Source organism: Sus scrofa, chromosome 1 (genome assembly GCF_054392235.1).
Source record: "Sus scrofa isolate SSC_HxYL_T2T_F1_AM1 chromosome 1, Sscrofa_HxYL_maternal_Yorkshire_Landrace_v2.0, whole genome shotgun sequence".
Lineage (NCBI taxonomy): Eukaryota > Metazoa > Chordata > Mammalia > Artiodactyla > Suidae > Sus > Sus scrofa.
Window position 1 is genome coordinate 112,788,659 of NC_139383.1, and position 144,179 is coordinate 112,932,837.

At 40.0% G+C, this 144,179-nt stretch overlaps 3 long non-coding RNA genes across 3 annotated transcripts; 1 reads left to right on the top strand and 2 right to left on the bottom strand.

The window, feature by feature from the left end:
- Positions 1-15,788: 15,788 nt before the first annotated feature.
- Positions 15,789-113,979, bottom strand: LOC106508959 (uncharacterized). Its single transcript, XR_014809002.1, has 5 exons — positions 113,811-113,979; positions 110,579-110,765; positions 30,600-30,838; positions 28,740-28,840; positions 15,789-17,036 (listed from the first exon to the last, which is right to left on the bottom strand). It is a non-coding gene; the product is annotated as an uncharacterized LOC106508959 (long non-coding RNA).
- Positions 23,996-49,701, top strand: LOC146406296 (uncharacterized). Its single transcript, XR_014809011.1, has 3 exons — positions 23,996-24,154; positions 26,386-26,559; positions 48,033-49,701. It is a non-coding gene; the product is annotated as an uncharacterized LOC146406296 (long non-coding RNA).
- On the bottom strand, positions 38,357-41,218 carry LOC146406297 (uncharacterized). The gene is made up of 2 exons (XR_014809010.1): positions 40,380-41,218; positions 38,357-40,185 (listed from the first exon to the last, which is right to left on the bottom strand). It is a non-coding gene; the product is annotated as an uncharacterized LOC146406297 (long non-coding RNA).
- Positions 113,980-144,179: the final 30,200 nt, after the last annotated feature.

Below are 144,179 nucleotides of genomic sequence, written 5' to 3' on the forward strand. Positions count from 1 at the left end.
TGAGCTGTGTCTGTGACCTATACACCACAGCTCATGGCAACACTAGATCTTTAACCCACTGAACAAGGGCAGGGATCAAACTTGCATCCTCGTGGATGCTAGTCAGGTTCGTTACCACTGACCCACAATGGGAATTCCCCAACTGTTAGCTTTCTAAACTATCTTGAGTGTGGATTTTCATATAGCAACCTGTTTTTCTGGTCTTTAAAATGAAAGAAGAATGGGAGTTGTCTTGTGGTGCAGCAGGTTAAGGATCAGGTGTTGTCACTATAGCAGCTTGGGTTTGATCCCTGGCCTGAGAACTTTCACATGCTGAGGGCTCAGGCAAAAGCGAAAAAACAAAACAAAAAAACAAAAGAAGAATGTACCAACTGAGTGGTTTGGGGAATGCTGAAAGATGCACAGAATTGGTTATCAATGCTGTGTTTATATTCTTGCAAAATTTCCTCTGAAATTATTATTGTTTTGGAGTTCCAGTTGTGGCTCAGCGGGTTAAGAACCCAGCTGGTATCCATGAGGATGTAGGTTCGATCCCTGGCCTCACTCAGTGGGTTAAAGTATCTGGTGTTGCCTCAAGTTGCGGTTTAGGTTGTAATTGAGGCTAGAATCCTGCTTTGCTGTGGCTGTCGCGTAGACTGACAGCTCCTGCTCTGATTGAACCTCTAGCCTGAGAACCTCCATATGCCTAGGGTGCAGCCCTAAAAATACACACAGACAGACAGACACACACATACAAATTATTGTTTTGCCTTACCCTAAGGAAGTTACAAATTCAAAATGTTAATATTAAGCAAACATGCATTTCTCTCCTTGTTCTTCTCTCAGCCTTCTGCTCCCAGTATTTTACTCACTGGTTTTCACTTAGAGAACGTGCATAAGTCAAACCAGACTTTTCAGTGCCACCCTGCCCCATTCAAAGTCAAACCACCTCAGAGTCTTCTTCCACGTATTAGGTCTTTACTTATCCTACCTCCACCTGAGCAACTTCTGTACTCCACATTCTTTTAGCAATTACAATTACATACAGATCTTTGACCTATTTATACTCTAGTGTTGATGCATTATTTGTCACCTTGTTCATTCATTTATTTGTTTATTCAACAGATACTTGTTAGTCTGTAGCAGGCACTAGTCAGTGCATTGGCACATGGTGAAAAAGCCAATCTTTCACAGCGTCCCATTAATTATCACAAAAGTCAATATCCCTTGAGTCCAACTACACTCATCTCCTTAGGCATCACCCTTGTCCAGTTTTTGTTCTTACTAGATTACTGCCCTGATGCTAAATCTGATCTTTCAGCATCTGTTATGGTCCTCTGCCCATCTATTTGCCATACTGCAGGCAAGACGAACCTATCAGATTCAAATCTGATTACCTATATCCTGGCTTAAAACTGCCCCATGACTTCTTATTGCTCCAAAATTTTAAAAAAAATCTTAAAGCATAACTGTTAAGGTCTGCATAACTTATCCTTGTTCTCCCTTCAGCCTACCTGTGCCTCTGCCTGTCTTTCTCTCTGTACATGGCCACTCTTTTTCTTTTTTTTTAATTAGAGAATAGTCAATTTACAGTATTGTCAGTTTCTGCTGTACAGTATAGTGACCCATTCGTATTCTTTTTCTCATATTACCTTCTGTGATGGTCTATCCCAAGAGACTAGATAAGTTCCCTGTGCTGTACAGTAGGACCTCACTGTTTACCCATTCTTTTTTTTTTTTTTTTTTGGTCTTTTTGCCATTTCTTGGGCCGCTCCCGCGGCATATGGAGGTTCCCAGGCCAGGGGTCCAATCGGAGCTGCAGCCACCAGCCTGCACCAGAGCCACAGCAACGCGGGATCCGAGCCGCGTCTGCAACCTACACCACAGCTCACGGCAACGCCGGATAGTTAACCCACTGAGCAAGGCCAGGGACCGAACCCGCAACCTCATGGTTCCTAATCGGATTCGTTAACCACTGCGCCACGACGGGAACTCCACTGCTTACCCATTCTAAATGGAATAGTTTGCATCTACTAACCCCAAACTCCCCATCTATCCCACTTCCTCCCCCCTGCCCTTTGGCAACCACAAGTCTGTTCTCTGTCTGTGAGTCTGTTTCTGTTTTGTAGATGTTTTGTTTCATTCATGCCATGTTTTAGATTCCACATGAGTGATATCATATGGTACTTGTCTTCCTCTTTCTGACTTACTTCACTTAGTATGAGAATCTCTAGTTGCGTCCATGTTGTTTCAAATGGCATTATTTTGTTCTGTTTATTCCACTTTACCATTCCACTTTACCATTGGCAGGAATGTAAATTGGTACAACCACTATAGAAAACAGTATGGAGGTTCCTCAGAAAGCTAAATACAGAACTACCATATGATCCAGCAATCCCATTTCTGGATATATATCTGGACAAAACTTTCATTCAAAAATTTACGTGTGCCCCTATGTTAATTGCAGCATAATTCACAGCAGCCAAGACATGGAAACAACCTAAATGTCCATGGACAGATGAATGGATTAAGAAGATGTGGTATATATACTACTATTTCTTATAAACCAGGTTCCCTCTAATTACAAGGCCTCTGCTATTCCTACTCTTTTGAAACCCTCTGCTTGTTAACTCAGATCTCAGTTCTACTTCCACAATCTTAGGAAAATCCTCTAAGATCTTCCCAATCAGGCCACATCCTCATTCTTGGCTCTCAGAGTGCTCAGCCTTTCTCCTCTTTGTACCTCTTTGTACTTCACAGCATCCCTCCTCTGCATTACTGGCAGGGTCATTTAGTTACTATCTGCTTCCTCTATGAGATTGTGAGTCTCATGAGGCTGGGTCCAGGTCTGACTGTTCTCTGATGTGCTTCAAGTGCTGCCCACCGTGTTGGGCATCCAGTCAGTACTCCACACATGCTTACAGGTTGATGAATATTTTAATCTAACAAGGGTTAGAATCTGAACATTATGGTGGTTCTTAAGGTTGAACGTGTGGGTTCAAGGAGGGCAGAGGGGTGTGGCCACCAGAAGCTAAGAAGCCTTCTGAATTTGTATGCAGACTTGTTTGTGATTTTTGGAGATTTTTTTGTGATGATGCGAAACAGTGCCCAGCTTTCATCCAATTCTAAAGGAGAAAATGACTTAACAAGTTGAATCAGCATTTGAGGGAGACTTTGAGATTTTATTTTTGTTCATTTTATCACTCTTGAAGATTGAGCTAATGACACAACCTTTATTTCATCAGTACCTGGCTCAATATTTATGAAGGCCCAGAAGGACCTGTGCTCAGTGATAATGTTAAGCAAATGCAGAAACAGTGGGAGTTGCTATGAATTTGAATGAGAATTCAACTGAATTGGTTGTCCTGAGATTTTTTTTTTTCTTTAAAGAGCAGAGATCTGGCCACAAGCAGATGAGGATTAAATTGCAGAGGGAGGATGATAGGTACAGACTTAGTGCTAAGATTCGGTAGTCCAGTGGGACTCCATGACTGTTAGAAGTTAATGCAGAATGACAGATTGATGCTTTGAGTGGATTTTTTCCTCTCACACAAACAAGTCTCTAATTAAGGCATTTTATGTTTATATAGTTGTCACATCCAATAATTTAAAATTATCCTAATTTAAAACAGCATTTACAAAACTCTAATTAGACTGCTAATATTATGAATTTTCAAGGACTCATGTTCTCTTTCCCTGATGAAAATAAAGAGAAGAAAATCCCCCCACATCAGCCAGCCAGCACCTGATTCTAAAGGTGATAGTTTACTTACGGTGAGCATAGGTTATAGCTCTGGAAATGGAGGGGGGAGCTACATTCCTTACTCAAGGTCTCATTCAAGTCAGGGAGCAGATTATTAATTTTCTGAAGTGGTTTTGCTCATATCATAAAATATGAAGCGAGTTTAGCTTTAAGGAATTTGCAAACGTCAGTGACTCCCTAAGAGCCACTGATTTAAAAATCTTGTCCATCACAAAAAAAAAAAAAAAAAAAAAAAAAAAAAGGCACGGGGAACAGTAAACACAACATAAAAAAAGATCAAGATGAATTTGTTTCAATATTCTGTTTTAAAATGAAAGTTGGAATAGATTTGATGTATGTGTGTATGGAGAAAAAGGTCATACTTTTTCTCTTGATTACAGCCCTTAAAAGAAATGGAGATAGCTAGCAGTCAAATCTCCATCACTTTCACTGCAGAAATTGTGCCAATTAAAGATGCCTGGGGCTCTCCAAGCTCAGAATGTTTATGCCAGTATTTTTTCTTCAATTATTCTGAAACACCAAATGTGAAAACAAATAGCTTAGATTAGTACAGGGTTGGAAAACCAAGAGCTGAAGGAAAGAGCTAGTGATAAACCACAGCAGAGCATAGTAGGGTGACCTTCCTTTATACAAGCCTGGGTATAGGTTTTCGCAGAAAGATTTTTCAGGTGGAAAGTAAGGGGAAGCATTTCCTTTCCTTGTCACCCAACCGTTTCATTTTTCATAATATACTCAGGAGAAACTCTCAAGCTTGTATGGAGATATGGACAAGATGGGTCATAACATCTTTGATTGAAGTAGAAGTCCAGAGACAATCCAAATCAATCCAATCAATCCAATCAATCAGAAACTGGGGAATAAGTGGAGAGTATTCATACAATGACATTTTACATGATAGATTAAACACACTACAAGATGGCCCCCAAATATGGATGAATCTGGGTGATGGTGAAAAAATATGTTCCAACATATTATGGCAGGATATCTTTTTATTAAGCTGAAAATCCCTAAAATGGAGGCAAGTGAACTGAATAAAAAGAAAAGCAAGGGGATTATGGGTATAGAATTTACTATGATGTGGAAAGTTTGGCCAGGTGTAGGGGGGGCAGGAGTTTGAGATAAGGAGACTTGACCTGTGGTGAACTATATTCAAGGTTCTGGCTTTTGTTTTAGGTGATGGGTTTGCAGGTACTTATTATATTATTAAAAATAACTAAAGAAAGTGGGCCATGCGTGAACTAATGATGAACGTGCATTTTGAGCTAAAATAACCAGTTCAATGAGAAAATAAAAACAAAGCGTACCTTATGGATTTCCTCAAGCTGAGGCTGTGAATGGGGTGGGAAAAGATCCGGGATGTTGCTGTTGGTTTTCTTTCATGAAAAAACAAATGCATTCACTGAAATAAAGTGAAATGCCATATAATTCAGAGGCTTGGGATAAAGACAGAGACAAGTTAAAAATATGACTGGTTTTTTCCAGAATAATTATAGGGAATGAAAACTGGGGACTTGTGCATCCTATTCTTTAGGGCCAATTCAAACTCTCACTTCTTTTACGCAGACTTAACGTTTTCTAACTCTTATTATAAAGAACAAAGAATTTTAAAGATACACAAAACTAGAACAGTGTAGTAAACCCTCATATGTACACATCTCCCAGATTCAACAGTTGTTTTATGAGCACACAATAAGTTTGCCCACTATTCCAAATCAGTTTCCAGGTGTTTTTGAAGAAAATCCTAGATATTTTTACCTATAAAGATTATAGGATGCAGCCCTAGACACTAGTTTGTGTGGCTATAAATAAATGCCCACTGAAATAGTTCATAAATTTTATAATCTATTCCAAGATCATATTATAATCACATATTAAAGTTTTAGATATTTAATCATGTAGAATTTATTTTTGTTAGGCATGAGAAAGGGGCCGAATATAGATTTTCTAAGTAGAAAATTATGTTATCTGCAAATGAAGTTTTATCTTTCTTTTAAATATTCACATCTCATTTCTTTTCCATGTCTTAGAGCATCGGCTGAGTCTTTCAGATTAATGCTGAATAAGTCTGGTGATACTAATCATCATTGTTTTATTCTGTCTTTAATGGAAAGGCTTAGAAAATTTCTGTATATGAAATTTACTGTAGGTTGATACTGTTTATCGAGGGGTTTCCTTTTTACCTCATTAAACGTTTTATAAATGTTGAATTTTATCACATGCTTTTCTATTATCCATTGAGAGGATAATACAGGTTTTTTTCTTTATTCTCTGTTAGAAATAACGTTAATGAATTCTCTACTGTTGAACTGTTCTTGTACTCCTGTAATAAAATCTACTTGCTTGGGCTCTATTACTAATACATTACTATTTAGGATGGGTCATCCATATTATTATATAAGATGGCTTTGTGTTATTCTTCAGTTTTGTTTCTAGGAAAATGTTAGCCTTGAAAATTCTTTGGAAAGGTTTCTATTTTCTCATGGTCGAGAAAAATTAAGTAGCAGATAAGTCATTTTTAAAATCCTCTAGGATTGGAGTTCCCGTTGTGGCTCAGCAGTTAATGAAACTGACTAGCATCCATGAGGATGTGGGTTTGATCCCTGGCCTTGCTGAGTGGGTTAAGGATCTGGCGTTGTTGTGAGCTGCAGTGTAGGTCGCAGATGCAGCTCAGATCGTGCATTTCTGTGGCTCTGGTGTAGGCCAGTGACTACAGTTCCGATTGGAACTCTAGCCTGGGAAACTCCATATGCCGTGTGGGCGCGGCCTTAAAGAGACCAAAAAAATAAATAAATAAAAATAAAATCATCTAGGCTTGATATCATTTTAGAGTTCAAGCTATGTGCCAGATATGTGAATGAACTTATTGTTCAAATATGCTGCTCTTTTTCCACTTGCAATTGCCCACCCAATATTTAATATTTCTCCCAGTTTTTCCAAAGATTTTTTTCAGTTTTGTCTTTTTAGGACTGCACCTGTGACATATGGAAGTTCCCAGGCTAGGGGTTGAATCAGTGTTGTAGCTGCCAGCTTACGCAACAGCAACTTGGGATCCAAGCCACATTTACGACCTACACCACAGCTCATGGCAACAGCAGATCTTTTACCCACTGAGGGCCAGGGATTGAACATGCATCATCATGGATACTAGTCAGGTTTGTTACTGCTGAGCCACAGTGGGAACTCCTCCAAATATAATTGCACTGAGAACGAGGTTTGCATTTAGCAAATCCTCCAGGTATCAGGACCCACCTGCTTTAGAGGGTAGTGGGAAGTTATAAGTAACCAAAAAAAAAGGATAGTTTTTTTTTCCTACTGCATGTTGACCTTTACACCAAGGCATTTATTTATGTATGGAACAAGAGTGAGCATGTGTTTTAACACAGTTTCCCTTTACTGTATACAGAATTACATCTGGATCTTGACGTTGAACAGCAACCTGATTCCAGCCCACTGTAGGGAGGTGTGAGCCTCCTCATATACATGAATGCTCTAGCCAGCTTCCTAGATAACACACTCATTAATCTGTCTCCATTGAAAGTAGATCTTTGTCTCTATTTATTCATTAGTTTCTTACCTCTTCTGAGAGGTGTAAGAGGTCATTTTTTTTTTTCCTGTTTGGTTGGAGAATGTTGCTGATGTTTTTTTTTCTGATTTTGAACTAATCCATACACTACTTTTATTATTACTCCATGACTATTTGAAAAAAAAAAAAAGTATTTATACTAGTCTGCTCTGTGTATGTGACCTCCCATTATGGTTCTTGCAACTTTCAGGACAGAGTCTGGTGACCAAAGAGGCAAAGTCTTAATCCAAAATGGCATTTGTTTAGGGGCTTCAGCTTTCCAAATAGGATTGTTCTGTCCTTTCCTACTGGGCCTGCTAACCCCCTGCCCACTGGACCTTGCTTCTATCCATAACACCCCTGCCCCTGCCAGTGCTTGGTACTATGTTAATCTGCAGTTTTCAGAATTTTGATCACTGGTCAAACTCTCAAATTATATGTTTGTGTGCCTATTAATTGTCTTTTCACTGAAATATAAGCACTATGAGACCTGGCACTTTGTCTTTTTTTTCTTTTTTCTTTTTATGGCCTCACCTGTGGCATGTGGCAGTTCCTAAGCCAGGAGTTGCATCAAAGATGCAAATGAGTCCTACGCCACAGCCACGGCAACACCTGATCTCAGCTGCATGTGTGACCTACTCTGCAGCTTGCAGCTATGCCAGATCCTTAACCCCTGAGTGAAGCCAGGGATGGAACCCACAGCCTCACAGGCACTGTCTGGTTCTTAAACTGCTGAGCCATGGTGGGAACTCCCTCACTTTGTTAGTCTTATATGCCATTGCATTCTTCATGCCCAGATGAATTGAACGTTGGATAAATGAATAGAAGGCTAGTGGCGAGGATCAGGAGGCCCAGCATCAGATGTCCCCCAGAAAGGTCCTCATGTGGCAGCAGAGTTCCTGAGATCTTTGACCAGGCCCGGCTCCCTAGATGTTGGATAGTAAAGATGGTGTGGGCCTTTCCAGGTGGAATTTGGGGGATGTTACCTGTCAAAAAAAGTTGTTGGGGGTAATTTCCTGATTACTGTAAAGAGAAAGAATGGCACTTGCAGTCAGCCCGTGATTCCTTGAAGAGCAGCCTGCCCATCCTCTTTACCGATCTCTTCCTTCAGTGTGCTAAGCTTTTCAGGTGTTAAAGTGTGGCTTCTGAATGCAGTCATAGTGGTTGGTACCATATCATGAGAGGCCTGGTTATGACAGGGACTGTTCCGTGCCTGTCTTTGATTACTTGGGTGAGCTTAACCTCAATTAAGGAAATGGAGCATTCACCTGATGAATTCAAGGTAGGCAGATGGCACTGCCACAGCTGTCTGGGATGCCAGGTGGAGGGAGGGAATTTAGATCTGAGTGAGAGCATCACCTTCTTAGGAAGCAACTGTGCCATCTGCTCTTCTAGGGCTGTGTTACACAACAGGCGCTTTAACTCTTTCAGGGAACAGCTTTCCAGGACACACATTCCTATGCAATTCACCCAAAGGGGTGTGAATGTATTTAAAGGGAGAGGAGCAGTTTACTCTCTTCTCACTGACAAGAGCAGGGTAAAACTGTGTGCCCACAGAACAGGGCTCCCTCGATATACCTGGGAAGAGGCAGTAAGAATTGTCTCATGTTTTATTGGGAAGCGAGGGCAGCAGAGCCAAAGATGTGGTCTATGTGAGGTGAAACAGAAGGCAGGGGAGAAAACAACTTCAGTTAACTCTGGAGGCCCTTACAGAACAAATGGCAGGATAGTTCTCATTTTGATCCATGGCTAGGTGTGGCTGCTCAGCCATTTGGAGTGGAATTTTCCACCCAAACCAGTAAATGAACACAATGTTTATTTAGCTAAGCCACTTTGTTTTTATGTGTCACCTGCTATTCCTTTCAGCAAACTGAGTATTTAGATAAAGCTCTGTGCTGGGTACTATCAAGGATATGAGAACAAAGAAGATAAAGTTCCTGTTTGTCCCACATTTCGGCTGGTGGAGGCACCAGACACATGCCTAAACAATTGTAGTACATGGTCAGACTTTGGTAAATTCTCAGAGAGGTCCTTCTCTCTGCATGCATTGAGGTTGTCTGAGTCTGGGCTAAAAAGTGAAGTAGAGATGCCATCCTTTTTCTGATTGAACTCACTCCTGCCATTCCAAATTAAATTCTTTAACAAACTTGAACTGAACTCCCAAGTTCACTGTTGAAAAGCTAGAATAGGATATAGGCAAATTCTGGGGGAAGGGAATATGCCTGGCCTTGTTGGCAAGGAAGAAGGGGGGAAACTTGGGAAGAGAGAGAGGATATTTATGTAGAAGACTAGCTAATATAAATTGAGAAAAGGAATCTTAAAGCCATTTAGTACTCAGGGTGAATTCTGGGAAAACAAAGATGGTTGTGCTGTGTAGAGACCTGGTGTGAGCCAGGAGGTGTGTGGTCCATGGAGGTGGTGAATTACATGGAGGAGGAAGAGATCTTGGATCAGCTTTCTTATCTTAGGATAGGATCTGGCTCACGTTAGTCCATCTTTCTGTCTACCAGCTCACAAGCTACCGTGGAACTGACCAACATGGGCACTCGAGTCTGATGAGTCCTGTTCTGAAAATCTGGAATCTCATGGCAGACTGGCAAAGGAGGTATGGGGCCCGGTAGATCCTGCCTATGGGAAGCCCAGCAATAACAGGATATGCCACAAAGAGTGCTGTCACTAACCTTCCCTCCCTGCGGATGATTTTCAGTTGTGTTTGTACAAACTGCACATCCTCTTTTTGTTTGCTGTGTGTGTTTTCTGCTCCCGTGTGTGGTATTTCCTGTGCTTTGGTGACAGAGATGGTTTTTAAAAATTTGTTCCTGTTGTCAGTCCCAAAGTCTGAGCTGAAAATGAATCTCCCTTTAGGCAGAAATATGGTTGCCATGTTGCCTGCTCTGTAGCACTTGTAAATCATTTTCTTGTCAACAGCGGAGTTTACCATTTATCCAACTTTCTTCGCTTTGATCTGGGCCACATTTGAAAAGTCAAAACGTTTATAGATACAGGAGAAAAGCTGTAATAGAGAGACCTACACTTAGCTTATGTTTCCCAACTATTACCCTACTCTTTATACTCCCTTCTCTGATGTGGGAAGCTGCAGGGAACAGTGACAACATAGATCTGACACATGCGACTGGTTAAGCTTCAGCACATAGGGCATATTTGCATCCCAGGTTGGTGTCTCTTAAAATGTGGGGCTAGGTCTCCACTAGTCCTTATTGTACCCATCAGAATGTGGCTGATGGACTATTCTGAGCTGGACAACTGGCCAAAGTTGAGGAAACATGAATCTTTCTCTTAGAGACTAAAGTCCATCATCTAATAGGGTGTTGTTAACAGATGAGTCATCCTTACAGCTCTTGGAAAGGTTTAGCAACTTCTGCCCCTGAGGTCCTATAAGGAAAAGTTGAATCAGGAGATGAATGATGGAGAAAGGAAGAGAGGGAAATGGAAAAGAAGAGAAAAAAGATCTGAGCCTTTGTTCTGTTTTCATCCTCTGCCCCTTCCTTTGCAGTTTCCGTTCCTCTCCCATCTCTTTCTTTCTAGATGACGTTCTCATCTTTTATTACATACATAAATCTGGCCTCTCTTGGCTTCTTTCGTTTGCCAGTTCTGCCCATTATCATCAGTCAGCCCTGTTGAAGTGGACTGTCCTAGTCTTCTTTGTCTGGTCCTTTGATGGAAGGGCACCTTCTGCACTCCTTGCAGTCTTAGGTGGACTGTAAATCATTGGAACCTCTTATCCCAGGATGATCAGAGTAACCCATTCGCTTGGCCAGAGAGTTTGGCTCAGAGTGGATGTGTGACCATTTTGACCAAAGCAGAGAAATCAAAGTCTTCCCTGAAAGTGACTATATATAGAGAAAGCCTTTTTAAAATTTTTTTCCCAAGGTTGCGAGAGGGGGTTAGGTAAGAACCTCTCCTGGATGTTTTGCCCACCATATAGGAGGGTGTTCTGGAATGTAAAGCCAAGAATTAAAAATAAAGCTATGAGAGGGAAAAAGAGAAATGGCTCTGACACCATGACACCACCTTCTGAATTCCTTGATTTTGAACCATGACTAAAATGTGTTGAACACCTGAACTTCCCAGATAAAGGATCCAAGAAATGTGCTTTTCCTTGTACAATATTTGATTCTGTTAAACATATTCAGGAAATATTTGGTCTGTGCCAAAAGGTCTTTTGTATTTTGTTCTGCCCAAAGCCATTTTACGTGGACCAGGTGTCTTATGGATGTTTTGGAACGAATGTCTACTAACCATCCTTTTAGTTTAAGTTGATCTGAGTTGTATTTCTTTCTTGCTTGCTTTTTAGGGATGCACCCATGGTGTATGGCACTTCCAAGGCTGGGGTCACGTCGGAGCTGCAGCTGCCAGCTTATGCCACAGCCACAGCAACATGGGATCTGAGCCGCATCTGTGACCTACACCACCATTCACCACAACACCGGATCCTTAACCAACGGGAGCGAGGCCAGGGATCAAGCATGTATCCTCATGGAAACCAGTATGGTTTATAACCTGCTGAGCCACAATGGGAACTCCTGTGCTTCTTTTTTTAAATTTAAAATTTTCCCATTTTGAAGGTTTTATTGAAGTGTACAACGTTGTGGTAATTCCTGCTGTACAGCAAAGTTACACAGTCATAACCATTCTTTTTTAGATTCTTTTCACATAGAGAATATTGGGTACAGTTCCCTGTACTATACTGCAGGTCCCCATTGACTATCCATTTCATATACAATAGTGTCCATATGCCAATCCCAAACCCCCAACATCCCTCTCCCACACCTGTCCCCTTTAGTAACCATAAGTTTGTTTTCAACATCTGTATCTGTTTTGTAAATATGTTCATGTGTATTATTTTTTTAGACTCCAAATATGAGCAAGATCATATGGCATTTGTCCTGTGTCTGACTTACTTCACTTAGTATGATAATCTCTAGGTCCATCCATCTTGCTGTGAATATTGCTGCAGTGAACATTGGGGTGCCTGTATCTTTTTGAATTATGGTTTTCTCTGGATATATGCTCAGAATGTAGGATTGCTGGATCCATTTGGTAGTTCTATTTTTAGGTTTTAGAGGAGCCTCCATACTGTTTCCCACAGTGGTTTTACAAATTTACCTTCCCCCCTGACAGTGTAGGAGGGTTCCCTTTTCTCCACACCCTCTCCAGCATTTATTTGCAGACATTTTGATGATGGCCATTCTGACAGGTGTGAGGTGATATCACGTAGTTTTGATTTGCATTTCTCTATTAGCGATGTTGAGCATCTTTTCATGTTTTTTTTTTTTTCATCTATGTGTCTTATTTGGAGAAATGTCTATTTAAATCTTCTGCCCATTTTTTCATAGTTTTTTTTTAATATTGAGCTGTATGAGTTGCTCATAAGTTTTGGAATTAATCCCTTGTTAGCCACTTCATTTGCAAATATTTTCTCCCATTCTGTGGGTTGTCTTTTCATTCATTTTATTTATGGTTTCCTTTGCCATGAAAACTCTTAAGTTTAATTAGGTCCATTTGTTTGTTATTTTTATTACTCTAGGAGGTGCATCTGAAAAGATTGTGCTGTGGTTTATGTCAAAGAGTGTTCTGCCTACGTTTTCCTCTAAGAGTTTTTATAGTGTCTGGCCTTACATTTAGTGCATGGTGTCAGGGAATGTTCTAATTTCATTCTTTAACACGAAGCTGTCAGGTTTCCCAGCACCACTTATTGAAGTCTTTTTTTTTTTTTTAAGGTTTTAGGGCTGCACCCACAGCATATGGAAGACCTCAGGCTAGGGGTCAAATCAGTGTTGTAGCTGTCAGCCTACGTCGTGGCCACAGCCACAGCAATGTAGGATCCAAGCCATGTCTGCAACCTATACCACAGTTCATGGCAAAGCTGGATCCCTGACCTACTGAGTGAGGCCAGGGATTGAATCTGCATCCTCGTGGATACTAGCCGGATTCACTTCTGCTGTGCTACAATGGGAACTCCTGAAGAGACTGTTTTAACTAAGTTGTTTCTATTATAAGCTGATTAGCACAACAAAGATCAAATGCGCAAAGAGTAGAGAAGAATTTCTACAATTTTCCTCAGGTTAATCAGAGTTGGTTCTTATTAGTTGCTACCAATAACATCTTAAAACAATACTTTGGAAAAACAATACATTTGGTGACAACCAACTAAACAACCACAGCCAGTGTTCTGCTTTGCCACATGTCTAAGACTTGAATACAGTCCCATGGAATTGTTTATAAAGTGTCCACTTCGGTCTCCATTTTCATAACTCATTGTTTGTGTCAGATTTTGTCTATTAATACTCAGCACTGTTCCTGCTCTTCTTCCTTGCATGTTCCAGGGGCTAAAAGCCTGGAAATTAAATTTCTTAAACTCCTATCCAAAAGGCTTCCAGTTAGATTCTGTAAATAAGAGTCACTTTGGCAACGTCTGGAAGGTCTGCAGAAGGGACAGCCATTCTTTTCCAGCATCAGCCATGGAAAACATGGAGGAATCAGCAGATGGCAGATATGGGGTTTGGGGGTGGTTTCTGGGTTTTCCTGAAAAATCAGTTCAGTACTGCAGGCACCTGACATCTTTGGCAGAAAGTTTTAGCTGCTTCTGGGCAACCTCGTAAGGGCTATTGGAGCTATAAGCTGCTGAAATCATTGGCAGAATCACTGACTTCTCTGACTTCCTAAGAGCCAGCAGCCCTCCTGACCATAACTCCTGCAGCCTGTCTAATGTTTATGTAAGCCTCTGCTTTCCTGTATGTAGTCTCTTTTTTAACTGAGATACCTAGAGTGGCTTCTGTTTCTCTAACAAACCCCCCGACTGGATCACTTTATCTTGTATCATAGTATATGGAGGACTGAGAAAGATCATGCAGTGATGGTCACAATTACCATCTTTCAACTCTGAAAACGGGGAAGCCCCTACTGTCTCTTCTACTGCTAGAGTGAAAGTAGTCATCAAATCCAATCGATTCTGAGAGGCCCTGAGGAGAAATGATCTGTTTCCTTATTCATGCCGAAGGCGAAGGCTTTTTATTTTTTTGTCTTTTTGCTATTTCTTGGGCCTCTCCCGCGGCATATGGAGGTTCCCAGGCTAGGGGTCTAATCGGAGCTGTAGCTGCCAGCCTACGCCAGAGCCACAGCAACGCAGGATCCAAGCTGCGTCTGCAACCTACACCACAGCTCACAGCAACGCGGATTGTTAACCCACTGAGCAAGGGCAGGGATCGAACCCGCAACCTCATGGTTCCTAGTCGGATTCATTAACCACTGCACCACGATGGGAACTCCCGAAGGCTTTTTAGAAGCCCTAGTGTTCTGAGTGTTAGTTGTCTGGGTGGGAAGAACTCAGGAGGCATGCCCGTTGAATTCCAGTTGTAAATGAAGGGTAAAGGGGGCCACTGGCTCCAAATGTAAATTCCAAAGACTGTCCTCTGGATCTGGGAATTTTATTTTGCTTAACTGCTTGGAAAAATGCAATATGCTTGCTTCTCTGATTTTGTTGAATTTTGCCCTTTAATGTCCTCAACATTCCACTGCCATCCCTTGATGACTTCTAGACAGTTTTAGTCAGGGTAGTTGCGGCTATGTCATGCTTAAATACTCCACCATCTCAGGAGCATATGGTTTGTTTTTCATCACTGCTCCTGGTCTTATCCTGCCTAGGTAGCTCTCCCAGGGAACATTCCTTCAGGACATGATGTGGGGACCCAGGGTTCATCCACGGTGTGACTATGCCCCTCTCAAAGTTTATACTGTCACCACTGTAGGGGTGAGAGAGGACCATGATCACGCAGGGGTCTTGTCTTCAGGCCTGGGTGTGTTAAATATCCCTGCAACGTACTTTGCGCTGGTCAGATCCCATAGCCATAAGGGAGGCTTGGCGGTGTGGACTTCCTGTGTTATTAGTGAGCGTTTAGCTCGCCTCAGCCAGATTCTGCTAGCCATCCCTTTCCTGTTCCATACTGGGTCCTACCCCACAGACATGACCATACTTTAACAGTTTTTGCTCCCCAAAGAGTTCTTTTACTTAAGCTGTGCCCTTTATCTAGATCCACAAGGCTCTCATTTTTCTTATTTTGATGAGGTCAAATTAAACACGATGCTTAATCATACTGCTTATAACCATCAGTGATTAATTTTCTTTTATCATCTTAACTGCACAGGGAGAGTAGGACGGGTGACTCTACTGCCTCCATGATGAAGTGTTTCCTTGTCACTCATCTTCAGAAATCCCCTTTGACTCTTCAAAACAACTAGCATCTGAAGTACACACCAGAAGTTCCCAAACACTAATGTCCATCAGGATCATCTAAAAGGCTTAATGCTATGACAGAAATGGCCTGCCTCCCTACCCTCTGGAGTTTCAGATTTCATTTGGGATGAGGTGGGGTCTGAGAATTTGCATTTCTTGTAAGTTTCCAAGTGATGCTGATGCAGCTGGTGTGGGGGACCATCCTTTGAGAACCACTGATGTATACATACTAAGTATTTTAGCATGAAATTTTCTGTCATTTAATTATTTGCTTTTTTTCCCACATTCAAATCAATAACATTTTGAGCACCTACTGTGGGCAAGGTCTGTTGCCATCTGGTGTTCATGGTTATCAGTTAAATTTCAAGGACATGTTTTTGATGCACTTATTTTTTGTATCCTTTATCATGTTAGTAGGTAATCATTTCATATCCATTAACTGATTGGTGTGAACCAATACAATTGACTTTTATTATCTCTTTACTTAAAGCAAAAAGCGATTGTCAACATGAACATAGGCCATATGAAAACATGGTGATTGTGATTATGAAAACCTGTGATGTAGTCTTTTTCACTTCTCAGATCAGATTGTCTATTTGTTGGGATAGTCTTACTCTGTTAGGTTAATATCCTCAAGCAGTTTAATAAACATGACATGTGAATTGTTGAATTTCATGTCCTCAGACATACTCAGTCAAAGGTATTGCAAAAGTGTTATAGGTAATTAGACTTAGCTCTTAATGAAAAGACATTTTGCCTTTCTAGATATTAGTGGAAGTGAATTGCAAACCTGCCAGACCTTGTTTAGCTCAGTAAAGAGGCTCTGAGATTTTAATTTTGCCCTGATGCTTCTTGCCTAAAGGTGAATTTTACTCAAGGGTATTGATCCTGTTTTATTATAATGCTCAGTATTTTTGCCATGGGATATTTTAGCTCCACAGAGGAACCTATGAGTTGGAAGTCATGTACTATTCTGGAACAATATCAGCTACCTAGAAATGATTATTGTTCTGGTGACATTTGGGGATTATACTCAATTTCCTGAAATAGTTTGCAACTAATTTTCTCTTATCTAAAACTTCGCTTCAATATTAAAAATCAACTCTGTGCTCTGGATAGAAGCTGCATGTCATATAAATTCAATGGTCTAAACTTTTAAGTTTCTTTGAAAATGTTTCAAAAGTTGAAGTATGAAATTCTTCATATTTATACAACAAAATCACCTTACTTTTACATCAGAGTAAGTCTCACTCTTTCTTTTTTCCACCATTTTTTCGTGTTTCACCTGTTCAAACACATTTCTGACTCAAGTTGCAAAAACGTGTCCAAAGTTGTTGGGAATGTGCCATGAGAAGAAACTTTCTCTTTAATTTACTTCCCTTTATTTCTAGCTTGGTGGAGGAACAGCCTCTGGCTCTTTCTTCAGCACTCCAATTTTTTGCCCTCAAATTGGGGCTGCTTTTTGATCTTCTAGAGTTCTACAAGGGAATAAATATGCATGCAGATAAAAGGGAAATACGGATAAAATATATTTCGACTTTCTAAAACCTTTGACAGTATTTGCATAAAAAACTTATTAAAAGTTAAGTCACTATAGCATTATTTTGTCAATGGAGGCAACCAGCTTAAAGTATAGAAAGAAAGTATTAAAGGGCATTTCTCTGTGAGGAAAAATGAATTCATAGGGATCAATTATAAGATAAATTAGAGGTAATGATCTCTAAAATAAGTGGGTAAGCTTTGAAGGTAATATATTGATCTTCCAGACTCCAAGTTGATGTATTTTGAAAATGCTATGAAAATGAACACATGAGTAGGTATGGATACTTATAAGGGACTATGTCTTGGGATAAATTCTCATACCTCATTCTGAGGAAATCTTTGATCAAACAAATTAAACTGAGGTCTATATTGTAGAGCCTTGTGGATATCTGAGTATAGACAGAGTATAGGGTGGTCCTCAAATTTATTCGATCATGACACGCTTTTGCCTCTGAGCATTTTTAACAATTCCTGGAATGCTAGCAATCTCTAGGTTATAAGTTTTTGAAATGTCGATCTCAGTTATTGTTATTTGGTGATGATCATTCTTAGGAGTCATTATATGTGTTAATTAAAACAGTTGTCCCTGGCATTAAATGAGCAACTAGTATTTAGAACTATTAAAAAGAATCTTAAAAACAAAAGTAGATGTTCCTGTCACGGCGCAGCGGAAATGAGTCCGACTAGGAACCATGAGGTTCCAAGTTCTGATCTCTGGCCTCGCTCAGTGGGTTAAGGATCTAGTGTTGCCATGAGCTGTGGTGTAGATCGCAGATGTGGCTCGGATCTTGCGTTGCTGTGGCTCTGGTGTAGGCTGGCAGCTATAGCTCCAATTGTACCCCTAGCCTGGGAACCTCCATGTGCTGAGGGTGTGGCCCTAAAACGACAAAAAGACCAAAAACAAAAACAAAAAAAAATGCATGTAGAAACCTTCATTAGGTTTACAGAGAACATCGAGTGCAGAAGGTGTATGTATAGGCTTCCATATCGCAGCAGAATAAGCCTGGCTAATACTCTGGTATGGATGACTTTTTTTTTTTTTTTTTGCTTTTTTAGAGCCACACTCACAGCATGTGGAAGTTCTCAGGCTAGGGGTCAAATCAGAGCTGCCGCTGCTAGCCTACGTCACAGCAACACAGGATCTGAGCTATGTCTGGCAACCATCAGATACTTAACCCACTGAGGAAGGCCAAGGATTGAACCTGTATCCTTGTGGATATTAATCAGGTTAACCCGCTGAGCCATAGTGGGAATTTCTGGTATGAATGACCTTGAACTTCTTTTTTTTTTTTTTTTTTTTGGTCTTTTTGGGGGCTGCACCTGTGGCATATGCAAGTTCCCAAGCTAGGGGTTGAATTGGAGCTACAGCTGCCAGCCTACACCACCACTACAGCAACTTGGTATCTGAGCCGCATCTGTGACCTACACCACAGCTCACAGCAACACCAGATCCTTAACCCACTGAACAAGGCCAAGGGTCGAATCCAAGTCCTCATGGATACTAGTTGGGTTCGTTAACTGCTGATCCATGAGGGGAACTCCTGCGATTTTGAACTTGTTGCTTTTAGTCCACTCTCCTCTGGTCAGAAATGAAGCCACACCTCTGTCTGCATGTGATCTGGCTGAGGAGGCTCAGTGAATGCATCTGAGGAAGGATTTGGAAAATTCCAAAATTCTTAAACTTGCTTGGATGCCCTTGAATAAGCACATGACATGGCGTGGTAAACCCTGATGGGGAGAGTTTACATGAGGTTTGGGATAGAATCATCACAACAGTATCAGCAACTGACAGGCTGATTATAATGGGGAATTTAATGCACAAGTTGGCAGCAGTACCAAGGGACCAGAAAACTCTATAGCTGTTATTGGCTCTGGCCCAGCAAACTCACCACGTTTCAGCCTAGAATCACCAGCCTTCTCCTTTGCTACAAGTTACATTGCAAATGACTGCTCTAAGGGGTCTCAGACTTGTGGGACCACAGTCATTCCACCTTGACTTCCTAGCTCAGTATGCTCTTCCCTGCCTGTTCTCTCAGCTTTCTAGTCTGATCTAACTTTGGTGTTCCAAACTGGTAATTACTGCCTTATTGTGAGAAAAATTGTTTGGATGTTTATGCTGGTCTCTCCTGCCTGTCTACCAGGGGAAAAAAAAAAATAGAGAAAAGCATCCTAGCTGTACCAGATTCTGCCTAGAGCTATCTTGCAACCATGTCATTTTCAGAGGCTGCTGCCTAATACCTTGTAGTCTAAGGAGCAAGCAGCAGATGCCAAAGTGTAATGGGAGGAGCGTGGATGATGTGTTTAGAAGAAGATATTTAAATCCTTCCTCTCCACCTTATCAACTCTCTAATCCTGGGGAAATTAACTCTTTGCACCTCAGATTCTTATCTGTAGTGTGGACATACTAAGACTCACCTAATAGATACATTAATAACAGCAATAATAAAGGCAACTAATAATAGTGACACCTTTTGTTTAAATAAGTGCCCTGCTTTCAGATCTATTTTGCTAGATAATAAAACCAGAAATAGAAGAATGACTCCCATCCTTTGAGACAAAAATGCAACAGTTTCTCTACACCAGAGGAAATAAGGGGACCAATCCAGAATTACCCCCAACACCTTTTTCCTCAGAGAGGTCCTTCCAGTTATGGCTTAATCTAATTAGAAAGCAGGATTATAGTAGGTTATGTTTTTCCTGCTTAAGTATAATTCCCTTTCAGAGGTTGCTGTGATTGAAAAAGCAAATAAATAGAATTTCTTTCCCACTACGGATTTCTTTTGTTAGAAAATACAGGAGGCATAACTCTCCCAGACCTCAAGCAATATTACAAAACCACAGTCAACAAGACAGTGTGGTGCTGGTACCAAGACAGACAGACAGACTGATGGAACAGAATACAGAACTCAGAAATAAACCCTGACACCAATGGTCAATTAAACTTTGACAGAGGAGGCAAGAACATAAAATGGGAAAACAGTTTTTCAGCAAGAATTGCTGGGAAACCTGGACAGTTGCATGCAAATCAATGAAACTAGAACCCCACCCTCACACCATGCACAAAAATAAACACAAAATGACTGAAAGACTTAAATATAAGACAAGACAGCATCAAACTCCTGGAAGAGAAAATAGGCAAAACATTCTCTGACATCAACCTTACAAATGTTTTCTCAGGTCAGTCTCCAAAAGCAAGAGAAATAAAAGCAAAAATAAACTAATGGGAAATTCAAATCAAACTAACAAGCTTTTGCACAGCAAAGGAAACCAAAAAGAAAACAAAAAGACAACTTTCAGAATGGGAGAAAATAGTTTCAAATGATGCAACTGACAAGGGCTTAATCCCTAAAATATACAAACAGCTTATACAACTCAACAGCAAAAAAGCCAACAACCCAATGGAAAAATGGGCAAAAGACCTGAATGGACATTTTTGCAAGAAGATGTGCAGATGGCCAACAAGCACATGAAAAAATGCTCAGCATCTCTGATAATTAGAGAAATGCAAATCAAAACTACCACGAGATACCACCTCACACCAGTCAGAATGGCCATCATTAATAAGTCCACAAATAACAAGTGCTGGAGGGGGTGTGGGGAAAAGGGAACCCTCCTGCACTGTTGGTGGGAATGTAAGCTGGTACAACCACTGTGGAGAACAGTCTGGAGGTACCTTAGAAAACTATACATAGAACTACCATATGACCCAGCAATCCCACTCTTAGGCATATATCTGGACAAAATTTTCCTTAAAAAAGACACATGCACCCGCATGTTCATTTCAGCACTATTCACAATAGCCAAGACATGGAAACAACCTAAATGTCCATTAAGAGACGATTGTATTAGGAAGATGTGGTGTAGAATACTAGTCAGCCATAAAAAAGAATGAAATAATGCCATTTGTAGCAACATGGATGCAACTAGAGACTTTCATCCTGAGTGAAATATGTCAGAAAGAGAAAGACCAATACCATATGATATCACTCATATCTGGTATCTAATACACAGCACACATGAACCTTTCCACAGAAAAGAAACTCATGGACTTGGAGAATAGACTTGTGGTTGCCCGGGGGGAGGAGGAGAGGAAGGGTGTGGGAGGGATTGGGAGTTTGGGGTTAACAGATGCAAACTATTGCTTTTGGAATGGATTAACAATGAGATCCTGCTGTGTAGCACTGAGAACTATGTCTAGATACTTAAAAATGCAGCACGACAATGGGAGGAAAAATTATGTATACATGCATGTGTAACTGGGTCCCCATGCTGTACAGTGGGAAAAAAAAGTGTTGGGAGAAATAACAATAAAAAATAAATAAAAAAAAGAGAAAATACCTAGTCCTGTACTTAACCAAAGTGACAAGATAAATAGGGCTTGTTTACCTGAGAATCCTGTGGGGCAAATCACCAATATGTCTGTGATTACATTTCACATATGGGATACCAAACAAACACTTAATTAAGAAATTAAATAGCCCATCAAAAGAATTGAGGACTAAATTATGTCAAGATGGTTTCTATGCAAATAGCATCTTACAAATGCTGTTTGGGTTTCTGAAACTTGTTGTTAGAGGGTTTGTTTTTTTAAATGGCCCCACGTACAGCATATGGAAGTTCCCAGGCCAGGCATTGAATCTGAACTGTAGCTGTGACCTACACCACAGCTACAGCAATGCAGGATCCTTAACCTGCTGCACCCCAGCAGGAATTCCTGTGCAAACTTACTTTTACCTTGCCCTCGTAGACCTTGGCTTCCTAGGTGTAAACTAAGGAAATTAGAAAATCTTTCACGTCTTTCCCTGGCCTTTTAAGTGTATGGAACTTTGAGTAAGGTGAGAAAGAGCTTACAATTATTTAGGTACTAATGGGATTGTTACTAGGCCAGTTTCCCCAGAGAACTTTTATTTTTTGGAGATCACTCTATCTCTCAATAAAAGAGTTGCCTACCGGGTCAGGTCAAATCTCCTTTTGTTTCTCTGTTTTATCATTTATTTCCTCAGTAGTCTTGGTTGGCTACAGTTATAACTTGGCTAAGGAACGGCTGGGGATGCATGAGGTTATCAAAAGACAGATTAAAATAATCTGACACTAGAGACATCTGCAGAGAACATGGGCTAGCTAAGTTGGGGAAGCCTGGGCAGGGCTTGAGGATCCGAGTCCATTCTGTGTCCCATTTTCTCTTCAGGGCCCAGCAAATATTTATTTACCAAACATTTGCTTTTCCATCTCTATGTGAACTGCCTTCCTCCCCTTAGAAGTTCCAAACCACTTCTCCCAGCATCTATCTTTGGCTGAAGATGGTATTTAAGGGGACGATTTTGGATTTTTGGCAAGTTACATGGGTTCTCCTGTATCTCTCCATGTATACATGTTATTAAACTTTGATTTGATTTTCTCCTGTTTTTAAAAAAAGATGATCCAATTGAGTAAATATACAATGAAGCGTATTTAAGCGTAATACGTTATCATTGTCAAATCAGCTTTCCTTTCCTTCATCACTTAGTATTCTTACACCTTTTGTTTCATCTTTTGAAACAAAACCTAATTCAAGTGCAGAAGGAAAATTTTCCTTCTCTGTGTGATGTACCAGTATATTTCCAGGTGCTTTCAAAGTACGGATCCCTCAAGAAAATTTGCTTGGGATTCTGATCACAAGTTAGAAGACCAGATGTACTATGTCTGATTTAAGAAGCAAGGGAATTAGAAGAAGATGGGGGAACTGACAGAATTTCTGGGGTAGGGGTAGCTACAGAGCCAGAGACAATACCTCAAATCACTGGTCTAGTGAAAATCTAACATCACTTCTGAGTTTCCCAAAGGTTTACTCTGTTAATGACATGCACTTGGACACTGGATGTGGCCACTGCAGACCCTGATACCTGGGTGTGGTTTTCAGAAAAGACTCTGCATGGTCAATTTGTTTCTAAATACTGGTCTGGAGCAAGTGCTCTGGATGGTAAGAATTATAGACATTATATTGTGATAACATAATGGACTATAATCAGCAAAAATATTGAATTACTATATTATACACCTGAAACTAATCTAATATCGTAAATCAACTCGACTTCAGTTGAAAAAGATTGTATCCATTGGGGGACACTGTGAATGATTAAGCATTTAAACAACTTAAAATCTGACAAGTAAGATCATTTTTGTGTTTCTGGCATTTGGTGCCCCTGGAAAAAAAAATTACCTTGGAGACCATCTTTTGGTAACTATGGAGCAGGGAAGGTTTTACATTTCTGCATACAGAGAATGCTCCAATGAGCTACTGAAAATATTCTTGAACTTGGACAAAAGGTGTGAGGAAAGAGAAGGAGACACAAAGACCTTTCTCCTCATGGGCAAATAGAAACAAGGCAGGCTTTCCTTGGTAGTCCTAGGAAATGGGTACAAACAGAAGTTGCCTCCTCCAGCCACATCTTGTGCTACACCTGGACTCCTGCCTGTGCCTGTGGTCAGTGCCGCTCCCAAGGCCTTGTTCCACTCTTACCCTCTCAGAAACAATCCCTTTGTTATCCTTTTAGTTGCCTTGCCAGCCTCAGAAGGATGGTTGGGGAAAAGTCTGTGCAGGCCCTGGAAGTAGACCCCTCAGGGCATGGACTTCCTGTGTCAGAAGTGTGAGAGGGTAGTGGGAGACTGACCGAGAAGGGAGACAAGGCTCCAGGTGGGCATTTCCTCTTAGCACTGTGGTCCTGGTGTTTTGTGGGGAGAGGCACGGTCACAGTAGAGCTTGAGCAGTTGTCTCTTAATGCATGTGTGCACACACATCACCTGAGCTTGTTAGAACAAGATTGCAGAGCTTAGCTGTAGATGTAGACATCTGATTGAGTGTGTGTTTATAACCAGCACCCAGGTGTGCTGAGCCTGCAAGTGGACCATGCTTACCAGTTTAAAGAGGAAAGCCAAGGGCAGGAGGCCTGCATGCCTAGGTCCGAAGGGTGTACTGAACAGAAATCACATCAAAACCTGACAGGTCTTTCATCTAGAAGGCCAGATGAAACGCCTTTCATCAGGATTCTAGCTTAATTTTCGAAAGGAATTTAAGGTACTTGATGGACTATTGAAAAGGAACCTTGGGGCAGACACCCAGTTGTAAGTACAGGGCAAAAAGTCATATTGGGACTAGCAGCACAGGTGACTTGATGCTGTACTTCAAAGAAAAGGGACTAGAGTTCTGGTTCTGGCACAGCAGGTTAGGAATCCAACATTGTGTCTGTGAGGATGTGAGTTCAATCCCTGGCCTGGCTTGGCTGATTAAGGATCTGGCCTTGCCACAAGCTGTGGTGTAGGTCACAGACATGGCTTGGATCCAGTGCTGCTGTGGTCTCAGCTTCAACCCTTAGCCTGGGAATTTCCATATGCCTCAGATGCAGCTGTAAGAAGACAAAAAAAAAGTAAAGTAGGGGGACCAGGAAGAACATACAGGACCTTCTTCATGAGGGTTGCTGCTGGCCCTGGGGATGGAAAAGGAGGATGGTGGAGACTAATGTTGGCTCCAGTTTTGTATAGGAGAAATGATGGAGGAATCAAGAGTAAGACTGGGCTTGCTATTTAGACCTACATCTAGAATGTAATAAAAAATATCCATGTTTGGCTAAGCCAGTGGAATGAAACATTAAATCCTAACTTTTAAATTTATCAAGATGAGAAGATAAAAAAACATTTGGGAAAAACTGAAGGGAGGGAAATGCAGTCCTTTATGGTTGTATTCTGCTTCCATATGGTTGGATCTAGTTCTGAACACTTAACATTGCCAGAATGGTTTGTTTGTCTAAAAGTGACATGTAACTGAAGCTGCCATATGGAAGATTTTATATTGGCAGTTATATGTTTTATTCTATTGAGGAAAAAACACTGAGAACAAGCAACTCTTTCTTCCCAGAGGAATCTTCACTTTAGGTGAAATGGATTTCTAGAAAGCAGATCTCATGGAAAATGCTAGAGCTCAATTGCTTGTGTCCTGCCAGTGAGTCAGTGGGGTTTTTCAGATGTCTATCCATTCTTCCATCCATTCCATTCTCCCTTGAGCATGTATGTGCTAAGAAATTGAAAGAAACATTTACTAATTGATCACAACTTAGAAAGCTTTCACTTACTAGAAATACTTCACAATTAGAAATAATTGTGAGATAGGGGAACTAAAAAAAAATAGTTTTTATTTTCTACTGTTGTTACTGTTATTTTATAATCCAAAATTTTATTTACCCATATATTTACCATGTTTGTTGATTTCCATTCTTACTATATCCCTCAGGCTCCATCAGTTTTATTTTTATTTTTTGCACTCCAAAGAAATTAAGCCATTAAGAACTATCATTAAGAATTAGTTTTAGATGATTCTGCAAATAGCAAATTATCTTGAGATCTTATGTCTGAACCGCCTTTGTTTTATCTCCATTCTGGATTGAAATTTTCACTTGACAGCAAATTCTATACTGACAATCAATTTTTCTTAAAGTACCTTACAGGAATTTCTCATTGTTTTCTAAGCTTCCATTGTTGCTGTTAAGAATTCACCTGGTTCTCTAATTTTTGCTCCAATAAGGTAATCTGTCTTTTATTCTCTGGCTGCTTTAATATTTTATTCTTGTCTTTGATTTTTCTGTAGTTTCACTGTATAAGCAGGAGGTTTGTGGGCTTCTTGAATCAATGCACTGATGTAGTTTATCAGTTTTGGGAGATATCTCGGTCATTATTTCTTCAAATATTGCCCCCTTTTTGCCTCTCCTTCTAGGACTCCAATCAAACCTTGATATATCTTCTCATTGTCTCAACTGTGTTTATACTTCCTATTGTGATTTTACTCTTTCTGCAACCACTTAATGGATAGTCTCTTTGACCTATCTTAAAATTCATTAGTTTTCTCTTTCCTTGCGTCTAGTCTGATGGTAAGCTCATCCAGTGAGATAATTTTGTCTTTTGATTCTTTCCATTTTGTAAATTCTGACGCATTCTTTCATAGCTGTGAAATGCTATTTGTATACCTTCCAATTCCTTATCAACATTTTAATGTTTTGCCTTTATATCCATGAACATAACAAGTATAGTAATTATTTTTCTTTTTTTACAGTTTGAATCTAATGATACTAATGTCTGGATTTCCAGTGGACGATTTGTCTTTTTTCTGTTGATTATGGCTTATATTGTTTTATGCCAAGGGGAGCAGTTCTTTGATCATTTCCTACACATATATTTGACAAGTTAGAAATATAAATAATGACATTGAGAGTAATATGGGCTTTCTCCAGAGAGGGTTTTTTTCATTGCCTCTTCCAGGGATCTGAAGGTACTAATGTTGAATGAACAAGGCTTGCCTTTCTGTGGCTCACCGATGATCCTCTGAATCTTCTAAACCCATAACTCCATGTCAGAGTGGAGCCTTTGAGGGATTTTGTGTTGGGCTTCATACCTTGGCCGAGTTAAATTCCGACCTCCTCATTCATCTTTAAGGTCAGCCAACCTACTTAAATGCATTATCTCAATCATTTTTAAGTGTGCAGTTCAGTAGTTTAAGTGCATGCTTACTGTTGTGCAGCCAGTCTCCAGAACTCTTTACACCAAGCAAAACTGAAACTATGTAACAGTTAAACTACAACTGTTTCCCTTTCCCCTGGTAACCACAATTCTATTTTCTCTCTACAAATTTGACTACTCCAGGTACCTCATATAAGTGGAATCATACACTATTTGTTTTTTGGGACTGTTTCCTTAGCAAACTGTCCTCAAGCTTTATGCATGTACAGCTTAAGTCAGAATTTTGTTTCTTTTTATAATTGAATAGTAGTCCACTGTATGTATATGCCACATTTTGTTCCTCCATTCATCTCTTGATGAACATGTGGGTTGCTTCCACCTTTCGGTTATTGCAAATAGTGCTACTATGAACATGGCTGTGGGGTTGATTTCCCTAACATCAAATGCATGGTGTCTTTCCCACACTGATTCTCCAACTCTGATGTTCTGACACCAACTGGATAGCCAACAATTTAATTCAATACTGACATTAACTCCTGAGAATTAGTGTAGACTCCACTATTACTGAATACAAGTTCGTGTGCTTAACACACAGTGAGGCCAAACGCTTTCAGAGATGTTACTGCAGGGCTGTGCAAGGAGACAGGTGGCTCTTGCCCCCAAAGTTCCAAGCTCCACAAGGGCTTTAGAGCATTTTTAAAGGCCAGATTTTGGGGGGGCAGGGGGTTGGAAGGTGTGTGATCAGCTCATGCACAATTCTCTGATTGGCTGATGGTAAAGTAATAGGGCAGTGTCACAGGGATTAATGCTATCAATCTTTAGGCTCCAGGAGGCCTGGGGGCTGTGTGCTCATTATGTAGTTAATGGTGGGGCTTTTCACATCTGTAAAACAACTCAGGAAATGTAAATCAGATACAGTTATCCAGATGCTTGAGAGGGAAGCTAAAGCAGAGGAAGTGGGGGAGAGCCTACTGGGAAGGACCCATAGGGTCTTATGTGGCTATACTATAAATTGAGACATTCAATCCTCCAAGGATATTCCTACTTCAGATGCCAGCCATGAGCAGGGGCCCAGGCTACCCACATTTTGCTTGTCCAGATATGTACTCAGGGGTTCCTACAACCACCTTCCCAGGTTCCGTACTTTGCTAGAATGGCTCACAGAACCCAGAAAAACACTTTACTAGATTCACTAGGATCTTATAAAGAGATACAACTCAGGAACAGCCAAATGAAAGAGGTGAATAGGGCAAGGTACAGGCTTTGTGGGGAGAGCCACAGAGCTTCCATGCCCTCTCTGGTCATGCCACTGACACAGTACCTCAGTGCATTTGGAAGCTCCTCAGATTTCTTTGTTGAAGGGTTTTATGGATGTTTCATTACATAGACATGATTGATTAAACCATTGGTCACTGGCAATTGAACTGAATTTCCAGCCCCCTTCCCTCCCTGGAGCTGGGGAGAAAATAGGGCTGAAAAGTTTCAACCCTCTAGTCAGGATTTGGTCTTTCAGTTCCCCTTCTTGAAACTACAAGGGATCTCTGACCTTTAGGCATCTCATTAGCATACAAAAGAGACTTTATCACTTACACAACTCCTTGGGGTTTTAGAAGGTTTGTGCCTGGAACCAGAGACAAAGACCAAAGATACATTTCCTATTGTATCACAGGTGTACAGCTCTTTCTTCAAGGCCCTGCTTGCAATTCTTTTGTATATATGCCCAGAAGTAGAATTGATTGATGATGCAGTGTTTCCAGTTTTCATGTTTTAAGGAACTGCCTGCTCTTTTCCACAGTAGCTGCACCAACAGTGCACTAGAGTCTTTGTTAGTGTTGTTTTCCTTTTTGAGTGGGGTAGTTGGTCCTAATCACCTGGTCAGTCATTACTAAATGCCATTAGAGATGTGATGTTTTCCCAAATGCCATACACAAGTTACTAACATAAGAATTCTGTTGGTTCAGTTGGCTTCTGGAAGAGCAGGAGTACTTTTGAACTTTTTCACTTTGTCTTCTAAAGATACAGAATCTTGCAATCAATGGATAATATGAAGAATAAAGCCTTTATTAACCCTTTTCATTTTGAAGACCAGAAAACCAACGTCATGAAGGAAAAGATGAGAAAAACTTTATGAAGGAATTTAGCTTTTATGTACTTACCAGTTCTCTTCAGTAAAAAATGGTACAGGTGAAGTTGGCTTATAGTTTTCACTTGCTGGCTCTATTTGTTGGCCTTAGATGGTAACTAAACACTGTATAAGCTATGAGCGAAAAAAATAGTATTAACCTATAAATAAAACATTCTGGTAACATGATTTAAAAAACATTGAAATTTATAGGCCAGGCTAAGCGTGAGATAAAATATTGCAACTTATGATACAAACTCTAATGTAAAAACTCTATTCTTGGAGTTCCCGTCATGGCTCAGTGGTTAATCAATCCGACTAGGAACCATGAGGTTTTGGGTTCGATCCCTGGCCTTGCTCAGTGGGTTAAGGATCTGGCGTTGCCTTGAACTGTGGTGTAGATTGCAGATGCAGCTTGGAGCCCGAATTGCTGTGGCTCTGGTGTAGACTGGTGGCTACAGCTCTGATTCGATCCCTAGCCTAGGAACCACCATATGCCTCAGGAGTGGCCCAAGAAATCACAAAAAAAGACAAAAAAAAAAAAACCCAACAAAACAAAAACCAACAAAAAACTCTATAATAGGTTTTGATGTACTTTAGTGTCATTATGTTGACAAAATCTTAAAAGAAGACTAAAAATGTTTCCTTGAAGGTTTCCCTTTCTGATGGATACATTAGTGTGTTCAGGCATAAACTTCTTAGTGTGTTTAGACATAAAGTAGTAAAATCAGAAAGACCTTTTTTTAACTATAGTTGATTTACAGTGTTGTGTCAATTTCTGCTGTACAGCATAGTGGCCCAGTCATTCATACACACACAGACATATATATATATACACACATATACATTCTTTTTAAATATTATCTTCCATCATGGTCTATGCCAAGAGATTGGATATAGTTACCTATGCTATACAGTAGGATCTTTTTGCTTATCCATTCTAAATGTAATAGTTTGCATCTACCAACCCCAAACTCCCAATCCATCCACCTCCCTCCCTCTTTCCCCTTGGCAGCCACAAGTCTGTTGCTATGTCCATGAGTCTATTTCTGTTTTGTAGATCGGTTCATTTGTGCCATGTTTTAGATTCCACATATAAGTGATATCATATAGTATTGGTCTTTCTCTTTCTGACTTAGTTTGCTTAGTATGAGAATCTCTAGTTGCCTCCATGTTGCTGCAAATGGTATGATTTTGTTGTTTTTATGGCTGAGTAGTATTCCATTGTGTATATGTACCACACCTTAATCCATTCATCTGTCACTGGATATTTAGGTTGTTTCCATGCCTTGGCTACTGTGAATAGTGCTGCTACGAACATAGGGGTGCATGTATCTTTTTGACCTTGTCTTTGAGGATGGAATCCGAGTCCCATTTAATGCATATCCTGTTACAGATGAGGAAATGGAGATCCTGAAAAAGGCCACAAAATCAGTACCAAAGCAGAACCTAAATCATTTAAGGTGATTGACTTGACTTTGAATTACCCATCTTATATAATATTTTCTCATTTAAAAAATCTGGAAATTTTATTTTGTGTTTACCAAGTAACTCTGGAACTTTTCAATGCATTCTTCCAATAACAATAGCAACAACAACATTTAGAAATCACGTGAAGGGAAGCAAAATTTGCCAGCCCTATATGTCTCTTTGGCAAGTTGATTATTTCAAGCTGAAAACAGTAGAGGCCCACAAGACTGAGGACACTTTGACATTCCTCCAGGTGCCTGCAAGAATGTAGATAGAGGCCCTGTTCTAGGAAGGGAGCTGTTACCATAGTAACTAGAGCATGAACTAGGTGTGTAGATGGGGAGGAAGCTAGCAAAGTCTGTTAAAATTTCTTTCTGTGTCCCATTATCTCTGTTTGCCCAGCAAACATATGTTTATGGCTCACCCGCTTTCCTAGCCCCTTGTAAATTGCCTTCCTCTTCTTCGATGTCCCAAACCAGTACCCCCAACTTCCCTTTTTGTCTTTAGCTGAAGATGGTATTTCAGGTGAGGGTTTTGGCCATTTTGGTGAGTTTCTCAGTTTTCCTGGGTGTCTCCCATATACACATGTTATTCAAGTTTTGTTTGATTTTCTTCTACTAATCAACTTCATGTCAATTTAATTCTTACACCAGTCAGAAGAACCTAGAAGGGCACAGGAAAATTTCTTCCTCACACACTCCTTCCATGCTATCGTTCCCTTTAATGGGAATGTCTTCTTTCCTTCACTTTTTCAAAAATGACAGTAACAATTACTAAACAACATGACAGTATTGGGCACATTCATAGGCAACTTACAAGTAGAAAAGATTCTATTACTGTCTGGTATAGTTGCCCATAAACTAGAAAATGATCTGAATCAAAATAATTTATATAGCTGCAAGGTCCTAGTGATACAGTGTATGCACAGATGTGTGTGATATTTACATATGTGATTAAAACAATTTCAAAAGCTTAAATTTTTTTTTCCTTCTCAGAGACATTAGGGATAAATTACTGAAAACTTTCAACCTAGTAAGGTTCCTATATGTATTTATAACACTGTAATACTCAGGAAAATGGCTAAGCAATGTGAAAGCAGTGTGGTACATTTATGTTGCAATTAATGGAGTCCTGTGGTTATTCTGAAGGGAGATTGTGGGCAATTCCACTAGAGCAGGACACTTTGCCAGAGCTCTTGGACTTTACTCAGGACCTAGGAACCTTCACTCAGGACCTTGCAGCTTGACACATCCAAAGTGTGTATCCCCTGATTCTTGGAGGAGTCCAAGTTCATTCTTCCCAGTTGACTGACAGTGGCATTTACCAGGTACAGGCTGCTTTAGGGGGCAGACAGAAGAAGAATTATTTGGAATAAATATAAGTGCTCCAAAGTCTGGTCAAAATGATCTGTGATTAATTTGAGTGCCATTCCCACATAGAAGTCCAAACCCTAAGGAAGCAATATATAGTTCAGTGTAAAATTATTCAGCATTTCAAAGCATGGATGGGTAATCAACACAGCCTCTCTAGTAATGGTGTGTTAAATGAAAAAGTCAGAGGCTATTTCCCAGGATATTCCCTTTACAGTAAAATGAAATAGAATAGAAAAGATATTATAGGTCCATAATAATGTATACTATCCTTAAGGGAAACAGAAAAATGCAGTGCTTCCAGATCTTCTTTCACATCCTGACTAGCATAGAAATTTAGAATTATTTTAATGGCATAGCTGGTTGCTTTTGGCCAGAGGTAATTGGCCTGGGAACCTCTTGGCCACACTAAGGGCTAAGGGATCAATATCTCAAGCATTATTGCAACTCCTTCCAAACTCCACCAGAGTCCCATGGCTGTGGTATGGGTTTTTAGAAAGGTCTCACCAAAGTTAACCCTATATAGTACTAGCTATGTGCCAGGCACTGTTCTAGGAGCTTTATATAAGTTAACTCATTTAATTTTCACAAAACCTATTACACATGTAATATTATTATCATTCTCAAGTAGTTGAGATGTAAAGAGACTATAAAGAACTCAGCCCAGTTGCTGCTATGTGTTGAGCTGGGTTTTGAATGCAAGCAGTCTGGCTCCAGAGCTTGTGTTCTTAACTACCTCTCTGGATCTAGAACTAGAGTAGATTAGGAAAGAGCAGGGTCTGCACTTGGAGAGCCCAATATTACTTAGATATTTATCTACTTTGTAGTAAACTACACGTCACTTCTGATAGCATTGTTCTCTGTGGGTGTTAGGGCTGTGAGAAAAAGGGTGATTCAGTGAAAAGCATTCAACAAAGTAGTAGTGACAGAGAAAGCAAGGGTTGGGAAGAGAAGCGAAGAATCTGAAAACTTAAGAAAAGTTTACCATAAAATTTATCACCACTGAAATAGGTTTAGATTTTTAGGACAACTTCTGAAAATTGGTGGCTTTTTGCCAGTTTTAACATTTGTATGTATGGTAGCTGCCCATTTAGATCTGCTCAGAACAGTATTGCCTCTTTAATTCCACAGTCCTTGGCATAGATCACCAAGAATTGAGATTAAAAATAACAGCAGACTTCTATGGGAGTTCCTGCCATGGCACAGGGGGTTAAGAATCTGACTGCAGTAGCTCGGGTCACTGCTGAAGTGCAGGTTCGATCCCCGGCCTGGTGCAGTGGGTTAAACTGGTGTCACCACAGCTGTGGCTTGTGTTGTAGCTACAGCTTGGATTCAGTCCCTGGCCTGGGGACTTCCATATGCCACAGATTCAGCCTTAAAAAAAAAGAAACAAAATCCCAAACCCAGCAGACTTCCAGTTTCCAGTCTAGCTTGTAAAAAGCTTAGGGGTTGCCACTCTGTCCTAACAACAAGGAAAAAGCTGAACAAACTGAAAAGTCAACAACTCTTCTCAGATCTGTCAGAGAAATGAGATCATGGGGTAATTTGCTGCTTCCTGAAATAGAGAGACTGACAGACAGGTGAAAATAGAGAATCACAACTTACCAGAGTAGAAACCCCTTCAGAAACCGGTGCTGGGGTAGGAAACCTGACATGTAATTGAGAAGTTGCTGGAGGCTGAGTGGATAATTCCAAGAGTTAAAAACTCCAAAGAGACTCTTGAAGGGGGAAGTGGGGAGGAGACGAGTGTGGTCTGTGCATCTCTGAGTTTCAGCTCGAGGAGCTTTACCAGGCCCTTATGGTGTCAGAGGACTGACACCATCCACATCAAGACTTACTATAAAGCTACATTAATCCAGACTGTGGTATTGGTGAAAGACACGTAGATCAGAAAGAATAGACATGTAGATCAATAGAACAGAATAGGGAGTCCAGAAATTAACCCACATAAGTACAGTCAACTGATCTTTGACAAAGGAGCCAAGGCAATGCATTGAAGCAAAGATAGGTTTTTCAACAAATGGCACTGGAACAACTGGACATGCACATGAAAAAAATGCAAAACTACATTTCCAGGAAGATAACATAAGAGAAAATGTAGCTGACCTTGGGTATGGTGATGAATTTTTAAGTACAACCCCAAAGGCATTATTCATGAAAGAAATAATTTGTAAATGAAACTTTCTTAACATTAAAAAAATTATGTACTGTGAAAAGCAATGTTAAGAGAATGAGAAGACAAGCCACAGGCTGGAAGAAAATATTTGCAAAAGATATGTCTGATAGCAGACTGTTATCCAAAATAAACAAAGAACTCTTAAAGTACAAAGTAAGAAAACAACCTGATTAAAAAAAATGGGTGGAGTTCCCATCATGGCTCAACAGAAATGAATCCAACTAGTTATGCATGAGGATGCAGGTTTGATCCCTAGCCTTGCTCACTGGGTTAAGGATATGGCATTGCTGTGAGCTATGGTAGACTGCAGACAGGGCTCTGATCCTATGTTGCTGTGGCTGTAGTATATGCCTGCAGCAGCAGCTCTAATTCTACTCCTAGCCTGGGAACCTCCATATGATGCGGGTGCGGCCCTAAAAAGGAAGAAAAAATGGGTAAACAGCCTCAACAGACACCTCGCTAAAGAAGTTTAAAAGGATGGCAGTGAAGCATATGAAAAGCTGTTCCACATCATATGTCAGTTTGGAAATGCAAATTAAAACAATAGTGAGAGACCACTGTGCATCTACCAGAATGGCCAAAACCCAAAGCCTTGATAGCACCAAATGTTTGCGAGGACCGGAGCAACAGGAACCTCATTCGTTGTTGGTGGGAATGTTAAATGGCAAGCCACTTTGAAAGACAGTGTGGAAGTTTCTTACAAAACTAAACATATGTTTAGCATAAAATCCAGCAGTTGTGCCCCTACTCAAATGAATTGAAACTTATGTTCGCATAAAACACTGCACATGGATGATTATAGCAACTTTAGTCACAATTGCCAAAACTGGGAAGCAACTGAGATGTCCTTCAGTAGATAAATGGATAAATAATCTGGAACATCCAGGCAGTGGAATATTGTCCAGCCCTAAAAATAAATGGCCTATCAAGCTGTGAAAAACATGGAGGAGACTTAAATGAATATTACTAAGTGAAAGAAGCCAATCTGAAAAGGCTACATACTGTATGATTTCATCTATATGACATTTTAAAAAAGGCAAATCTGTGCAGACAGTGAAAAGATGAGCAGTTAACAGAAGTGGGGGGGGCAGGGAAAGTGGGATTAGTAGACTGAGCACAGAAAAATTTTAAGGCAACTAAACAACTCTGAACGTTACCATATTGTTATCTTGTTATATAGTGATACAGTTGTCAAAACCAACAGGATGTACAACACCAAGCGTGAACCTTAATATAAACTGTGGACTTTGAGTACTAATGATGTGTTAATGTGTATATTTATCACTTTAAATGAATGTACCCCTGTGGTGTGGGATGTCCATGGTTTGAAGGTTGTGTGTATGTGTGTGAGGGTATTTTTTTTTCTGAGAGTCTGAAACAGCTCTAAAAAATAAAGTTCATCAAAACCAAAACAGAGCAACAAAAAGCTATTCATAGGTTACTTTTCTGGAAAAGTTGAATTCTCCATTAAAATAGTAAATATGTATATGTTAAGTATTCATTACTCAAATTTAAAATTTTTCATCAGTAGCTCCCCAAATTATTCTTTTTCAAGCATAACCAAAGCAGTAGAACTGGCCAAAGTTAACAGCTCCTTTTTAATATTTAAAGCAAGGATAGAAAATAAGGGTCATGTTTAGTACTAACTCTGCTGGACTCAGAGTGGCAGCAGGAAGATTTCTAAGGCTGTGTCCAGGCTCATGCGAAAAAGCAGGAACTAGTTCTCCCTGTTATGGACTGCAGAAATGGTAGTATTCATCCTTTTTCTGGTGCACGTAATCTCTAAACACTGTTATTGTCAGGGCCAGTTGTAGCCAATACACTATCTGTAACCACTCTCTCCTCTAGACTGGAGATGTCTTTCAGCTCCTAAGCTCCTTTGCTCCGGGTCATTTGCTCCAAAATTTAGGATGCAAAAGTGCCAGATTTTCTTTATTTCTTTATCTTCTTAGAGAAAAGATATTTGTATCTCTTTGCAAATTCTTTTTTTTCTTAAATTTTCTTTAAAAAAATTTTTTTTTATTGTTATTTCCCCAATACAGTTTTTTTTTTTTCTACTGTTCAGCATGGTGACCCAGTTACACATACATGTGTACATTCTTTTTTCTCCCATTATCATGCTCCATCATAAGTGACTAGACTTGGTTCTCAGTGCTACACAGCAGGATCTCATTGTTAATTCATTCCAAAAGCAATAGTTTGCATCTGTTAACCCTAAGCTCCCAATAAATCCTGCTCCCTCCCCTCCCCCTTGGAAACTACAAGTCTATTCTTTAAGTCCATGAGTTTCTTTTCTATGGAAAGGTTCATGTGTGCTGTATATTAGATTCCAGATATAAGTGATATAATATGGTATTTGTCTGTCTCTTCCTGACTTACTTCACTCAGCATGAGAGTCTCTACTTCCATCCATGTTGCTGCAAATGGCATTATTTTGTTCTTTTTTATGGCTGAGTAGTATTCCATTGTGTATATATACTCTTTGCAATTTCAATTGCTTGTCTAAAAAGATCCTGACTTCCAAGTCGATTTCTGAGTATCTCATTTTATGGTGGTCTTTTTATTCAAGTCTGAATAAAGTCAAGGGAGAATCCACATTGGATATACTCCTATAGGGAGAGCAAGGGAATACTAATAGATGATATGAAATCTACTGAGTGGATAAGTGGTTAGTCCCCAACTTTGCCCTCCATTTTGTGGTCATCATTTGTATGAAGAAAAATATTTAGAGCATAGTGAAACAATTCACTGATTTATTTACCTCTGAATTTTTAGTAGTCTTTCTCAGACCCAGATTTATGGATGGACTTTACACCTTTCCTCTCTCTAAATTGTGTGTCTTGTGTACTATTATCCTTTCATTTCATCATCAATACTTGCCTGACAATAGCCCAGAGGGGAAAGAAACAAGAAAGCCTGCTGTGCTTTGATGCAGCAAAGAGTGAAAGCATTGGACAGGTTTCTCACAGCATGAAACATTTCATCTTGCTTCTGGGGTGCTTAATTTTGGTTTCATTAAGTTTCTTTTCTATACCTGTAACATCTTAAGTAATTTAGAGATGTTTTATAGCAATAATCAATATGAGCATGTTAGATGAAACCCATCACAGTCATATTCTCAGCTGTTGGCTTTGCCTCAAATACTCATTAAAAACAAACCAAAAAAACACCCCTATTATTTTGTGTTCAGCCACAAATGGTTAGAACAAGATTTCGACTGTAGGCCCTTTACCCAAACCACCCTTTACTCACAGTTCCCTTGGGATGAACGACGGAGAATTTTCAGTTATGATAACCTGCTGTAATTGTGTTGAGGCTCATACTATCAGTTATGAGTTTGCAAGGCATCTATGACATTTATATGAGAATCGATATGTTCTCCAAGGATGTTTGCATAGTCTTAGTAGGACTGCATATTTGCTGCCTTTACAGTATCTATTTTTTCTTTCCTGCACCCATAGCATATGGAAGTTCTTGGGCCAGAGACTGAATCCAAGCCACAGCTGTGACCTACCCACAGTGGCAAAAATACTGAATCCTTAACCCACTGCGCCATGCCAGGGCGATCATGTGCCTCTTAGGGGTGACCAGAGCTGCTGTAGAGACAACACTGGATCCTTAACATGCTACACCACTGCAGGAACTCTGCCTTTATATTATCTCCACCTTTCTTTTTCAAATATCTTTGAAAAAGTGATCCTGAAATCACTCAGCCTAATTAATGACGTGACTGCTGATGTGTGCACAGTTACTCTCAGGATTGTTTTCTTTGGTAAGAAAAATTTTCAATGTTCTCAAGGATTAAAGAAACACTCAGGTATGAAACATTTCAGTTTTATCATTTAGATGCTATCTATATCTCTCTAGACATAAAATTCCCTACGTATTTCAGAGTTCACATTTCTATATTTTTTTCTATATGCACCTATGTATGGTATGTATAGTATACATAAATATACATAACAGATATGTAAATATATAAACTTTATCTCAACTTGTGCTTTTCTGCTGCAAATAGATTTATGGAATGCGATGTGTAATTCAGTGGTGGTCTGTTCAAAGTCATTTTTTTTCCACCTTAGACCAGAACCTGAGGTAATGCTGAGTTCTGATTAATAGGTGTTTGTTTAACAAGTACAAATTTTTCCGTTCTTTTTTGTCCAAGGTTCTTTTCTGGCAGTCTATTTAAACTCAATAGCCCTGTCTCTGTTGCCTTGTCCCTTCCACATCTTGACATGTATGAATATTCTCCTCTTTACCATCTCCCACCACGTTCGCTCTTTGTCTGGCCAGTTGCTACATGTTTGTTTGGGTTTCAGCTTTGATAGCACTTTTCAGGCATCTTCCTGGACAGCCCGCCTCAGATTGGGATAAGGGCTCCTTCTGTGGCTTTCTCCAGCATCTCCTGCTGTCCCTTATCCTGGCACTTACCACATGGCATTGTAATTCTCATTTATAATCTCCCTTCAGTAGCTCCTCTAAAACAAAGACAGTGATTTGTTGACTGTTTCATGCCACAAATCCAGCAGTGTATAGCATATATTCAGTACTCAGTATATATTTGCTAAATGAATACATGGAGCATCTGGCTTCTATTAGGCCCAACCCAGTTTTTTTTTTTTTCCTATCATAAAATTTATAATTACACATGGCTCAGCTTACTTTAGGAATGCAAGCCAACCAATTTTATAATTTTGATTTTTGCCAAGTTGATTTTGAGATAACGGAAAATGTTATCTGTTATTTTTGCCTATTGACATTCATGTATGTCACTTCCATGAAAACCTGAAAGAAACTGTACTAATATTTGGAATGACTACTCCTATCTGTTCTCGAAACCATATGCCTTGATATCACAGTTACTGTCTCTCCCATCTGTTCAGTAGACAAGGCTGTTTTCAGCAAAGGGAGAGCAAACTCATATCTGAAGGCAGAATCTGCACTGAATTGAAATCAGACAGATCAGGATGTCCCCCTCAGGGACAAACACCTGAGAGTATGGATGATAGCACTGTAGCAACCAGGAGCATCACCTTCCACCTCCAACTCTGTAGCATGTTGATAGCTACCATCTCACTTGTTTCTCAAGACGAGGTTCACATTTACATTAAAAGAACAAAGTGCTGGATTCATTTCACTGCAACCAGTTGTTATTAAAAGAAGTTTTTGAAAATGTTAAGGTAAGTAAACAGGGAGATAGGAGACCTTTAGACTGAGATGGTTCCAATGTCTTGGTTGCCTATGTGACCAAACCAAAACTGAGCCAGAGTCAGTGCCCTCCAAGAAGGTGAAAGTTAAGAACATCCCTAGGAGACAAGATGGCGAGAGAAGGAGGACACACTCGCCCTCTCCCACAAACACAACAAAAAAAACACATCTACAGGATAAATGACTTGCACAGAACAGCAACCAATCGCTGGCAGAAGAACCTAAACTCCAATAACGGCAAGAAGTTCATGACATTACTAGGTAAAACAAGAGAAAAGAGGAGAGTGAGAGAAGGTGAATCTGACCTGGACGGGCACTCCCAAAAGGGAACTGCAGAGGAGAAAGGGATCCTGCATGCTGGAAAGTCACCAACTCGGGGGAAAGATCAAACAAACCGGAGGAATCTCCAGATGCAGAGAAGAGTGTAGCAGTAAGTTGGAGTTCTGAAAAGCAGATCGAGAACCGAACGGACCATCTGAACTACGGACACAGTCACCAAAAATTGAGATGCCTGGGTGGGGGCTGGGCACCGAGACCTCGGCTCTGGAGGTTAGTCCCTGGGAAAGGGCTGGGGGGCGGGGTGGAGTGGAGACTGCTTGGGAGGTCTAGAAACCAGTCTGTCAAGTTTGACGGGGCAGAGACTGCCTGGGAAACTAGAAAGCAAAGCTGTCGCAGAGGAAGGGAGCAATACTTTAGGGGTGGGGAAGTGGAAAGCCACATCAGAGGGAACCTGGGAGAAGAGCCTGGTCTGCACCCGTGTTGGGGAGGGGAAAGAAGAAGGGGTGGGTCCCCATAGAATACTCCCCACGCCACAGCAAGCTTACCAGCCCGCTAGCTATCAGAAAGCTGTGCTTCCCAGTGCATCCCCTTCCACCAACCCCACCACCCCTAGGCACTCGCTGGACCTGGGGCTGCATGCCATCAGGGAGGGCTGGCCTCAACAATTGCCTGAAGCCTACCACCACAGGGGCTGTCCCTGCACAGGCCTGCTTGCCCTTTGTAGGGGATACACCCCAGCAGAGCAGCACCAACCACCACCAACCCCCGAGAAAAGGCCTGCAGCCCAGAAAAGCTAGAACAAGCCTGGCCAGGCTGTGAAAAGATCTGCCTAATTCTCGGAGAGTCTTTCCGAGTTGGGCTGCCCAGGGGAAGAGCCTTTTAGTGTGGCAGTGGCCCAGCTAGCCACCCAAGCCCTCAGGGGGTACTAAGCTCTCACGGATCAGCTGCATAGGACTGCCAGCTCCAGGCAGGACCCCCTGCAGCCCAGAAAAGCTAGAACAAGCCTGGCCGGACTGTGAAAAGATCTGCCTAATTCTCGGACAGTCTTTCTGAGTCGGGCTGCCCTGGGGAAGAGCCTCTTGGGTTTTCAGTGGCCCAGCTAGCTTCTCCAACCCTTGGGGGGCGCCACACTCTTGCAGAAGAGCTGCAGAATGCCAGCTCTCTGCAGGACCCCCTGCAGCCCAGAAAAGCTACAACAAGCTTGGCCAGACTGTGAAAAGATCTGCCTACATTCTCAGACAGTCCTTCTGAGTCGGGCTTCCCTAGGGAAGAGCCTCTTGGTTTCTCAGTGACCCAGAGAGCTGCTCCAGCCCCCAGGGGATGCTGCACCACTGAGGAACAGCTGCCCAACACTGCCAACCCCCTGCAAGAACCCCACAGCCTAAAAACACCAGAGCAAGCTCTGCCTGACTGACTGAAATCTGCTACCATCGTGGTGTGGACCTCTCAGTCCTGTCTGCCCTCAGGAAGTCCTCCTTTGCTTCAAAGAGACCCTGTTAGCCCCATCAGCACTCCAGAAAAGCCACACTGCCTCAAAAGTCTGACCAACAACGCCAGCCCTCAGGAAATATTCCACGGCAGTGACAAGGCAAACACTGCCCAGTCACGGAGAGTACAACTCCCTCAGGAAAAAGAAAACAACAAGCAAGATGAAGAAGCTGAGAAACCACCCCCAGGCAAACCAACAGGAGAACTCACCTAAAACAGTCAACAATGAAACAGATCTCTGCAGTCTGACAGACCTGGAGTTCAAAAGAGAAATAGTGAAAATACTGAAGGAATTAAGAGAAGATATGAACAGCAAGGCAGATACCCTCAGAAAGGAACTAGAAAATATAAGGAGGAGCCAAGAAAAACTAGAACATTCATTTGCAGAGATGCAAACTGAACTAAGGGCAGTAAAAACCAGAATGAATAATGCAGAAGAACGAATCAGTGATATGGAAGATAGAATAATGGAAATCACCCAATCAGGTCAGCAGACAGAAAACCAAATCAAAAAAGAAGAAAGCAATATAAGAGACCTATGGGATAATGCAAAGCAGGCCAATCTACGCATAATAGGAATTCCAGAAGGAGTAGAAAAAGATAAGGGAATGGAAAATATATTTCAAGAAATTATCACTGGAAACTTCCCAAATCTAAAGGATACTGAGTTCAAGAGACAGGAAGCACAGAGGGCCCCAAACAAATTGAACCCAAATAGACCCACACCAAGACACATCATAATAAAAATGGCAAAAGTTAGTGATAGAGAGAGGATCCTAAAGGCAGCAAGAGGAAAGCAGAATGTTACCTACAAGGGAACCCCCATAAGATTATCCACTGATTTCTCTACAGAAACTCTACAGGCCAGGAGGGAATGGCAAGAGATATTTAAAGTGCTAAAAGGAAAAAGTATGCAACCTAGAATGCTCTATCCAGCAAGGATATCATTTAAAATAGAAGGACAAATAAAAATTTTTTCCAACAAACAAAAACTAAAAGAATACAGCAACACAAAACCCAGGCTAAAAGACATACTGAAAGGGCTTCTCTAAACGAAAAAGAAAGGAAGGAAAGGGAAGAAAAAAGAAAAGAAAAAAAAAAAAAAAGAAGAGGAAGAACTAGGACTGAGGAAACCGAAATCAGAGAGCAGTCACTCAAATAAGCCAGCATACAGATTTAATCATGAACATGCTTCAAACAAAATAAATTTCAAAAGAAAAAAATAAAAAAGAGTCATCAAAATCATAAAATGTGGGCGAGGAATGGTAGGAAATAGATAACCCTTTTTGTTTGTTTGTTTGTATGTATGTATTAATTTTAATATAGTAATGAAGTGTTTGAACTTACACGACCACCAGGCTAAAACACCCAATTATGGGAAGGGGTTGGCATACTTAAAAAACAGGGCAACCACAAGCCAAAACCAAATATTGCATTCGCAAAAAATGAAAAAAAAAAAAACACTCAAGCAGTTAATAACAGGAGACCATCCAACCAAAAAAAAGGAAGAATGGAGAACCATAGAATCAACTGGAACATGAGGTTCAAAATGGCAATAAATAATCATCTCTCAATTATCACCTTAAATGTCAATGGACTGAATGCCCCAATCAAAAGACACAGAGTGGCTGAGTGGATAAAAAGGCAAAAACCTTCAATATGCTGTCTACAAGAAACTCACCTTTGGACAAAGAATACATATAGATTGAAAGTGAAAGGGTGGGGAAAAATATTTCACCCCAATAGACATGACAGAAAAGCAGGAGTCACAACACTCATATCAGACAAAATAGACTTTAAACCAAAAGACATAAAGAAAGACAAAGAAGGACACTACTTAATGATTAAGGGATCCATCCAAGGAGAGGATGTTAACTATCGTCAACATATATGCCCCAAATATAGGAGCACCCAGATACATACAACAAATATTAACAGACATAAAGGGAGATATTGATGAGAATACAATCATAGTAGGAGACCTTAATACCCCCCTCACAGCAATGGACACATCCTCTAGACAGAAAACCAATAAAGCAACAGAGATCCTAAAGGAAACAATCGAAAAGTTAGACTTCATTGATATCTTCAGGACACTACATCCAAAAAAAGCAGAATACACATGCTTCTCAAATGCTCATGGAACATTCTCAAGAAGCGACCACATATTGGGACACAAAGCGAACCTCAATAAATTTAGGAGCATAGAGATTATCTCAAGTATCTTCTCTGACCAAAAAAACCATGAAATTAGAAATCAACCATGGGAAAAGGAAAGAGAAAAAACCTACTACATGGAGACTAAACAACATGCTACTAAAAAAACCAATGGGTCAATGAGGAAATCAAGAAGGAAATTAAAAACTACCTTGAAACAAATGATAATGAAGACACAACCTCTCAAAATCTATGGGATGCTGTGAAAGCAGTGCTCAGAGGGACATTTATAGCAATACAGGCCTTTCTCAAAAAAGAAGAAAGATCCCAAATTGACAACTTAACCCCACACCTAAATGAAATAGAAAAAGAAGACCAAAAAAGTCCTAAAGTCAGCAGAAGGAAGGAAATTATAAAGATCAAAGAAGAAATCAATAAAATAGAGACTCAAAAAACAATAGAGAAAATTAATAAAACCAAGAGCTGCTTCTTTGAAAAGGCAAACAAAATTGACAAACCCCTGGCCAGACTCACTAAAAAGAGGAGAGAAAGAACCCAAATAACCAAAATTATAAATGAAAAAGGAGAAATCACAACAGATACAGCAGAAATACAAGAAACCATAAGAGAATACTATGAACAACCTATATGGCAACAAGTTTGACAATCTGGAAGAAATGGACAATTTTCTAGAATCTTACAGCCTGCCAAAACTGAATCAAGTAGAAACAGACCAACTGAACAGACCGATCACTAGAAATGAAATTGAAGAGGTCATAAAATCACTCCCTACAAATAAAAGTCCAGGACCAGATGGCTTCACAGGTGAATTCTATCAAACATATAAAGAGGAATTGGTGCCCATCCTCCTTAAACTCTTTCAAAAGGTTGAAGAAGAAGGAATACTCCCAAAGACATTCTATGAGGCCACCATCACCCTCATTCCAAAACCAGACAGAGATACCACCAAAAAAGAAAACTATCGGCCAATATCATTGATGAATGTAGATGCAAAAATTCTCAACAAAATCGTAGCCAACCGAATCCAACAACATACCAAAAAAATTATACACCATGACCAGGTTGGGTTCATCCCAGGTTCACAAGGACGGTTCAACATATGCAAATCAATCAATATCATACACCACATTAACAAAAGAAAAGTCAAAAATCATATGATCATCTCATTAGACACAGAAAAAGCATTTGACAAAGTCCAACATCCATTCATGATCAAGACCCTCGCCAAACTGGGTATAGAGGGAACATTCCTGAATATAATCCAAGCCATTTATGATAAACCCACAGCAAATATAATCCTCAATGGGGAAAAACTGAAAGCCTTCTCACTCCAATCTGGAACAAGACAGGGATGCCCACTCTTACCACTGCTCTTCAACATAGTTTTGGAAGTCCTAGCCACAGCAATTAGGCAAACAAAAGAAATAAAAGGCATCCATATAGGAAGAGAAGGGATAAAATTGTCAGTGTATGCAGATGACATGATACTATACATAGAAAACCCGAAGGACTCAACCCCAAAACTACTTGAACTGATTAATCAATTCAACAAAGTAGCAGGCTATAAGATTAACATTCAGAAGTCAGTTGCATTTCTGTATACCAGCAATGAAACATTAGAAAAGGAATCCAAAAATACGATACCTCTTAAAATGGCACCTCACAAAATCAAATACCTCGGAATACACCTGACCAAGGAGGTAAAGGACCTATATACCGAGAACTATAAAACTTTAATCAAAGAAATCAAAGAAGATGGAAAGAAATGGAAAGATATTCCATGTTCCTGGGTTGGAAAAATCAATATTGTAAAAATGGCCATACTACCCAAAGCAATCTACAGATTCAATGCAATCCCTATCAAATTACCCAGGACATTTTTCACAGAACTAGAACAAACAATCCAAACATTTATATGGAACCACAAAAGATCCAGAATCGCCAAAGTAATCCTGAGAAACAAAACCCAAGCAGGAGGCATAACTCTCCCAGACTTCAAGAAATACTACAAAGCCACAGTCATCAAAACTGTGTGGTACTGGTATCAAAACAGACAGACAGACCGATGGAACAGAATAGAGAATCCGGAAATAAACCCCGACACCTATGGTCAATTAATCTTTGACAAGGGAGGCAAGAACATAAAATGGGAAAAAGAAAGTCTATTCAGCAAGCATTGCTGGGAAACCTGGACAGCTGCATGCAAAGCAATGAGATGAGAACACACCCTCACACCATGCACAAAAATAAACTCCAAATGGCTGAAAGACTTAAATAGACGACAGGACACCATCCAACTCCTAGAAGAAAACATAGGCAAAACACTCTCTGACATCAACATCATGAATATTTTCTCAGGTCAGTCTCCCAAAGCAATAGAAATGAGAGCAAAAATAAACCCATGGGACCTCATCAAACTGAAAAGCTTTTGCACAGCAAAGGAAACCCAAAAGAAAACAAAAAGACAACTTTCAGAATGGGAGAAAATAGTTTCAAAGGATGCAACGGACAAGGGCTTAATCTCTAGAATATATAAGCAACTTATACAACCCAACAGCAAAAAAAGCCAATCAATCAATGGAAAAATGGGCAAAAGACCTGAATGGACATTTCTCCAAGGAAGATTCACAGATGGCCAGCAAACACATGAAAAAAAATGCTCAACATCGCTGATTATAAGAGAAATGCAAATCTAAACTACCATGAGATATCACCTCACACCAATCAGAATGGCCATCATTAATAAATCCACAAATAATAAGTGCTGGAGGGGGTGTGGGGAAAAGGGAACCCTCCTGCACTGTTGGTGGGAATGTAAACTGGTACAGCCACTATGGAGAACAGTTTGGAGATACCTTAGAAATCTATACATAGAACTTCCATATGACCCCGAAATCCCACTCTTGGGCATCTATCCGGACAAAGCTCTACTTAAAAGAGGCACATGCACCCGCATGTTCATTGCAGCACTATTCACAATAGCCAGGACATGGGAACAACCCAAATGTCCATCGACAGATGATTGGATTTGGAAGATGTTGTATATATAAACAATGGAATACTACTCAGCCATAAAAAAGGATGACATAATGCCATTTGCAGCAACATGGATGGAACTAGAGAATCTCATACTGAGTGAAATGAGCCATAAGGACAAACACAAATACCATATGATATCACTTATAACTGGAATCTAATATCCAGCACAAATGAACATCTCCTCAGAAAAGAAAATCATGGACTTGGAGAAAAGACTTGTGGTTGCCTGATGGGAGGGGGAGGGAGTGGGAGGGATCGGGAGCTTGGGCTTATCAGACACAACTTAGAATAGTTTTACAAGCAGATCCTGCTGAGTAGCATTGAGAACTTTGTCTAGATACTCATGTTGCAACAGAACAAAGTGTGGGGGAAAAATGTAATGTATACATCTAAGGATAACTTGATCCCTTTGCTGTAGAGTGGGAAAATAAAAAAATAAAAAATAAAAAAGATAGAGCACACCAAAATGTGGCATGTAACTCAAGTTCTGATTATAGGGAAATTTATAGCTCTAAATGCAAATGTTAAAATAGAGGAAAGAATGAAAATCAGAGTCTAAGATTCTGTCTCCAGAAACTAATAAAAAAAAAAGATCAAACCCAAAGAAGAAGGAAACTATAAAAATAGAAGCAGAAATTAATCATATAGAAAATATGTATTATCTTTACTTACCAGATGTGGAAACTGAGGCACCGGGGTTAGGTTGCCCAATTAACATTAGGCAGAGCCATGACTCGAATCCCCAGAGTCTAATACCAGAATCCTCACCTTGAATGGATATCTAAGCAGACACACAGGTTCTGAGCAGGGCAGGTAAACACCACACTCTTCTGTACACAACTAAAGCCACCTATGCTCCCTCCAGCTCAAGGTGAAATTCTGTCTCTTTTGCTGCACTGGCCCTGACCACTGATAACTCACCAGGTGCCTCACTGTTTCTAGAACTGCTCCAGATCCAAGTCCAATCTACAACCATCATTCAAACCCATATTCCAAGCAGCTCTGCCCTGCCCCCCACTGTAGTCAAGTCAGCCACAGCCCCGCCCCTGTTCTTGTCTTAAATCTGTCACTCTGGCCACATCCTCACTTCAGAAGCCTTGCCCGTGTCATTCTCCATCTCCCCCTGCCCAGACCCACTGCAGCCACAGAAGTGTCGCTGTGGATTTAGACCAAGCTGTCTCCCACTGTAGCCACAAACCTAAAAGCTTTAAAGAGCAAAGGGGAGTTCCAGCTGTAGCCCAGCAGTGAAGAACTCAAACTAGTATCCAGGATGAGGGTTTATTCCCTGGCTTCGCTCAGTGGGTTTAAGTATCCAGTGTTGCCATAAGCTATGGCGTAGGTGGCAGTCACAGCTTGGATCTGGTATTGTTGTGGCTGTGGCAGAGCCTGGCAGCTGTAGCTCCATATTCAACCCTTAGCCTGGGAACTTCAACATGCCACAGGAGGAGCCCTAAAAACCAAAAATTTTAAAATAGCAAAGGGAGGGTGACATAAGGCTTTCTACTGAGCTGTTACAAAGAAATTACAAATATACTTGGATGACAAGGTTTTTTTTAAAAGCTCTTCAATGTCTTTCTTTTCCTCTGTAAAATAGACATAAAGTAACTCCTTGCCAAGTACCTAATAAATTAAGAGTTGCTTTTGGAAGGATTGTTTTGTATTGCAGAGTTGTTTGAAATACCATAAATACTCAACAATATGCTGGAATCAGTGCATAGTTTAAAAAAAAAAATTGACCTTAACTAATAAGACTATCTGGCTTCTGGGCCCTTGGAATGTTATGCCTGATAGGTGGATAGGTGTGTCTTTGTTCACCTGGGAGCCCCGGGTCATGCCAGAGCATCCCAGAGCATGGTCTGGGGGTGTGGGAGGTGAGAGGAGACTGGCCACTCTCACACGTCATTTTTGGGTGGAGACTGGCCATGTCAGCAAGACTAAAAACATAACTTAGGGTGTGGGCTTTGGGTCACACAGTATCAATCGACCTTGAGACTGAGATCAACCTCATGGGCTGTCAATCGATTCATCATACCTACATAATGGAGTGCTAATAAAAATCTGAACACTGAGGTTTGGGTGAGCTTCTTCAGTTAGTAATACTCCTTATCTATCATCACAGACTAATTCTGCAAGAGTAATGCATCCTGACTGCATGGGCAGAAGACAACAGAAGCTGCAAATCTGGAACTCAACAGACTCTGCCCTATGTTCTTCTTTTCCTGTGATGAACTGTAACCATGAATATGACAACTTTCAATAAGCTCTGTGAATTGTTCTAGCATATTACCAAACTGAAGGGGAGTTTGGAAACCCCCAAAACCTGAACTTGGTGTCAGCAATGAAGGCAATCTTGGGGACTGTGTCCTCTAATCCTCATTGGCCTAAGCTTCCCTACAAAGGTACATTTTGACCAAGTTGCCTACTGTCCTTCCCCCATTCTTATAAAAAGTCAGACAAAAATGGAGTTCTTTCAATACCACTGTTTCTTTACTATACATCTGCCCTTTCATCTTTTTTCTTGTTACAGACATAATTTACAATATTATCATTAAATTGTACATTCTATTTCAATTTGGATCCCTACCACTTTCATGAACAAATATAAAAAATGGGGGAAGAAAAGAACAGAAAATGGAGACTTCCTATGGTTCTCTAATTCCCCACTCTCTGGTCATGCTCAACTATCCAGCACCTTTTCCTCCCAGACCTTCAGCTATATTCAGACCAGTCTCCTCCCTGCCCTTCCACATCCTTGGCTTGTTTAGCCCTAACTTTATGCACACAACTCCCCGTCCCAAGGGGCCTCCTTCCATCTCCTTTTCCTGTTTTATATCAAGCTACTTCAGTGACAGAGCTCAAATCACCACTTCTCCATGAAGTGTCCATTATTGATGGCACCAACCTCACAAGGTTGATGGGGACATTCACTGAGGCAGTATGTATAAAAGACTCAGGGTGTTACCTGACATGCCGGAAACAATGTTAGAAATAATAGTGACAGCAGCTAATGCTATAACCTTTACTATACTTGTTGCTATGATACTGGTCTTTTTGACCCTATTTCATTCGCAGTGTCCACTACAATCAAGCCTTGACTTGCATCTATAATAAATATTCTCTACTGTGTGCCCATTAGCTTCTGAATTATGATGAGTCGAGGGCAGGATTCCCTTAGTGTGGTAGAAAATTTCAGACACAAAATAAATGCTACATCTTCTTGACCTAACGAAAAATTCAGAGCACACTGAAATGATAGCACATAACTGAGGTATGCAAATAAGGAACATACTTGAATCCTCACAATATGTCACTGTGTATCATTTGCTCCTAAAGGTCTTATGTTTTCAAACTGTGTAAGACTTTTACATTTATAGGCATGACAATTTGTACTTGCCACGGAGAAGAAAGAAGAGTAAATAAGTCGTAGAAATTGAGCGCTCCACTTCTGCTCAGCCTCATTATAAAAGATTTAGCTCATGGTAATCAGTACAAAAGTCTCCTCTACTCTTTAAGCACATGGAAGACTAGACCACCCTGTATTTGAAAGTCACCCTGTGACCATCCATGCTTCTTCCCTTTCTGCCACAATTGGTGACATTGCAAATGATGGAACCTCTATTAGAGTGGGGTCCTCAATTAGAAACTCAAGTTAACCTGCATTTAATGGAGGAAGGAGAAATATGGAGTGGTATCAAGTGACTAAGATTTAGGGATTAATTTGTTACAGCAGTATACCCAGTCTCTTCCAGCTGGTACACCAAGCAAAAAATAAAAATATCAAGACATTCTCATTTTGTTGGCACTGTTTGTTGTACCACAGTTGTTAATGCAGCAGAGAATCTGGCTAATTTGTGTCTCTGCACTCTAGTTTAGCTTCATTTTACTTTCATAAACATTTTTTATTACAAGGATATTCAAACAAGAAAACTTACAGAAGTATGCAGTTAATACATACATACCCACCATCTAGATTCCACAATTTAGTTTGCAATATTCATTGACAATCCTCTTCATCTATCCATCCCCCTTTCTCCATCAATTATGTCTTTCACTTCTTTTAAATTGTTTATTTTTATACAATTTTTAAAGGTAACACTCCATTTACAGCTATACAAAACACTGGCTATATTCCCTATGATGTCCAATAAATCCTTAAGCCTTTAACCCAATAGACTACCTCCCACTCCCTCCAATATTGCTCCTTCCCACCAGACCTCATGCCAGTAACTGATAGTTTGTCCTCTCTATATATGTCTGCCTCTTTTATGTTTATGCTCACTAGTTTGTTGTATTTTTAGATTCCATACAAAAACATACATCTTTCACTTTTTGATATATTTCAAAATGTTACAATCTCAGTGTATTAATATGGTCTTTTTTATTTTTTTTTTCTTTTTAGGGCTGCATGTGTAGCATAAAGAAGTTCCCAGGCTAGGAATTAAATTGGAGCTGTAGCCTCCAACCTACACCACAGCCATGCCAGATCTGTGACCTACAGCACAGCTCATGGCAATGCTGGATCCTTAAGCCACTGAGTGAGGCCAGGGATCGAACCCATGTCCTCACAGATACTAGTCAGGTTCATTACTGCTGAGCCACAACTGAACTCTAATATGGTCTTCTTTATGACTTTCCCTATTCTCACACTTCCCACATGGCCCCAAATTAAATATCTAAGATGTAATGATAGAAGTTTATCAACAAATAACTATTACTGAGTATCTACTATATGCTCTATGCCTCCGATACAAATAAGCCTAAAGGCCAGAACAGTCTGGACCCCATTTCCCACACTAAAGTGTTCTCTGTGACCTGTACTTCAGAGCAGAGAAGATGCTGAGCTATCTATTTGTAGCATCATTTGTTCTTTCACAACTGGTTGTAGGAAGTGCAGTCCTCAGCTTCAGACACTGGAACCCAATGCATCAAAGATAATGAGTCTGACATGTCATTGAATAAAACCCAGGAAAAATGCTCTGAGTTCCACACCAATGCCTCCCTTAAAGTCATGTCTTGGATTTTTATTATTTCATTGCCACAGATGTTTTAACAGATTATTGGACAGTGTGTTTCTAATAAATGTCTTTGTGCTTTTACTATTTTCTCAGGATTCACTCAAAAAAATACCTTCTTTAATGCTATCACATCCCCAGAATAAAATAGACTGCAAAGAGTAATAAGAACCACCTAATATTTTAACATATAACATTAAGTAGATAAAGACGTATAACATTAGCAGCAGTATACATTCTATTTTGATCCTCCTCTTAACCCTATTAGGTATACAAGGTGAGAGTGGTTAACATTATCATATTTTGTGGAGGAAAAAATGGAATCTCAGGAAGAACAATCCTCAGAGGTAGTAAATGGTAGATTTGGGTTCAAACATCAGGCCCCTGTTTCCAAATCCCCCATAGTTTTTCCTCTTCATTTAACATAAGAATAATGTAAATAGTGTTTGGGGCAACACATATTTCAACGTTACGTGAAATATACAGCTTTAACACATTAACTTAAAATATTAAATATATACTGAATCAATAGGCATTTTGCCTGTGTATGCGGAGGTATATATGTGCATACACACACACACACAGAGCAAAGTGAGAAAGAGAGACATCATTTGGCAAGTTCTTTCCACATGCCAAATTTTATGCTAAGGGCTTCGCAAGTGTTCTCATTTAATATTTAAGAGAACTCTTTTGAGAGGAGTAACAATGCCCTTAAAATACAAAGAAAACTGAGGCTCAAGGCAGTTAGGTAATGGGTCCAATGTCATAGTGGTATGATGTAGGCAAAATCCAGGACTGTCTGGCTATAATGTCTATGCTCTTGAGCATAACATAATGATTGGAGTAATTTAAAACAGAAACTAAAAGAAAATTGGGTTCGTATGAAATCAATGTATAGTTTCCCCAAAAAAGTCTGTTAAATTCAGTTTTTCAAAAATGCATGGTGTTTGGCCTTATACCATCACTCATTTATTTGGTTATTTATGTCAGGATTAAGCTCTAAGCTGGAAATGTTGTGATGAACGTGAATGGCAGGGTCCCTGATCTCAAGGATTTTGAAGTATAGTAGAGAATGCTAGCAATAAGAAAAGTAAAATAACTCATACACCTCAACAGTTAAAAAACCACCCAACTGAAAAATGGACGAAAGACCTGAATAGACATTTCTCCAAAGACATACAGATGGCCAATAGGCACATGAAAAAATGCTCAACACCACTAATTATTAGAGAAATGCAAATCATACCTACTATGAGGTACCACCTCACACTGGTCATCATTAATAAGACTACAAATAACAAATGCTAGAGAGGGTGTGGACGAAAGGGAACCCTCCTGCACTGTTGGTGGGAATGTAAATTTGTACAACCACATGGAAAAAAGTATGGGGTACCTCAGAAAACTAAATATAAAACTACCACGTGATCCAACAATCCCACTCCTAGGCTTATATCCAGACAAAACATCCCTTGAAAAAGGCACATGCACCCATATGTTCACTGCAGCACTATTCATAATAGCCAAGAAATGGAACCTACCTAAAGGTCCATTGACAGAGGAATGGCTTAACAAGATGCAGTACATATACACGATTGACTACTACTCAGCCATAAAAAATAACAAAATAATGCCATTTGCAGAAACAAGGATGCAACTAGAGATTCTCACACTAAGGGAAGTAAGTCAGAAAGAGAAAGATACCATATTGTATCACTTATATGTGGAATCTAAAGTATGGCACAGATGAACCTATCTACAGAACAGAAACAGACTCACAGACATGGACAGCAGACCTGTGGTTGCTAAGGGGGAGAGGAAGGCAGTGGGATGGACTGGGAGTTTGGGGTTAGACGCAAACTATTGCATTTGGAATGGATGGGCTATGAGGCCCTGTTATATGTTAGCACAGGGAACTGTGTCCAGTCCCTTGTGTTAGAGCATGATGGAGGATAGTTTGAGGAAAAAAGCCACACAGACACACAATATGGCTGGGTTCCTTTGCTGTGCAGCAGAAACTGACAGAACATTGTAAATCAACTATAATAAAATAATTTTTTAAAAAGAAATGCAAATCAAAACCACAGAAAAAGAAAAGTAAAATAAAAAAGTGGATTAGTCTCCAGATCTGTTCCATATATAGTGGAACAGATCTCAAGTGTTGGCAACTCTTTATTTATAGATGTTCTGATCACAGTTGTGGAGTCATCTTTGACTCATTCATTTTTTCTTTGCCCTACATTCAATTTGTCAACAAACCTTGCTAACTCTACCTTCGAAATAAATTCAGAATCCAAACATTTCTTCCTAATTCTACTGCTATTCCCCTGTCCAAGTCACAATAATCTTTCAACCTATTTACTCCAATGACCTTCATTAATTCCATCTTTACATCCTTACAGGCCATTCTCAACACCGTGGCATGATCTGTTAAATTCCATAATTCAAATTACTCCGTTCATCCGCTCAAAACTTTAGAGGCTCACAATTTCTCTCAGGGTAAAAGCTGAAGTGTCAACCTGATTAAAATACAAAGGATCTGAACAGATCTTTCTCCAAAGAAGATATAAATATGGCTAAAAAGCACATGAAAAGATGCTCATCAACATCAGCCACAGGAAAATGCAAATCATAACCACAGTGAGGTACCACTTCACATCCACTATGATGGGTAGGAAGAAACAGATACAGACAATAACTATCTGTGAGAATGTAGGAAATTGGAGACCTTATACATTGTTGATGGCAATGTAAAAGTGTGCACCTGCTTGGCCAAAGTCTAGCAGTTCCTCAAAAGTTTAAACACAGAAATGTCATATGACCCAGCAATTTCATAAGAGAAATTAAAACATGTGTCCACATAAAACCTTGAACATGAGTATTAATAGCAGCACTTTTCAGAGTTCCCATCATGGCTCAGTGATTTTGAACCTGACCAGTATCCATGAGGATGCATGTTCAATCCCTGGTCTCACTTCACTCAGTGGGTTAAGGATCCAGTGTTGCCGTGAGCTGTGGTACAGTCCACAGACATGGCTCAGATCTGGTGTTGCTGTGGTGCAGGCCAGCAGCTGTAGTTCTAATTTGACCCCTAGCCTGGAACTTCCATATGCCAGAGGTGCAGCCCTACAAATACAAAAAAAAAGAAAAAGAAAAAAAGAAAAGAAAAAGAAAAAGCCTGCACTTTTCATAATTGTCACAATGTGGAAACCACCCAAAGTTCCGTTAACTGATGAAAAGGTGAATAAAATGTTATATCCAAACAATGAAATATGATTCAGCCATAAAAAAAACAAACCACTAATCCATGCTGCCACATGAATAAACCTTAAAAACATTATGCTTGAGTTACAGTCATGGCTTAGCAGAAACAAATCTGACTAGCATCCATGAGGACGTAGGTTTGATTCCTGGCCTCTCTCAGTGGGTTAAGGATCCGGCATTGCCATGAGCTGTGGTATAGGTCACAGATGTGGCTTAGATCCCACATTGCTGTGGCTATGGTGTAGGCCAGCAGCTATAGCTCCAATTTGACCCCTAGACTGGGAACCTCCATATGCCAGGGGTGTGGCCCTAAAAAGACAAAACAAACAGCATTATGCTAAGTAAAAGAAGCCAGCCACAAAAACACACATACTATATGATGCTATTTACATGACATGTCCAGAATAGGGAAATCTATAGAAACAAGCCTGGGGAGATGTGTGGGGCAGGGAAAACAATTTCTAATGGTTATGGGGTTTCCTTCTGAGATGATGAAATGTTCTAAATTGACAGTGGGAATGATTGCACAACTCCGTGAACATACTAAAAACCACTGAATTGTACACTTGAAAAAGGTTAATTTTATGATAGGTGAGCTACACCTCAATAAAGTATCAGAATGTATCTGTGTTTATGCAAAGTTCTTAAAATGGTTCCCGAGGCCCCATATCAGCTGACTACCACCAAACCAATCTCTAATTTATCTCATATTCTCTTTCTTCTGTTCATTTAGCAGTAGCCACACAGATCTTGTTCTTCATTGGCCTCAGGACTTTGCACTGGCTCTTCTCAAACTGTAGAATGCCCTTCCTCCAACATATTGGCATGGTCACTCCTTCACTTTTTTCTAATCTTTGCTCAAATAGCAGCTTGTGAATGAGGCCTGAATTGAACATTCTATTTAAATTTCAATATGACTTAAGCACAACATATTCCCTTATCCTGATCTACTTTTTTCCCCCAGAGCATTACCTTTCTGCAGAAACGACCTTAGGTGCTCACCCAGACCTGGTTCTCCCTTCCTTTCAAGCATGCGGAAGAATTCATCTCCCCTCCCTGTCTCCATATATATTGAGCCATGTGATTAACTCTGGCCAGTGGATTATCAGCAGAATTGACAAGTGCCATTTCTATGCTAAGGTATTTAACTGCCAGAGCAAGATCTTCCAGTGATCTCTTCCACAGCTTTGGTAATAATGAAGCTGAATTCATTTTCAGATTGAGGTGCTAAAGATCAAAGCATTCCAAACTACAGAACCATTGCTGAGGAAAGTTTCCCTGGGGAGTTATCCAGACTGAAAGCATATTTTCCATGAGTAAGAAATTTGTTATGTTAGGGGCACTGAAATTGTGAACTTCCTTGTTACTGAAGCATAATTTAGTCTATCTCAACTAATACATCCTTAATATTTCTTACCTATTTTGCCTTTTATTGTCCACCCCTCCTGTAGGAATATAAGAGCATTAATACAATGTAAGTTGTATCTGTTTTGTCACTAATGTAATTCTAGCTCCTGAAACATTCCTTGGCACATAATAGGCATCAACAGAAATTTATTGAACAGAATAAATCAATGCATAATTATTAAAATTTCAAGTGCTATGAAAGAGAATTAATAAGAGCATTAGCAGAGTGACCTAGTCAGTGAGTTAGCAAAGTCTTCACTTTTAAAATGACTTTTAAGCTGAGTCCTGAAAAAATAAATATGAGTGAGTCACGTGGTGAGAATTTAAAGAGCCAGAGGCACTGTCCTGCAACCACAACTCTGATCAGTGCCAGGAAGGTGCTACACAGTGTTATGAAAACCTATGGTGTGAGGATTTCACCTCAACAGAGTATACAATGGTGTAACAAAAACCGTTAGCTAGAGGGAAGGAAAACAGAAATTAGAGGGAAAAAAGATGAAAGATTACATACAATAGGGTAAATTTTAGGTGCAGTGGTGTGTCTTAATGGTTATACGAAAATACAACAGCATGTACTGAAGTATTTCAGTGAAGGCATCACTGAAGAAAGGAGAAATGAGCTAGAATTTTAGCTGCAGATGAGAACAAGGAAGCAAAAGAATGCAGGTGGACACTGCAGGCCGAAGTCTGATGCTAGGCAGAGGGAAATCTCACGATCATAAGCGGAAGTGTCCGTGGCCTTGCTTCAAAACAGTAGGGGGCACAGCACAACTAGATTTGAAGCAGGGAGCATTTCTACCAGAAAATCGGGTAGAATCAGTCAGATAGGGTCGGTTCATGAGGAGCTTATAAAAGCCAAATCAGAACAGTGTGATGAAAAAGGACTTAGAAAGCTGACTTAAGACAGCAGTGGCGGAACCATTTACATAGGTCATGCCTAAGAAGTTATTAACAAGAGGAAAGTTGAATGATCTAAGTCATTCCCCTCTTCAGCCAACATTTATCAAGTAGCTTCTAAATAAATGCAAGGCTTTATAGGGGATTTTTAATGTAGAAAACACATTCTTTAATGTGGGGTATAATATTTATAAGTGTGACTTCACGTGTGCAGATCATTACTCATATCATGTAAATGTCAGAGACTAAAACTGTAATTTGGGTTCAGATTTACTGCCCAAAATAAACCAAAACCACTGGGCAATTTAATCTCTTCTATAGTTTCTCTACTTTAAGAGACCCTTACTTAGAATTCTTTACTTTGAATTAATAAGGACATAGTTAGGTTGCCTCCAGAGATTTGGACTTTTAGAGGTTGTCTATAGAAAAGATTTGTCTTGGGAGAGGTCATTTGACCTAGAGTTCTGCTGAAAAGTTTTATGGCTGAAGCTAATTAATTTCCTTAGTGTAATTTTATTGGCAGTGCTCCTTCCCTAATTTCTGTCTCTAATAGGCAAATACATTGGAAATTACTCCAATTCCGCAAAGACATAGGACAGTCCCTACATCTTTGTGGAAAGAAGAGCTACAAAAAGAAAGAAGAGAGTCTGTGAACATGAACATAATAAAAACAAGGAGTAAAATAATGGATTATCAATAATATGCACCCTGAATATCAAAAACCATGCTTAAATTATTTTAGATGATCATAAAATTTCTTATCCCCTTCCACTTAGAAGTAGGACAAATTCCATCATAAGGAATTGTCTTTCAAGTCTTCAGAATGCCAAAACGATGGATAGTCTCTATCAGCTGAACTGTCTGAGAGCTATGTTTTGAAAAATATGTAAAGTAACACTTGTAAATTATGAGACTATTTCAGAAAGAACTACATCCTTGTCTTTTTCTCCCCCCTAAGCTGACCTCTCAGATCATCATTAAATACTTAACCTGATGAAAGTCTTATTTTAAAGAATTTAATGCAGGTACTTGTCTCAAATACAAGATACACTGAATGGCAATAGAAACTACACACTCTTACGAGTATGAAAATTAATAGCCTCTCAAAGTTAACAATTCATAAAGTGCACTGAAAAGAACTGTACAGAATTTTCTTGAAAAGGAAGATTCAGAGACTTCTGGTTCTCCCAAGATGGAATAGCCCCATCGCTCCCATGTCCTCTCTTGCAACTCAAAAAACCTGGACATAATCCAGCAAGCACAGGAAGTGCTTTGGAAAATTAGAAGGAAACAGACATCCTACAGACTTGGGGTGGTGAGTCCTCTGGGTTTCTATGCTGCATGCCACATAGCCAGAGAGAAGGCTATGGTTTGGGTAGGACCACACAGGAAGTTAATCTATAAAGCACCCACCCCAGCTCAGCCGCCCCTCACAGAAGGAGGCAGAGATAGTCCAAACCCCCCCCCCATTGGATGGTCTTGACATGGCCAAGGGGAAAGCTAGTCCTTCATCCCCCAACCAGTGAACCCAGGGGGTATTCTGATGCCCCTGCCAGGGTAATGTTGATGGGGCTGAGTAGGACACTGATCTTCCAGTCCCTGCCTGATGCGGACAGGTGGTCCTCTCATATTTCCCACTAGAGCCAAACCTCCACTGGCAGAACTGGCAGCACCACTTCAATGAATCTTCAGAAAATGATGCTAAGAAGGCCCATCCCAAAGGGTTACTGGCCTTGTGTGTTCATTTATCTAACATTCTTCAAATATAAAATTATAGAAATGGAGACAAGATCAGCCAGAGGACAGGGACTGCGAAGGGAGCCTAGGAGAGTAAGAGATGGCTATGGCTATAAAAATAAAAATAAAAAAATTTAAATGGCAACATGAAGGATCCTTATGACAGAAATGTTCTCTGGCTTGACTGTATCAATGGGCAAGTCTTGGTTGTGATACTGTATTATATTTTGGTAAGAAGTTACCACTGAAGGAAATTGGGTAAAAGGCACTTTGTATTATTTCTTACAACTACAATATGAATCTGCAATTATCTCAAAATATAAAGTTTAACTAAAAGTGATTTAATCAAAAGACTTGAAATGCATCTTTTTAAAGTAATCTCTCCTATCATCAACAGAATAAATATTGTGATTGTGCCAGAGGCCAGCTTCAGCGGCCAGGGAGTGTACACTTTCCAAAGGAGAGGGACGCATGATGGCTTTTGCAATGGAGACAGCCTCTTTGCCCCTTCTTTCAGGGCACTGGACTGATCAAATTTCATTGGCATAAGTGGTTGATTATATAGATGGTTTCTAACTACAGATTACATCATAGTGTTAAAAGTACATTGGTTAACTTTTACATGGTACAGCAGCTATACATCACGTCCTAAGATCTTTGTTTAAACTAAATTTAGTGAGTATAATTTAAGGGCAATTAGGTACAATACATCATGTGGAAAGGAGGACTCAGTGCAAATCATCCCTTGGCCAGTCAATCTCCACAAGTTGAAGAGGTCACAGACATAACAAATCTTGTTTTTAGACTAGTGCTTATCTTTAAAGCATTATGGCAGGGAGGCAGTGTAAGAAAATATAAGCCAACTTAACTAGCTATCACTTAAAAGCTTCTATAAGATAGGCGTCTTTTGATCAAGCTAGGTGTCTTTTGATCAAGAATAACATATGTCTAACTGCTATGAACCTCATTAAAATCCTAACTCTAAAGTTTACTGTATAACTAGTTAGTAGATAAACACTATTTTAATTAAGTTGGATTTAAATAGGGGAAAGTCCTTTATGATGAAATTCTTATTATATTATTGTTGTAATTGTGTTAAATCACAAATCATCACAGGAAAATAAGAATAAGAAGTAAATAATCAGGAAAGACTGAGGAAAATTGAACAACAAATAAAACAACAGGAAAGACTAGATCACCCAAGAAACAATCCATGTTCTCCGGTGCAAACACAGAAATTGTTTTCCCAGGAAAGCTCCAATTCTTCCCCATCAACATCAAAATGAGAGCTGTATAACCTGAGGCCTGCCCTCGGCTTGTACCATGCAGGCAGGCTTTTATCCTGACCAGAAGCCCACCTTCGGCTTGTACCTTTCAGGTGAGCTCCCTTCCTTGGTTAGGAACCTGCTTTCAGGTTTTTCTGCCATCAGGCAAGGTCCCTTTTTTGAGTCCCTGCATCTTCTCGGCTCCTCGCATGATTGTTTTTTGCATTCCACTACAAAATTGTACGTTTACTTTCAAACCAGGTCAGGGCAGTTATGGCAATTTCCTAGAGGTTAGACCGAATTATCCTTCTTCACCTAATACATAACTTGGATATTAAAATTCTTTCGTATTGGGAGCTCCCATTGTGTCACAGCAGAAACGAATCTGACTAGTATCCATGAGGATGTGGTTTCAATCCTTGGCCTCACTCAGTAAGGTGGGGATCTGGCATTGCCGTAAGCTGTGGTGTAGGTCACAGACACAGCTAGGACCTGGCCTTGCTGTGGCTGTGGTGTAGGCTGGCAGCTGTAGCTCCCACTCGACCCCTAGCCTGGGAACTTCACATGCCATGGGTGCAGCCCTGAAAAGCAAAACTAAAAACAAAAAAATTAAATTCTACCATATTATTCATTCACTCAATCATTCAACAAGCATCTGTGCTGTAAGTTATGGGAATAAAGTGATGAAGGAAACAGACTGAATGTCTGCTCTCTAGACCTCATCCTTTGTGAGAGAAAAGTACTCTGTCCTTCACTCACACTTAGTCAACTAAGTCCTTTTGCTTCTGCAATCAGAGTAACTATTTGTCTCAGGCCTTCGTCCCTTAGAAATCAATCGTCCTGAACAATGCTTGTGTTCCCTGCACACTACTTTGTAGACTGAAGTACTTCTTTCCTTGTATTATTCATCTTTAGCAGACCTAGAAATCTTTCCCCAAAAGGGCATCAGGCAGGCAACTAAAAGAATGTGACACTCTGAGACGTAATAGGCATTTTACTGGAAAACCTCCCCAAGCTGAAAATGTTTAGAATAGGATCAGTTCTCGGACTGCTTGTTAACATCTCTGCCAATGCATGGGACATGATTTGATGGAGAAAAACCAAATGTAAATCTGAGTCTGTTCTTACTAAGATCAATGGTTTCAGATTTTCTCGTGACCCATCTAAAGCATCATTTTTGTGTCATCAGGATTAAGTTTGCATCAAAACACGAAGGCCTTTTGAAGGAAAACTTTATTGTTTCTGAAATAAATGGATTTGTCTTTAAAAGAATCCCTTACCTGACTGAGTTTATTCATTTTACAAAGATTCATCAAACACCTACCACAAGCACTATGAAGAGGGCAAAGATAATTCTATCATGATCTCTTTCAATGAGTTCATAGTCTTAACAAAGTTAATTTGGAACAGAGTATACATGCATAAAACATCTTTCCACATAGAACTTAAAGAGATGGCACATAAGAAGCCAAATGGAATTGTCCTTCTATACAAAGCCTGATAACATCCCCTAAATGGAATCCATTCAGTCCTGTGATTTTTTTTGTTTGTCTGTCTGTTTTTTGCCTTTTGTCTTTTTAGGGCCGTACCCACAGCATATGGAGGTTCCCAGGCTAGGGGTCCAATCAGAGCTGTAGCCACCAGCCTATGCCACAGTCATAGCAACATCAGATCCGAGCCAGGTCTGTGACCTACATCACAGCTCACAGCAACACTGGATCCTTAACCCACTGAAAGATGCCAGGGATCCAACCCACAATCTCATGGTTCCTAGTCGGATTCATTTCTGCTGTGCCACAACAGGAGCTCCCCAGTCCTGTGATATTAAACCAGAGGGAAAGATGAAAAACTCTAAGAATATAAAAGTCAGAGAAATCACAATTATTCAGACACAGTGAACTTTCCACATAGTTTAAAACAGAAGTTTCTATCTGGAATATTATTTACAAATAGCTTGCCATTTTATGCATGTCCTAGATAAGAACAATATGAGTTCATGCACCATTACCATTCAAATACCAACTGGAGACTTTACAGATATTATCACTTTGTATAGATAAAGCATAAACAAGAGAAACATTTTAACTTTTTCTATTTCCACACTGTAGTCATAAAAAAGAGTGTTTATCCAGCTAAAACCTTTCATGTAAGACACAAGAGCACATAACCAAATATCCAAAGCCAAAGGCAGGGTCTATCTCTACCTTATAATTGGTAAAAAGGTAACAAGCAAAACAGTGATCCTAACCTCAGCTTAGCTTCTTGGCTATCCACTAACCAACCTTAATACTAAGTAGGTGGTCTTCACCTTTGCCCTCTTGCCATGTGGCTCCTTTACAGTGTCCCAAACCCACCCCAGGTTCCATGTTGGCTCTAATCCATCATTCATTTGGAATTAATCACTCACAAAACTAATGTTGCAGACTGATCCATGGGACTCATAAATGCCCTAAAGCTAGAATTGAAGAGAAAATTTAACTTGGTCTTTTGAATTCCCACTAAATTCAGATCATTTAGAAATGCCCGGAAGTAAAGAAATATATATATATGAAACCAAATAAAATTTGCATTGAAAATCATAAACATATAACATCATGACATGTAAATATATTATAGTTATCCACATTTTCACAATATACCCACGCATGCATTTTCACACATCTTTTTTGGCAATAAAAACGCTTCTTTGAAAGTACTTTAAGAATCACTAAACAAAAAGATAAACAAAAAGGATACCAGTGAAATCATAAAAATATGTATTTAAAAAAGATAAACATAAAAAAACTTTTTCAGCAAAAAAAAAAGATATTGGGGAAATTTGAAGAAATACATATAATATGTATCAAATTACATATTACAAAGGAAATTTAAATTGCAAAAGACAGAAGGCAACTGAAAAGAATACCAATTCAACTTACTTTAATAAATATTAACAAAGTAAACACACCTTTTAAACCATAGCACCCAGTTCACTGTTCTGTAATTAAAGGATACAAAGTAAAGCCACTCAAATGTATCTGATCTACCTTAGTAGCCATTCTGTTAAAACTATTTGTAACCATGTGTCTTTGCAATAAATAAGATCTTGGGTCACCAGAGAGCTGGCGCTGTTGTGATAAACACCAGTTAGAATGACTGCATGAGATAAGACTGTGGAGACTTTGTCTTGTTTGAAATGACCTTCATCTAAAGACCCTCAAAAGGCTTGAGGGAGATGAAAATATCCCTGTCACCTCTCAGATACTGCTGTTCCCAGGCATCAACAGATGTAACTATCACAGCCTAAAAGGGAGATGTTGGCCCATCAGTTTACATGACTTCTGGGTCACTTTATTAGACCCTAACCAAGAGAGTTGGGTGAAATGTGACACAAGGCATTTCTCAGGAAAGGAGCTTGATGAATCGGAGGTCAGCCATGGTTGACTCTGCTCCTCTCCTAAGATGAATCTGGTCCAACAGATATCCTGTGGGAAAGGTATTCACTCTCCTCCACAGTCTCTCAGACAAGGGCTCTAGCTTTTCTAGAAATTCTTCATTACAAATTGGGCCAGGATGGCCAACAATGAAAAAATGCTCAACATCATTATTAGAGAAATGCAAATCAAAACTACTATGAGGTACCACCTCATACCAGTCAGAATGGCCATCATTAATAACATCCACAAATAACAAATGCTGGAGAGGGTGTGGAGAAAAGGGAACCCTCCTGTACCATTAGTAGGAATGTAAATTGGTACAACCACAATGGACACAGCATGGAGACACCTCATAAAACTAAATGTAGAATGGAGATACCTCAGAAAACTAAATATAGAACTACCATATTACCCAGCAACCCCAGTCTTGGGTATATATCCAGAAGAAAACTTTCCTTGAAAAATACACATGCACCTGCATGTTCATTGCAGCACTATTCACAATAGCCAAGACATGGAAACAACCCAAATGTCCATCAACAGATAAATGGATTAAGAAGATGTGGTATATATACAATGGAATACTACTCAGTGATTTAAAAAAGGACAAAAATGCCATTTGCAGCAACATGGATGGAACTAGAGACTCTCATTTGAAGTGAAGTAACTAAGAAAGAGAAAGACAAATACCACACAATATCACTTACACCTGGAATCTAATATACAACGCAAATGAAACTTTCCACAGAAAAGAAAATCATGGACTTGGAGAACAGACTTGTTGCCAAGAGGGAGGGGGAGGGAGTAGGATGGACTTACAATTTGGGGTTAACTAGATGCAAACTCTTTCCTTTGGAATGGATAGCAATGAGATCCTTCTATATAGCACTGGGAACTATATCTAGTCACTTGTGATGGAACACAATGGAGGATAATGTGAGAAAAGAATGTCTATGTGTGTGTGTGTGAGAGAGAGAGGGATGGACAGGGTCACCTTGCCATACAAAGGAAAATTGACAGGATACTATGAACCACATATAATGGAAAAAATAAAAATAATTTAAAATAAAAAAGTTAGGAGTTCCCATCGTGGCACAGCGGAAATGAACCCGACTAGGAACCATGAGGTTGCAGGTTCGATCCCTGGCCTCGCTTAATGGGTTAAGTATCCAGAGATGCCGTGAGCTGTGGTGTAGGTTGTGGACGTGTCTCAGATCTAGCACTGCTGTAGCTGTGGTGTAGGCTGGTGGCTATAGCTCTGATTAGACCCCTGGCCTGGGAACCTCCATATGCTGTGGGTGTGGCCCTAAATGGACAAAAAGCAAAAAAAATAAGATTAAAAAGTTAAAATAAGTAAAAATAAAAATTTGAATCAAAAACAAAAAAATAGAAGTTCCCATCGTGGCTCAGTGGTTAATGAATCTGAATAGGAGGTTGAGGTTGAGGGTTCGATCCCTGGCCTTGCTCAGTGGGTTAAGGATCTGGCATTGCCGTGAGCTGTGGTGTAGGTTGCAGATGCAGCTCGGACCCCTCGTTGCTGTGACTGTGGTATAGGCAGGCGGCTGCAGCTCCAATTAGACCCCTAGCCTGGGAACCTCCATATGCCACAGGTGCAGCCCTAGAAAAGACAAAAAACAAAACAAAACAAACAAACAAAAAACCCCAAACTGGGACAGTCACATAAAGGAGGAAGATCACACAGGGGAATTTGAGAGGCTATATGAGGTCCTGATCTGGGGTCAAGAAATCCAGTGCTAGAAAATCCCAGTTGCTAAATAACATCCCCAAGATCTGAGAATATAAAAAGCAGTGTTATATGTAGGGGAGGATAGGACTAATGGATACAGGGAATTACAGCAAATCATTATCTCAGGCTGATTGCCACTGGGCCACCTGGGGAATATAAGGGCCATTTTACCAGATACAGGCAAGTGGTTTGAGTTCACTGTGGAAAAAATACAAGGCTTGAGCTCTGCTGCACGTGGGACATGGGGGGTGGGAAAAAATGCACTGCCTCAGGACCTATGTGGTTAGCCAGCCACAAAAAATGAGGATTCCCTTGGCCTCAAAATATGGGTCAGGTTGTGTAGAGGTGCAGATTGCTTATAAGTATGATAAGACTTCAGAGATCAGCTTAGCCAAACCTTCATCTTGTAGATGAAAATGTATCCAAGCAGTGAGAGCTAACTTGCTCTAGCATAGCTAGAGAGCAGCTACGCTTCCAGAACCAAGTCGGGAACATCTGTGCCTCCTTGACACCAACCATCATGTCCTTTTCTCTGTACTCGTCTCACTTCTTCCTTTTTAAAAAAGTTTCAAAATACCTGCTATTAAATGTTGAATTGCATCCCTCTCCTAAATTCATTTTTTGGTTTTTTTGGAGTTTTTAAAGTTTTATTGAAGTATAGTTGATATACAATGCTGTGATCATTTCTGCTGTACAACAAAGTGATTCAGTTATACAAGTACATACCCACATCCATTCTCTTTCAGCTTCTTTTCCCATTTAGATGATCACAGGATATTGGGTAGAGTTCCCTGTGCTATACAGAAGGTCCCCACTGGACAACCATTCCATATACCGCAGTGTGCATATGCCAATGCCAGACCCCCAGTCCATCCCTCCTCCCCCCACCTGTCCCTTCAGGTAACCAGTTTGTTTTCAAAGTCTGTGAGTCTCTTTCTGTTCTTCAAATAAGATCATTTGTATCCTTTTTACAGATTCCACATACAAGTGAGATCATTTGACTTTTGTCTTTCACTGTTTAACTTCACTTAGCATGATCATTTTCTAGGTCCATCCATGTTGCTGCAAATGCCATTATTTCATTCTTTTTTAATGGCTGGGTAATATTCCATTGCATTTATGTACCACATCTTCTTTATCCATTTCTCAGTCAATGGGAAATTTTGGTTGCTTCCATGTCTTGGCAATTGTAAATAGTGCTGCAATGAACATTGGGGTGCATTTATCTTTTTGAACTATGGTTTTCTCCAGATAGATGCCCAGGAATTGGATACCCAAATTCAAATGCTGAAGCCCTCACCTCTACCTCAGGAACCCTCAGTACCTTATTTGCAAGCAGGGCTGTTACAGAAATGAGTATTTCTGTTATAGAAATTAGTTAAGATGAGGTCACCCTGGAGTAGCATGGGCCTCTTATCCATTACTGATGTCCTTATAAAAAGGGGAAATTGGGACACAGAGACAGACATTCACAGAGTGAAGATGATGCAAAGCAAGGTGTGGAGTTAGCCAAACTATGAGGTGCACCAAGATCCTGTAGCTGATCCCTCCCACGTAGCCTTCAGAAGGAACCAGTCCTACTGACACCTTGATTTTGGATTTCTAGCTTCCAGAACTGTGAGAGAATTAATTTCTATTGTTTAGGCCACCAGTTTAAGTACTTTATGGTAGACCTAGCAAACCAGTACACAGCAAAGTACACAGATGTTTAAGACTCACCCCTTCTCTCTGCTACTTCCTGTCTTTTAGATAGCTGCTGTTAGCATTTTGGGGTGTATCTTTTCATCCCTACTCATGCATTCACTCACACACAAACCATTTTTATTTACTTTTAATGGAATTATGATACAGCACTCTGCCATATACCTTTTTGATCACAATCAGCAATAGATCACCCTTGAGCATCCTTCCAGATCAATATGTAAAGCTGTCATTCACTCTTTTTAATTGCTGCATAAAATTTAATCTTGTATATGTATCATTATCCTAGTGGTTAACAAATTGGTCATTTCAAGTTATATACCATTACAAATGATGCTACAGTAAATAACCTTGAATACATATGCTTCTGAGTTTTCTGTTTCAAAGCACATTTTTTTAAGCTGGAATTTATCAAAGAGTATATGTGTTTCTACTCTTTCATCTTTTTTTCCCCTATTTATCACAAAATTCTCAGCTAACTAACCACACATTAATATCAATGTTGGGAACAAAAAACTATTTGGAGAGCAACTATACTCACAGTCTGACTAGACCCTTAGTTAGAAAGAAGCCTATAAATTTAAGTTATGACCACTATGTTCTCAGCCACACAGTCCTAGAGCCTCTTCACATAATTCTTTTTTCTGCTTTGAATGGGATGAGTCCCATAAGAAACAATGGTACCCCTCCAGATTATTTGGGGGGTCACTTTTTGTTTAAGAATAGTTAATGCACAATATTACATTAATTTTTGGTGTACAGCATAGTGTCTCAGTATTTTTACATATTATACTCCATTAAAATTATTACAAAATTCTCACTATAATTCCCAGTGTTATATCCTTTTTGCTTATCTAAAGATTAAGACACAGTAGTCTCTGTCTCTTAATCCCATACCCCTAGTTTGTCCCTCCCCTTTGATAACCACAAGTTTGTTTTCTATATCTGAGTCTGTTTCTCTTTTACATACACATTTTTTATATTATTTTTTAGTTTCCACGTATAAGCGATATCATAGAGCACTTGTATTTCTTTGTCTCACTTATCTCACTAAGCAAAATAGTCTCTAGGTCCATCCACACTGCTACAAATGGCAGAATTACATTGTTTTATGGCTGAGTAATATTTCATCACACACATACACACAAGCATATATACCACATCTTCTTTATCCATTTGTCTGTGATGAGCACCTGAGTGACTTCAACATCCTGGCTATTGTAAATAGTGCTTCTATGAACACTGGGGTTCATGCATCTTTTCAAATTAGTGTTTCCATTTTTTCCAGATATATACCCAGGAATGGAATTGATGGATCACATGGTAGTTCTATTTTTAGTTTTTAAGGAATCTCCACACTATTTTCCTTAAGTATTTGTATCAATTTATATTCCCAACAACCATGTACAAGGATTCCCTTTTGTCCACACCCTGTCCAACATTTGTTATTTACAGACTTTTTGATAAAAGCCATTCTGACAGGTGAGAGGTGATAACTCATTGTAGTTTGATCTTCATTTCTCTAATAATTAGAAATGTAGAGTGTCTTTTTATGTACCTGTTGGCCATCTGTATGTCTTCTTTATAAAAATGTCTATTCGTGTGTTCTGCCCAAGTTTTGATTGGGTGGTTTGGAATTTTTTTAATACTGAGTTGTATGAGTTGTTTATCTGTATTTTGGATATTAACCCCTAGTCAGTCATATCACTACAAACCCATTCCATCGTCTTTGCTCTGTGAATAGTTTCCTTTGCTGTGCAAAAGCTTTTAATTAGGTCCCATTTGTTTTTGTTTATTTCTACTGTTATTTAATTTGCCTTAGGAAACAGATCTAGAAAAAAAATATTGCTATGGTTTATGTCTAAGAGTGCTCTGCCTATGTTCTCTTCTAGGAGTTTTATGGTTTCAGGTCTTACATCCAGGTCTTTAATCCATTTTGAGTTAATTTTTGCATATTGTATGAGGAAATGGTATAATCTCATTGTTTTATGTGCAACTTCCCAGCTTTTCTAGCACCACTTGAAGAGATTATATTTTCTCTATTATATATTCTTGCCTCCTTTGTTGTAGATTAATTGACCATAAGCACATGGGTTTCTTTCTGAGCTCTTTATTCTGTTCCATGTTTCTGTTTTTGTGCCACAATGACTGTTTTAATTACTGTAGCTTTGTAGTATAATTTTAAGGTTGAGAGAATTTTACCTCCAGCTTTGTTTTTTTCTCAAGATTGCTTCAGCAATTTGGAGTCTTTTGTTAACGTTCCATATGAATTTTAGGACTTTTTTTTCTGGTTCAGTGAACAACATCACAAAGAATTTTGATAGAGACTGCATTAAATCTGTAGATCGTTTGGGTAGTATGGCAATTTTAACCATATTAATTCTTCCAATCCAAAAGCACAGGACATCTTTCCATTACTTTGTATCATCTTCAGTTTTCTTCATCAATGTTTTATAGTTTTCAGAGTGTAGATCTTTCACTTTCTTAATTAGGGTTATTCCTGGGTATTTTATTCTTTTTGATATGATTTTAAATGGGATTGTTGTTTTGTTTTTCTACCTTCTCTTTCTGATCACTTCTTTTTGCATTTTAAGGAAACCCAGAAATGCCAGTGCAAAAGGCCAGACTTAAACTGACAGCTGCTAGCTGGCGATTCTTTCAAATCATAATTTCCTGATTCTAGCAAAAAAGCATAGCAGGGTCTCTGTTTCCTCACACCCACACTTAATTAACTAGATGTAGCTTTAGAACTTCCTGAAGGGATGGGCATGGCCAAGCATTTCAACTAATCTGGACTCCAGTAGTAAGCTTGGGAGAGAGCTGACAGGAAATAGATTGCAGCCTGTGGGGATTGCAGGCATGTACTAAGATTCTGAGGCCATGTTCAGAGGCTATTATTGAGGCAACTCTGCTGAAGTCAGTGCTCTTGGGAGAAAGGGGCATGTGTAAAGCATTTCTATTGCTGAGCAAATCAGCCATGACTTACTATGCAGATCTGCAGGAAAATGAATAAATAAAGTTGAACTTGAAAAATGCACTGAGCTTGCAAATGGTTTCCTGTCATGTCAACAGAAGCTGAGATTGGCATTCAGGAAGAGGGGCTCAAGTCTAACAGATTGTTCATGTGTTCCTTAAGAAAAATAAGGATTTAGGATGAGATTCAGCCATAAATTATTCATTTGCTGGGCTTTTTTTCCTCATTTTATTTCAAGAACATCCTCCTGGTCATTTCTTAAGAGAATTTCTTCCCGCTTCCATCATTTCCAAATGCAGCCAGTTTTCAGTCGTGGAGTCAGATCTTAACTAGGGATGGAGGGGTTTTTCCCTTCAGGGGAGTCTCTCTGGTCCTCAGTTGTTCCCATTTTTCTAGGCCAGTAACACCTTCAGCCCAATTAAGGCAATAAAGTTTCCTCCTATGAATGTTGGAAACATAAAACCATCTTTATAGAAAATTTTTAAGAACTGTACTTTTCTTTCATCACTGCCAAACCTCAAAGACATCAAGGTTTTCCACTGTGAAAAGGCTGCATGTTTTATATGCTGTATTTATGTCTCATTGTAAACTATTCATTGGTTTATAGACCCTGAGTCCTCCAGGAAGCATCACAAATCCTTATTACACTCCTGGATATTAAATATGGTGTTCCGCTCTCTGATTTATCTGCCAAGCTAACTCACATGTAAACAGACATCTTTCTTAAAACTATCTACTTCAAATTCAAGAGCTAAAACATTAATTCATGCTCAAGCTCTAACCTTGAAGTTCATTACAGCTGCAATATTGACAAAGGTAAGGATGACAATGATGATGAAGGAAATTATTCCAGTTATTTCTTTCCTCTTATTATTAACCTTCCCTTACACAAAGAGTAAAACAAAGATAGAGATCAGAAAAGTATGGTTTGGGAAACTTTCAAAGACAAGCGTGGGATGTGTGTGTGAATACAGTAAATGAAGGAATGAATCAGTTAACATGATGTGACTATGAAGCTGCATAAACAAGACAGTAAGTAACGGTCATCTAATGATGCAAATCAAAAACTCAGCCCAAGGACATTCCTTCTTACAAGTTCATACCTTTCCAAGAAGTGCAGCCACAAAGAGCTCTTCATATGAGTCTATGCTGTGATTTTTTTTTTTTTCCCCTCACAGCCACACCTGCACGATATGGAAGTACCTGGGCTAGGGGTTGCATTGGAGCTGCAGCTACAGGCCTGTGCCACAGCCACGGCCACACCGGCTTCAAGTTGCATCTTTCACCTATGCTGCAGCTTGCAGCAACGCTGGATTCTCCACGCACTGAGTGAGGCCAGGGATCAAACCTGCATCCTCAGAGACAACGTCAGGTCCTGCTGAGCCATAATGGGAACTCCTGGTGGTTTTTTTTTTTTTTTTTTTTTTCCTTCTAACTGCTACATAAAATTGTTCTGGTGAGAATTTGGATAGAAAAATAATGCTGTAGGAGTTCCTGTCATGATGCAGTAGTTAATGAATCTGACTAGGAACCATGAGGTTGCGGGTTCGATCCCTGGCCTTGCTCAGTGGGTAAGGATCCAGCGTTGCCCTGAGCTGTAGGTCGCAGACATGGCTCAGATCCCACGTTGCTGTGGCTCTGGCGTAGGTGGGTGGCTACAGCTCCGATTAGACCCCTAGGCTGGGAACCTCCATATGCTACAAGAGCGGCCCAAGAAATGGCAAAAAGACAAAAAGAAAAATAATGTTGTAATCATTGAGGTATTTTTTGAGAGAATATGATTACCTGAGTTCTATTCCAAAGGTTTTTGAAGATGTCATCCTGCTAGCTGTTCTCCTCGTAATGATCTCATATACCATAATATTGCCAACTACAAAATTCCAGAGGTAAGACATTACTCCTTTGACATTTTCAAGATACTAAAATACTTAGTAGGATGATGATGTTTACAAAGAACAATTATGAACTATTAAATATATTGCTAGATGTGAATTTCATCTTACTGTGAAAAGCCAATCAGATTTAATTGAATCCCCCTTCAACAGAATTTTGAAGAGTTTTTTTGTATGCCCATACTGTGCAAAGCACAATCCTAGGTAATGAGGTAAAACTATCTGGCACGTCCACTGCCCTCAACGATCTTCCCATTCAACGTGGCTTTTTTTTTCCCTTTTACGTGAACTAAATGGTGTTTAATTTTAAAGTAAAAAGAAATTTTGAACAGTAGTTTATATATCAAGGCCCTGCTTAATCACATGGTCAGTTCTCACATTCGAGAATGAGAAAATGATAACCACTAAAAACCAACCATGTATTTTAGGTAAATGTACATACACTATGTGGAGTTGCCTAGATCAGCCAAAACGCTATTTTTAAAAATCAAAACAGGATAATAGATGTAGAAACGATTATGATTCTATTTAATTTTTGCCCTTAATTGGATCTGAAGGTATTTTTAAATTATTCTAGAGGTCATAATGTAAGGAAAGAAAGTGATGCAGTTTTGTTCATTAAAAACCTCAAGAAAGCTATTAATTTTGCAAGTTAAAGACATAAAAAAGCACATAGAAATGGCAAAAATGGTTAAGTTATAGAATATTGAACATCATTACATTTCTGGATTTTTTTTCCCTGAAGAATCATTTTGAGCAAGATATGCAACATCCTTTCTACTGTAGATCACAAATAACCTTTTAAAACTTGAAATTATGAGGTCAACTATTAAAAAAATTTTCCAGGAAATTTTACTGAACTCAAGACTTATTCCAAAGACTAGGTGGTTATAATTTACTCTTTACACCTCTAAAATTTCCAAGGCCTTTGAGTCCTATACTTTATAGAAGTCTCTCTTGAAATCTTGTGAAAAGAGAACTGAAAAGTAATATATAGTTCAGTGGATTTGAAACTGCCTACATGAAAGCATCCAAAGGAGTATCGATTATTAGATCAATTTCAGACTAAAAAGTGGTTGTCAATTTTATGATAAGTCTGTATTTCTATTCTGTACAAATATTAAGAGTGATTTGAAAGAGTACAGGATGATCTGCTTATCGAGTGCATAGAGGACACAGAGCTGAGGCCGACAGCAACTCTGCTCCTTGAGCAAGTAGAGTCAGGTAGTTTCAATGGAGTAAAATGATGGATTGCATTTCTGTGAAAACAAACAGCATAAATGTGAAAAGATGGCACATGAGTTTATGAAAATTCATAAGAGCGATGGTGTGACACAACTACAATATGCTCTCGTGGACTCTTAATTCCAAAATAAAAGCAAGCAGGCAGGTGTGGCTGGGACCTAACATTTACTGAGTGCTATAAGCACCTAACCATGGGCATCAAAGACACAGGTATTATTATTATTCCCATTTTACAGAGGTACAGAGACACAAAATAATTTTCCTAGGTCCTACAGATTATGAGATACAGATCTGGGATTTGAACCTATAGCAACTTTGCCTTGATCTTTTCAGACCATCATCATGTAAACAGCACAATAAAGGTACCTCAATAACTAAAGCAATGTGATGTTAGATTGATAAAATTAAAATGCCTGAGCAAAGGAGGCAGTAGTCCTCTCCCTGTCAGCACTGGTCAGATTATTGATGGTAAACAGAGGTAGAGAGTAACGCACACACATAGCCTTCATCAAAAAGTGAAGAAAGAAACAAGTAGGGGTGTACTCACATAAGGAAACACTACTCAGCATTACCAAGGGACAAATTGTTGATAGAGGCAATGGTGCAGATGAATTTAAAAAACATCATATTCAATACAAGAAGTCAAATGAAAAAGAAGGCATGCTGTTTGATTCCATTAATATAAAGTCCCAAAAAAAGACCTATGCTGATAGAAATCACAAGAGCAGTCTCAGAAGTTTCCACTGTGGCTTAGTGGTAATCAGCCCAACTAGTGTCCATGAGGACACAGGTTCAATCCCTGGCCTTGCTCAGTGGGGTAAGGATCCAGCCTTGCTGTGAGTTGTGGTGTAGGTTGCAGATGCAACTCAGATCCCACGTTGCTGTAGCTGTGGCGTAGCCCAGCAGCTATAGCTCCAATTTGACCCCTAGCCCCGGAAATTCCTTATGCCGTGGATGTGCCCCTGAAAAAGAAAAAAGAAGAGCCAGTCACTCCAGGGAGGGTCTGCCTAGCAAGGAACATAAGGGAATCTTCTGAGATGATAAAAATACTTCACACACACCAATTTACAGGGGTGTGTATGCAATTGTCAAAACTCAAACTGTATGTAAGATTTGTACATCTTAATAATTAAAAACAAATAAATGAATAAAACTTTAAAAATATTTGTACACCTTATAGTATGGAACGTATCCTTCTATTCAAAGACAAAAACAATGCGTAAAAACTGAAGACTGTGGATAAGCAAATAGAGAGCTAAGAAAAGGAAATCATGGCCCGTGGAAAACATATGATCCAGGAAATACTATTTTCAAATGTTTGTTTTACTAGCAAGAAGTCCAGGAGAAGGGAGCTAGGATGAGGCCTGCCAGTCAAATGAAAATGATACCATCCCATAACAGAAAAAGAACAGGATTAGTACATTTAGTCCTTTTTAGGGGGTACGATTAGGACCAGTAAGTAGACATTTTACCTCAATAGAAGAAAAGATTTTCTATAACTGGAGCAGTCCAAAGGTGGAATTATCTGCCTCTGAGAAATAAATTCCCCACTGCACAAGGTGCCCAATGAATGTGCAGGGTCTCCTGACAGAATGTCTGTGGAGCACACTCAGCAGGTATGGCAGTTGTCTCCATTCTGAGGCTCTGTGCATCGTGTTCTGAAGCTCACTGCAAAGAGCGTGGATCAAGCTCATATCCTACACATCATCCAAACCCTCGACCTCATTCTCAATCTACCCCGATCCCTGGAACACACCACACCCATGCCCACAGATCCCCATGCCAGTGATAAGCAGAGGCATCATGTGCCCAGGTGCCCACACTCTGATCCTGCCACATGCTCTAGTCTCAGATCCTGCTGAATGGTGGCACAATACCTTTTCAGTTTGGGGTTTAAAGACACTCTATAACTTTGCTAAAGCAAAAAATATATATATTCTTAGTCATTGAACAGTATTTATTATTAAGAACCTAATGTGTACCCAACATGTTCTGGAAACTGGTGGGAAAAAAAGGCAACAAACCCATCTTGGTGAAGCTTACATTCTCCTTAATAAATACCAAGGTGCTTAGGATGAGAACATCGTCCTAGTGCTTAACTCTGAGAACATCCCCCTCATGTTTAACTCAGGCTTTTTGTGAGTGATGGATACATACCGACTGACTTCACTTGATATGAGATGATCACCTAGCAGGAATGTATAGAATATATTGAAGCCTCAGAGGAACACACAGCTTACCCAAGACTTAGACATAGTATCTTGCTCCTCAGCCCAGTAAAAATCCATTCAATGTCAGATGGCTGAGGAAATGCTCATTTTCACCATTGTCCCTACACCTGGATGATACACCAGTGCACTGCGGCTCCATGGGTTTACTTTGGAATCTACAATTAACCTAATGTTGTGCCCCAGAGGGATTCCAAGAGCCTTGGCAGAGCTTAACGGAAATGACTTCGATACAATAAGAGTGATGTTACTGAGTGATAGCCAATAAATCACAGTGTATTAGCCAATGCTAATTTATAATTTCAGGCACAGGGATAAAAGCATTCACAATGGATACTTTTAAATTAGGGGAGAAGCTCAGGTAACAAAATCTGAATGCCACAGTCCTTCTAGAATAAAAACACAGAAAATCATCTCTACAGCAATATCTTTGGGGGAATTGCCTTTAACTTTGCTTAATGTGCCAAGATAAAATGTTGTAAGTATGCACCAACTCAAGACGTTAAATTGATTAGACCTACATTTTAAGTCCTATTCAACTACTAGCCCTAAACTTCGCATATTATTTCTCAAAGGAAAATCAGGTATTTGTTACACAGGTATGGGGGGAACTTCCAAGAAAAAACTCTGCTTTTCTTCTCCTTTCACCTGTATACATTCTTTCTATATAGTCTCCAGTTAACTACCTGCCACAGAGTCATGTAAAATTGTCAACAGAAAAAAATAAAAAAGTATATACTTTAAGTCTAAAATCACCAGGGAAGGGTAGATGGGTGTGTCTTGTGCTTATGTGGGTGCAAATCAACATGCTCTCATATTTGGGAAAGGGCAAAAACGGAGAGAAAGAATAACATAATGTAGAGAATTCTGTTTGGAATGGATAAGAAATGGGATCCTGCTGTATAGCACTGGGAACTATGTCTCGTCACTTGTGATGCAGCATGATGTGAGAAAAAAGAATGCATACATCTATGTGTGACTGGGTCACCTTGCTATGTAGTAGAAAATTGACAGAACACTGTAAATCAGCTATAATGGAAAAAAATAAACATTATAAAAAGAAAAAAAAATTCTGGAGTTCCCACACTGGTACAGTGGGTTAAGAATCTGATTGCAGCGGCTTGGGTCTGATCCCAGCTGGACACAGTGGGTTAAAGGATCCATTGCTGTGGACAGTTGCAACATAGGTTGCAACAGGTTGCAGCTGTGGCTGGGAGTCAATCCCTGGCTTGGGAACTTCCATATGCTGTGAGTGTGGCCAGAAAAAACAAAGAAAGAAAACAAAATTCCAACTCTAACCATGACCCTAGTGAGTAAGAAGCTGCACTGACAAGCAGCAGCCCTGTATCAAAAGGAACAAGGGTCCCTTGCTGAAAGGGAAAATCAGGGAAGAGGAGGCATTGTGGCAGAAAACAGCTTGGGGATCTCTCAGAAATTTCTCCTCTACCTAATATTTGGGAAATCTCATATTTGGATGATTTATTGCAACCTAGCTGAATGTTTAAATTCAACCTCATTGTGGGGAAAAAAAAAAAAGTCATAGCAAGGTGACAAAACTGTGTCCTACAAGTGAGAGTAAGAAATAACTTTATTCACTATGGTGACTTCTCCTAAGTCATCCTGTATTATACCAAATTAATCCAAGAAAGTGAAGTAGCCGGAGGGCACTGTCATCTAGTCCTCTGGGCTTCCTCAGGGCAGGTGATACTCTAGTAAAATGGCACCATCAGTGACTGACCGGTTCCAGTATTAAAGGGGGACGCTTGTAAATAGAAACTGAGAAATAGTGTGTGTGTGTGTGTGTGTGTGTGTGTGTGTGTGTGTGTGTATTATACATATTTGTTCATATGTAAAAGCAAGAGGGATGATGGAAAAATATAAAAATAGCTCATAGTCTATAAATAAATTCCTGAAAGGGAAGAAACAAGCAGGGCAAAAAAGGCAATTAATTAGAAATTTTAACTGAATAAGTCATTTTTAGAAATGGCAAAAATATTACTTCCTCTCTCACTTAACAGTAACTTTTCAAATTCTGAGAGAGAGTTTAATATCATTTGACACATATCTGAATGTTAGGTCTAAGTCATTCTGCTAGGTGTCATTAGGATGTACAAAGAGGTTTTAAACATAAAACATGCCTCAAGGATTTTGCAATATGGCAGGGGAAATTAAGCACAGACACAGATCTCACCTTGCAAGGAGCACACCGATCCTAAAAGCTCAGTTGTGAACCAGACACAGATCTCACCTTGCAAGGAGCACACTGATCCTAAAAGCTCAGTTGTGAAACATGGAGGAATTCCCCTGGAGACAAAAAGGTGGGCAAGTAGAGGAAACATAGCACTCCTTAATGTGTGAACTTTCTCACTAAAAAGTTTGGGCTATGAGAGGGAATAAAAGGTAAATTGTAATTTGTATTTTGAATCAATTTTTAGAAATGTCAACTGGTAGTTACAAGTGACAAACCCTAATTCTGACCATACGCTAACTCAATGGGAATTTTCTTTAGACTAACATTAGATGAATCGATTTTTTTTTTCTTTCAACTACATGGTCATATGTTGGTTCAGCACCTTCCAAGACCACCAAGTACAACTTCAACACACCTTAGAAAATGTTATTCAAAATGGATTTTAAAGTAGTGGTTTGTATTTCAGTGGTTTGTATGCAATGTTGTCCTTTTGTCTACTCACAAGCAAAAAGTAAGTATGTCTCTCAAATTTCCAAGGCAGTGTTAACAGTAAATGGAAGACTTTATCTCCAAAAATTCTTCAGCTGATAGTGATGGAGGGAAGGAAAGTGATGGGCAGCTGGTTTCCCAGCTGAGTCCAGACAACTAAGAGGTCAGCCTGTACTTCCCATGCTATGGCTGGCAAGAAAAATCCAAAGAAATTCTGGATTAAGAAAGACGAGATTCTGGGGAGTTCCTATCATGGCTCAGTAGTTAACGAATCCAACTAGGAACCATGAGGTTGAGGGTTCGATCCCAGGACTTACTCAGTGGGTTAAGGATCTGGCATTGCCGTGAGCTGTGGTGTAGGTTGCAGACACGGCTCGGATCCCACTTTGCTGTGGCTCTGGCATAAGCCGGAGGCTACAGCTCTTATTAGACCCCTAGCCTGGGAACCTCCATATGCCACAGGAGCGGCCCTAGAAAAGGCAAGACAAAAAAAAAAAAAAAAAGAGTCTAGAGAACAGGCGAACAGGTTTGCAGTTGCCAAGGGGGAAAGGGAGTGGAATGTACTAGTTTGGGATTAGTAGATGCAAACTCTTACATTTAGAATGGATAAGCAATGAGGTCCTGCTGTATAGCACAGGGAAGTATATCCAATCTCTAGGGATAGACCATGGTGGAAGAAAATATAATAAAAGGAGATACATATATATATATATATATATATATATATATATATATATGAATGACTGGGTCACTTTGCTGTACAGCAAAAATTGGCACAACCTTTATTAAAAGATAGTCTTTTCAACAAGTGGTGCTAGGAAAACTGGGCAGCCACATGCAAATCAATAAAACTGGAATACACCCTCACGCCATGCACAAAAAATAAACTTGAAGTGGCTTAAAGACCTAAACCTAAGAAAAGACACCATCAAACTCCTAGAAAAGAACATAGGCAAAACATTCTGACACCAACCTTACAAATGTTTTCTTAGGTCAGTCTCCCAAGGCAACAGAAATAAAAGCAAAATAAACCAATGAGACCTAATCAAACGCTTTTACACAGCAAAGGAAACCATTAAAAAAAAAAAAAAGACAGCCTATGGAAAATAGTTTCAAATGATACAATTGACAAGAGATTAAGTTCTAAAATAAACATTTACAACAGCAAAAAATCCAACAACACAATGGAAAAATGGGCAAAAAACCTGAACAGACATTTCTTCGAAGAAGATATACAGATAGCTAACAAACACACTAAAAAAGTTCAACATTGCTGATTATTAGAGAAATGCAAATCAAAACTACTGTGAGGCACCACCTCACACCTGTCAGAACCACCATCACTAATATGTTCACAAATAACAAAAGCTGGAGAGGGTGTGGAGAAAAGGGAACCCTCCTACACCATTAGTGGGAAACTGGTACAACCACATGGCACAACAACATGGAGGAACCTCAAAAAACTCAATATAGAACTACCATATGATCCCACAATCCCACTCTTGAGCATATATATCTGGAAAAAACTTTCTTTGAAAAAGATACATGCACCCACATGCTCAGTGCAGCACTATTCACAATAGCCAAGACATGGAAACAATTTAACTGTCCATCAATGGATGAATGGATTAAGAAGATGTGGTATGTATACACAATGGAATACTACTCAGCCATAAAAAAGAACAAAATAATGCCATTTGCAGCAACATGGATTGAACTAGAGACTCTCATACTAAGTGAAATAAGTCAGAGAGAGAAAGACAAATACCATATGATATCACTTATATCTGGAAACTAATATATGGCACAAATGAAACTTTCCACAGAAAAACTCATGGACTTGGAGAATAGACTTGTGGTTGCCAAAGGGGAGGGGAAGGGTGTGGGATGGACTAGGAATTTGGGGTTAACAGATGCAAACTACTGCATCTGGAGTGAATAAGCAGTCTGCTGTATAGCACAGGGAACTGTATCTAGTCACTTGTGATGGAGCATGATGGCGGATAATATGAGAAAAAGAATGTATATACATATACATGTGTGTGTGTTACTGGGTCACTTTACTGTGTAGTAGAAAACTGACAGAACACTGTAAACCAACTATAATAGAAAAAATAAAAATTATTAATAAAAAATAAATTTTTAAAATCTACATCAATGGTATGTTTGCCAGTAGAAAGATTTTATTAATTTCTTATTCCAAGTTTATCCACCTGCTGCTCATCTTGGACAGACAACAGTGAGTGATGGCTTAGAGTGAGAGCTTAATTTTCTGCTCAGGAACTGAACTTGGGCATCCTGGCTGAAAACCAGGAATCCTAGCCACCAGACTAACTAGAAGTTAGAGGCAGAATTGCCCTGATTCTTGGCCACTGCTGAAAGCAAGAATGCTTCAAGGAGGCAAAGACTGTGAAAACAGGTATAAAGTTTATTGTTAGAGCCACAGTACAACACGTGGGAGAACACACAGAAAAGCAGTTTCTTTAAGTGAGAAGCAAAGAAGTACACACCCTAAAGAGGAGTGCAGATGTGGGTGTTCCCCTCAATGAGGAGTATGCCAGAGAGGTGATTTAAATCACTTATATAGGACCGTTCTTCTGGGTCTTTGTTTACCTTTAGCCAATTATCTTGTTTTAATTCTTACCCCTGACTGGACACAGGACCCTCTCCAATATGCATACGTGTCTTTTGGCAAAGATGGATTCCAGAGCAAAGGATGCCAGGATGGTATCAGGACTTATTGTGGCCTGGCACCCCCTCCCTTTTTGACTTACTGCACATGTGTAATTGGAGTCCTACTGAGCACGTGTAATTGGGGAGATCACCTCAACCCCAGGAGTGATGGAAGTGGTCATCTTATCTCTCTACTCCAGTAGAACTCAGCTCCTTCAACTAACTTTTTCCTTGATGGGTCAAAGAGAAACAAGGCCCAATTTACTTGGCCTAAAAAGTCCCAGCTGTTCTCAGCCCAGAGGCCCATCTAACTCCTACCTCACTGCCACCCGGGTTTCACAGCTAACAAATGCTATAGGACAACTACAGAGAAGAGATGTCACAGTAACAACTATGTCCCTTGTAGAACTGATATCTAAAGTACATATGTTTTGATACTTAAAATTGATATTCATTTTATGAAAAAATAATAGCAATAAACAGTATTGGAATGAACACAGTGAGATCAGAAACATAAACTGAGTTTTGTTGATAGAATATCTACTGCATGTACTGCCCCAGGCATTTATTTTTAATCTGGTGGTCTTGTTTTAAATGAGGAGACATTTTTACCAGATAGTAACCACATGCCTCGAATGCAATACTCATGTGATCACAAGGCCAACACTTGCCTTTGTATAGTGACTCTGTGCCATTAAGAAAAGTGAATCCCTTATGCAAGACAATTTATGTCTATCTGTAGGAAGACTGCAGTAAACTGATTCTGTTAGAGCAAAATGTTGTTTTCCCAGTTTTAGTTTATGTTTCAAAAATGTCCAGGAAGCATATGGCATCTCCTTAGAGGCAGGGCCATTGTGATGTACAAACTGTACAGTATAAGCCACAGCCTCAGATGTGACAGAAATTAGAACTGAGACATTTGCAAAGATGGTGGGAATAGAAGTAATGGAGCTTCTCACAAAAACAACAAAATTACAACCAAATGCTGAGCAACCTTCAACCAAATGGACTGGAAACTGTCAAAAAGATATCCTACTCCAGAAGACAAAGAGGAGGCCACATCAAGGGTTAGGAGGGGCGATTACATGATATAAGCAACCCCAAACCTCCCAGGTGGGAAGCCCCGCAGACTGGAAAGTAATTGTATCACAGAGACTCACCTACAGAGGTGAGATTTCTGAGCCCCAAGTCAAACCCCCATGCCTGGGGATGTGGCAATGGGAAAAAAAAACCCAGAGCATCTGGCATTGGAGGCCAGTGGGGCTTGTGTGGAGCTCCACAGGATGGGGGGAAACAGAGACCCCACTCTTAAAAGGCACACACAGACTTTCACGTGTTCTGGGTCCCAGGGCAAAGCAAAGGCTCTATAGGAATCTGGGTCAGACCTGACTGCGGTCCTTGGAGGATATCTTGGGAAAAGAGGGGATGAATGTGGCTTGTTGTGGGGGAAGGGCATTGCAAGAAAAGCTCTTGGGAATATTCATCAGCATGTATTTCTCTGGAGGTGGCCATTTTGGGAAAATCTGGCCCCATCCATCAGTGTTGAGAAGCCCCAGGTCAAACAACAATCCAGGTGGGATCACAGCCCTGCCCATCAGTAAACAGGTTGCCTAAAGACACCCCCAGGTACACAGCTGCTTCTAATCTCACCAAAAGACAAAATCCCACCTACCAGAGGGATAGGAATCACCTCCACCTACCAGTGGGCAGGTATTAGTCCCTCCCACCAGGAAGCCTACAGCAAATCCCCATACCAACTTCAGGCACAAGTGGGGAAGACACCAGAACTAAGAAAGGCTATAACTCTATTGTCTGCAAAAAGGTCACCACATGAAAAACCTATAAAAATGAAAAGACAGAGAACTATAATTCAGATAAGGGAGAAAGAAAAAAAAACACAGAAAAACAGTAAGGTAATCAGGAGATTCTCAGCCTCCAGGAAAAGACTTTAGATTGTTGATGCTGAAGATGATGCAGGACATTGGAAATAAACTGGAGGCAAAGACAGATATTTACAGAAAACACTGAGCAAAGAAATATAAGATTTAAAACAAAATCAAGAAGAGATGCAAAATTCAATAATTGAAATAAAAAGTTCATTAGAAGCAGCCAATGGCAGAATACAGGAGGCAGAAGAATGAATAAGCGACCTGGAGGACAGACTAGTGGAAATCACAGATGCAGGACAGAAAAGAGAAAAAAGATTGAAAACAAATGAAGAGAGTCTCAGAGAATTCTGGGACAATGTTAAATGCACCAACATCTGTATTATAGGGGTGCCAGAAGGAGAACAGAGAGAGAGAAAGGGAACAGAATGAATATTCAAAGATGTAAGAGCTGAAAACTTCCCTAACATGGGAAAGGAACCACTCACTCAAATCCAGGAAGCACAATGAGTACCATATAAATAAACCCAAGGAAGAATACACAGAGACACATATTAATCAAACTGACCAAAATTAAAGACAAAGAGAAAATCTTGAAAGCAGTTAGGGAAAAGAAACAAATGACGTACAAGGGAACCCCAATAAGATTATTGACAGATTTTTCAGCAGAAACTCGTTAGGCCAGAACGGAGTGGCATGATATACTTAACATGATGAAAGGAAAAAACCTCCAACCAAGATTACTCTACCCAGCAAGGCTCTCATTCAGATTTGAAGGAGAAATCAAAACCTCCACAGATAAGCAAAACCTGAGAGAATTCAGCAACACTAAACCAGCTTTACAAAAAACACTAAAGGAACTTCTCTAGGCAGAAAAGAAAAGACAGCAACCAGAAACAAAAATACCACAAATGACAAGGCTCACCAGTAAAGGCATATATACAGTAAAGATATGAAATCATCATGCACAATTATGCCACCAAAATCAGAAATCGTGAGAAGAGGTGGGTACACATGCAGGACACTGGAGATGCACTTGCAATCAAAGACCAACAACTTAAAACAACCTCATATACATATAGACTCTTATATCAAAACTTCAGAGTAACTGCAAACCAAAAATCTGTAATTGATACACAAACAACTAAGAAAAAAATCAACTCAAATAAAACACTAAAGATAGTCATCAAACCAGAAGAGGAAGGAACAAGAGAAGATGGGGAAAAAAAAGGAGCAACAAAAAAAAATCCAAAACAATTAATAAAATGGCAGTAAGAACATACATATCAATAATTACCTTAAATGTTAATGGACTAAATGCCCCAACCAAAAGACATGGACTGGCTGAGTGGATACAAAAACAAGACCCAGAGTTCCTGTCATGGCGCAGTGGTTAACAAATCCGAGTAGGAATCATGAGGTTGCGGGTTCCATCCCTGCCCTTGCTCAGTGGGTTAATGATCCGGCATTGCTGTGAGCTGTGGTGTAGGTTGCAGACGCAGCTTGGATCCCGCGTTGCTGTGGCTCTGGCGTAGACTGGAGGTTACAGCTCCAATTCGACCCCTAGCCTGGGAACCTCCATATGCCATGGGAGTGGCCCAAAGAAATAGCAAAAAGAAAAAAAACAAAACAAAAACAAAAACAAGACCCATATATATGCTGTCTTCAAGAGACCCACTTCACTTCTAGGGACACATACAAATTGAAAGTGAGAGGATGGAAGAAAATATTCCATGCGAAGGGGAATCAAAAGAAAGCTGGAGTAGCAATACTCATATTAGACAAAAAAGACCTTAAATTGAAGAATATATTATGAGACAAGGAAGGACACTACATAATGATCAAAGAATCAATCCACGAAGAAGATATAACAATTTTAAATATCTATGAACCCAACATAGGATCATCACAATATACAAGGCAACTGCTAACAACCTTAAAAGGAAAAATCAATGGTAACACAATAATAGTGGGGGATTTTAACACCCCACTGAAAGCAATGGACAGATCATCCAGCCAGAAAATAATAAGGAAACACAGGCCCGGAATGAAGCATTAAACCAAATGGACTTAATAGATATTTATAGGACATTCCATCCAAAAGCCACGGATTACACATTCTTCTCAAGTACACACAGAACATTCTCAAAGATTGATCACATCCTGGACTACAAATCATGACTTGGTAACTATAAGAAAATCAAAATCCTATCAAGCATCTTCTCCAACCACAATACTATGTGACCTGGAAATCAACAACAAGGAAAAAACTGCCAAAAACACAAACACGTGGAGACTCAACAACATGCTATTAAACAACCAATGGATCAATGAAGAAATAAAAGAGGAAATTAAATACCTAGAAGCTAATGACAATGAAGATACAACACTCCAAAACCTATGGGATGCAGCAAAAGCCGTTCTAAGAGGAAACTTTATAGCAATACAAGTCTACCTCGGGAACCAAGAAAAAAGCTCAAATAAACAAGCTAACGTTACATCTTAAGCAGCTAGAGAAAGAATAACAGACAAGACTAAAGTTAGTAGAAGGAAAGAAAATCATAAAGATCAGAGCAGAAATCAATGAAATAGAAACAAAGAAAACCATGGAAAAGATCAATGAAACCAAAAGCTGGTTCCTTGAAAAGATCAACAAAATTGTTAAACCCTTAGCCAGACTTATCAAGAAAAAAAGAGAGAGGACTCAAATCAGTAAAATTAGAAATGACAAAAGGAGAAGTAACAACAGACATCACAGAAATACAAAGAATCATAAGAGACTACTATATGCAACTATACGCCAATAAAATGGAAGACCTAGAAGAAATGGACAAATCCTTAGAAAACTACAATCTTCCATGACTAAACCAAGATGAAATAGAAAAGATTAATGGACCAATCACAAGAACTGAAATGGAAACTGTGATTAAAAAACTTCCAACAAACAAAAGTCCAGGAATAGATGGCTTCACAGGAGAATTCTATCAAACATTTAGAGAAGATCTAACACCTATCCTTATGAAACTATTCCAAAAAATTGCAGAGGAAGGAACACTCCCAAACTCATTCTATGAGGCCACCATAACCCTGATACCAAAACCAGACAAAGATACCACAAAAAAAGAAAACTACAGGCCAATTTCACTGATGAACATAGATGCAAAAAGCCTCAACAAAATACTTGCAAGCCACACCCAACAATACATCATGATCAAGTGGGATTTATCCCAGGGATGCAAGAATTCTTCAACACCTGCAAATCCATGAGTGTGATACACCACATCAACAAACTGAAGAATAAAAACCATATGATCTTCTCAATAGACACAGAAAAATCCTTTGACAAAATCCAACACCCATTTCTGATAAAAACCTTTCAGAAAGTGGGCATAGCGGGAACCTACCTCAACACGATAAAGTCTGTATATGACAAACCCACAGCTAACATCATTCTCAATGGTGAAAAGCTGAAAGAATTCCTGCTGAGATCAGGAACAAGATAAGGATATCTGCTCTCACCACTACTATTCAACAGTTTTGGAAGTCCCAGCCACAGCAATCAGAGAAGTAAAAGAAATAAAAAGACTTCAAATTGGAAAGGAAGAAGTAAAACCATCACTATTTGCAGATGACATGATACTATACCTAGAGAATCCTAAAGGCTCTACCAGAAAACTGTTCGAGCTCATTCATGAATTTGGCAGTCACAGGATACAAAATTGATACACAGAAATCGACATTTCTATACACTAACAATGAAAGACCAGAAAATTAGGGAAGCAATCCCATTTACCATTGCATCCAAAAGAATAAAATACTTAAGTATAAACCTACCTAAAGAGACAAAAGACCTGTACTCTGAAAACTGTAAGACACTGATGAAAAGAAATCAAAGAGGACACAAATAGATGGAAGGACATACCATGCTCTTGGTTTAGAAGAGTCAGTATTATCAAAATGACTATACTACCTAAGGCAATCTACAGATTCAATGCAATCCCTATCAAATTACCAGGGACATTTTTCGCAGAACTTGAAAAAAATATTTAAAGTTTGCCTGGAAGCACAAAAGACCCAGAATAGCCAAAGACATCCTAAAAAAGAAAAATGGAGCTGGAGGAATCAGGCTCCCAGACTTCAGATTATACTACAACGCTGCAGTCATCAAAACCATATGGTACTGGCACCAAGACAGAAATATAGATCAGTGGAACAGGATAGAAAGCCCAGAATTAAACCCATATACTTACAGTCAACTAAGGAGGCAAGACTATACAATGGAGAAAAGACAGCCTGTTCAATAAGTGATGCTGGGAAAACTGGACAGCCACATGGAAAAGAATGAAATGAGAACACTCCCTAACACCATACACAAGAATAAACTCAAAATGGATTAAAGACCTAGATATAAGACAAGATACTATAAAACTCTTAGAGGAAAACATCTGCAACTCTCTGACATAAAAAACATCAACATCTTCTCAGATCTACCTCTTAGAATAATGACAATAAAAACAAAAATAAAAAAGTGGGACTTAAAAGTTTCTGCACAGCAAAGCAAACCCTAAACAAAACAAAAAAAAAAAAAAAACAACAACCCACAGAATGGGAGAAAATCTGCAAATGGATCAACTGACAATGGATTAACCTCCAAAATTTATAAACACCTCCTACAGCTCAATACCAAAAAAAACAAACGACCCCACCAAAAAATGGGCAGAAGATCTAAACAGACAGTTCTCCAAAGAAGACATACAAATGGCCAAAAAACACATGAATATTACTCATTATTAAGAGAGATGAAAGTCAAAACCACTATGAGGTACCACCTGACACCAGCCAGAATGGCTATCATCAAAAACTCTACAAACAATAAGTTCTAGCGAGGATGTGGAGAAAAAAGAACCCTATTACACTGTTGGTGGGAATGTAAATTGGTGCAACCACTCTGGAAAACAGTATGGAAATTCCTAAGAAAACTAAAAGTGGAACTACCATTTGATCCAGCAATCCCATTCCTGGGCATCTATCCAGAGAAAACCATGACTGGCAAAGACACATGTACTCCAGTGTTCATTGCAGCACTATTTGCAATAGCCAAGACTTGGAAATAACCTAAATGTCCATTGACAGAGGAGTGGATCAAGAAAATGTGATACATACACACAATGGAATATTACTCAGCCATTAAAAGGAACAAAATACGAGCATTTTTAGCAACATGGATGGACCTAGAAACTATCATGCTAAGTGAAGTCAGCCATACAATGAGACACCAACATCAAATGCTATCACTGACATGTGGAATCTTAAAAAAGGACAGATTGAACTTCTTTGCAGGACAGATACTGACTCACACACTTTGCAAAACTTATGGTTTCCAAATGAGAAAGGGGGGTGGGGGGATGCACTGAGAGTTTGGCGTGGACATGCTGTAAAATTTGGTGGTGATGATTGTTTTACACCTATAAATGTAATGAAATTCATTAAGTATGTTTAAAAAAGACATTTGAAAACACCACAGTCAGCAAAAGAAGTCCCCACACCAAGAGTTCAGCCATTAGAGTATCTAGCATTTTCATTTGGGTTTTTAGCTAATCTTTTCATCATACTCTAAGACAAAGCAATAAATACTGTATAGGATGCATGGATTCCCTGATTGTTCAAGATACACTAGAGAGAAACAAAAAAGGAATCCATAAGGAGATGGTATTAAACCAGTTAAGAGAGGATGTTGGCTGTGGGGACAGAGTGAAGGAATTAGCCAGAAGGAAACTGGTCTTGCCCAATGGGGTTTTTTGCTCACAGTGTTTCTGCCTTCCATGGTGTTTTCCCTTCCAATCTGAATGAATCTATTCCCCCAAATCTGTACACTAAAAAACACTTGGCATTTCTGCCACTAAAAGTTAATTAAAATTGTTATTGAGATGGGAAGCTTGTTCTAAGAGCCTGAGAGCAGTCTAAAGATGGTGCAATCTGCACATTACACAAAAGCCCCCAGCCAGGGACAGTAAGATTGAAATCCAGCCAGCAGTGTCCCAGGGGCTGTGTCCCAGCAAAAGGTTGCTTCTCTGTTACCCTCTCCAGAACGAAGACTGGAAGCCACTGGGCCCATCACGCTATTGTCCACCCTGAGATGGTATCTTTCCCTAATTCACCTTTTCTTAAAGTCAGACAAAGGACTTGCCCTGATAAACTCCACTGTCTAAAAAATCTGGACCCAACTTGACTGCCATTTCACTTCATCATCAAAAAACAGAAAAGAAACTCTTTCCTTTGTAATGTTTGTTGTGTGCAGTACTTGGTGGGGGAAAAAACTGTTTAACTTAGGAAAACATTATCAGTATATACACACTAACAAAGCATTAAGAGGAAATTCGCAAGTTTTATATCCTTGGTTTTACTCATTGAGAATTAAGTGCTGAGGGAGTTGAACACTGTGATTAAAGATGACCAACTCTGGAGTCAGAGTCCCTGGGTTGTGTGCTAGCTCTGACTTTCTAGCTGCAAAACTTTGAATGAGTTAGTTCAACTCTAGAAGTCTCAGTTTTTACTCAGGCATAAACAGAGTAATAATATTAGATCCCATGAATTTACAGAGGAAATGTATCCATGTCAAGAGTTTAGAACAGCAAGTGTGTAACTAACGTTAGATGCTATTTGTACACACCATTGGATACTATCAAAACTTGAATAAACAAATTTTCCAAATAAGTGACATTTTTAAGAACAGAAATAGAACAGTGAACCAAAGACATAAATTCTGCTTCCAAAGCTGCCTGCCTAAAGACTTCTGACAACAAGAGTAAAAAGCTTCAGAATGCTCTTTGACTCATTTTAGTTAATTACAGATATTAGGATCATTAACTTGAGATGCTATAGCTTTTTAGCATCAAATTACCTTGGATTTTCTATTTCAACAAAAAGACTCAAAAACTCAAAGACTACAAGTCACAAGAGAACATGTTCCCTTCTTCTCAAAAAAAAAAAAAAAAGTACAAAAAAACTTTTAAAAACAAAAGTTGATCATTTGCATGAAAATAAAGTGTGCAAAAATGTGTTACACTCAGCATTCTAGAAAAAATACTTGTAAAGGGACACAAATGTATTATGTGCAAAGCATTAATTATAATATTTTGCATATTTTATTATGTGAAATTTCAAATACTAAAAAAAGGATACAAACAAACTTATTTGTGGAATAGAAACAGACTCAGACTTTGAAAAACTTATGGTTGCCAAAATGGCAGGGGGAGAGCAACTGGGGGTTTGGAACTGGCATATGCACACTGAGGTATGTAGAATAACTGGCAAACAGGGATCTGTTTTATAGCACAGAGAACTCTACCCAATATTCTGTGATTATCTATGTGGTAAAAGAATCTGAAAGAGAATGAATGTGTGTACATGTATAACCTTGTTGAACATCAGAAATTATCACAGTCTTGGAAATCAAGTGTACTTTAATAAATAACTTCTTAAAAAAATAAAGTGGACAAAATAGGCTAATGAATCCCTGGGTACCCACCTCTCAGCTCAATCAGCTAATGGCCCATCTTAATTTCTCTCTAGTCCCACCTGCTTGCTCTCTCCACCAAGAAATATTTTAGAGCAGATAACAGACATAATACCATTTTTTGTCACATTATTTTAACAGGATTATTGAAATGTAATTGACGTGCAATTGCATATGCTGAAAATGCACAGTTTGGTTAAGTTTTAACATAGGTATAGACCCCTGAAACTATCACACTATCAAGACAATGAACACATCTGTCACACACAAAGTACCCTTATGTCTAATTTCTTCCTCTCAAGGCTCCTGCTCTCCCCATCAGGCAACCACTGACCTATTTTCTATCACTTTATATCAATTAGTTTTCAGAGTTTTCTTTTTTTATTTTAATTTTTATTTTTTTCCGTTATAGTTGGTTTACAGTGTTCTGTCAATTTCTACTGTACAGCAAAGTGACCCAGTCACACATACATATATTCTTTTTCTCACATTATCCTCCATCATGTTCCATCATAAGTGACTAGATACAGTTCCCTGTGCTATACAGCAGGGTCTATTGCTTATCTATTCCAAATGCAATAGCTTGCATCTATTAATCCCAGATTACCAGTCCATCCCACTTCCTCCCTCTCCCCCTTGGAAACCACAAGTCTGTTCTCCCAAACCATGAGTTTCTTTTCAGTGGAAAGGTTCATTTGTGCCATACATTAGATTCCAGATATATGATCAGTGGAGGTTCTATGATACATACTTTTTTTGGTTTATATCACATCACTCACCATAACTATGTTGAGATTCATCCATGGTGTGGTTTCTATCAACACATTCATTCCCTTTCATTGCAGAGTAGTATTCCATAATTTGGAAATACCATGAGCTGTTTATCTACTCAACTACTGATGGACCCTTAGGTTGTTTCCAATTTGGGGATATTACAAGTTAAGCTGCTATGAATATTTACAAATCTTTGTAGAGACCGTTTTCATTATTCTTGAGGAAATATCTAGCAATGAAATGGCTGAGTCATATGGTAGATACATGTTTAATTTTTTAAAATTCCAAAACTCTTTCCAAAGTGGTTGTACCATTTTATATATCTATGAATAACAGCTAAGATTTTCCACTCTACCTCCTTGAAATACATGGTATTGTCCATGTTTTGAAGCTTGAACATTTTAATTGTTGTTCAGTAGTAGTTCAATGTGGTTTCATAGTTCCTTTCTCTAGTGACACATAATGTTGAATAGTTCTTCTTGTGCTTTATTTGCCATCTATATAACTTCTTTGCTCAAGTGTCTGTTCAAATATTCTATCCATTTTTTCTAACGAGGTAGTTTTCCTAAGTTTTAAGAGTTCTTTATCTATTCAGAATATAACTCCTTTATCAGACATGTGATTTGTCAATGTTTTCTCCCAGTCTCTAAAATGGTTTTTTGTTCTCTTAAAAGTATCTATCAAACAGTAGAAGTTCTCAGTTTTGATGAAACCTAATTCACCAACTTTTTTCTTATGGATTGTGCTTTTAGTGTTATCTGTAGGATTTCTTTCCCCATATTTGAAGTCACAAGGGTTTTTCTCCTATAATTTCTTCTCAAAGTTTTATAGTTAAGTTTTACTTCTAGTCTATAATGCATTTAGAGTTAACTTTTGTGTATGAGTTTAATTTTTACATGTGAATATCCAATTTGTTGAAAATACCTTTTTCTCCACTGAATTACTTTTACATTATTGCTGAAAACTAATTGACCAATAATTTATGGACCTATTTCTAGACTCCTTCTGTTCTATCGCTCTATTCCTCAATCTTGACACTGATACCACCTGCCCCATTTTTTTTTTTTTTTTGGTCTTTTTTAGGGCCACACATGCAGCATATGGAACTTCCCAGGCTAGCGGTTGAATGGGAGCTGCAACTGCCGGTCTACACCACAGCCACTGCAATGTCGGCCTTTAACACACTGAGCAAGGCCAGGAATCTAATCCACATCGTCATGGATACTAGTCAGGTTCCTAACCTGCTGAGCCACAATGAGGGAACTTCCTTTATTTTCTTTTTAGTACAGCCCTAGCTAAAACCACCAATTCGATGATGAATAAAAATGGTGAGAATGGCTCTCTTCACCTTGCTTCTTGTGTTGGGGGTAGGGGTGGGAAGATACATTCAGGCTTTCACCAATAAATGATAGTAGCTATAGGTTTTTCATACACGTGAGTGAATTTTTTATCTGAAACACTGTATTTTTCATCTCTAGAAGTTTTAGTTTAATTTTTTTTGTGTGTGTCTTTGCATGTCTCTACTTAACACTGTCAATTTTTCCTCTAGTTTCCTGAACATTTGGAAGAGTATCATAGTAACTTTTAATGCCCTTCCCTATTAACTCAATCATGTATTATTACTGAGTCGGGTTTTATTAAATTGATTTTTCTCTTCATTTGGGGCTGTATTTTTCTACTTTCTACCTTGTTGCAGGCCTGACATTTTTTGACTGGATTCCAGGCATAATACATTGTATTTTATTTGGTGCCAGATAGTTTTCTAGTCCTATATATATTCTTGAAATTTGCTCTCAGACATGGTTAACTGGGCAAAAGTTGATGCTTTTTTAGTTTGTAGTTTGGTTTGCGTTTTTCAGTTAATTTTTATTAGAGTTGATTTACAATGTTGTGTCAATTTCTGCTGCACCGCAAAGTGACCCTTTCCACATATATATATATATATACATTCTTTTTCTCATATTATCTTACATCCTGTTCTATCCCAAGAGACTGGACACAGTTCCCTGTGCTATACCTCATTGCTGATCCATTCTAAATGTCAATAGTTTGCATCTACTAATCCCAAACTCCCAGTCCATTCCACTCTCTCCTCACCTCCCTTTGCAACCACTGGTCTGCTCTCCATGTCTACGAGTATTTGTTTTGTAGATAGGTTCATCTGTGCCATGTTTAGATTCCACATATAAGTGAGATCATATGGTATTTGTCTTTCTCTGATTTACCTCCCTTACTATGACCATCTCCAGTTGCATCCATGTTACTACCAATGGCAGTTTTTCCATCTTCTTTACAGTTGAGTAGTATTCCTCAAAAGTTGATACTTTTAAGTCTTACTTTTAATCTGTATTGTGAGCATCAGAGCTGCACTTAGTCCGGGGTTAATTTTTTTCCCCAATACTGAGGCAAGACCCTTCTAGCCAATGCCCTATGCAAAACCACATTTTCTACTCTGGAAATATCAATGGAAATATCTATTTCTGGAAATGGTTTGTGTTAAGCAAGAGCTTGTCAAGGTCAGTTCCCTTTGGCCCGAGTCTGTTTTCCTCTTTCTCTCGAGGAAGTGGACCACAGACTCACAGCTCCACTGGTAGAAGGACTAAGCTCTGTGGCTGGAGAATTAGTGGATCCTCCTCATCTACAGGACTGAAGCCCCCCCCCCCCAAACAGGCTTTGAGACCAAGCAGGGGAGAGCCACTCACAAAGGAAGCCTACCAAAATATTTTGGAAAATGAAAGCAATGGATCATCAGAATCAACTTCCATTTAGCAAAACACCCATAAGAGGAGCACTGGGTTGCTGGATACACAGGTTTAAAGGGTATTTTGAAAATCAGCATGGGATGAACCTGAGAGGAGAGAGCAGTCCAGGGCCAGAAAGAGAATGCGTGAGCACCATTTTTCTAGTGAAGATCCAAGCCCTGCAGCACCTTCCATGTGTGGCTCAAAGGGAAACCTCACCTTAGCTACTGGTTCAGCCTCTCATGCTATGGTATTCTTATAACTGTGCCTGATCCTCAAGTCAAGAAATATTTCTATACACCTTACAGTCCAGAGTATACACCAGTCTTGGTGTAGAGAGGCCCAAAGTAGCACAAGATGGTCAAGAAAGACCTGGTCTGTTCTGGGATTCACCACTTGGGGGATAGGAAGGGGCAGGAAGGCAGTATGAACTCCTCTGGGGGCACTCCGAAAGCCTCTGAAAATGGGCAATGGCACAGACAGTAAAATAATGGAAATCAAACTTCTTAATTGCCCCCAGAGGAAAAGAAAGCCAACTTTTAGGAGAGAAAAGCAACACCCAGGTTTCAAATAGAGCAATGCATTCCCAGATGCCTCATGTGTCTATTAACCTAGTCCCAGTCGCTGATATACCATGGCTGGGCCACTGCAATGCATTCCTCAGGGCTCTCCTCTCTCCCAAGCTATATTCTTCAGATAACATCATCAGCAGATCCTCTGCAAAGATCAATCAGATCGTATCTTATATACTCATCCTCAAAAAGGAACAACAATAGAAAAGAAAAAATACCACCCCTGTTGATTTCTGAGAGATATCAGTGAGTGATGGCTTGAAGGGAGATCTTAATTCTCTGCTCAGGAATTGAACCTGGACACCCTGCATGAAAACCAGGAATCATAGCCACTAGACCAGCTAGAGGCTAGAAGCAGAACTGCCTTGATTGTTGCGCCCCTGTTGAAAGCCAGAGTTTCAAGGAGGCAAAGGCTATAAAAAGATGTACAAATTTATCATTAGAAGCACAATACAACATGTGGGAGAGCACACAGAGAATTAGTCTGTCTAAGGCATAAGCAAACAAGTAACACACACCCCAAGGCGAAGTGAGGGTGCAGGCGTCTCTCTGAATGAGGAGTATGTCAGCGAAGTGATTTAAATCAGTTAAATAGGACAGTTTTTCTAGATCTTTGTCTTTCTTTGGCTAATTATCTTGTTTCATCTTTCCCAACTGACTGGACCCAGTACTCTCCCCCATCTATGTGGGCACATTTTGGGCAAGATGTATGCTAAAGAAAAGCACTGTGGGCAAGTTATCTAATTGCCTTTGCCTGTTATTTCTATCTTGGAGTATAGATAGGCAGCTGGTTGTAATGTTTATCCCATAGCCCACCTATCTCCTGCCTCACTGCCACTGGCTTTCCCAGCTCCTGACGAAAAAAGCTGCTGAGTCCTTCCCATGACCTTGGTGATCTGGCCCCAGCTCTTTCCTTGGCCTCTTATTCCAACACTTAGATTTGCTCAGTGTTTTTCAGTCACATGGAATGCAGGGTGTTAAGGTCGGGGGCCACTGGAAAATCATTCCAGGATCCTCACCAATATGTAAAGTCATGCCATAGACTAGAATGGTCAGTAAACTATAATGAGTAAGGATAAGGAGGGATTAATATTGCTGGTGACCTGTCTACATGTGTGTGTGTGCACGGATGTTAGTGTCTTAGGGCTGACATGACAGAACACCATAAATTGGGCAGCTTGAAGCAACAAAAAACATTATTGCCTCACTGTTCTGGAGCCCAGAAGTAAAAGATCAAGGTGTGATCAAGGCAAGGCTCCTTCTGAAACCTGCAGGGGAGTCCTTCTTGCCTCCTCCAGATGTGGGTGGTTGCTGGAAACCTTGGCACTTCTTGGCTTGCAGCTCCAGCATTTTTATCTCAGTCTCTGGTATAACATGGAGCCTTCAGCCTGTGTGTCTCTGTCTCTGCATCTCTTCCTACAAGGAAACCTGTCACTGTGACTCAGGGCCCCCCTCACAGCAGCATGACCTCATCTTAACCAATTACCTCTGCAATGACCCTGCTCCCACATAAGGTCACATTTGGAGGTATAGGGTGTTAGGACAACAGCTTTTGGGGGGACACAATTTTATCCATCACAGTGCATGTTTTATTTTGGGTGGTGAAGTAAAATGTACACCTTACTACATGTCTTAGTCAACAATTTGACAACTTGGCCTTAACCCTCTCTGGGCTTCTGGCTTTTTGCACAACAGAACAAGCGTGCTCCCAATGCAGGGCTTTTGCACCTGCCGCTCTCCAGGCCCACACAATTCGCCCAGTGCAGCCACGTGCTCACTTCCTTTGTTTATCCAGGACTCCACTGACATGCCAGCTCCTCAGAGAGGACTGTCCTACCCATGTCACCTACATAGTACCTTCTGTCCCTTCCATCCTTTGACCCTGCTCTTCTCTGGAACATACAGCACTCCCTAAGAGCATTTTTTTTTTCTTTTCAGGGCTGCACTTGTGGTATATGGAAGTTCCCGGGCTAGGAGTCAAATTGGAACTGCAGCTGAGGCCTACACCACAGCCACCAGATCTGAACTTCATCTGCAGCCTATGCCACAGCTTGTGGCAATGCCATATCCTTAACCCATTGGGTGAGGCCACAGATGGAACTGGCATCCTCACAGAGACACTGTCTGGTCCTTAACCCACTGAGCCACAACCAGAACTCCTAACAGTACTTTATAAATACATTTATTTTCTCCTCCACTGGAATGTAAGCATCATGTGGACAGAAACAGTGTCTGCTTTCCCCGCCTCTCAAATAGCAGGCCCTCAAATACATGATGTTAAATGAATGCATCTGTATCTGTTGTGAAAATAAATGAAGACTTATGAAGTGAGAACAAGAAAAAGCCTTTTTATTTTTTTCTGAGCAGGCCACTGCCAGAGGCAGGCACCACCCCAGGGGTTTGGCAGAGACTTGGAGGTCAGCAGATGTTTGGGATGGAAAGCTTTATGGGAGAAAACAGGGGAACGCCTCAGGTGTGCCCAGACTACAGCCTGTTAGCACGGGGAAGCAGTGGGCAGGCCAACTGAGAAAGAAGGAATCCTATGTGACTATTTGGCTTTCTCCTTTTAGTTGTAAATTCTAATCTGGGGCAGAAATTAAGGGCTCTGTCAGTAATTAATCAAGTCCCGGCTGTTTGGGGCTGACTGTATAGAAGTTGTTTCACTTTCTGGACCAGTTGCTAGAGATAATGGTCTGACTCCCTACAAGTATGACTTATGCATAGCAGGCTGGCTTCCTGGCTGGTTAGTGCAGATCATAGGTTGAAGTTCCATTTTTTATATATGGTCTGGCCACCGTCCATGGGTATATTCGTTTTCTCACTATAAAGAGAAATACGCTTGTAAAGACATAGCAAAAGAAATGGGTGGGCTATACATGGAGGCAGGAGGGGAAAGGGGACTCACCTCTATTATTTATATTCATATATTTTAATTATATTTTTATGTATATTATATATAATGCGTTGCCTATATTTTTCAATAAGCTTCTATTACTTTTAATTTAGAGAAATTTAATCAACAAGTAAAATCAAACAAAAGCCTTTATAAGACACACGCTCCTCTGATGTTTGCAAATCCATTTGACAAAACTACCTGCTTAGTTACTGACTTTCCTGTTATTTTTTGTTATTTCCAATTTTTCTGAAAATTAAACATTGTAAAAATGTGTTAAAACCGCCCTTGGGAATTTTAGTTCATGTGTTCTGAGTGAACTTCCAGTGCTCTGTCATTTTCAAGTGAACCCTTAAAAACTTATATTTTTCATTCAACATTCAACTTCCCTAAAAAGTATGGGAAAAGTCATGATTGCAAGAATGTGGTGAATTCTAATTTATTGATTTTAAAAGCTCTGCTTTCTGGAGTTCCTGTCATGGATCAGCGGAAATGAATCTGACTCATATCCATGAGGACGCAGGTTCGATTGCCGGCCTTGCTCAGCAGTTAAGGATCCGGAGTTGCCATGAGCTGTGGTGCAGGCTGCAGACACAACTCAGATCTGGCATTGCTGTGGCTATGGCCTAGGCCAGCTGCTACAGCTCCAATTTGACCCCTAGCCTGGGAACCTCCATTTGCCATGGATGCACTCCCAAAAAGACAATAAATAAATAAATAAATAAATAAATAAATACTCTGCTTTCCTAGAGACATAGCACCAGCCAGTGAACCTTTCAAGTAATGACAAGGTTCACATTGCGTTTTCACAACTGGGAGTTGTCACATGGTTAACTCTCAGCTGACTGGAAAATCCCAGAAACCAGAACACTCCAAATGCCAAGAATTCTGGCTATGGGAGGCTGTACTGTACTCACTTATTCTGGCTCTTAGCCTCTGGGGGTCATTTACTACAATGTTTTGTGAACTTGTTTTCAATGTAGCTGCCAAGAATTCACTGTACCCTGTACACAACCTCTTACAGGACTTAATACACCGTGCTGTGATTACCTGAACCTTTGTCAGGTACCAGAGCCCAAAGACACGTCTCTGTACCCCTATATGCCCAGCTAAGTCCCTGACACACTGATATGTGCATCATTTTGAAGGAATGGCAAACGCCCCCTGCTTAACATGGATCAGAAATTCAATCATTCATGACATATTCATACACAGGTGTAAAGAATACAGTGTTTTAAAAAATATATACACATACAAGCACTTATATATATATATACGTATACACACACACATATATATATACATATATTATAAGCACTTAATATGAAGAGGAAAAAATATGCAAACAACTGTTTTCAAACCAGAAATGGCACATTCAGAGAAATGGTACACTTGGTAAGTTCTGCAATAGCTCAGAGGGGTGAGAAGTTACTACCTGTCAGGATGATTAAAAAAGGGCTCACAGGAGTTCCTGTCATGGCACAGTGGAAACAAATCTGACTAGGAACCATGAGGTTGTGGTTTTGATCCTTGGTCTCGCTCAGTGGGTTAAGGATCTGGCGTTGCCATGAGCTGTAGTATAGGTAGCAGACGAGGCTCGGATCTGGCATTGTTATGGCTGTGGCGTAGGCTGGTGGCTACAGCTCCGACTATACCCCCAACCTGGGAACCTCCATATGCCATGGGTGTGGTCCTCAAAAAAAAAAAAAAAAAAGGCCTCACATTTCAAAGCACTTAATAGACACTAAAACCACCCAGATAAAGGCCTCAACGTAACAGATACAGTTATCCTGATTATTAAATCACTGTCCACATGGGAACAAGTCAAATGTTCTACCCAAGAAAGTTTTGCCTCAAGGTGTCTGTGGCCATGTACTGTTGGAATTGTATTTAGTTTTTACTCTCAAGCATATCACCAAAAGAAAGCCCTCAGATTGATATCAAATATGAATTCTTCAATAACATAGAACAGATGTTTAGTGAGTGCCCTGGGCTGGACAGGGGCCCGGCCTGCCCACAGCCAACTTCACTCAAGTTACTCCACTTCCGAAGAACCAGCAAGGGGGCAGGAGGCCAACAGCCTCTGCTTCCAGTCCATCCCTCACTTCACAGCTCCACCCTCTGATGATGCCTGCACACACCTTTTTTTTTTTTTTTTTTTTTTTGCTTTTTAGGGCCACACCCATGGCATATGGAAGATCCCAGGCTAGGGATTGAATCAGAGCTGCATCTGCTGGCCTACACCACAACCACAGCAATGTGTGATTCAAGCCACCTCTGCAACCCACACCATAGCTCATGGCAATGCTGGATCCTTAACCCACCAAGCAAGGCCAGGGATCAAACCCACCATCCTTATGGATACTAGTTGGGTCATAACCTGCTGACCCATGATGGCAACTCCCCATATGGACATTTTTTAAAGCACATATTAAACAATTACTGTGATAAACACTATTAGGTCATTACTTTATATCGTCCTCCTCTACACTGTGAAGGAGGAGTTATTTCTCCCATTTCGCTAATGAAGACACAGGACCTCAGAGTAAGAATTGCTCAAGGTCAAGTAACTAGGACAGCACAGTCAAAACTTCAACCCAGATCTCTTAAGTCCCAGTGTAACATTCTTTGCACAAAGCAAAGCTGCTTCAAAGGCAACCTGATTTCCACAGCAACATCTCCCAATACCACCAGTCCTGCCATTTCTTGTAGAGACTAATTAGGTCTGTAACTGTGCTTCAGTGTCCTCAACTGCAATAAAGGTGAGAAAAGAACACCTGCCTGACCTACTTCCCAAGCTGCTCCAAGAACAAAAGCAGACACAGGAGGCATAAATATAATGCTTGAGAGCCCAGACCCCAGTGTCAGCCACCTGGTTGTACAACCCACACATACCACTTATTACGCACACAGCCTCGAACAGGCCGCTTCAGTTCTCTCAATTTCTGCTTCTTGATCTGCAACATGACCAGAGTTAAGGAGGAAGCCTGCTTCCTCAGACTGTTCTGAGAATTAAATAACTTAGATCGAGTCCTCGGTGGGGCACATGCAACCCAGCATTTGTGAAGGGTGTTATTAAGAAATCTATCTAAAAGCACCTGGAAAATCAGAAGCCTTCTTATAAGTATTGGATTATTATTATCGTCTCTCCTAAGCCACAAAGATAGGCCTGCCCGGCTCTTCCCTGAATTTTAACTTTTTTTCATTTATCTTTCATAAAATTTTTCTAAAAATATCAAGTGTTTTTGAGTCCTGGAAACTCCAGCAGGAGACTATAAATTCTCAGAGGAAGCCTGTATGTCTTAGAATTCCCGCACAAAGAATAGACTCCAAGTGTTAATGAAGGAAGGGCTTTTTACAAAGATGCAGGCAGGGCTCAGAGAACCTCCCTATGTTGGCAAGGCCCCAGGACAGCACAGACTGCACCTTTTTTTTTTTTTTTTTTTTTTGTCTTTTTGTCTTTTTGTCTTTTGTCCCTTTAGGGCCACACCATGGAATATCCAGGTTCCCAGGCTAAGGGTCTAATCAGAGCTGTTGTTGCCGGCCTATGCCAGAGCCACAGCAATGCCAGATCTGAGTCACATCTTTGACCTACACCACAGCTCATAGCAACACCAGATCCTTAACCCACTGAGCTAGGCCAGGGATCGAACCCTCAACCTCATGATTCCTAGTCACTTTTATTTCTGTTGTGCCATGATGGGAACTCCAGACTGGACATTTTTATCCCCCTCTGCTTAAATAAAGATAGAGATGGTGGTGTTACCAGACCCAAAGAGAACTGGAGCCACCCCCTAAGGATGCAGCCACCAGGTCAGATACACACCAGCCTCTCTCCTTCTGGTGCCTTCCACTGGCCAAACCCAAATGGGCATTGAAGGCAAGGAAGCCCAGGATGCAATCCACAGGGAAGCCTCTCCAAGGCAGTCCCAGAGAGAACAGATGAGTAGAGACCTAGTGCAGCAAAAGGAAAGCGGCAGCAGGTAGCCCTCTGTGAGGACCATGCCTAAAACATACCAAGTCAAGCACATAGTGACCTCCGTGAGCACCGTGGCCAGTCCCAACCTACTCCTGAAGCAAGACAGCCTACTGTCAAATCCTGGTTCTGCCGCTTACCAGCTCATGTCCTTGATAGAGTAACTCACCTTCTCTGTGCTACATTCTCCTCATCTGTATAAAATGAGGATAATAGTAATACTTGGCCCCTGAGGTTGTTATGGGAATTAAATGAGTTAATGTCTAAGGTATGCAGAGCAATGCAGGGCACTTAGCACTGGATGAACATACATACAACAAAATCCATCTGTTGTACTGAAGACACGCCATGCACTGCTGAGGACTCACTTTAACAAATGTAAGCTTAAACTCACAGTAAGTATAATGAAAAGCCAGAAGGAAGTTTAGCTACTATTACATGATTGTTATCCCTTGTCCTGGGTGGATTATGGGGATTTGTGGAGGTTTACATCATACATATACGAACCCTTTGGGAACTAAGAAAAGCACAGGGTTATGATTTTTATATGCCACATACTAACGGAACAAACTGACCCCAACTGTCCTGTTGGGGTGAAGCTGGACTTATTATGTCTAAACACAATCTACTGTCAATTAATATTCAAAACCCATCCTGGAGAAGAGTCACACCTCAAGGATGTCCTTCAGTCTATGTTTACCCAATGGGGGAGAAAGGAGTTGCTGCAGTCAAAGGTCACCCCTAGATGTGTCCCCTCAGGAAGGCCACCCAATGTAGCAACAGACAGGCAAACACATCCCTGGTTCCTGCCCATTTTTTCTTTTCCTCCCCCCGCCCCTCCCTTTTTTTTTGGCCACCCTGAGGCACATGGAGCTCCCAGAACAGGGGATAAGATCCGAGCCCCAGCCTCGAACCAAGCCACAGTTGTGGCAATGCCAGATCTTTAACCCACTATGCCAGGCCAGAGATCGAACCCACATCTCAGTGCTCTGAAGACTCTGCCCATTCTGTTGTGCCACAGCGGGAGCTCCCCATTTTTCCTTTTGAAGCAGCCAATATGACATTTCCCCAACAGGCTTCTGCCTGCTATCTTCCTTATCTTCAGACCAAAATTGCTTCATTTCCAGTTTTGGAGGTGGTGTCAAGGTTCCCATCAGCAAAACCAGATGGGATGTGAAGCTGGTAAACAAGAGCAGAGGAGCAGAGCCCTGAGAAGTCATCCTGATGCTGGCATCATCTGCTGTCCAGACTCTGAACAGCTGGAGGCTGGGCAGGTGTCCAGCCCACAGCACACCTCAACAGCGAGGAAAGAAGCACTTATCAGGAGTTGAGAGGTTTTTTTCTTTATTTTTTTTTAAGGAAAAGAGAACAGAAGAATAATGAGAGAAAAGTGGAGTACAAATGAACTCCTTGGAGAAGCAACTCTAGAAAGGACCAAAGCAACAGTATAGCTGCCAACAGAAAAAGCAGGCAGGCTTCAAAGGTACCCAATTTAAATCACACCAAGGTTCTCAGAACATAAAAGCACCTAGTTCTGTTGCTTCAAATGCCTTTACCTCAGTTTTATAAACCAGCCCCCTTTCCTCACGGTGCCAGCCCTTCCATCTGCAGAGCCACAAAGCCTCCCATCCAGATTGCCACCATGTCACCAAGAAATGCTTACTTTAATTAAACTTCACTTTGTAAATCCAGAGCCTGAATGGCTTTTGTGACTTGGGTTGGGCTTGACCCCCATCATCAAATTTGTTGCCCCAGGAAAGCCATTGGTGTGTAGGGTTTGTCTTTACTTAGATTCAGAATATGGCTATCTCAAACTTGTAGAGCTCTTCGAATTTTAAAGGTTTTACAATTATCATCCTATTGGTTTCTCACCAATGCCATGTAAAATGAATGGGATTGATTTTTACTTTTCCTACCTTGCCCATCAGAAAACTAAAGCTGAGTTTTCAGTGTTAGTCAAAGTGTTAGAAACCCTTAGAAAAAGGATGACAGGAGTTCCCCCCCGCCACACACACACACACACACACACACACACACACAATGTTAAGAGAAAAAGGATAGAAATTTTAAGCCACATACTAAAGAGGAAGAGGCAGTTTGGCAGCTGTTCAAGAAGGGTGAAATGGAATATAAGGAGGCATGCAGGAGCTCCCCGGTGGCATAGCCATAAAGGACTTGGCACTGTCACTGCTGTGCTGAGATCACTGTTATAGGAAGGGTTTGATTCTTGGCCCAGGAACTTCCACGTGCTGCAGGCGTGGCAAAAAAATAATAATTAACAGGCTATGACTGCTAGTTGGAGAAAAAAAAAAAAAAAAAGAACATATGCAGCACTTCCCAAGTTCATTTATAGCTGAGGGTCCATGTGAACACTTGTTAACAGAGAAGGGGGAGGTCCTCAAGGACAGGTTTTTTTACCACAGAAAATGAAAAGAATGGAGATTAAAGCAGAGTCAGTACACAGCTAAGAACAAAATCTCGAAAATTCTCCAGGGTGGAGGTCAAAGAAAGACCCAGACTGAAACGAGTCCCGGGTTCCCTCAGGATCCAAAAGGCTAGCAAGGCTCCTCAGCCTTTGCCACTGAAAAACCAAAGAGGACTTGGAGAAAGGACATCTGGGGTTGGGGAGTCGCTTCAACATTGTGAAGGGCAACTGACTCCCACCTAGGAAGGTGAGTGGGATTTTTGAACCCTCCCAACCCCCCTTATGAGATTATGGACAGGGGGAGGAGACTTCTAAACACCTCACCATCAGGTTAGGGCTGGTGGTTATCTGAAAGCTGGTGAGTCACTCAGCAGGATGGCTAATCAATCATCAGAAAGAGGGCAAGGGGAGGGAGTGCCAGGGGGATGCCTTCATCCCACCATCTTTATGAACAAGGAGAGCACCTGGCTGTAGGTAAAGTGGTCAAGTGCCTTAAGCTATTTGGTCTACACTCCCCAGAGGAACCTTAGCAGCTCTAGATAAGCAATTTGGGAGGCCCAGTGCAAAATGAAAATGTGGGATCCTAGCCAGGAGCAGAAAAATCAGGCTCCCCTCTCCACAGGCCCACCACCCCAACTCATGATAGAAGAAAGTCCCCAGGCATTGCAACCTTCCTGCCAGGATGACACTGGTATTTGGATTAGGGGTAGGCAAGAGGCTCGCTGAGTTGCCTACAGAATGGAACAGATGTCTCCTTGTTTTGCCCCAAGACACAGCAGGGCATGTACCAATCCAAGCCTCCCATGCCCAAGTCCCTACACAGGCCACACACACAGGGCATTTTGCCAAGGGCAAAAGAGTTGCAAGACAAGGATGAGGAAGCCAAGCAGGGCCCAGTGAATGAAGAAGCAGGCAAAGGGCCTCTGAGAGAGGCGAGGAGGCAGCAAGATATATGTCTGTGCAGGGGCCAAGGCTTTAAGTCCCGAAAACATATAACTTCACTTCCAAAACACAAATTCAAAGATAAAATAATTAAGAATGTCAAGATGGCATCCCAGGGCATTACATTCCAAGGGTGGGGCCCTTCTGAGCACAGGCACAGTACAGCTTCACTGGTCACATGTCCCTGAAGTAGGCACTTCCTCCTAGGCAGAAGGAAGACAGCAGCAACAGGCCACAAGGTGGATGCCCACAGTGGGGGCTGGAAGTCAGCAAGAAAAAGGTTAAGCTTCAGTCAGGTCTCTCACACTGGGGGGCTTTACAAGAGGAGGTTACCTTGAAGACTTTGAAGAACCAAAGGATGCCCCCTGAGAGAACAAGCCTGTGGTTGCAGAGAGATTTCATAGCCAGGCAGATAGCAGAGATGAAGCCACAGACTAGTTGGAGGAAGTTACCTGGTCACCTCCGTTATGACCCTATTCACACAATGAAACAGCAATTTCCAATACCACATTTAAGAGTAACTTCTCCAACAGCAGTTATAGGAGAAGATGGCTCTTCCTTCTAGCACCTCAACACCCAGGCACCAGAGGGAAAGCACAGACTAAAGGGTTGGTACAAGAGCAAACTACACCCCTAGTTTCCAGTCTTTGCTGGGTTTGGAGGCAAATGAAAGTGAGGAAGCCCTGAAATCAATGTGCAATGGAGGTTTTAGAAAGAACAGAAAAAATCTTAAGAAGAGGAATGAGACTATTTTAATTTCCAGAAGTAACTGAAAAGTAGGGAATTAGCCCAAATTGTTATTAACGCTTTCCTAACAGGAAAGAGAAGTCTGACTGACACAATTTGAAATTGCAAAGGTAAAGTCATTAGGTGTTTCTATCCAACAAGTCGAAACAGTTCAATCAAAACAGTTATGCACAATCTCACTGATTGCTCCCAGAAATGGAACAGAGATTTTGTGCTTATTTCTGAAAGATTTCTTTTTTTTTTTTTGTCTTTTTTTGTTTGTTGTTGTTGTTGTTGTTGTTGTTGCTATTTCTTGGGCCGCTCCTGCGGCATATGGAGGTTCCCAGGCTAGGGGTGGAATCGGAGCTGTAGCCACCGGCCTACGCCAGAGGCACAGCAACGCGGGATCCGAGCCGCGTCTGCAACCTACACCACAGCTCACGGCAATGCCGGATCAATAACCCACTGAGCAAGGGCAGGGACTGAACCCACAACCTCATGGTTCCTAGTCGGATTCGTTAACCACTGCGCCACGACGGGAACTCCAGATTTCTTTTTTAAGTATAGTTTTCTTATGATATTAGTTTCAGGTATACAAGATAATGATTCAATATTTTTATACACTACGAACCATACAAAGATACTACAGTATTATTATTTTCCCTGTGCTATATATTACATCCCATGCCTTTTTTATCTTTTGACTAGAAGGTTGTATATCTTAATCCCTTCCACCTATTTTGCCCATTCCCTGGCCCCTCCCCTCTCACAACCTGTATCTCTCTCTCTCTTTGAGTCTGTTTCTGTTTTGTTTTCTTTTTCACATTCCACCTATAAGTGAAAACAAGCAGTAGCTGTCTTTAACAGACTCACAGACTGAGAGGTCTAAAAAGCAGTTTTCCTGAATACAAATCACTGTCCCCTTCTTGAGACTTCAGGTCATGTACCCATCATGCGACTTCTCAGCCAAAAATAGTTGACCGGTATCTCCCAAAAGATGACTGCTTAGGCAATTTGCAAATGACTTCCTGTTACCGATTGCTGCAACAATTTTACAAGCTTCCTAATTATTTGGTTAAATTAATTCCAAGCCAAGCTGTGCCCTCATTCGGAGTGTGATTTAATTAGATGTTCTCTCATAGAAGGCTCAGTGAGCAATGTATATTGCAAGTAAACTAACTTTCAGGTAGATTTGTTCCCGGAGGATTTTCTATTAAATTATACCAAGGTTATACCTTGGCCAAAGCACACTATTTTGACTGCTTGACCCATCAGTTCAGTGAAATAAACTGAGAATCTGCTTAAGATAGTGACTGTACCAGTCGTCATGATAAATTGGGTAAAAAGTCGTTTCCACATCATGTAAACAAAGTGGAAGGCTGCACCTGTGACTTTGAGTTTAGGAAAAATATGAATACTTGAGCCTCATCTGAAACTCATCTGAAGGGGCTCTTCTCAAAACACCTCTTGTTCTAGAACTACAACCAGAACATCAATCCTTTGGAAGCATATACAGACCACCAGTTCAACTCTGCCTATTTCCTACTTTTGTAAATAACTTTTTGTTGGAACACAATCACACCCATTTGTATATTGTTTACAGCTGATTTCATACTGCAATGACAGAGTTTAACAGTTGTAACGGAAACTATCTGGCTGGTGAAGCCTGAAATATTTCCCATCTGATCCTTCACTGATAAAGTTGGCTGCACACACAGAAGCCCAGGTTCAAATCCTTCCACAGTCTACACCATGGTGACATCTTTCCTTCTAAAATGCTCTTCTTCTATCCTTCAGCTTCAATTCAGTGTCTAACCCTCTGCCGCGATCAAAAGAAACCTCCTTATAGAGTAACAAAAACAGTTATTCTAATAACTTTATAATTATACCGGAACTTTCTATTGTAGTTTCTACTAAGCAGGATTTTGGAAATTATTCTCTGAGCTTCAGTCACAAAATAAAAGAGTTTGGGCTAGACAATATTTCAAGTTCCTTCTAGCTTTCATATGATTTAGGATACAACAAAGATTTTTTTCATTTGAAAAAAAAATGTATTTTAACCAATGATGGTCATAGGCATTTCTCTGAAAGTCCACTTTTTTAGAATACACATGACTGGCTGCTTACACAGTATCCATTCCACTAATCCTCCTTTCTAACAGAGTCCTGGCTGGCATAGGTCCTTCCTTCCATCGGCCCAGAGGCTCAGGAGAAAGTGACACTGAATGGACCCTGACTAAGTCATCATAGTAGTATCCTGACCCTTGCCAGCTTTCAGTTCTGAATCTATCACTAATTCCAGCCAATGAGATGGATGAGGAAGTCAGCTCAGGTGGTGTAAAGGAGGAGGCACTTCACAAAGAATTGTTCCTAATTTTAAGGAAGAGACAAGTATCTCCCTTCCTTTCCTAGCAATGGCCATTAAGGAACGTACTGCTGCAACTTTGGCTGCCATCTTGTCACTGGCCAACCCAGGCAAAGCACCGAGAAACACAACTTGCTCTGCAGTGCAACGACTGGAGCCACCCTACCTCTGGATATTATTTTGTTTTTAAAAGAAAATAATCTTTCTTACTATTTAAGCCAGTTTGATGTATTCCCATTAACTACTGATAAAATCCAGTTAAAACGGGTGGAATATGGAGCTGAGATGAATGCAGCTTTAGTAGGGTCAAGGATAACTAGAATGCTGGAAAAATTAGTGACAAAAGTAATAACTAAATAGCAAAGCACTGCTTTCCTAAAATAAATGTCTCTGCCAGGGCTACACAATGACTGCTACCTAGTGGATGCTGAATAACCAACTTGAACACTGCATTCCAAAACAATTTGGGAGCCTTCCTGGAGTATAACAGAAACAAAAATATTTTCAAACTATAATCACTTTTTTGTCAGTAGCTATTTTAACATGGCAAACATCTATCAATGCGATGTTCACTGAGTCTGGAATAAATGGCAAAGCTTTTATCTTCTTACACTTAGGTGTTCATTACTAAAGAAACCCCAATTGAGCAGTATATTTAAGACTCTCAGGGAAAAAAAGAGAGAGAACTTATCAGCATGTAGTTAAGAAAAAAATGGTGTCCAGGACGTCGATCAAACTCAAAACCAAACAACTTGAAACCACACAATCCTGCTGTCTTGGAGGGACTCGTGAGAAGGACCCCATCCAATCTCTCCTTCAGCTCTAACAGATTGTCCCATTTCTTCTACTCAGATGCTTCCCGTTAAAGGAGCTCACGTCTTCCCAAGGCTAAACAGACCACAGCTGAACATTATAACTCTGGAGCCTTCTCTCTTTCGAAATGTCCTAACAAGCCTCAAAGTCTCCCTCTACCTCTCAATTTTCCAAGGAAAATTCACTATCATTTCAGTTACCATTGGGCAGAGGTTTGGTTGGCAAAGACACAACCATACTACATGTGCATTTAACCCTTTCACTGAATAAACCCAAGCCACCATATAGCATCATAAAAGCCATTTAATCTTTCTCTGTCCCATAAAATGTGCTCCATGGGACTACATACTGCCCTGGGTCAAAGTAAGTTGGCTCTATGAATTCTCTGGTTCCTTTAGGGGTCATTTAAAAAGTCCACCAAACACTTTAGGTAGGGGGGAGACAATTTCAACTTGGCAATTAAAATATTCAGTCCCACATCATCATCAAAACTTGGTCTTGATACAAAGCCAAAACATCTTACCTTCTTTCTCTATGCCCATCGCTGATGGGAAGCAAGGAGGCAATGGAGTGTCATCAGCTGCTTTGTCTTTCTTTTCCAGCCTAACCTTCTACTCCCCCCTACAATTTGCTAATGGCAGTTTTCAACTCTTCCAGCGTTTAAGTGAGAAGAGGAAAGGGAAGAAAGGACCAGGAAAATTCCAGCATGAAATACCATTATAACAGGTATCAACTATCCAAGGCCAGCTGGCAGATTTATGTGTTACATCTCCAAGGGGTTCCCTTAGACTTTGGAAAACAGAGAAAGCACAACTTACACCTCTCCATGGGTTTTACATTGACTTGTCCTCCTCACTGGATCAAATCAGAAGCTCTCTCCACTGACATTCTCTCCTTAAGCCATCCCCAATAGTCAACCCCTACACTTTTATTACACCCTCTCTGTGAGTAAAGTCATTTAGAGTCCTAATTCCTCCACCTCACTCCCCTCAGGATGTTTACTAAAAAAACAAACAACAAAAAAAACACACCACAGAAAATAACAAGTGTTGGTGAAGATGAGGAGAAATTGGAACATCTGTGCACTGTTAGCAAGATGGTGAAGTCATCATGGAAAACTGTATGATGCTTTCTCAAATAATTAAAAATATAATGACCATGTGATCCAATAATTCCACTTCCACTATACCCAAAAGAATCAAAAGCAAGTTTTCAAACACAGATTTACACACCCATGTTCACAGCAGCATTATTTACAATAGCCAAAAGGTGGAAGCAACCCAAGTGTCCATCAACAGATGAATGGATTTTTACAATGGGGTATATACACCCCCAAAATATTATTTAGCCTGGAGAAGGAAGGAAATTCTAATATATGCTACAACATAGGCAAATCTTAAGGGCATTATACAAAATAAAACAAGCCAGTAACACCAAGACAAATTCTGTATGATTCCTTAGAAGTTACCTAAAAGAGACAAATTCATACAGCCAGAATGGTAGTTCCTGGGGCTTGAGGGAGGGAAGAGAGGGAAGAAGGAGGAGTCATTGCTCAAAGGGTGCACAGCTTCAGTTTGGGAAGATGAAAAAGTTCTGAAGGTACATGATGATGGGAGCACAACCATGTGAATGTATCACTCAACTGTAAACGTAAAATGATTAAGATGGTAAATTTCATACATGTATGTTTTGCCACCGTTAAAAATAAAATAACAAGGAGGTCCTGTCGTGGTGCAGTGGTTAATGTATCCGATTAGGAACCATGAGGTTTTGGGTTTGATCCTTGGCCTCGCTCAGTGGATTAAGGATCTGACATTGCCGTGAGCTGTGGTGTAGGTCGCAGATATGGCTCTGATATCACATTGCTGCAGCTCTGGTGTTGGCCGGCAGCAACAGCTCTGATTGGACCCCTAGCCTGGGAAACTCCATGCCATGGGTATGGCCCTAGAAAAGACCAAAAAAAAAAAAAAAAAAAGTTAAAAAAAATTTAAATATAAAGAGTCACGATGCCTTCTGCTACCACCTTCTTTGACAACATAATTTCCACTCTAGCTTCAGCTAAAACCTTTCATATTAACATCCTATCATCTATTTACCAACTAAAAAGTCCATTCTGATTTCATAAACTTTAAAATGTGACAAAATGACTTGTTTTAGAATCAGCAAGATGTGGAATTGGGGGTCTTTCAGGCCAATCAGCCACAGCTCTAGAAACATCACTAAACCTTGGTGGCCAGTTAGTCCTGAGCCTATTACCTCAGAATTGTTCTAGCAAAGTACAAGACATTTTTCCTTGAATGCATTTTCCAAGCTCCAGCTCTCACCAGGCTGGTTTAGAAAATTAACTTGTCTCTCTGGCACCACTTCTGAATTAAAATTAATGTTCCAAGTCTCTTTGACCCACACCCAATCACTCATACACACAAAAGAGGGGACTTTTACACTATAGAAACATTTTCCCACTTGGAATTTAAAATAACATTACCGCACCATTTCCAATTACAGAAAACTCACCATGAGGAAAAAAAAAGAATAATCAGATGTTTATCTTGCAACAACATTGGAGTTGATTTAAAATCACCTAGTCTCATTATGTTTACCATTGTCCTAAAATGTAATAGGAGATACCAACACAAGGAAATCCTTGAGAGGAAAATGGTAAATTATTCACATCGTGACAAGGAAAGATTTACAGGTGTAATACAAAAGCATAAATTTAGCAAGTGCAAGATTAAAACATTGTCTGTATGAAGTCCACTTAGCATTAAACTCTGAGCTCAACTGCATACAAGTATGTAGAAATTGTTGACTCTAAAGAGATTCAGTGAGATAGGAATGACCCGCAAAATACCAGTTTTGCATTATACCCATAGCAAGAAAACCATAATCAATATACATTACCAAACCAGGCATGGTCCGATGTTCTTCACACAGGATGGTGCAATGGGAAATTAAGAATCCATAGAATACAACTTAGCAGTTAAGAAAGCCAAGCTCATTTTGTGAAATTCCCTGGATTCCAACTTAAGCTCTGCCACTTATTAGCTCCAATACCCTTAATGAGATTCTAAATCCTCTGCCTCTTCATCTGTAAAATGGAAATAAAAATGGCACTTAATTAATAGAGAGGATGGGAAAATGAAAGGAAATAAGGTAGCTAAAATACTAAGCACACTGCCAAGCATATTGAAACGTCTCAATTAATACTTTTATGTAGTAGAGAAAATAGCAAGTTTTCTTCAAAAGCAAAAGGTTTGCAAGAAATTTAGGACTCATTTATCTAGGATTTTTGACCCAAATTTGGTCTTGCATCAATGCCAGGGGTAATAGCAAATTAATCAACAGGCAGCTAGTTTATCTACAGCAATAGTTTAAAAACTTGGCCATCACAATTACCTGGATAGTGTGTTAAAACACAGGTTGCTGGGCCCCCTCTCAGAGTTTCTGATTTAGTAGGTCTGGAGGATACCTGAAGGTTTGCTTTGTGGGGGGAGCTTTTTAGGGCCACCCCCACAACATATGGAAGTTCCCAGGCTAGGGGTCGAAAAAGAGCTACAGCTACCAGCCTAAGCCACAGCCACAAACACACCAGATCCAAGCCATATCTGCAAATCTATACCACAGTTCACAGCAACATCAGATCCTTAAAGGGCTGAGCGAGGCCAGGGATTGAACTAGCATCCTCATGGATACTAGTCGGGTTCCTTACCACTGAGCCACAACAGGAACTTCAGATGTGCAATTTCTAACAAGTTTCCAGGTGATCCTCATGCTGCTGGTCTGGGAAGCACATTTGGAGAATCCCTAGTCTACACTCTCCTACCCCCACAACTACCACCACCTCTATTTTCAGAGCTTTACTCCTCGTGACCTCAAGGACTAACCTTGGTGCCTCATTCTTAAGACAGGCTGTCACTCTATTCCGATGGCTGATATGTCATCCAAATACAACTACCCAAAAAAGGTCCGCCACTTTCAAGACCTCACCATATGTGGGTCCTGGGCCCAGGGGAGCCAGACCCCATGGGCTATTAGGAATGGTCCCACTAAATCCTATCCAAGCTTCCCTTAGGGCTGTAGAGAGCCTCACATGCCTGGGAAGCAAGGGGGCAGAGCCCTTTCATAACTTCCTTCCACCCGGGTCTCCAGTACCTTATTCCACCTCCAGGGTCTGCACCATCTGGGGACCCGCACTGGGTAATCCAGCAGATTAACAAGACCCAACTTTCTAGCTTCTTACTAAGCTGCTCCCAGGTGTTTTCATTTAGGTCACAATGGCATAGTTCGCACACGCACACTGATGAAATCTATAATGCTGATAAGTGCTGCGTGGTTGAAGGAATGGCCCTAAGGGCAGTGTTAATTCATTACACCTGCCTAATAAGTGCACCATCCCTCCTCATAATCTGATAGAACATCCATCTGAGTACTCTTCCATCTATCACCGCTTTTCTACTTTGACTTGTCTTCAAATATAGTCCTTAATAGTAGTAAGATCAGAGTAGCAGCTTACTTTAATTTTTGTCAATTCCAACCTTAGCATGAGCACAGTAATTTAAGGTGTTTGTTTTTCGTTTTTGTTTTTAATACAGAAAACATTTTAAGAGTTTTTCTGTAGAAAATCCTATTGGAAACTCTAAGTCCATCAATGCGTGTATTATAAGCCCTTGCCACCACCAATATCAGAGGACACGCCTACCCTAAAACCAAATTGGCTTCAGCTGTCTCTCTGGTCTCTGACCCAGGACTACTCCATTAACCATCTCACACTGACCCCAGTACACCTGAGCCTACAACCTGCATCCTTTGTTCAGACGACTGAACCTTTAGAAGTTTGATAGAGAAGTCTGTCTAAATTTGTCTTGAATTAGCTACCCACCAATGGATTCTAGGTCTAGTGTGTATGCCAACACTCTTGTCAGTTCTCCCAGCAGCACACTGATTGAAACATGGACCCCCTGTCTTCAAAATGCCCTCCAATAACTCCAAGACAAAGCTGGGTCCCTATAAAAATATATACAAAACTGATACTACACAAATTCCCTCACGTAACAAGTTTCCTAAAATAATAGCAGACTGAACTAATCCCCACCCTCCAACTCCATCAGCATTAGAAGTCTTTGAAATAAAGGGAAATTATCATTTCTAAGGATCCTATCAATAACTGTTATAATACAACCAAATATTATATCAGGATATACACACACATATTCTAAGAAATTGTCATTATCACCATGCTACTGAATTTTAGATCTCTGATTTTTTTATAGTAGCCAGTCAACAGATACTGTCTAAAGTTGACAATAAATAGTTACAGAAATATACTTTTTTTATTTTTCATTTCTTGTCTTTTTAGGGCTGCATCCGCAGCATATGGAGGTTCCCAGGCTAGGGGTCAAACTGATGCTGTAACTGCTGACCTGCACCACAGCTCACGGCAATACAGGATACTTAACCCACTGAGCGAGGCCAGGGATCTAACCCACAACTTCATGGCTCCTAGTCGGATTTGTTTCAGCTGCGTCCAGATGGGAATTCCCCAGAAGTACACAATTTAGAGTTACAGAGTTCCCGTCCTGGCTCAGTGGTTAACGAAGCCAACCAGGAACCATGAGGTTGGTGCTGGTGCAGGCCAGCAGTTACAACTCCAATTCAACCCCTAGCCTGGGAACCTCCATATGCCGAGGGTGCAGCCCTAAAAAGCAAAAAAATGAAATAAAAAATAAAATAGTTACCATAATAACCAGCAGAAGAACAAAATTACAATCTATTAAAAGTGGTCACTTCTAAGGAATTTGATTTGAGGAAGAGAAAACGGGAATGGGTCAGGAGAAAGGTTTTGCTTTATATCTCATACCTTTCTGTGCCACTCATGGTTTTTATTACATGCACATGTTGCCTCTATACTTGTAAGAAAAAATATATAAGGGGTAAATAACATCCTCATTCATAAGGGATTAAAATAAATGAATTAAGAATATGTATGCATGTTGGTTTGCAACCACATGAGCTTCCTGGGTGAAATGTGAAACCGGCCCGAGGTTAGGAAGAGACCAAAGAAGGAGACGGATCACCCCAGATTGGTGGGGAAATTGGGAGGGGGCAGATTTGATAACCAAGGGAATGTACTTACAAGGCTTGTTTTAGGTGGCCGTAAGGTGAGCACATCTTCACACCCTCCTGCCAGAATCTTAAATTTATAGAGGCTTTAATGGGGTATCAGTCACAAACTTAGTTCAGACAATCTTAACACACCGTCTCTCAAACCTGCGTCCTTGCTGTAGGCATGGTGAGTGGAGCTTGCATTTCAAAGACAGGGGCGGGGCTCGGAGCCTCCTATTGGCTGGCTCCAGCTCCGGGTTAACAAGTGGTTACATCCTCTCAGTGACCTCCTCCAGCCATGCAATGGATCATGTAGATACTAAAGGGAAACAATAGCGTGATAGACAGACAGTGATATAAAAAGGTAACTTTGGAATGCCATTAAATTTTTTAAAAGGAAGTTGTAACAGGCAAACAAGTATTCATCTGATTCCAGGAGTAAAAATTACATACAACCACAGAGACTTGTATAAGCATAATGGTACCTGGGAAATACACTAAGCTATTAGATTTAGAACAATGGAGAAAGAATTTCATTTTCTTATTTTCTATGCTTTTGTAGTTTTTGAACTTTATGTGGTGTGCATATATTGCTTTTGCAACTTAAAAGATAACATTCTTTAAAATAAATGCACACATACATGTATGCTTTTTGAGACCTAGAAAATATGAAGCAGTGGAGTTAAGTTTATTTGTAAATTCACAGAACCCTTAGAAAGAATCTTGAGAGACTCAGAATTAGTGCCTTCTTCAAAATCACCCAGCTGGAAAGAGTCAGAGCCAGGATTAGACCACGAGCATCCCAGGACAGGCGGAAAACCAGTGCCTTTAATTCTTCTAATAAATTAACACCAGACTGTTGTGCCTTCTCTGGTTTCTTTATCAAATATTATCTTCATTCGAGCTGATGGAACAATATCCCATAGATTGGGTAGCTTAAATAACCAACTTTTACGTTGACCCTTGAACAACTTGGGTTTACAGTGCATGGGGCCATTTATACGTGGATTTTTTTTCAACAAGTATCTTAGAAAATTTTCTAGAGATTTGTGACACCTTGAAAAAATTTGCAAAACCATGTAGGCAAACCATGTCCCCAAGGAATATCAAAAAACCCCACTTAACTAGGTCATGAATGCATATGTAGCTATACATGTAACATACAAAAAAATGTGCATGTTATCTGTAAGGTCAACAGTAGGCTATTAGTAGATAAGTTTGAGGGGTGTCAAAAGTTGTAGATGAATTTTTGACTGTGCTGGTGGTTGGCGCCTTTAACTCCTGTGTTGTTCGAGGGTCAGCCTATTTCTCATGGTTCCGGAATCTATGAGGTTGAGATCAGAGTGCGATCATATGCTGATGTTCTGATAAAGATCCTCCTTCTGGTTTGCAAACAGCTGGCTGCCTCTCTGCTTTATCCTTCTGTAGTAAAGAGAGACAGAGCTCTGGTCTCATCCTCTTTTTTTTTTTTTTTTTTTTTTTTTTTTAATTTTTATGGCCGCACCTGAGGCATATTGAAGTTCCTGGCCAGGGACTGAATCTGAGCCATACCTGCAGTAGCGCTAAATTCTCTAACCCACTGCACCGGGCTGGGGATTGAACCAGCACCTCTGCAGCCAGCCAAGCCACTGAGGTCAGATGCTTAACCCGCTGCACCATGGCAGGAACTCCTCTTCCTCTTTTTATAAGGACACTAATCCCATCCTGGGAGCAGCACCCTCAGGAATTCATAAAAACCCAATTACCTCCCACAGGTCTCCCCACCTCCAAATGTCACTTTGGGGGGTTAGGGCTTCAAGGCATGAATGTGAGGGAGACACAAACATTCAGTTCATAATAAATGCGTTTTAATATAAACAATAAGCAGGACCAGGTACCATCCGTTGTACAGATGAGTAAACCAACATCCACAGAGAAGAGAGACTCTCCACAGAGTCATGTGGCTGGTAATCAGTAGGACCTGCTCTCATCCAGATCAGCTCACCTTCAGTTGAAAATTGCTCAACTCTTACAGCATAAAATTAAACTTCTTTTAAAAAACAATATTATCCTACTCTTCTAACTTTATCCTTTCCTCAAAAAAAACTGTTTTTCAGCTATGGCTTGCAGTGGTTTGATGTGGGATCTCAGTTCCCAGACCAGGGATTGAATCCAGGCCACAGCAGGGGTGACAATGCCAAATCCTAACAACTAGGCCACCAGGGAACTCCCCAAAGGCATGATTTTTTTTTCTTTTTATTGCTGCACCTGTGGCATATGGAAGTTCTTGTGTAAGGGGGTTAAATCCAAGCCACGGCTGCAGGCCTATGCTGCAGACACAGCAACACCAGAATCAAGCCACATCTGTGAGCTACACCACAGCTTGTGGCAACGCTGAATCCTTAACCCACTGAGCAAGGCCAGGGATCAAACCCACATCCTCATAGACACTATGTCGGGTTCTTACCCTGCGGAGTCATAACCAGAACTCCCAAAATCATGTTCATAAGGAAACTTGAAGGAAAGCTTTCCGCACAGGCACTGGGAATTAGAAAAGGAAGCATTCTTTATAACCAAGGGGAAGAGGAGGCTTATTAATCATTGATTTGCTCAGACATTATCTCACTGTAACAGTGCTGTCACACTAACCATGTCTAACCAGTCATTTGTCAACCAAAGAAGTCTGGTTAAATAATCAATAAGACGAAGGCCCCCATCACACTCAGAGCCCACGAGGTTACCTTACAAACAGTCTTCAGAGAGCATCTGACCTCCCAGGGTCCTGAAGAAAACAGAAGTAGTTTCTACAGCTTAGTCACCTTCCAAGTACTCAGCAGTCATTCGTGGCAAGTGGTGAACATATTGGACAGCATGGCTCTGGAACTCATCCTGGTCAGAGGTTTTCAGACTTTTAAAGAACCAAAGCCTACACAGTTCTATGTGGGCCGCCAAGACAGGAAAGGTAAAATGAGGATGGCACCGGCCAGTGTGGGAGCTGGGAGCCTGCCCCACATGGCCCCCCGTGGCCTTCTCACACTGTCTGATTCCCACAGGTGTCAAGAAGCATCTCTGCAAGCCTTGGCTCCAAGGAAGAAAGTTGGACAGTCATCCAATTCTCATTCCACTTGAGGGAGCCAAGAACTCAACAGCTCAAGATATTGGCCTCCCTGAGCCAAGTCAAAAACTACAGACCCTGGCTCTTGGCCCAGGGCACTAGGACTGCGAGTCAGTCGGCAAGGGAGCCTGTCAGGATCAGGCAGGTGACAGAGACACTGCTGTGCCTCCCCTTTTTTGTTTTCCTTTCTTAGAGCCTTTACTTGTGATACATGGCAGACTGACAGACGTGGCTCCACAGGAAACAGCCCCACCATCAGTTTCAAAGGGAAGAGCACCAACAGAGAGATATTCTCTTGTTTTGGGGGAAAAGAATAGAAGAGATAGAACTGTGAGAAAAGAATGTAAAAATGTCCTTTCATATATGAAATTCTTCCTTTAAAGCCTTGTTTAAGATTAAGCCCAGTGGGAGAGTTTCTGTTGTGGCTCAGCAGGTCACAAACAAAACTAGTATCCTTGAGGATGCGGGATCAATCCCTGGCCTTGCTCAGCGGGTTAAGGATCCAACATTGCCATGAGCTGTGGTATAGGTCGCAGACGTGGCTTGGATCCCATATTGCTGTGACTGTGGTATAGGCTGGCAGCTGCAGCTCCATTTCGACCCCTAGCCTGGGAATTTCCATATGCAGTGGATGCAGTCCTAAAAAGACAAAAAAAAAAAAAAAGAGAGAGAGAGAGAGAGAACAGTAAAGCCTCTAGGAAACCAAAGAAAGTTATGCCACTAAGATGTGTTAAGCACTTATCTCAATGCTGTCTCTCATTTGGGTGGTTTAGAGTGAAATTCTTAAAGCTTTGTTGGGTATAACAGGGATCCAGGGGGTGCAGGAACCATGAGAAGGGCTGGCTATGGCTCAGATGAGACCATTCTCGTTAAGAAATAATGGTAAAAACATAGCCTGAAAGCTCCTCCTGACTCAGAGCTGGAGGAGAGCTCTCAGTGAGCCCAGGAGGAACTCATTAAATGGTGAGAGTAATTACAGCTAATGTTAATGGCTGCAAATGGCATGCGGGAATGTGCATTTTGAGGCAAGGCCCCAGAAGAGAGAGACACATTCTGGTAAGGATGAGTCAGTTCCTCTCCATTCCCCAAAAATGATACCAACTGCTCAGGGGTCTGCTCTAGCACCCTCTTCTCATCATTATGAGCCTAAATTTTTCTTTGTGTTTTAATTTTTCATTAGAGATTTTTTTCTTATTTTATTGGGATATAGTTGACTTACAAAGTTGTGTTAATTTCAGGCCTACAGCAAAGTATATCTGTTATACATATACATATAATCAGTTCCTTTTCAGATTATTTTCCTGTGTTGGTTATTACACAGTATTGAGTAAATTTCCCTGGGCTATACAATAGGTCCTTGTTACCCATATATTTTCTATATAGTAGTGTTTATATATCAATCCCAATCCACTAATTTATGCCTCCTTTCCCCCACCATGTCTCCCCTTTGGTAAACATAAGTTGGGGAGTTCATGCTGTGATGCATTGGGTTAAGAATCTGACTGCAGGAGTTCCCGTCGTGGCACAGTGGTTAAGGAATCCAACTAGGAGCCATGAGGTTGCGGGTTCGATCCCTGGCCTTGATCAGTGGGTTAAGGATCCAGCGTTGCTGTGAGCTGTAGTGTAGGTTGCAGACGCGGCTCGGATCCCTCGTTTCTGTGCCTCTGGCGTAGGCCAGTGGCTACAGCTCCGATTGGACCCCTAGCCTTGGAACCTCCATATGCCACAGGAGCAGCCCAAAGAAATGGCAAAAAGACAAAAAAAAAAAAAAAAGAATCTGACTGCAGCATCTTGGGTCACAGTGGAGGCATGGGTTCAATCCCTAGCCTGGAGCAGTGGGTTAAAGGATCCAGCATTGCAGTAGCTATGGCGTAGGTCACAGCTGCATCTTGGATTGAATCCCTGGCCCAGGAACTTCCATATGCCTCAGGCCATTAAAAAAATCACCCAAACAGACAAAAAAACATAAGTTTCTGTTTCAAAAGTTCTATTATATCATTTTTATTAGATTCCACATATTAGTAATCCTATATAATATTTGTCTTTTTCTGATTGACTTCACTTAGATGATAATTTCTAGGTCATCCACATTGCTACAAATGGCATAATTTTGTTGCTTTTATGGCTGAGTAATATTATATAGCATGTATGTACCACATCTTCCTTATCCATTCTTCTGTTGATGGACATTTAGGTTGCTTCCATGTCTTGACTATTGTAAATAGTGCTGCAGTGAACATTGGGATGCATGTGTGTTTTCAAATTATGTGTCTCTCTGGACATATGCCAGGAGTGGGATTGCTGGATCATATGGTAATTCTACATTCAGATTTTTAAGGAAACCTCACCCTATTTTCCATAATGGCTGCACCAGGTTACATTCCCACCAAATTCTTCTGATACCTCCATTGTCTGAACACATCCAGTGAACTAACATGTCTTATTCCCTTGTATCCAGATAGATCTGCCCATGAGCAGCCCATTGATTATGTATATTTATGTCATCTTGCTTTGACTTGCCTGCTATGTTGATATTCTCTTTCTCTGAATTATTATAGGTTCTTACAACTAATATCTGAAAATTCAGCTCTGGCTTATTTTTTGGCTTCTTTCTTTTCCAAGAAGGCTTTTGAGGGTAGGGATCATATGCAGTGTTTTTCTTAGGTATTTCCCACAGTATCTTGCATAGTGCAGGACCTGTGGTCCATCAATACTCCTGTGTATATGCTGACAGACATAGATAGTTAATTAAAAAGGGAAGGGATGCTCTGAAATGTTTTTCTGAGGGGTCCAGGATTTAGACTTACAACTTTGGATGGATGCACACCAATTCCCATGTTTTTAATCCCTGAAATTAAATTCAGCATCATCTCAGGCAATTTAGACTTACATTCTAGCTTACTGTTTCTGAGAACAATTTTGTCTCAATTATTTGTGTTTTGTTTCTTGTCAGTATTCCCAGAAACTAATAACATTTTAAGGAGCTTGGAAAATGCAACAAGACAAAAACCATCCTACAAGGATCCAGCCCTATTATGATTTCCTCTTAGACAAGGATAAATAGAATCTAGCATTTTCTTGGTTTGGATTCTGTTTTGCTGTTAGGTATTTATTCCCTATATTACAGAGGACTAACAGCCTATTTATCTGAATACCAGCTTCTCACAACACATTAACCAAATGCAGGTATTGACCTTTTAGTTTCTTTCCATCATATCGTCCTACATTTGGCTTACAGCAGAGCATTCTACTTAAAAGCGGGAGCAGGCTTCAAGCCTCACCACCTACCAGATTTGATATCATCTGAGGCTGTGAGTTTTTCTGTCCCAAGGGAAATCTCCCAGAACTCTACACTGTAGGAAGGGCACCCACTGAGAGGTCTCCCAGAATATACACCATCTGGGATTGCCTTCAGCCCCTCCCCTCAAACACACCATCCCAGGAATGTCCCTGCATTAAAGAAAGAAAGTCTCCTTACATTGTTTTTCTTTGCATAGAATACATAAAGGCAAGCTGTAAGGAAGAATTTTTGATTTGCTAATCATAAACAAAATGCTCATAGAAGTTCCCATTGTGGCTCAGTAGGTTAAAGACCTTAAGTTGTCTCTATGAGGATGCCGGTTCAATCCCTGGCCTTGCTCGGTGGGTTAAGGATCCGGCCCTTAACCCTCAGTGGGCAAGCTGCAGCATAGGTCACAGATGCAGCTCAGATCCAGTGTTTCTATGGCTGTAGTGTAGGCCTGCAGCTGCGGCTCCAATTCAACCCTCTGGCCTGGGAACTTCATATGCCGCAAGTGTGCCTGCAAAAAGAAAAAAAAAAAAATGCTAATAGACTCAAGCTCAACAAATTAATAACATTAATAGTACTGAAAAATAACATCTGTTGTACACTCAACTTGTACAAGGCTCCATACTAGTTGCTCTATGTAAATGATGCGATTTTTAAAATCTCTGCTTAATTTTTTTTTTAATGGGAAGCTTCTCTTATTCTTCTGCCATAACTGCCCCCTTTATGCTCTATTGGACTCCTAGCCCCAAGTGAGGGGAATCAAGATATCAGTCCTACCCCTTAACAGTCATCAGTCTCGTGATGATTATCAAAGACCTCATCCTTTTCATTTTTAAATTATAGACCCATGTTAAAACCAAAGCTCTTATAGTAGTTTTGATTTGCATTTCTCTAATAATTAGTGATGTTGAGCATACCTCACACTGGTCAGAATGGCCATCATTAACAAGTCAACAAATAACAAATGCTGGAGAGGGTGTGGAGAAAAGGGAACCCTGCTACACTGTTTTTGGGAATGTAAACTGGTACAACCACTATGGAGAACAGTATGGAGGTACCTCAGAAACTAAATATAGAGCTACCATATGACCCAGCAATCCCACTCTTGGGCATATATCTGGACAAAACTTTCATTGAAAAATATACATACACCAGCATTATGTTCAATGCAGCACTGTTGACGATTGCCAGGACATTGAAACAACCTAAATGTCCGTTAACAGATAAATGGATTAAGAAGATGTGGTATAGGAGTTCCCATCGTGGCTCAGTGGTTAACAAATCTGACTAGGAACCATGAGGTTGCATGTTCAATCCCTGGCTACACTCAATGAGTTAAGGATCCGGCATTGCTGTGAGCTGTGGTGGCTCTGGTGTAGGATGGCGGCTACAACTCCAATTCAACCCCTAGCCTGCTAGCCTGGGAACGTCCATATGCCTGGGGTGCGGCCCTAGAAAAAAAAAAAAAAAAAAGAAGTGGTATATATACATGATAGAATACTACTCAGCCATAAAAAAGAACAGAATAATACCATTTGCCACAACATGGATGGAACTAGAGACTCTCATAGTAAGTGAAGTAAGTCAGAAAGAGAAAGACAAATACCGTATGATATCACTTATATCTGGAATATAATATACGGCACATATGGACCTTTCCACAGAAAAGAAACTCACAGACTTAGAAAACAAACTTGTGGTTCACAAGGGTCAGGGAAAGGAGTGGGATGGACTGGGAGATTGGGGTTGATATATGCAAACAATTGCATTTGGAGCAGAAAAGCAATGAAATCCCACATAGGAAACTGTATCTAGTCACTTGTGATGGAACATGATGGAGGATAATGTGAGAAAAAGAATATGTATGTGTGTGTGTATATATATATGACTGGGTCGTTTTGCTGTACAGTAGAAATTGACAGAACACTGCAAATCAATGATAATGGAAAAAATAAAAATCATATAAATAAATACAAAGTAATTAATTAATTTTTAAAAAATGAAAGCTCTCTGTTCTGCAGGCTGGATTTGAGTTTCCAGCAGCTTAGGGGGAGGGACCTGGCCTGTCCTCACCCACTTCCTCCTCATTGTTCCCTGTGCTTTCCCCCAGGGGTTGGAGTGTGGGAGGAGGAAGAGAGAAGCCAGCTTTCCCCAGTAAGAGCCCCCTAGTGGCGTCCTCTGGGTATTGCCCTTATGTCTCTGGGGTTGGCTCTGTGGCAGGTGTTCAATGCCAGCTCTCCCAGGGGACATCTGCAGTTCTTCAGGGAGCTCCTGGGGCCTTCCCCTGAATAGCTCCCAGCCTGGAGGGTCCACTTCCAATACTTCTCCCACCCTCCTGCATCCAGCTACCTGTCGGGGGCAGCCCACCAGGAAGATTCCAGTGGGAAGTCTCATGTGTAACCACCTTCTTGGGGAAAAGTGATGCTGGAACAGAAGAGGGGAATGGATGGAAAAACTGGTAAAAACAATGTAAAAAGACTAGAGTTTAGTTATAGGAATATGCTCATGTTTTTTTCTTAGTTTTGGTACATGTACCATAGTAATGTACACTAAGAAGTAAGGGGTAGAGTAAAGGAAACTGGGTAAGAGATACACAAGAACATTGTATTACCTTCACAGCTTTTCTGTATATCTAAAAGATAAGCAATGAGATCCTGCTGTATAGCATAGGGAACTCTAATCATTTGTGATGGAACATAATGGAAGATAATGTGAGAAAAAGAATGCATATATATGTATGTATAACTGGGTCACTTCGCTGTACAGTAGAAATTGATAGAACATTGTAAATCAACTCTAATAAAAATACTTTTTAAAAAATAAAAGTATTCTTCAAGTTCCCATCATGGCTCAGCGGTAACAAATGTGACTAGTATCCATGAGGATGCAGGTTTTAACCCTGGCCTTGCTCAGTGGGTTAGGGATCTGCCATTGCTGTGAGCTGTGGTGTGGGCCACAGATGCAGCTTGGATCCCCACACTGCTGTGGCTCAGGTTTAGACCAGCAGCTGAAGCTCCAATTCAACCCCTAGCCTGGGAACATTCATATTCCACAGTGCATCCCTAAAAAATAATAATAATAATAAATAATTCTAAAATTTAAAAGAAGTTCTTATTTAAAGCTAGTTAATGTGAAAATGTTTCAAAAAGAATGCATACATTCTTAAATGTGTTATTTCTTCTTACATATATAAATTTGTATTCATTGTCTATTTTTAGAAATAAAGCTAAGATGATTCTTCAAATATAGATCCACTGAGTGAACTGCACTTCAGTGTTCTTAAATAAACTAAACTCAGATGATAGCTAGTCATATGGAATTTTCAGTTTCAGTTTCTTTTTCAAAAAGAAATCATTTAAAGAAATTGGAAAACATTCTAATGACAATGTTCTTCTATATTTAACATTTTTCCAATCCTTTAGAGGTAACGTGTTATATTAAATAAGGTAATGTTGCAACATTCATTACAATTTTTAAATGTAAACAAAAACAGAGAATGTTATAAACCCATGTTCACAACCCATTGCTTAGCTCAGTAATTATCAATATCTTGCCAGTATTGATATACATTTTTTTCTGAAATATTTTAAAGCAATCCCAGTCATTTTCTTTGCTACCCATACTTCTGGAACATCTCAAACTGATGTTTGAGTTGAATATTCCCTTTACACAAACACCATGCCTTTTCCACAAACAATGAACTGAACTTTCATGCCATATCATCTAGCATTCAATCCATATTCAAATTTCCTCACCTGGAAAAATTATTCCTTTTTCAGCAACCCCTTGAAGAAAGATAAAATTTGGCTTTTTTAAAAACTAGAACTTTCCTTTCACACTCATATTAGTGCACATTTGTTCCAATCTGATGGTGATGTTATTGCCTGAAAGAGACAAACAGGCATAACTCAAACATGTTAGAAGTCTATATCGGTAAAGGATGTGGCAACTTAACTGTTTTAGAAACCACTACCCAAACCAGTGACAGTGTTAATAGCAACATTTTTTAAATGGCAGCAACCAAATGCCTATGACCATTAATTTTATGTGTCAACTTGACCAGATAACAGAGTGCCCAGATATCTGGCTTGACATCATTTCTGTGTGTGTTTATGAGGGTGTTCCTGGACTAAATCAGCCTTGAAATCAGTAGACTGAGTAAAGAAGATTGTCTTCCCCAATGAGGGTGGGCCTCTTCCAATCCACTGAGGGCCTAAAAAGAACAAAAAGGTGGAAAAAGGAAGAACTTGTTTGCTCTGCTTGATTACCTGAGCTGAGACACTGTTCTGTGCTCAGACCGAGACTTACACCATTGACTTCCCCGATTCTGATGCTTTTGGGTTTGGACTGTGATTTCACCACTGGCTTTCCCCAGACCTTCATCTTGCAGACACAGATCATGGAATGTCTCAGACTCCATAGGCATCTAAGCCAAACACTCATAATAAATCTCTTTCCATGTATCTATATAAAATAGAACAGAGTTCTGTTTCTCTGGGGAATCTAATACTTTGCCCAACAAAAAGGAACTGGTTAAATAAACTGTGATGCAACCCTATAAAGAAAACTGTGACCCAAGTATATGACCTTAATTCTGTATACAATGTGGAAGAGCCACATGAGGATTTTGGACAGGGGAGTATTTTAATGAATTGAATGGAGGGAGAGGTATTTTTTGAAAGGTATTGTAATATTTAAGAGGGGAAACTTCATTTCCTCTCCCAATTATTTTTCTCCAAGTAAAGTCAGTTCTACTAGCTAAAACCAACCTTAGACTCTCTCTATCCCCCTCCTCACTCCTCCCCAAGCATGAATTTGACATCAGAAAGATATTGAAATCCTTCCCACATTCATCTTGGGGACCAAGCTATGTGATCTCAATTCCAGGCCATGGTGAGTTGTACAGGTGAGATCTCTGTCCTCTGTAGGAGCAGAGGCAAGTGTGAAGGTAAAGCCCCCAACATCTGGTAGATTACCCAGGAACAGATAAAAGTAGAACTGAAGGGAGTGCCTGAGTCTTTTCAACAGTTGGTGATGGGACAACTGGATGACCACATGCAAAACATTGAATTTGGACTCTCAACTTATACTGCTTATAAAAACTCAAAATGTATCATTGATCTAAAGGCAAGAGCTAAAACTATAAAATTCTTAGAAGAAAACACAGAAATAAATCTTTATGACCTTGGATGAGGCAAAGATATTTTTTAGACATGATACAAAAAGCGCAAGTGACAAAAAGTGGATTGTGTTAAAATTTAAAACTTTTGTACTTCAAAGTATATCGTCAAGAAAGTGAGAAGTCAAACCACAGAATCAGAAAAAAATATTTGCAACTCCCAAATTTGATAGGGGACTTATATCCAGAATATGTAAATAACTCTTGCAACTGAACAGTAAAAAGACAACCCAATTTAATTATGAGCAAAGATTTAAATATTTAAATAGACATTTCTCCAAAGAAGATATACAAATGGCTAGTAAACACAAGAAAATACACGCAATATCATTAGTCATTAGGGAAATCAAAACCAGATAGAGATACTGCTTCACAGCCAATATTATGTCTATAATCAAAAAGACAATACAAATGTCAGTGAGGTTGTGAAAATATTGGAACCTTCACAGTAAAATGGAACAGGCACTTGGGAAAATAGGCATTTCTTCAAAAGGTTTAAATATAGAGTTATCATTTGACCCATCAGGTTCATTCACAGATATATATACAAGAGAAATAAAAATATATGTTAACATAAAATCTTGTTCCTAAATGTTCATAGCAGCATTATTTATAGTAGATAAAAAGTAGAAACAATCCAAGGTCCAACAACTGATGAATGAATAAAGAAAATGTGGTACATCCATATAATGGGTTAGTATTCGGCCATAAAAAAAGGAATGAAGTATTAATACATGCTACATATATATGAACCGTGAAAATCTTAAGGGAAAGAAGCCCTTCATGAAAGCTCCCATTTTTATGTCTCTGTTTTTAAAAATGTCTAGAAGAGACAGATCCACAGAGACAGAGGCTTCCAGGGGCTGGAAAGAAGCAATAATGAGGAATGACTGTTGATGGATACAGTGTTTGGAGGGTGTGGATGATGAAAAGGTTCTGAAATTAATGGCAATCATTACATAACCTTGTCTTAATACTAAAAACTACTGAATTGTATACGTTGAAGTGTGAGATTGTTATGTAAACTCTATCAATAAAGCTCCTTATTTTATTTTATTTTTGTCATTTTGCCATTTCTTGGGCCACTCCCATGGCATATGGAGGTTCCCAGGCTAGGGGTTGAATCAGAGCTGTAGCCACCAGCCTATGCCACAGCCACAGCAACACAGAGATCTGAGCCTCATCTGCAACCTACACCACAGCTCATGGGTAACGCCAGATCTCTAACCCACTGAGCAAGGGATTAGGGATCGAACCCGCAACCTCATGGTTCCTAGTCGGATTTGTTAACCACTGAGCCACGATGGGAACTCCTAAAGCTCTTATTTTAAAAAGAACACATTTTTTTAAGTTTTATTATAGTTGATTTACAAATTGTATTAGTTTCAGGTGTCCAGCAAAATGAATCAGTTATACATATACACATATCCATTACTTTTTCCCATATAGGTTGTTACAGAATATTGAGTAGATTTCTCTGTGCTGTTAGTAGATCCTTGTTAGTTATCTACCTTAGATATAGTCATGTGTATGTTAATCCCATCCTCCTAATTTATCCTTCCCTCTCCACAGTCTCCCCTTTGGAACCTTAAGTTTGATTTCAAAATCTGTTTCTGTTTTACAAATAAGTTATTTTCTTTATCATATTTTATTAGATTCCAAGTATAAGTAATGTCATATATTTGTCTCTGTCTGACTTACTTGACTCAGTATGATAATCTCTAGGTCCACCCACATTGCTGCAAATGGCATTATTTCATTCTTTTTATGGCTGAGTAATATTCTATTGCATATATGTACCACATCTTCTTTATCCATTCATCTGTTGATGGACATTTAGGTTGTTTCCATGTCTTGGCTATCGTCAACAGTGCTGCTGTGGACATTGAGGTACATGTATCTTTTGAATTATAGTTTTCTCTGGATAGATGCTCAGGAGTGGGATTGCTGGATCATATAATAGCTCTATTTTTAGTTTTTTGAGGAACCTCCATACCATTCTCCATAGCAGTTGAAAGTAAATAAATAAAAATTTTAAATAATACATATTTGAAGAATTTAAGGAAACAAAGTAGACACTTAGAGAAGCATCTAATGGCTCATAGACATCCATGAGAGGCAGGGAGATATCACCCTGCTGTTTTGAGGACACCTCCATCAGGCCACAGGAGTTGGGTAGGTGGCAGCTGCAAAGCTTACACGTTAGGCAATTGAAGGGACTCACAACACTCTGCAGAATAGACGTGATTAAGGCTTGATGGAAGCATAGGATATGAAGAAAAGAAGGCACATGGGAGTTCACATTGAGGCTCAGCAGAAATGAATAGTATCCATAAGGATGCAGGTTCAATCCCTGGGCTCATTCAGCAGGCTAAGGATCCAGCATTGCCATGAGCTTTGTGGTGTAGGTCATAGGAGCAGCTCAGATCTGGCGTTGCTGTGGCTGTGGTATAGGCCAGCAGCCTCAGCTCCAATTTGACCCCTAGCCTGGGAACTTCCATATGCCACAGTGCAGCCCTAAAAAAAAAGGAAAAAAAAGAGAAAAAAAACGCAGGTGAGCACTGTGGGCCTGAGAAATTTCCAGGCGCAGCTCCCCAGAATTTTTAGTCACACAAGACCTACTTTTATCTCCAGATTATGAACCATCAAGATATCAGGGAAAAATCTTGGTTTTGGAAGAGCTCAGTAAAGTGAGTCTTTCATGCCCCACTAGTGTTTAACCAGTTAAACCAAATATAAGCTATCGATCTACACAGGTGTAAACAATGTAAGCAAGCTAGCACCAGTGAGGTATAAATAACTAACTAACCCACTCATCCTTCTCTTGGCCAAGAGGCAGAGCCAGTCTTTCAGGCATCTCTGGAGGTAACATAGCTGAGTGAATCCAGATGTAAGACAATTCTGTCAAAAACAGCCTTTAGGAGTTCCTGTTGTGGCACAGTGGAAACAAGTCTGACTACGAACCATGAGGTTGAGGGTTCAGTCCCTAGTCTGGCTCAGTGAGTTAAGGATCTAGCATTGCTGTGACCTGTAGTGCAGGTTTGAAGACATGACTCGGATCCCACATTGCTGTGGCTGTGGTGTAGGCTGGCAGCTACAGCTCTGATTCAACCCCTAGCCTAGAAACCTCCATGTGCCGTGAGTGCAGTGCCTCCCCCCAAAAAAGCCAAAAAACAAACAAACAAACAAAAATAGACTTACAGACTTTAACTGCTGTGGCTTGTATCTGAGGCAAGGCAAGGCACCTAAAGTTTTGGGCATCAAGATAATTTTAATTTTGCAAGTGACTATGCAGAGAAGAATAACTGTTTTTTTCTTTCTTTCTTTCTTTCTTTCTTTCTTTCTTTCTTTCTTTCTTTCTTTTCTTTTCTTTTCAGCCATTCCTGTGGCATACAGAAGCTCCAGGCCAGGGATTGATCTGCACTAAAGCAGTGACAATGCTGCATCCTTAACCTGCTGAGCCACCAGGGAACTCCCAAGAATGACTGTTTCTATACAAGGTTTCTTTGAAGGCATGATCTTGAAACTGGTCACAGCCAGAGCTGGAGGTCACTGTGGCTTAACATAGAATGTGGCCATTGCTTGGCCTGGCATTGCAGGTCATGAGCCAAAGTGGGATTAGATCTTTTCAGACTTAGATGGGTAGAGCAACTTCTTTGCTTTTAGAACTAGAAGGCAGCAGAGATCCACATACACGATGGCAGTTGTTCTCAAATGGGAATGATTTTTGCCTCCCTAGGGACGCTTGGTGAAGTCTGGAGACTTTTTTAGTTGTCACAGCCAGAATGAGAGAGTGCTACTGCATTGGAAGGTAAAGGTCAAGGGTGCCACTAAGTATCCTGCAATCACAGGGCAGCCCCCAAACAAAGACTCATCCATTCCAAGACATCAATCATCCCAGCTTGCAAAAGCCCACATTGCAGAGGACTAACCAGGTAGGTCCTTACTGTGAATTATTAGTGCCAACCCCAAGTAAGCAGCCCTAGTTCGTCCACACAAAATTTTATTTTGGGGGATAACCTATAATTCCTGTTAATCTAGAGAATCAAGTCATTTTAGTTCTCAGCTGGCCTCAAGTTTGAATCTGACTGACTTCATTACAGATGAGATGAAACTTTCCATTAGAGGCAGGGTAATTTAGGCCAAAGAAACTCCACAGTATAAAACTAAAGATGCCTGTCCCACCAGGGAAAATGGATACCTCCTCGTTCATCGGAACTTACACATAATTCAGGATTGGAGCAATGAACATGAAGTTTTGAATTTGCTGAATTCCAAAACAAAGTTCTATCAAATGATACCAGGATATTGTGACAGCCACCATTGCAAATATTATTATTTTTGCAAGAAGGTGGCAATACCTCAAAACTCTGTGGATGGATAAGAGGCCATATGCCTTAAGTGGGCTTTTCCTTTAATATGGTAGGGCCAAAATTACTGGATTTGTCCCAATAGAATTTTTGTGGCCACACCTTTGGCATGTGGAATTTCCTGGGCCAGGGATTGAAATCTAAGCTGCAGGTGCAACCTACCCAAAGCTGCAGCATCGCCAGACTCTTAAGCCACTGCACCAGGGTCTGAACCCATGGCTCTGCAGCAATCCAAGCCATTACAATCTGGATTCTTAACCCACTGTGCCACAGTGGGATCTCCCCCAATAGAATTTTTTTAATTGGCACCGCCTGATCAGCATCCTGACGAGGATAAAATTAAGATTTTCTCATCTCAGTGGCATAATTTCTGGCAACAATAGTACCTGGGTTCCACATAATTTTGCCTGAAATAACTGGTTTTAAGGCTTAGAACTGACTTATTTTCTAAATGTTGTGCTTAGCAGTTTTAAAAAAAAAATTATGCCCTGTTATTTTGTATGCTTTAAAAGAAAGCCTAAGAAAAAAATCACAGAACTAACACATGCATTGAAACCCTGAAGTAATTATAACTGTTTCAGGCTGAGCTATGATTAGAACCCCAATTCCAGACATTTCAAACAAGAATGAAATGAAAGGAGGTCAAAACCTTTCATTTTAACTCACAAAAGCAAAGAATGTAACTTTGGACTTGAACAAATTTATACTTTAATATTGCAAAGGAATATCTGGAGGTTAATTCTGGGCTGAAATGAAGATTAAACACATGCATCTAATTTAACTCCTTCCTGTAACCCAACCAAAACTATGGGAAAATGATCTTTTAAATTTTTAAAAAATTTTGGAATAATTTTAGATTGACAAAAAAGTTGCAGACATAGTACTGAGTTCTTGTATACCCTCACTCAGGTTCCCCTAATGTCAGCATCTGACATCACCATGGTATCTTTGTCAAAACTAAGAAATTAACATTAGTTTAAGACAGCCAACTAAACTACACACTTCAGTCAGGTTCCACCAGTTTTATCACTAATGTCCCTTTTCTGTTCTAGGATCCAATCCTGGACACGACATTGCATTGAGTTGCCATATCTTGTTAGTGTCCTCAACTCTTAGACACTTTATAGTAAGAGGATTTTTAAAACAGAAATAAACCCACAAGAATGCAGGAAAGAGTTGAGAAAGTAATAGTAACAAATATTTGGAATTTGAATTCTACACTAGCAAAGGAAAAAATACATGGATTCATCCCATAGATTTTTCTCTTTTTATCATATTTTAGAGTTCTATTGAAGTACAGTTGATTTACAATGTTGTGATAATTTCTGCTGTACAATAAAGTAATTCAGTTATACAGGTACACACATCCATTGTCTTCAGATTCTTTTCCCGCATAGATGATCACAGAATACTGGGTAGAGTTCTCTGTGCTATATAGCAGGTCCCCTTTGGCCAATCATTCCATATAACTTAGTGTGCATATGCCAATTCCCAACCCCCAATCCATCCCTACACCCCACCCCATTTGTCCCCTTTGGTAGCCATAAGTTTGTTTCCAAAGTCTGTGAGTCTATTTCTGTTCTACAAATAGTTTCATTTTTATTCTTTTTTTAGATTCCACATATAAGTGATATCATGTAATATTTGTCTTTCACTAACTAACTTCACTTAGAATGATATTCTCAAGGTTCAGCCATATTGCTACAAATGGCATTATTTCATTCTTTTTTATGGCTGAGTAATAGTCCATTGTATATATGAACCACATCTTCTTTATCCCTTCCTCTGTCAATGGACATGTCGATTTTTCCTAAGACTCTGAAGCTGGTCTTTTGAACACAAGACCCTGCTCTTGGAGGAGATGCAGGACAGGGAAGAATGGAGAATTACTGGGGAGAAAACTATTTAAGAAACACCAAATCCTCCCCAACTTCATGCTGTGGGTGAATGCCCACCCCCAACCTGGATGAGGTCTAGAGGTTTAAACTCTAGATTGTGGTCTGTGGTCTTGAGAACACGAGGCGCCAGGTACTTTTAACCAGGTTCTTTTAACCACTACAGAAAATTCTCTGTAGTGTTTCAGCTACAAGGAAGAACACTTATCAAATTAATAATTTTCATCTCTTTTTTAAATAATTTTGATCTTGTTGTTCTTCAAATGAAAAGATCTATTATTTTTTCACTGGTGACCAAAAACAGCAATGACACTATTGTGCTTATTTACGTCTTTGGCTCCTTACTGAAAGACTCAGGGAATTTAATTTATTATTTCTATGTGGGAAATAACCACTGATGTCAGCACCAACTCCGACTTGCATCAACTACATCAATCTTTAGAGAAATGGGCGTATGGACCTTTACTAAGGTCACATGACTTCCTCTGCCTGCAATCCTAACATTATTGCCTTTAGGCCTGGCAAGGTTGTATAGACAACATTACTTGAGTGAAACTCAAGACCCATCGTTCCATAACATTTATTATTTTTCAGTCATCTGTATCTGCATGTCTCACTCCTTCTAGCACCTACCTATCAACATAACAAGTATGTGTATATGTACAATGATGCATTTATTTTTAGATATCACATAATATTATTCTGTATAATTGCTACATACACAGTATTCTTTGATCCTCTGTCAGAGTATAAACCACTTGATTTATGCTTCACACATTTTGTTTTTCCCACCATGCCTAGCACAGCTCTAAGTATATACTATATCAATGCTTCACAAAGTATGGTGGGAATTTCCTGCCTCAATATCATCAAGGATGGTTTTTTTGTGTTTTTTTTTTTGTGGGTTGTTTTTTTTTTTTTTTTTTTTGGTCTTTTTAGGGCCACATCCACAACATATGGAAGTTCCCAGGCTTGGGGTCAAATGTGAGCTGTTGCTACCAGCCTACACCACAGCCACAGAAACACCAGATCTGAGCCACATCTGTGAATTTCACCACACTTCAAGGCAACACTGGATTCCTGACCCAATGAGTAAGGCCAGGGATTGAATTCGCATCCTCATGGATACTAGTTGGGTTCATTACCACTGAGCCATGATGGGAACTCCCAAGGGTGTTATTTTTAAAGTAGATTATTAAATTCTAAAGATAGTGATGATGGTTGCACAACAATAGGAAAGTACTTCATTTAACTGTATACTTAAAAATTAATAAAATTGGAGCTGTGAGCTGTGGCATAGGTTGCAAATCAGCTCAGATCTGGCATTGCTGTGGCTCTGGCATAGGCCAGCAGCTATAGCTCCGATTAGACCCCTAGCCTGGGAACCTCCATGTGCTGCAGGTGCAGCCCTAGAAAAAACAAAAAAGACAAAAAATAATTAATAAAATGGTAAATTTTGTTATGCACAGTATACCACTATTTTGAAAATTTTAAATTTTAAAAAGTAGATTTTTAGGCCCAATGGATCATTGAATAACAACCTGAGGAAATGATGCCTGGGAATTTGCTTTTTCATAGTTCTTCTCCAGGTATTTCTTATGCAACATACTTTGAGAAACCATGGCATCAGATAGCCAAAAAATACCAATAATTTTCTTGTGAAATTGATTAATGGGGACTTTAATCTACATTCAGACACTATATAATGCTGACTTACAAGGTCAAATGGCACAGGAGGCTTAATAAAGTCCTGAGAGGAAAAGTCTACATCTGTCTGGAAATATTAACTCTTATAAGTCCTTTCTTTAAAAAAAATCCTTTTATAAAAAGAGCTTTCTATACACATTCTTTACATCACAAAGAATTTATGAGGAATCATGGAAGAAGTATAAACCTTATAAAATAAAAATGCAACATAAATCATCACTTGCATGACCACAGGCACCTGACATTCCCCTACCTGATTTTGGCCAAGTTCATCACCCTTGGAACATTCAAGGGAAATGTTCTCAACAGGAACAAAGCCATTGTAAAGCTCACCTATCACTCAAATTGCTCTTGAGTGCCACATGAGCAGCTGTTTGTTGAATTGAATGATCATGAGCAGAGGTTTGCTGAACTGAATGATTCAAGGTTTTCTGAATATGCTTGATGGAGATTGACCACCGTATCAAATCTAGCATCTACTTTAAGTGATTGAAAACCCTGAGGCAGTGCTGAGACAATATTCTCCATCAAGTCAGACAGGATTCACTAGGCTTAGCTACTTCTAACTGCTAAGGAGACCAACCTATATGTCAATATATGGCTGTAAGAAGTGGTCACAGACTATACTTGAAGGTGGCTAGGAGTCCAGAGTTCCTCATCAATAGTTTTCGAAGGTAACATGGAAGAATACTATGAAACCGTGGGCCAGGTTGCCACCGAGACTGGGGATATAGAAATGGTGAAAAAATGTTGCCCTGGAAAGCAAAATGATGAGACTATTCAAAACATGTAATTGCACAGTTACTTGATGTGCATGACCAAGCCATTGTAGGAACTGAAGATAAGTTGCAGAGACTGTGAGCTGAGAGAAATACGTAGATAAAGGTGTCATCTGTAGACACAAGGAAGCAAGCAGAGTAAAGGCTTGGGTATAGAAATAATAAGCTTATTTAGAAACAGAAAATAGAATAATGGTTGCCTAAGAGAAGAGAGAAGAGTTGTTTTTCAATGGATATAGAGTTTCACATTTGCAAGATGAAAATATTCCAGAGATCTGTTGCACAGCAATGTGCATATAACACTACTATTGTACTGCACACTTAAAGATGGTTAAGATGGTACATTTTACATTATGTGTTTCTAATAGGAAGAGAGTAAAGGCCAAAGCAGGTGATTAAATATTTAATCCCACTAGGCGACTGTAAGTAGAAAAAAAAAGTATGGGAGACCCCTGTAAGTTAATGATCACTCAAGAAAACAGGCTTGCTTGGAGTTCCCATCATGGTGCAGTGGTTAACAAATCCGACTAGGAACCATGGGGTTGCGGGTTCAATCCCTGGCCTTGCTCAGTGGGTTAAGGATCTGGCATTGCTGTGAGCTGTGGTATAGGTTGCAGATGCAGCTCGGATCCCTTGTTGCTGTGGCTGTGGTGTAGGCCGGCAGCTACAGCTCCAATTAGACCCCCAGCCTGGGAATCTCTATATGCCACGGGAGCGGCCTTAGAAAAGGCAAAAAGACAAAAAAAAAAAAAAAAGAAAGAAAAGAAGAAGAAGAAGAAAGAAAGCAAGCAGGCTTGCTTAACAACAAAATGAGACATGCCCCCAAACAATAAAACAATGTTAAAATGAGACCAACATCCTGCCCAATGAGGTCAGTAATTTAATGATTCCTAGGTAATGTACAACAAAAATACAGAGAAAGGTAACATTATATTAAAACCTGAGATGATTTGCTGTGTTTTAATATAGGTTACTGCCTTTTTGCTCATTTCCACTGAGCCATGACAGTGCCAGTTTGACCACAAAGGGACAAGAAAATGCCCCTGTTGGACGAGAAGGAGGAGATGATGATGGCAGCTTGAGGCCTACTCAAGAAGGAAGAAAGTGGTCTTTTCTCCCTCCCCACTTTCTCTGTGATTATAAAACTCTAGGCCGCCAAGTTCTCCGGCCAGCACTCCCTTGCCCACCCACCTGTATTTCTCTCAAGGCTGCTATACTAATAAACTCTTTCCTTACCTGTTACTCTGCTGCTCACTGAATTTTCTGTTCCAAGACAGAAACACCTCCTTTCTATTAAGTCCCAAAATGATTTCATTTCTCACCACAATAGTAAAAATAATAATAAGCTTGCAGAGATTGATTTACAGACAAGATATTGCTTTCCTCATTGAACTTCCTCACAGTTCAGTATGGAACAGATTGATCTTAACTTCATAAGATAGCTCTGAATAAAAAAGTCGACAATATTATATCATTGTGATGTGACAGGGTAAACAGAGGAATAAATTCATCCTCATCATCCACAAATATATTGTGCATCCACAGAGGTGTGACAACTTATTTAGAGATAGAAAATAGACCCCACGAAACACTCAGAAGATCCTAATTTTTTAAAATCCCATTTTACTATTTGTCTAGCTAAAATTGTAACTCATCCTGGACAAGTAGTTTAAGTTGGCCTGAAATGAGAAGCCACTCTAAACTAATTAACTCTCTTAGCCACCTCATTCCCACTTGAAACAGATGTCTTGATTGAAAAATATTCATGGCTACGATTCAAGTATGTTCAAGTGCTAAACTGGAAATATTTATGAGATAAGAATGTAATAACAACCCATGCTTGAATGCTAGTTCTATCCTACTGTTTGCTAAATTTAAACCCTTTGCTTTCAAATCTCAATATGTCAATAAACATCAGAAAAATGAAAATAAGAATGGTAGAAGATAAAATGTATTCACCACTTACTAAGCTGCATTTTTTTTTTTTTTTTTTTTTTTTTTTTTTGTCTTTTTAGGCCATTCCAACAGCATATGTAGGTTCCCAGGCTAGGGGTCAAATTGGAGCTGTAGCTGCCAGCCTACACCACAGCCACAGCAATGTTGGATCCAAACTGCATCTGTGACCTACACCACAGCTCATGGCAATGCCACATCATTAACCCACTGAGAGAGGCCAGGGATTGAACCTGCGTCCTCATGGATGCTAGCCAGATTCATTTCCGTTGAGCCAAGACAGGAACTCCAGCTGTATAAAAATTCTTCACTGTAATTGTTTTAGAGATTTATCCTGTTTTACAAGAGGAAATTGAGTTTCAGGAGGATTAAGTAATTTCATCGAGTCATACAGTCTAGAGGCAGTAGATTCTAAACTGAAACGTTTATCTGGCTAACTTTAAAGCCTGTCCTCTTTCCATTTCTCAACCTCGCTTAGAGAGAAGTCAAAACACTTGGAATCAACCTACGGTATAGGACAGGGAACTATATTCAATATTTTGTAGTAATCTATAATTAAAAAGAATCTGAAAAAGTATATTATATGTGTATGTACACATATATATATATATATACATCTGAAAAAGTATATTCTATATACGTGTGTGTGCGTGAATCAGTTTGCTGTACACCTGAAACTAGCATAACATTGTAAATCAACTATTCTTCAATTAAAAACTAAAGTGGGAGTTCCCATTGTGATGCAGCAGAAATGAATCCAACTAGGAACCATGAGGTTGCGGGTTAAATCCCTGGCCTCAGTAAGTGGGTTAAGCATCTGGTGTTGCCGTGAGCTATAGGTCACATATGCGGCTCAGATTTGGCATTGCTGTGGCACTGGCATAGGTCGGCAGCAACAGCTCCAATTAGACCCCTAGCCTGGGAACCTCCTGCAAGGACAAAAGACAAAAGACAAAAAAATAAATAAACAAAAAATAAAGTAAAAAAAAGTGATGAGAAAAATGGGATGGGAACCCTTGGAATAATGCATAGTGGATTAGAGTCAGTAAGTACGAAATAATTGTCAATATTCTTTGGTAAGAGCTACAGGCATTTAAAATTTTTTTCCATAACAATAAAAAAAAAAGGTAAATGATCCAAAAAAAAAAGATAAAACACATCAAAAAATAAGTAAAAATAAAAATGTCCCTAAGCTAAAAAAAAATTTGAAATTTTTTTTCCTTTTTTTTTTTTTTAGAGCCACACCTGTGGCATATGGAGGTTCCCAGGCTAGGGGTTGAATTGAAGCTGTAGCAGCTGGCCTACACCACAGCCACAGCAATGCCAGATGCGAGCCACTTCTGTGACCTACACCACAGTTCACTGCAATGCCAGATCCTTAACCCACTGAGCAAGGCCAGGAATTGAACCTGCATCCTCCTGGATGCTAGTCAGATTTGTTAACTGCTGATCCATAATGGGAACTAAAATTTTTAAATTGAACATTTTAAACAATTAATAAGGACAGAAACAACAGATATAATGGTCTTAAAATTGACTAAAGAGCTTGTGATTCATCCAGGTCTATCTTTGCTTAGTAGCAAATAGAGAACATTAGTAAACAGAAAATTGAGATCTGCCAACATATTCTCAAATGTTTTGACCATATTAATCCCATCACTTTAACTCAATGGTTACTAAACGCTTTTGATCATGCATCCCCTGTGGTTAAAACAAACAGGTGCAGCCCCTATATAGTGCTGTTTATCTATTGTTATTCCAAACTACTCCAATACTCAGTGCCTTAAAACAACCACCATATTGTTACAGCTCATGATTTTGCTTGCCCTGAAGTAAGATAGATCTCAGTGGGTGATTATTCTGCTTCTTTGGCTAGGGTCTTTCAGTGGTGCTCAACTAATGGCACAGTCATTAGTTGGATCTAGAGAATTCAAGAGCACTTTGCTCACAATCCTAGTGCCTGGGAAGGGAGAGCTGGAAAGTGAGGTTAGGTGAGGCCCTCTCTCTCTTCATAAGATCTTAGGCCTTTCTACATGGTCTCTCAACAGGGTAATTCCACTTCTTCCATGGTGACTCAGGGCTTCACGAGTGAGTGTTCTCTGTAATATGAAGTGGAAGCTGCCAGTCTCTTAAGGATTGGGCACAGAAACTAATATAGTGTCACTTTCATCATATTCTATTGGTCAAAGCAGTCACAGAACCATCACAGATTCAAGAGAAGGGAATATAGATCCCTATCTCTTAATGGAAGGAGTGTCAAAAAATTTGAAGCCACCTTTAACTTGCTCTATCATATTATGCAGACTTTTGCTACTGAACTAATATAGCATGAATATTGCAAAACACACAAAATGGAATATGTTTAGTTAAGGAAAAAATAAATAGGGACTTCCTGTTGTGGCTCAGCAGGTTAAGAACCCAACATAGTGTCCGTGAGGATGCAGGTTCCATCCCTGGCCTTCTTAATTGGGTTAGGGATCTGGCATTGCCAAAAGCTGAGGCATAGGTCACAGATGCAGCTCAGTTCCAGTGTGGCTGTGGCTGTGGTGTGGGTCTGTAGCTGCAGCTCTAATATGACCCCTAGCCCAGGAACTTCCATGTGCCACAGGTGTGTCTGTAAAATGAAAGGGAAAAAAAAAACAAATAAATGCATAAATAAATAGGCTAATCTTTTCCTCCCGTGGCCATTGGATCATCTTGCACATCTTCTAAAGGGAACATACGCCCATCTTGGAGTCTCTTACTCTACTTTTTGACATTTTTCATTCATTAATTCAGAAAATATATACAAATAGATCAACTAATAAGCAATAGATATTGTATTAGGCACTGATGAATAAACATGGACCTTATTTCTTTAGGAATTTATAACCCAACAGGAAAAAGAGACAGTAAACACATAATTTCAGTTTAAAGTTAGAAATGTGATCATAGAAGAGTGCATTACAGGTCATGGGAGCATGAGGAACATGTTGAACTTGACCTTAGGACTCAAGGAAGCAGGAATCTTTCTGAACAACTCTTGCTTGCCATTATCTTTGTGAACTTGCCACAGTCTTCCTAACCCTCAATGACTGCAAAATCCCTGAAGACAGGACAATACATAATTTATTTTATAATTTTCTTAATATTTGAAGGGATGGAATTAATTGGTTAGATCTTATTGTGCCAGTGTATAAAACTGTACCCCTAACCATAGACAGCATGTTGGTCAAAAGGGTGAGTGGGTAAGAAAAAAGAGGAAACCAGCCCAAATTTATCAATACCATCAGTGATAAAATAATAATTGATCTTATCTCTAGAGTATTTAAGAGACTACAGAAGCTTTCACATTCATTAGTTCATGAAATAATAAAGATGTTAACAACAATTTTTAGAATAAGAAAACCAAGATTTATTTATTTTTTTTTGTCTTTTTGTCTTTTTAGGGCCATACCCAAAACATATGATAGTTCCCAGGCTAGGGGTCAAATCAGAGCTGTGACTGCTGGCATACACCATGGCCACAGCAATGCTAGATCCTTAACCCACTGAACGAGGCCAGGGATCAAACCCACATCCTCATGGATGCTAGTCAGGTTCCTTAACCACTGAGGCAGGACAGGAACACTGAAAACCAAGATTTTATATATTCTCTCTAATGGTAAGCCACAGAGCATTCCTCAACACATCATTTGCATTGCCTCATTTGATCTGTATATTTTTGAAATGTACAGACACAAGCAAAACCTAAGAACCACAGACAGAGGGGAAAAAAGTTATCTCCTTCCTGTTCTTAAATACAGGCCCTCTGTTATAAGTAACCAACTTTACTGAGTTTATTGCTAATAAAACCTGACAAAATGGAGTTTGACTGCAGCCTGGGATCCAACAGGTAGAATATTACTACCATTATCAGTCAATAGTTAATTGAGCATCTAGAGCATTCAAGACACAGAGTAGCTAGAGACACTCTGAAATTCATGATAGAGTTAGATGGCAGAGGGATCTGATTCTGATGGAGTTTCTGATGGAGTTTCTGTTGTAGGTCAGCTGGTTAAAAACCCAACATGAGGATGCAGGTTTCTGATGGAGTTTCTGTTGTAGGTCAGCTGGTTAAAAACCCAACATGAGGATGCAGGTTTGATCCCTCTCTTCACTCAGTGGATTAAGGATCTGCATAGCTACAAGCTGCAGTATAGGTTGCAGATGAAGCTTGGATCTGGTGTTGCCATGGCTGTGGTGTAGGCCCGTGACTGCAGATCTAATTCAACCCCTAGCCTGGGAACTTCCATATGCTGCAAGGGAGGCCATAAAAAGAAAAAAAGGAAAAAAGTCTCTGGTAATCTTTTATAACAGCTTTGATAAAGCATCTGTCCAGAGTGATTTAGGTGAAATCCTGCTTACAAACAAAAGTGAAATTCATGATGTTTCAAAACATCATCTGCCTCTCCCATTCTCTACAATATCTATGAAAACGGAGATAGATTATTGACTTTCAGAGCTGTAGATGATTTTATCGATTATTATTGCAACTCTCATTTTATGCTAAAGAGACTGAGACCCAAGCAAGTGAACTGACTTGCTCTAAGATACATGGCCCAATGTTACCAAAGTTCCTAATTGTCATTAGTTCCCCATTCCTGGCATGAGCTCCCCACACCAAATTCGGTAGATGACTTTGAAATTATTCTGAAAGACCTAGACTCCTAGGAGAATCCTTACGTAACTGAGCAGGGCCCTGTGGGGATCCTGGGCACAAAGAGCCTTTCTGTGTCCTCCCACTTCGTTAGAAAATGGGCCTCATTCAACCTCCATATCCTTCCCTGGATTCCTAGGGACAGGTTCAGACAGTTGCTTACCAGGAAAGGAAGGAGATGCAAAGACAAGGGAGGAATGGTCAAGAAACAATGGTACAGTCCTGGGGCAGGATCCTGCTTCCCTTTCAAGGGATACACATAGTGGCAAAGGCATCTTATACACCTAAGAGAAAAGTTATGTTCCTTATATTCTTTTAGAAATGGATACTTTAGAACTGAACATTTTCCTTGTCCTTTCTTGTCCTTCTCCCTAGCTTAATTGTATCCTAAACACAATCACCAATAAGCCAAAGATTAGGCATCTTGAGCACAACTGCCTATGGCTTAAAGATGATTAGTACATGATGTTTTTCAGGAACTTTCCTAGTTTATTCTAATCTCTGATCAATATGCCCTTTTTGCAAGTATTGTTATTCTAGGCAATAACCCAGAAGACCACCATCATGATCATGCCGAGATCTCCTGACGTCAGCTTTGATGACAAAGATTCTTCCAAAGGAAGAAGAACCTGTGTGTTTGCCCCAATCCTAATTCCTATCTGAAAACCTGTTTTTCTCCTTTTTACTATACATCTCCCTGCAGTTCTTCCTAATGGAGGGCACAGTCTTTAAGGCATTAGTCTGCTGTGGCCTCCTTTGCTGGGCAAAGCAAGAAAAGCCATCATTTTTTCTTCTTCATCCAAAACTCTCCACATTTCTATTCAGCAATGGTAGACAGAAGCCGAGTTTCACTTCTGAGCAGAGCAGTTGAGCAGAGACTTAACACATATACTAGTTATCCCAGGTCTCAGAGAGCCTTCCCATCACACTCTGGAATATGCCTTCTCAGAAAGACTTTGGGCGGGTTTTTAGAACCAAGCATTGTCTTAAATCTTGCAAACATATTGAATAACAGAATCTAAATACATGTGTAGCATAGTGTTTCCTGCTCCAATTATATCTTAATAAATGTCTTCACAATCTTTTTTATTCACAGATTTCATGAGTGAGGGGTCATTATACAGATACCAAAGTCTGCATGCATGTGTGTGCACGCACACATGCACACACACACACACACACACACACACCCATGCGTGCATGCACACAGAGCTGGAAACCATTCAAAAAGCATTTAACCCATTAAGTTTACCCCAGAAATATGATTTAGGAAATTTATAAATAGGAACTACTAAGCTACAAATTTCTAGCAATGGCTATAAAATTTACCTGCAAATGTATCTCAGAAGCAGTTTGAAGGAAAAAAGAAAGAGTGAATTATATTAAACAAACAATTACTTACTGGATGTCTTCAGTTTTTTTCACCATTCAACCAACTATGTGTTTGTTAGCTTTTTAACAAGGTTTGTATTTTAGATACTATTTAATGACAGTGAAACATCAACATATCATTATTTATAAAGAGTCAGAGAACTTCTAAGTTTTTTTAAGGTACAATATATATTTTTAGCTTATTTTAATGGTTTTTTAGTATTTTGACTGGTTTTCTGATTTATAGTCAGTGTTAGCCAACAGAATTTTGATCGTTGTTTCTTTTTCTTCTTGCCTCATCTCCCATTTGAACAGCTAAACTATCCTGTGTTCATGGCCCCTGGTGAGAAATTTAAAAGCAGAAAACATAGTGGTGAGGAAAGGAGTCTCTTATTTGTTTCCAAATTTCAAAAGTCTATGGCTTAGGAGAATAATAATAATAACTCACAGCAGGTATAAAACATTTAGTAGAAAATACAAATAAATCTCCCGGGTCACTCTCCACTCCCCACTACCACCAGTCCTCCCACAGATGCCAGACTGGAAACAGGTGGGAGAGGCAGGTAGAGCCCAGTAAGATAAGACTGGAAAATTGGCTCAGAATCAGCATCTACAGGGCTCAAATGGAACAAGCTCCATCCATCTCTGGCCCCCCAACCTCACTCTTGCTCTGCACTTTATCTTTTCAGCGGCAAACAGCCAGAGCTTCCTTACACCTGCAGCCAATAGAAACAACCCCTGTCTACCCTCTAAGGTTTTGTTTGGTGCCCATCTGACTTAGCCTGTATAAACCACCTCTTGCACTCATCAAGGTCAGTTGTCATTTCCAGAAGAAGTGGGCAGAGCCCAGGAAACCTGATGGGGGTATAGAAGTAAAAGTCTTCCTCACACCTGAGTGTGGGAGGATCCTTGTCAAGTTCATTTCCAGCAATATTCAGCTCTATTGAAATAAAAGGGATGATATTTAGAAGTTAAACTACATTACCAAGATTGCTGAAGGTAAGAACTGAATAGCCTCTACATTTCCTACCGGTTGTAAATTTCAATGACCCTATGAAGAAGTGCCATAATACTTTTCCTTTACCAAGGAAAATGTTTATTAAAGAAAGTGTTAATTCTGTTTTCAAATAAATAATTGGAAGTTTAATCAATGAGCTATCAAGACAATGATAGCAAGACTTGAAATATCTAACTCCTGACTCTGGGACCTATAACACATCTGTATCTGGCACAGCTTCAACTGAAACAGTTTATACAGGTGCCAAAATTAAAGGACAGTAGCAGGAGGGATGAAGGAAGATCAGAGCATTCAATGGTGGGAGGGCTCAGAATGGGAAAGCAGGAGGAGTGAAGATGTTCTGATCTCAAAATATGATTTCATGTATCTTGTCCCCCTTCTGTATTTTCTTCCCTCTTATGTGGTACCTGTATCTCTTTTAGTATTTAAGAAAATAAACTGAATATCTCCTCCATCCCTTTTTAAAACCCATTCCCAGACAAACTCTGTCAGTAAAAATACTCTTCATCCATAAGAATGCAAGCTATGATTTGTATTAATTCCTCTCATTATTACTGAGAAGGAAGCATGAGGTCCTGTCTTAACTTCTGGTCTCTCAATACCACCTGGAGGTGGTACATAGAGCCTCCCCAGCCCTGGAGTGCCATAGCCATTTTGTAACCAAAAAACTCTTGTTATGATGAAGCTCTATAAGATACTGCAGACCAATTAATTCCATCCTTTCTTTTCTAATATTGGCCAGTGCCCCAGTGAAGCCCTAGTTAGTGATCCACCTTCCACAGTCTCATCCCTCATACTGACCTGTGGTTCAAGCCTCACTTGCATTCTCCCTTCCTTTCTTTTCACTGTATCCTTTTCCTGTTCCATCACTAATAAGTTCCTTTGTGCGCCCAACCTCTTTGAAAGGCACACAATACATCCTTTGCTTTAGCTGAATTCAGGCATTTCCCCCAATTTCCACCTCCCTTGAAGACCTCTGAAGTGGAGTCCATTGTTTCTCCCCACCCCCCACCTGGTTGAGTCAGCCTTCTCCTAGTTGCCTATTTCCAGTCCAAGGTCATTACCCA